This window comes from Berghia stephanieae, chromosome 1 (assembly GCF_034508935.2).
Source record: "Berghia stephanieae isolate SIO BIC M18660-M18661 chromosome 1, UCSD_Bste_1.3, whole genome shotgun sequence".
Taxonomy (NCBI): Eukaryota; Metazoa; Mollusca; class Gastropoda; order Nudibranchia; family Aeolidiidae; genus Berghia; species Berghia stephanieae.
Window position 1 is genome coordinate 129,397,644 of NC_088360.1, and position 144,179 is coordinate 129,541,822.

Here is a 144,179-nt window from a genome sequence, read left to right on the forward strand (position 1 = left end):
CACTCCACTTAATCACACACCTTCTCCACTTAATCACTACTTCTATCTTGATTGGAGAAAAATATCTTAACTTTTAAAAGTAACAATAAAAGACGTGTGCACATGTTTTATCGAGAGCGCGTGGGTGCATGTATGTGGGAGTGAAGTTTTAACTGCCAGCAGATGATAGTACCCTTGACAAACACTGAAAAACTTGACATGGTGGACAAACTACCCTGCTTCATCCAAGAAGATGCTTGACAGATGATCTATGAACATTGGCAAGATTGGAGACAAGGGGTTTATAAACAGCTTGTACAGAATAGAAAGCAATCAACACTTCACGATTACTATTCTTACAAACAATAATGTCACATTTTCTTGTCAATAATACATAAAAAGAAAAGAAAAAAACAAAAAGAAAAAAAAAAGAAGAAAAACAACCCAAAAAAGATAGATAGATAAATAAAAAGACAAACAAAAAAGACAAACCTCTAATGTGGCCATGTCTTGATCAAGATGGTCCCAAGCCCGTAGAAAACTCATAGGGACAGCTCCTATATGAATGCACATAAAAACTGATGCTTAGGTGCTATTTTTAGTTTTTCCACTTAACCACTTGGACTTCGCAGAGAATCAGCAGTGCTTGAAATGGTTGAAAGATACAAACGAAAAGAGGAAAACCATCCAAACAGAATTCTGGCAGAGAAATGGAAACCAAGAACAAGATTAAAACAAAAATCCCTGCTACACATTGCTAACAACTTGAATGAAAGACACAGACTCCCAGAAAACAGAAAAATCTATTTTAATCAGTCAAAAACCTCCATACGCCGAACTAAAACTTCCAAAAATAAAGACTAACCTCGTAGAAGAAACAACAAGAAATAGAAACAAATCAGATATACAAACATTAGCAATGAAGACAATACAAGAATACCCAGACAACTGGATACATGTTTACACAGATGGATCTGCCCACAAAGGAACTAAAAATGCTGGGTATGGGTTTGTAGTAGAATACCCAGATAAAACCTGTGATAAAATCCACAATTCTTGCGGAAGCTCCTGCTCAAACTACGAGGCAGAGGCAGTTGCAATAGAAGCCTCACTGCGACACCTCTCTTCTGTTTTCCAGCTAAACCCTTCAAAACTTCAAAACACTGTCATCTTCACAGACTCCAAATCGGTTCTCCAAGCTCTCGATTTAGATAAACTCTCCTCAACGTTCAATAGTTTAAGATCTCAACTAGATGAATTCCTTACAACACACAGAGTAGACTTATCTCTCCAGTGGATACCGGGACATTCAAATATACCAGGAAATGACAATGCAGACAGACTAGCCAGACTCGGATCAACACTTTTACAACCATCATTTCCAGTATCCTTAGACACAGCGAAACAAATAATCAAAACAAATAAGAGAGAAGAATGGATGAACAGTTGGGCAATGAGCACCACGGGTAGATGTATGTTTTCCCATATGACCACTCCTGTAAAGACTGATTGCCTAAATAAGCTCAGAAGACACCAGCAAAGCATCATCTTTCAACTAAGAACACAACACATACCGCTCAACAACCATTTAAGCAAAATTACAAAAGACACATCCCCCTCCTGCCCCCTATGTCAACACCCCAATGAAACAGTAACACACCACTTGCTTGAATGTCAACCTCTTGAAGATCAGAGATGCACATTTCTCCCACCAAATCCAAGCATCAGTAACACACTTTATAGTCACCTGGAACAACTACAAAAGACGTCTAACTTCTACGTCATGGCACAAGACCGAAGGGCTAGAGCTCAGGTGGTCGCTGGTTCGGATAAGTAAGTAAGTAAGTAAGTTTTTCCACTTAATCTCACACTAAACCAACTCCCGAGGGTGTGCGATTTAGCGGAGTCGACTGTATATATGTGTGTTGACTACAGGGAAAAACAGTATATTATCTGCTATGAAAATTAGCCAGTTTGTAAACATTTTCATCCTCCTGATGCAGGACACCATGCTCTTTGAAGGGGCAGCGTGTCTCAGTGGTACGGTCTTTGCTTCCTATCCGAAGGGTACCGAGTTCAATCACCCGCCGCTGCATTGTGTGGCCTTGAGCAAGTCACCTCGCCCTAGCTCACTTTGCGGCGCTGCTCTGCGGCTGACGCCTGGGTTATTCCAGTCTTCCCTTGGAATAGACCCTAAAGACAAATTTTCCCGTGGGGATGAATAAAGGGAATTTTATTTTTTATTTATTTAAGTCGATTTTACAATGACCTCTACAAATGTTAAATCAACTTATTCGATCTTTAAGATTAATGATACCATTTTAAACAGAAAACAAAAGCACAGCAAATGTTTTCATGCTGTGAAATTTGACACTGATTACAAACATAGATCCAATAATTCTACTCACTCTGTCCACTTTCTTTTCCTACAATACATTGTATAGAAGGAATGTAGTCGACTTCCCTCAGCTCTTTGTTATTGATTTTGGACTTCGAATTGAGTGATAAGGTCTCACTTAAATATTGATGCTATGCATTTAGGTAAACTACTCACAACGTCTGCCAGCCAAATGAAATATACCAACACACAAAACTGTTTATAATCTTTAATATAATTTAGTAATAACTAATCACTGACAAGCTGTCTAAAAATAATAATTAGGTGATGCCAACTTTGTTCTTTCCATAAATTATATTTTGATGTTATGTGTTTAGATAAAATAATCACAACATCTGCAAGTCAACTATAACGTACCAACACACAAAACAATGTGTAACCTTAAACATTTATAGTTTGATTGATAGAATTTAGTGAGAACTATTCATTAAAATGGCTGTCTAAAAAAACAATAACAAAGAGCTAAGTCACGTCAATTTCTTTGTATCTATAACCATTTGTCGTCCAACTTGTGTTTTCCTCTATATGTTAGGATTTTAACCAGTACACAGTCACCAACTGAAAGGTTTGTACCTTTAGTTTGTTTATCATGGTGTGTCTTTTGCACAGTTTATCCGAGTTGGTCTAATCAATTTGTTGTGCGTAGTCATGGCGGTCACGGTTGGAGTTGACATAATCTGGATAATTTTGGGGCAGATCTTTTTGACCAAACATAAGGTAAAAGGGCGAGTAACCAGTCTAGCATGTTTTGTACAATTGTAAGCTGGGGTATAAAATCTATCCATTTCGATTTTTGTTTAGCAGTTGGAGTTCCCAGCATGCCTAACAGAGTACGATTGAATCGTACAATAATGTGTGATCCACCTTTTCAATATGGTATTATGTCAAGGTGATCCGGATGGTGAAAGCGAATTTAAAGACTGTGAAATAAAAATGAAAAAAATTTGTCCATTTGTTTCAGGAGGTGGCCGGAATAAAAAAGCTGCTCGAGATATGCCGCGCCAGGCATATGGATTACCAGGAGGAGGTGCTACAAACACAACAGCTCCAGTGGCTAATGGCAACAGTCGGATGCAATACACTTACCTCAATCAGTTGCCTTATTCATCGAGTCACACTGCTGAATATGTGGAGAATATAGCAAGGTATTGATATTTAGATATTTTGATCTAGAAATAGAAACAAGTGGAACTTCCCATCTAGAATGGGGAGAATCGTAATTTAAAATTTAAAGTGAATACTAAGGTGCTAGAAGCTGTGGTCTGTAAAAAGTAATATACAAAAATAAATATAAAAGATTAAAAAAAAAAAAAAACAACAAAATTCTGAACATGGATTTTCTGAGGCTCAAAAGCCTACTTCAGTCAATACCAATAACAGTTATAACATTTATACATCACCTTAAATCCAGACAGATGACAGAAATGTCATTTTGACTTAATATTTGCCGACTAGACATGCCTAAGACTCTTCAGCCATTTGTCTGAATATAAAGTGATATATTAATGTTCTAACTTTTTATTATTTGTTGAAGTTTATTATTAGCTGAAGAAGGGTTTTGAGCCCGAAACGTTCCGTTGTATTCTTTTTTTTTTAACCTGTTATATTAAGTTTTGTAAATTAATTCAAAATCTAAAATGTTGGATTTAAATTCAATGAACAAGTTTTCTAATTACAATGGACACTATATTTGCATCTTGTTTATCAAAGAGAAGATCAATTGATAGTGCGGGGCGGTCCTTGGCAAGCTTAAGGACCACGGTCCTACGGTACTTGGGAAATGAAGACCGCAAGGACCGGTCCTAGGACCGGTCCTTTTCGACATTGAACATTCCTGAGAGACTGTTGGAAATTCGAACCGGTTTGACCTTTGAGACCATGGGATCGTTCATTCTTGAACCGTTAAAGACCGCTACACGATGAAAACCGTGGTCTACAGGAGTAAAACACACGGAGTAGTCACACTCATTTCAAATTGTAACCTAATTAGAGAAGAGGGGTGATGCCTTCTTTATTTGCTCACCGTACTTCATTGTTACTTCGATAATTTAATAAAATTTGAAATTTATCCCCATTAACGGAGATAATGGCAACGCCCAAGGCGTTGATCGAGTTGTTCGTGGCGTTGATACACACACGCAACTCCTACCCCCCCCCCCACACACACCACACACATTAGAGGGCAGCGAGCATTGAAGAGTAAGAGAGAGACGTGAAGTTATAATAAGAGGGGGTGGATGAGGTAATAAGAGGGGTCGATGGTGACTTTTCGCCAGATCTAACAAACTCAGCTACCCATTCATTGCTGAGTAGACAGGGATTCAGAAAAAAATCGACTGCACCCGGGATCGATCTCTGGCCCTTTGCGTATAAAGAGAGTGCTCTATCAACTGAGCTATCGGGGTCCCCAAATATTCTATTGGACTTTTTTAAAATTCAGACGTTATAACTGGGTTTTTTGGAAGGAAGAAACTAATGAAACTCATATTATTTGATTAGTAAAAACACCAACGAAATTTTAATATTATTGTATTATTTTAAATGAAAACACTGCGATAGAAAGGAGTGGTGACAAGAGATGGACAAAAGAAAACAAAAAATCGGATTTGCTACTTGCTAGGTTCGACACACACACACACACACACACACACACAAACACACACATCTTTAGTAGTCACATACATTTCAAACAATAACCCATTAGAGAAGAGGGGTCATGCCTTCACCATAGATCATTGTCATTGCGATCATTATAGTGTAGTAAATTTTGAAATTTACCCCGTATAATGGAATTGTCCAAGGCGTGCGCCTCCTGTTCCCCCCATCTCACACACGAAAGGGCGGTTTGCGGAGTGGAGGTTGGTTGTCGTCTGCCTGTATGGTCGTCTGTGTCGTTTAGTGTATGGCAAAGGGGGGGGGGGGGGTGGGTGCGATTAATTAAGTGGGATGGGTGGTGATTGGTGGAAGATAGGCAACCGAAGCAACGAATCGCTGGGGCAGGGTTGCCAGTTTGGCATTTTAAATGCCAGATTCCAAAAATCTGGCATTTTTGAAAACCGTTTGGCATTAGAAAAATCATTTGGCATTTGGCATTTTCATTTGGCATTTTCTTTTCTTGTATATTATACTTCAAATGACACCTTTTCTTAATTATTTCTAAACGCGTAAAAACAAACATCTTCACATTTCTTTTTCATTCTTAAAATCCAACCGTGGTGTAGTGGTTTAGCACTCCACTTAGTAGTCAGTAGGTAAATAATTACCCCAACAGGAAATTTAGTATAATTCAAAAAAAAAAAAAAAAAAAAAAAAAAAAAAATTAAAGAAAAAGAAAAGAAAACACGCAAGCCACCAGGATATGATAGTAAATTGTCTATCAAAAGTGAGTAGTTTTCTTAGTGGGGGTGGGAGTCAACAGACTTTGGCATCTTTTTGAGTGTTTTGGCATTTTTTGAGTCTTCCCCTGGCATTTTGTTGAAAAATAATCTGGCAACCCTGCGCTGGGGAAGTAGTAGGCTATGGCGCGAGACCGTAGGACCGTGGTCCTTGCAAGGACCGCCCCGCACTAGTTGAAAGGTGATAAGAAGTGAGGACCGCCGCCGATCTTCCCCTATGGGACCGGTCTTCGGTTCACAGCTAAAAGACCGTCGGACCGCGGTCTAGACCGGTCTTCAGCGCGGCACTATCAATTGATACATTGCGTTTAGTTTTTTTTTTTAAACAACTCACATCCACCAGCGGGATATATCGTACCAACACACAAAGTTGTGTGTTACCTTAAATGTTTATAGTGTGATTAATACAATTAGTGAGAGCTACTCATAAAATGACTGTCTAAAAACAATAACAAAGAGCTGAGTGATGTCAGTTTCATTCCTCCTATACAAAATCTGAAATGTAAGTGTATGAAACAGTCAGACAAAGCAGAAAGAAAAATACAAGAGAAAACCATCCAAAAAATCAGCTTTTCTCAAATTGAAATCGAACTGCAGACCTCCTGGTTTCCGAATTACAGTCTAGTACTGTTTCATACACACCATTTTTTGTTGTTTTTTGTTTTGTTTTTTTAGTATTAAAACTTCTTTTTATTCAATACCCAACCCACTTTGTTTATATATATATATATATTTTTTTTTTTTTGGTGTATTAAGTGTCTTATTTATTGTCTTTTTATTATAATAAAACTTCATCTTGCTTTATGCAAAATTTGATGTTAGATGGTTATAATTCTACATAAAATATAGTTGCAATTTTTATTTTTCTGTTCTTTTTATTCATTTTTTAATGTCTCCAGATTGAATCAACAGAGAGCCAACAAACGATGACATTCCTCTACTTTAACGTCATCACACTCTCGGAAATGTTTGATAAATCAATGAATATGGTTAAGTTGATTTAGTTTTAAAATTTAAAGATATTATTTTATTTTTTTTTCGAGTCTGGCAGTTGTGTTTGAATCAATGCTTGATATGAACTGAAATGTTTTTCTGTTGGGGATCATTTTTAGTTGCAGCATAACCTTAATATAGTATATTATTTCACATTAAACACCTTAATAGTATCAGCTATTGGCAACTTTTATTTTTGAAATGGTATTTTCGTCACAAGATATTATGTTTACAAATCTTTTCAAATATTTGTTTTATAACTCTTCACCAATATAAGCTTTTTGTGATAAATAAATTGATAACAATTGATTCAAAATTGTTTTATTTGTGAAAGCGCTTTGAGCACATTTAATACATATTGCTCTATATAAAAGCTCATATTGTTTCAATTTTATTTTATTTTATTTAGTTCATCATTCACTAAGTTCGAGTGAGTTATGTCTTAATCAGTTCAAACTTTGATGTGAACTCAATATAGATTTGAAAACGGAGACTGAGATGAAAGTTTATCACTCAAAATTGTCACAGTTCAGCTTTTGAAATCAAGCCAGATTGTGCACAGTTACATTTTTTTTAATTGGTGAAAATGAGTGCTTCATTTTTCTCATTCATAATGCAAGTTGGTATATCTTTAAAGACTAGTTGCTTATCATAGTAAGTTGCCAAGCGAACAAAGTTGTTTAAAAGTATGTGACGTCCACATCAAAGTATCTACACACTGTACTGTCCAGGTAATGACATCAAGTGCCTTAAGAGGTGTTGGGGAATTTTTCTTTTATATAAAATTCAAGAAAGTTGACAAAATTGTTGAATGGTAAATATTATTATCTGCTTAAATGCATTGGCGGGTAATACAAATATGTTTTATTTAGATAATCCAACGACGGCTTTTTGAAGGAGAAAGAGAGAGAGAGAGAGAGAGAGAGAGAGAGAGAGAGAGAGAGAGAGAGAGAGAGAGAGAGAGAGAGAGAGAAGTACGCTATGTGACATTTGCATTGTTATACATATAATGTGTGTATTGAATATATGACTGTGAAAATTGAAAGTTGTTCGAAGTTTCTAAGATTTATATTGATGATGCAGAATGTTGATTTATAAGATTTTCTAAAATCTGTGATATTTTCAACATGTTTGTCAGATGATCTCACTCGACTTGAATTCAAACGAAGCATGAACTTGCTCATCAAACTATTGGATAAGTGTCATGTGATTTTAAAATGGTTTTCAAATACTCCTATTAAATGAAAAGAATTTAGTACTCATAAGTTGAAGGTATTCATATTTTGTCATTAAAAAATGTATTCCAAATCTTTTCGATCACAGTGGCATCGTTTAAAAAACATAACCAGGCTTCTGATTTATCCCCAAATAAAATTTATTCTCTCACTTTTAGTTTAGACTGGCCCATAACCAGATCCAGAAACAGCATAGGATGCAGCAATCGGCAGCGGTCATTCTGTGACCCATGAGTTAAATTTCTTGTAATTCTGACTTACTTTTTCAATCTGGTACACGATAAGTGACTTTACTGTCAAAGAATCAGAAATGTGAACTTTTAGTCTATCACCCTGTAAAATAAAATTAATCCAATTATTCTTGCATTCAAACCGCCACAACTAAGAATAAAACTGTCTGTAACACAAGTCGTATGTCTTCTATCAAATGATCTGCATTCTTTACGCAGTGTCAATAGTGTTAACATGTTGTTCTCCACTTTTATAATTATTTATTATCATCACCCTCATCCTCCTCATCATCATCATCATCATCATCATCATGGCCTTTGTTGTTGTCATCTTCATAATCATTGTCATGGTCATCATCATAATCATCATCATCATCATCATCATCGCCACCATTATCATTGTCACCCTCATCATCACCATCATAGTCACGGGGTATATGGGGCAGCAGTATAGTTTGTTCTTCATATTCTGAAGATATGGTGTTCAACTTTCGGTTAGTCTAAGTGGCCTTAGTGAACCATCTAGCCCTAGCTCACTTTGTGGCACTGCACTGCGACGGATACCTATGTTATTCCAATCTTTCTATAGCATAGACCTTAAAGACAAAATTGCCCTTGGTAATCAATTTTATTTAATCATTAATTTATTATTATTATCATCACCATGATCATCATCATCATCATCATCGTCATCGTCATTATCAACATCATTGTCGTTATCGGCCTCCTCCTCATCATCCTCATAACCATTGCCATCATCATTAGCATCGTCATATATATATATATATATATATATATATATATATATATATATATATATATATATATATATATATATATATATATATATATATATTCTTTTACTTCTAATGAAGTACATAGTGATGTGACAGGTTACATAAGTAAGTCATTTCTAATGTTGGCAACTGCATATTGGATTATAAATCTCATGTATCCAATTGCAATCGAGGGCGTCCGACTCTAATTGTGCATGTGCAAGAGAGGTGATTTGGAGAAAGAAAAAAAGAAAAGAAAAGAAAAAGACAGTACGGCTTCTGCAATAACACTTAGCATGTGTGCTTAGATCACGTGACCAGACATGTCCACTATTGCGAAAGATTCATAGAATTAAGAATTTTGGCTCCAATTTCAGAACGTCATGAGAATTTCTAAGTCATTTAAACTCATTGAGAATGAAAGTTGATGCCAGACTAGTACATAATTTATAATTTTAAGGATTCTGAAGTGTTATTTAATTCTTGTGAGAGTAAATTGCAGATTAAAAAAATATATATATTAATAGCGATTACAATAGTAGTTTCCTACAAATTACGGATTTTTTAAATTTTGAAGTAGGCAGGTCTGCATGACCATTCTTGCCAAATCACGGGATTGTGGTTAATCGTTTGGCCACAAGGGTAGGAGAGGGGTTGGATGTAACTTTTTTTTAATAATTTTTTTTTTGGCGTACATATCTCTTGCATGGCCAAAGTCAAACACCCTCAGAATGTTTGTTAAATAACATCCATGATATGATATGATATGATAATGTTGACGTTTTTTTGTTTTTTTTCATTGTGTTCACGACACCAACTTGCTCTTGTCCAATAAAAGTAATGAATTTTAAAGAGACCTATCTTTGCGTTATTACACTTCTAAAAAAAAAAATAGTCCTTCACAGTCAGTAGGCCCATGAAATCTGAGTTTATCCCGGTTTCTATAGCCTGAAACGGACAAAATAGACCCGGCTACCCAATCACTGCTTAGTGGACAGGAAAATATCAGAAAAAATCTCGACTTCACTGAGAATCAATCTCGGTCCCTTTGCGTGTAAAGCGAGTGCTCTACCAAATGAGCTATCGGGAGTCCTCAGAACGTATGTAAAAGAATCGATTAGCTTTTTCTGCTTATGATGATTTCTCCTACCCCCCCCCCCCCACACACACACACAGACACCTTACACACACTTACATTCACATATTTCCAAGTTGAGAGGTTTGGGGTTTTTTTATTTATTTTTTTTTTTTTTGGGGGGGGGGGGGTACGAAAAATTTTATTATTCTTATTTTTCTACGTTTTCATTAATTTTTATTTATTTATTTATTTTATTTTATTTTTTGTTGGGGGGGGGGGGGCAGATATTGTACTAAGATTGCAATGTCGATCATGGTAACTAACAAGTGTGATTTTAAAAGTGACATCTTTGTTTTGATCACACCACGGGAGCCCTGAGTTCGAACCCCTATTTTGTTACTTGACAGTCTCTCTTGGACAAATCTGTTTTCACATCATCCGATAGATTGGGGTCAACGTGTATGCAGGTCTGACATCCGAACGGAATTATGCCCTAGTCATTGTTGTAATGGACAACATTTTGCGTCATTTTTTTTTTTATAGATTTCCATTCCATTAAAACAATGAGCCGATAATGAAAGGGGTTATCAGATCTGTAAATAAGTGCACGTCGTTTGAGGACGATTTCGAGGAAGGGGGGGGGGGGGGGGTTGTTTGTTTGCTTCCATTGGGATTTTTTTTAAATTATTATTTGGTGATTTTCCCCATTCTCCTTTCTTTTTTTCAGTTTTATTATTTTTTATTTGGTGTGTGTGTGTGTAGGGGGGGGGGGGTATATGTTTTTGTTTGTTTGTTTGTTTTGTCCAGATATTATGCAAGCAACTAAGAAGCTGAGGCTGCACGAGCTCTCAATATTATTAAATAAAATAAAAGTTGGATTGCATGAGGTAATAAATTATGCGGTAATTACTTTTGAAGAAGTGGTATTGGTAGTGAGGAGAGAATGTGATGATGATGATGATGATGGTGGTGGTGGGGGGGGGGTGATGGTCGCCTATTTCGTTGTGTTGAAAATCTCCTAAGTAATCTTATCGACATCGACAATCTAACAAGAAAAAAATTGAGTGATTATGAATTATGAATAATAAAAATTGATGCGGCGCTCTTATCGACAATCTAGAATCTCGGTTGTCTCATGATTGAAGTGTCTAGTGTGTTAGTTCGAGTGCACGGCCGTGTTTTTATTAGGTCTTGCCTACTTCCTACTTCCTAGTTACTAGTTATCCAAGACACGTCCGAGTCTCTGTTTTAGCTTAAAGGTAAGGCAATGGACATACTACTTTTAATCCTATGCTACGATGAGTAATTATGTCATTTGCTCTGGCAAGTACAGGGTAAATGTTTCTAGTTTCGTGAACAGTGTCTTTCTTTTGTCTCAGTCTCAGTCCCAAAGTAGATAGATAGATATCGCTAGACTTACCTATAGTTATAGTTATAGTTCTAGAGCTCTAGTCTAGTTCTGGAGACGTAGAAGTAGAAGATAGATATAGGACTGTCTATTGCCTATTCAGATTGGGAACAGGAGCGGTGTATAGTCTGCTAGAATAAAATGCCTATCTATGCTTCTCTAATTTGTGCTTTATCAGTCCCAGTGCGTGTCTGATTTAAATGACTTTGTGACATTTTGAAAGAAGAATGAGTTCCCTTACTTACTAATAGACTTATACATATCATATTAGACTTAGACGTCTATTAAAGTTTTACATTATTTACGCACAAGGAAAAGAAAAAAAAATCCAGGGTTCAAGTCCTGCTATGAGCAGTGCATAGTTGAGTCTGGAAAGGCTCTTTAACTCGCCGTGCTCTAAATGACATAATAAACCCGGGATCAAGTTCATAAAGCTAATACAAAAAATAATAAATATTTCTTTTTTTTTTAATTAAAAATTAACTGGGTCTAGTAGTATATTATCTAGATCTGGGTACGGTATCTAGTAGTAGTATTAGATTCTTATAGAGCGCACAGTATCCTCAACCATGAGGCTCTTGGCGCTTTACATCATTCAACACAAAACAATATAGGAAGTACATGACATCAAAAATGAAATGTTTTCAAGGATTTCTTGAACGCAGACAATGATTTGGATTCCCGGATGCTCTGTGGAATGGTGTTCCATACATACGGACCAAAATGAGAAAAGGACCTTGTTCCCGCTTTTATACGAATGCGTGGTATAGCCAAACGTGTGGTGTCATTTGAGGAACGTAAAGATCAGGTTACCGAATAGTTCTTTCAGAGTTCTGTGAGGTAGGGAGGGGCAGTGTTTTCCAGACAGCGATAAAATAGGACATGCTTTGAATTTGACCTTTTCTCAATAGGCAGCGAGTGTAATCTTCGAAGGAGAGGTGTGGCTGAGTCAAACCTCCACCTTCAAAAGACCAATCTGGCAGCATTATTTTGGACCATCTGCAGCCGCCTGAGCTTATTTTCTTTGGCACTAAACAACAGAGCATTATAGTACAGTTACAGTAATCCAGCTTTGAAAACAAAAGAGAAACGACAAATTTCTTGGTAACATCCTCAGTAATCAACTGTCGAATAGATCCAATTTTTTTCAACTGACATTCCAATGATTGGATCATTGTCTTAATTTGGTGGTCCATTGACGGACTAGGGTTAGAAACGATCTTTTTTGGGATCGTGGATAGTTCATACGGTACAGTCACCTCCTCCCCGGCAAAGCGGACTTGTCTACCCAGTTAGGTTGCGGGTTCGGACCCCCATCGCCGCCGCGAAATTTTTATTCTCTATTGTCGTCTGGCACTTTCATACTCACTTCATCTCTTGTTGTTCTGAATCTAAATGCTCCAAGATTTTTGACCTCGTCAACAATATCCATGGACACCTCTCCTACTTTAAATTTCTTCTCATTTCAAAATCTTCTGTTCCTTACATTACATACATCACCTCCGTTTTGTCATCATTCAACCTTAGCCTGCCCCTACCCATCCAATCCCTTTACACATTTTTCACATGTACTTATGACATTTTGTAAGTTTTTGATACATTCAGATTCAAACAACTGGGTGTCATCAGCATATTGGTGGTAGGACAGGACAAAGCCCCTAATAAAATTTGATAGTGGATGATGTATGTAGAGAACAAAAAGCACAGGTCCAAGAACCAGGCCGAGCCATCTGGCTATGTCTGTGGGAATATGATTCTGTTCAAATGCCTCTATATTGAAGTGGGGACTTCATACTCTCTAACAGTAACTGTTACCTATTCGGTAGGATAAATGAGATTAACACACCAAGTGGGACACCACATTCGAAAGGAATTTGATCAGACTTCAAACTATTTACAACTACAATTTCCTTCAATGTTGGCGGTAATGGACGGAATTATTGATGAAAAAAAACACTCTCTTTCAAATAATCTGACACAGCTGAAGGCTGGGAAAATTGATTCTTTGCTTGTCTTTTTCAGATGCACATCTCTGATAAACTTCCCTTCATTAATTCCCATGGGCCACAAGGTGTGCCTTATGGATGAATTTTAAGGGAAGACTGAAATATCTAAGGAATTAGCAGCTAGTGGGGGTCCCAATAGCTCAGTTGGTAGAGCACTCGCTTCACACGCCAGACGACCAAGATTGATCCCAGGTGCAGTTGAGATTTTTCTCTGACCCCCCTGCCCACCCAACAGTGATTGGGTAGCTGGGTCTCTTAGATCTGGTGGAAAGTACTTTGCGATAGACTGGCATCCTATCCAAAGGGTAGCAAGCAATTGCTATTGTCCGTTTCACACTATAGAAACTGGCTCAGAATAACTACAATATTAGTAGCTAGTGCAGAGGGTGGGAGTGGAGCACAGCACTAAAGGTTACATCAAGGGTAGGAAGCAAAGACAATTCACTCCATTGTGACTGTGCATAGCCTTTGTAAACTTATAGCCTGACTCTTCCCTAAAATATTATGTCACAGGGACAATTGCTATAAGAATAAAAATTCGAATAATGAGTTGTCGTTAGTAATGCTGTTGAATTCAACTCATTGTTGACAATTTGTATTCAATAGCACTACTAATGACAACATACTGTTCCAATTCTTTTAGTGGTTTTCACTGTGACATTTTTAGGCAGTGTCAGGCTATGAATTTAAGACTCGCGCAACCTTTGCAGTCTATTTTAAATTATATATGGTTGACACGAAGGGGAATAATATGGATGAGTAACAGGCTGCCAGCGTGGATCGATCAACACCTCCATCATCTGGGCTGATTGCTGTAAACATCCTGAGCCATCCATTTTAACAGGCAGGGTATTGACCTAGAGACGACTTGGTGTCTTGATCTCATTTATCCCACCTATTAACAGTTACTGTTAGAGGGTATGAATCCCCACTTCAATAAGAGGCATTGGAACTGAATAATATTCCCACAGACATGGCCAGATGGCTCAGCCTGGCAGCTGGGCTCACTGGCAATAGGTCTAAAATTACTGATTAAGATGCCCGTTCTTGAAGGTTGAAAAAGAAAAAAGCAAGATGTCAGAACTGATGAATGAGCCTTATTCAGATCTTGTTGGGTGAAATAAGGACAGACTCATTTCTATGTCCACTCTAGCTGTAGATTATTTACTGCTTAGAGTTAGAGGTCCTTGTATATTGCACACGGGCTTTAAAGTCATGTCATGTGCTTTCTTTGAAATATCCTAAAATAAATTGAAAAGAATGTTAAACTAAAATTTGAGGTGGATAAAGTTTATTTTGAATTTTTTTTTATTTATTAAAAAGAAAGAAAAAAAAAATGGGTGTGTCCATCCAGGAAGTAGAAAAATAATAGTTATTTAATCTTTCTACTTTCTACTTCACAGGTACAAAAATACTTCAATTGCAAGATCTAGTCTAAAAAATGGCAAACTGTGGTTGGTTGTGGAGCATAATTTGGTTCATAATCTTGCTTTTATTTGGATGGCCAATCGGATTCTTATGTGCAGTCTTCTTCGTTCTTCTCAGTCCTTTTGCTGCATGTTGTGGTGGATGCATAGAACTCGTCAATCTTTTAGAGAGGGGAGTAAAACTACCGCTGACCTGTTCACAGAATATGGTTTCTGGAAAATCGATCTGTTAGGAATCATAACAAAACCATTTTAATATTTAGATAAAACTATTTTATGAAGACATAATGAGAAGCCTTTGTCCAAAAAATAAATCTAATTTGTTTAGCTTTAATTCCTAGTCCTGAGTGTATTGATACGCAGTTATTCAACACAAGCCTATTCTATTTATTTCTACCATTTTCTCACCATTGTTTCCTATTATTATTTTTATACAATTTTTATTTCCTTTATAAACTTACTACATAATTTAGAATTTTTGTTCAGTTTTACATTTTGAATTCAAAACTGAGAGTATTCCAAATATGTTGGTAACCCTATTTTAATGTCAGTATTAAATTGGATAATAATAGTAATAATTGCTCTCATTCTATCACCATCTAACTACCGACAGAGATCATTTTATACAAACCAAACATTCCACTCCATTCCATATGAATGTGAACTCGCATAACATTGATACATTTATGTTTCAAAGTGCCTTATTTTTGCCTCTTTCAATACTCCTTTCCCTATCTTTGATTTTTAAAACACATTGAGATTTATTTATGCTTATATTTGATTGAATGCAATTTTACATCACATATCGGTGCTTTCTTTATTGATCAAATCCTTTTCATATTCATCATGGACTTTAAAATTTCAAACTGAAATCTTCAGTGATTATATAGGATAAAATATGCCATAGTCTTCCTCTCTATATCATACTTGTCATTATCATACTACCATCATAATTTAGGTGTTTACGATTCTACAATTATCATGGAACTTTTAAAATCGAAATGGTACTTATTTTACCCAATAGCATTTTAGTCGTATTGTCTTTCATGATGGCTGTTATGTTAGTAAATGTCTTAGTTGGCTATTTAGATGCACAGTCACCTGTGCAGTGCTCTCTCTCCTTATTGGTTTGTGAGGCATCATAACGTAGATATGCTTATTTTTTAGTTGGTTTTATTCAGTCATTGCGGGAATATGTTTTTAAATCTTATGAGTTTTCATCAATTATGCAAGTATTTATTTATGAAAAGCCTATGGACTTTAGTTAAATTAGATTAACAATCTGTTTAGTTGTAGACCTTTCTATTGGATTTTGTATTAATTTTTTTTTCATTTTTCCTGATTACTGATTCCAGTATCTGCTGAGTTTAAGAAATAGGGGATTTGTAGCTGAACAGCTTAATAATTAACATTGGTTCGAAATTACGTCAAATTCATGTTTACTTTTTACCGATGAAAGGTCTCTCCATCCCTTCTTGATCAATGCCCACTGTTTATTTGTGTGTGTGTGTTTGTTCTCCAATGTGTGTTTTGTAAAGCCAAAGCACTTTATTTTACATTTTTAATAATACGATTTATAGTCGTCTTAAAAAATGATATAGTGTCAGTTTGAATTTTTTTTTTGTTGTTGATCGATAAGACTTCACTTTTATGTTTATTCTGGATTCATGTATCATATCCTAATTTTTGTTTCTTGATTCGTGTATGATATCACTGTATTTTGGTAGATGGACTGCAGTGGATTTTATGTAAAGCATGGTTGTGTTGATTTTTTTGTGATGATTTTAATTTTTTAAACTTTTTTTTCTGATATTATATTTGTTGGGAGAGAAAAAAAAAGATTAAATTGAACAGTGGCCATAAACAGTCTGACGTATCATATGATGTTTATTTAGGCTTTGTAAACAACACTTATTTATCCGATATATTACTTAAGTTCTATTTCATCTTATGGTGAATCTGATCTCATGATTCCCGTTATTTATCTCTATTTGTAATATTCAATACTGGTTATTCTAAGTCACACTATTCTGTACTGTATCAGTTTATTAAGATTCAATCATGGACTTGTAACATTTCGTTTTTATTCCTTTTTTAATTTCCATTTTTTTTTCTTTCTCTACTACAATGAAATAAACTACCCATAGCCATAGATTGTAGCTTTACCAATAATATCAATTACCTCCAAAGGTTTTATAAAGCTTTAAAAAGAAATACAAAAGTATCTATGTTTATTTTGGGGTTTTTTTTTATTAAGCACCATAATAATCCACCGCAAAAGATAAAAAGAGAGATTAATTCCAAACTCATTAACATCGACATCACGTTGGTTTTCTTTTGAATGCACAATGTAAGGGCTGGATAGCCAGAATTTAAGGACTCAACAATCAGAATATTGAATACTATAATAGTCTGTAATTACTGAGCTCCCTCCTTCTTATCTTTAACATTATGAAGAAATAGTGCCAAACTTTAGTTATTTAAAGGATCATCTGGTAAAAGGGCTCAGTCCAAGCTCAGTGTCCGAAATTGAGGACCTGTGAATATTTTTTAATTAAAGAGCAATTTAGCGACCTTAACACTAAAGTAAAGCAAATCTTTTAAATTTAGTGCTGGTGTGGAGTTGGTGCTTTTGGCGTGTCAAGAGTATGTAATTACATAACAAAGAAGGAAAATATTTTGAAATGTTTTCAAGTGAACAGCATGTTTGGTTTAATCACTTTTCGCTGAATCACAGTTTTGCCAGGATCTGACATAGCATCATTTATATCATCATAAGGTTTAATTATCTCTGTTAGGCCCAATGAAACTGTTGGGGTTGCCAACCTCCTATAGTGGGCAGGGAGGTACTTGCTGTGATTTCTATCCCCTTATATCTGTTTTCCAATTGTTTACTGTCTTTGTCTTGGAATGAGATTACTTGGTTTTTTCCTGGCCTTCGTCGGAGTCCTGGCTGGGAGGGAAACAGTCAAATGCATAGTTATTGTTTTGGAAGATATTTTTTTCCTTGTAAATAATCTCTCTGTTATGTATTATTATATTTGTTATTTTTAATGTATAATGTAAGGATTTGAGTGTATTCCTCTTTGTTAGATTTTGTACTTGTGTCCGGATGAGACTTATAGGTAATCCCAAACTAAATACATTGGTGGTATGCTCTTGGAATCTACATCTGATCCCTATTTGTTCCCAGTTCCCCTATGTCTTACTTTCTCTTGGGTGCTTTAATTGTAATTCTAAAACTTTTTACTATCCCATTTTCTTCCTTTCTACTGGCGTTGATATAACCTAAATTTGTTGCAAGCGTCGTAAGACCCTTAAAAACAAAACAAAACCTTTTAATTGTACATCTAGAATGTTTTTTTCTATCCAATTTTCATCCTTTTTACTGGCGCTGATATGACCTAAATGTGTTGCAAGCGCCGTAAAATCCTTAAAAACAAACAAACAAGTGAAAGATGGTGGATAATGAATATTAATGTTTCATTAGTGGTTTAGTAGGTAGTGCCAGACGTAATGTCTGATTGGTTATTCAATTGATTGAATTTCTTGAATTTTTTTTTTTAAAGGAAAAAGAGAAATATTTTTAAAAATATTGAATCAAAAGAAAACCCAGCAAATGTGGTACCCCAGATACTTCATTTCCTTACCCATGCGTCAGTTTTATCAGTCATTCCAGCTAAGAAAAGGAGAGAATCATCTTTAAGCCAAGATACACTAAAGCTTCACATACTTCATTGTCATCTGCATAACTTTTACTTTTTACCCCTTTTGTTATTCTTTTAATTAAGCTTACAATTATTTTTTTTCTTTAAAGTAGAAGTCTTTTGGAGTAAAGTCTGAACTCTTTGCTAGATGAATCAGCTATCCATCAAAACTGAGATACTCGTCATCTAAAAAAAAAAAATTCGGTCAGCGTTGTCTTGCTGCAGATGCTGTTTCGTTGTGACGTTGATCTATGTTCTAGTGGCTAGTGTCAACTAAAGCATCCCCATAAACTACAGTTGTCAATTTACATGTCATTTTCATCTTGTAACATTAGCTACAATCGTCCACAACGTGACAGCTAATGCATCTATTTTTACCAAACGGCCATTCAAATGAGTGTGTAGCTGTAAATGAATTGAAACGAAACTACATCTCACGGTAGCAGTACTGACAATTGAATAATAATTTGACTTCAAAAAGTGAAATTCAAATTCAAGGCAGAGAAGCAGTTAAATCCATTGGCATGCACATTACATATATTAATTGATGTACCAACGGATTTTAATTATTTAGAGTATTTTTTATTCATTTTTAAACAAATATATTTATTTAGAGTCTAGTAGTAGAGATTCAATAAGTGCCAATGAAAAAAAAAAATGTTTTTTTAAAGTCTGCGACTTATAATGAGACCCAATGGTTGTATTTTATGATGACATTGCTTTGATTATGTGCAATATGATGATATTAGATCCCAAATACGTTTCTTAAGACCCCTTTTAAAATCACTATTTAATATAGTTAGGATATAAAGAACAACCCCAAGCAGAAACTATAGTTCAGAACTGTACATGAAGATTAATGGTTGTCATTTAAAGAACGCTTGTACGGTTTTGGTCCTCATCCCATTTCCATGTTTTTTCATGGAATTTGAGGGAAAGTTTATAATATAATAAAAATCCGCCATTGGCCCGAAAATTATACTATTTATTTTATGTAATTGAAATATTGTTAAGCATAATAAATTTACCATATCGCTACCTCAATGTTCTTGATTTAATCATCTTATCCATTATCCATGAGATAATGTGTTCCCCCCCCCCCCCCCCCCCCCCCCCACCTTCCTGGTCTTGACTTACGTGGCTTAATCATCTTCACACCCTGGGCGGAGTTCCTGACCTCCCATAATGGGCAGGGAGGTACGTACGGTGTTTTCTTTCTCCCTATGTCTGTTTTCCAACATGCTTTCTGTCTTTGTCTTGGAATGAGATTACTTGGTTTTGTCCTGGCCCTGGCTGGATACCCTAGCTGGGAGGGAAACAGTCAAATGTATAGTTTGAGTTTTGGGAGATGATATTTTTTTCTTTGTAAATCATCTCCCTGTTTGCACTGTATTGTTTTGTTTACATATTATATATGATTTTTAAACATTTGAATGTATCCCTCTTAGTTGGGGCCTGGGCTTGTGTGTGGATGAGACTATGAGGTGATCTCAAACGAAGTACTTTGATAGTGTGCTCTTGGAATCTACATCTGTATCCTATTTGAATTTGAACAAAGTCCCCTTTGTTTTACCTTTTCTTGGGTGCTTTAATTGTAATTCTAGAACTTTTGACTATCCCATTTTCTTCTTTTTTTTTTACTGGCGCTGATATGACCTTAATGTGTTGCAAGCGCCGTAAAACTCTTAAAAACAAAACAAAACAACCTCTTCGCACCTTGTGGAACATAGGGTCTCTATGAGCATCGCCATCTACTTAATCCTTGGCCATCTTCTCGATTGCCTCCCATTTTCACTTCCTCGGACAGTGAGGGCCTCCATGTCTGTTTTGGATGCCCCACCTTGACATTACTCCCTGGTCTTCGTAGTGTATGATCGACCCATTTCCATTTCCTCCTCCTGGTTTGGGTGTTGGTGGGTTCTTGGTTTGACCTTCTCCATAGTTCTATGTTGGAGATGTGGTCTTGCCATCTGATTTTCAAAATCCTGCGGAGGCATTTGTTAATGAAGGTCTGAATTTTGTGGGTAAGGGTGTTTGTGACCCTCCAGGTTTCCGATCCATACAGTAGAACAGGTTTCACATTGGAAATATTCTAAGCTTGGTTGCATTTGAGGTTGCTTCCCATAAGGGCGACAAAGTGGCAAAAATCTGCTAGGTTTTCCTTATTCTGGCTTTAATATCTTCCTCTGTACCTACGTTCCTGGTAGAAGGTACATATTTATTTGTCAGTTCATCCTTGGTGTCACTTCTATCACTATCACCTTATACTTATAAAACCTATTTTTGATATTTTCATGGGGCTTTGTGTCTTCGTAAATGAGATAACTTGTTTAGTTTTGCTTTTTGCTGTTTTTTTTTCCTATTTTGTTTGTTTGGTTTTATTTTTCTTCAACGCTCTGACCGTGATCCATAGGCCCTGTTAGAGGAAAATGAGATTACATTTTCCTCTTGTAACTTGTAATTTATCTCTCTCCTGTGCACTGTTTTGAATGCAAAATACACGACACGTACTTTGTAAGTATTTGAGTGCATCCAAATTATTCGCAAGATCATTTATTTGTTTGTCTCAGGATGGGACATTTACTCTAAGAGGATCTCCAAACACGCATGAGAAATTTTCCTTAAAATCTCCTTATGTCCGCTTAGTGAATCAGTCACCGTTGTCTTACTTTTTTTTTCGTATTTATTTTCCTTTATATTTAATAGCTGATCTACAATTTATGAAATACCATATCATCTTTTTTATTACTGGAGTCTGAATGGTCGCGTATCACAAAGCCCCTAAAAACAGCAGATATTACTGGGAATTTGGTCATGTTTCTGGGTATGCCTGTTGAGCGGACTATACACTGAGATCAATTTCTATTTTCATCCTGCTCGAACCAGTTCTCTTCATCTCTTGTAAGAGTAAGAGCAGCAGATAAACTTTTTTTTTCACGAGATATCTTTTTTTTCTGTTTGCTGTTGTTTTTGTTGTTTAGTTGGGTTTTTTTTTTTTGGGTGGGGGGAGTTTGTTTTGTGTTGTTTTTTTTTTTTTGTTTTTTGCTGATCCCCTTGTCTACCCAGCAGTGATTGGGGTGGGGGGTTCTAGCTCTGTTCTATAAGTAGGACATAATAATAACGAACACACTTACTGATATAACGAATTATTTTAATTTTTTTTTTTTTTTAATTTTATTTTGCCTTGAGTTATTATGCATGAGAGAGAGAGAGAGAGAGAGAGAGAGAGAGAGAGAGAGAGAGAGAGAGAGAGAGAGAGAGAGAGAGAGAGAGAGAGTTTACGCGTGTTACTGTTACTTTTGGACAAAATGAATAAAAAAAAGACAAGATTATTAATCGGTCAATCTCAAATCAAGCCCCTCCAAGTTTATTCTGTTAGTAGTGTTGGTATTTCCACGGAATACGTCATTGGGGTTCGTTCCTTGTTTACACCACATAGCTACTTTGTAAGGCAATTCCATTCCATCTCGGAGATAAACTAGAACTTCCTCCACCCTTGGTTCCAGGGCAGCAAATGGCGATATGATGACGTACACTGAGGCAGCGGTGGAGCCAACTGGCCAGGCAAAAAGCAACAAAGCGACCAACCAAAAACACTGGTTGATAAAGGTAGATGGCATGATATTATCAAGTTGTATGGAACACAGTTCAATTGTGAAACAAGTACCCATTTATGTGGAACAGTCTTTCTTGGAAAACGAAAAAAAAAAAGGTTTTTATCAGGGCGGTGTATTGCTATTGTGTAAAAAGAGGTGGACTGGGAGATGTTTTCGTGTTCCTTTTGCTGTCACCCATTTGTGTGCTTGAACGATTCAATCTTCCACCTAAAAAAAAAAAGTGACGTCATGGTAAAAAAATTTAAAAAAAAAATAGGTTAAAATTTCAAAGATAGAAATATAACTAGCCTCGACGCTGCCTGTACACAAATTATATGTGTCAAAATTCATAAATAGGTCAGCTTTTCATTTAAACAATATCCACTTAAAGTGTTCCAGGCGCTTTACAGTGGATTCCAAACTGATATAATAAATGGAGCTCAAATTCAAAGGCCTAACTGATATTGTAGCACCATCTAATCTCTCTTCTTGATTGGTCCAAAATGAACGACTGATTAATGTTCCCATAAATGCTCTCTTAATCCGAAAATTTTTCTCTGCCTGGGCCCAAGAAGTATAGAACAAATTAGACAAAGAAACCAAAGACGTCCCAAGCTCAGATATTTTCGGATCTTTTTTTGGGGGGAAAATATTCCTATTCAGACAGGCTTTTAAAGAACGTAGTAAATGTATGTGCGTTTTGTCTTACCAACTGTCTTTGTATTTGCAGCACCTTAGAGCAAAAGTGTGGATTCTGCGCTTTGTATAAATTAATTATTATATTACATTACATAAATACAATACAAAATACAAATGAAGAGAACATACCTTATGTCCAGCCCATTACATTTATGACCATTAAAAACGTAGTTAAAATGTGTTGAATCAGAAAATGAATGTTTTACTTTGTGTAATACTATTAAGACTGGACAAAGCATTAATTAGTTTCGGAATCCAACGTCTGATTTTAAAGATTTGAATTTTTTATTGTCCGCACAACAACAAAAATATTTTAAAATAGTAGGGATTTTAAATTGCTTCTCAAACCTATCAGAATGATCACAATAAAACGAAAAAAGAACCAACATAACAAGTGGAAGCAGTACTGTCTGGTCCATAAGTTAATATTATTGTAATGTAAATGTCATCTCGATACGGTGTTATATTACATCACGAAAATATAATACTTTGCGTCTTAACCCCTCAAAAAGGGGAATCCCCGTCCAGGTAGCCAATTTTGAAGCATGCAGCGGCTGTTGTCAGTCACTTGCTGGGTTCCAGCAGTATAACTAAGTGATCCGATTTTATGAAGAAATAAAGAGCAGTGCAAAACTTGCAGCCTGTGAGGCGCTATTACTATTATAATTTGTTTTAGACACAACGCTGTTACCGCCTAATAACGTATACATTACACATGAGTATGGTGAGGAAATGTTTTTCTTTGCACCGCAATCGACAATATTCACCTCTAATCTCAAAAACTTACATCCTCTCTCTCTCTCTCTCTCTCTCTCTCTCTCTCTCTCTCTCTCTCTCTCTTATATATATATATATATATATATATATATATATATATATATATATATATATATATATATCTTCCTCTCATCTTGTTCATTTATATATTTGGTATTATTTACAAACCACCCAATCAATCGCTCTCTCACCCCCATCCATATTTTAAAGACTTTTTTGCAGTTACTTTTACTCTACACACACATACACACACACACACACACACACACATACGCACAGAGACACACATACACAAACACATACATATTCTCTCCATCCCTCTCTCTCTCTCACACTCACACTCACACACACACACACACACATACTCCCTCTTTCTCTCCCCCCCCCCTCCTTTTCTCTCTCTCTCTCTCTCTCTCTCTCTCTCTCTCTCTCTCTCCCTCTCTCTCTCTCTTTTTATTCATTTTTTTCCCCGCCTTCCTTTTCTCGCGCCTCTTCTTCCATCCACACTCGACGCCCTCTCCTTACATTTAAATTGTTTCCACATTTGACGAAATGTGATATTTTTTAAATTTAATATTTGTGTTTGTTCTTTGTCTCCCGACGAAGACCAAGGGCCGAAACGTTGTTTGTTTTGTGTTGTTCCCTTATATATGAGTCACTTTATTTTTCTCTCAATTTTACTGGCTCATTTAGGCACCTCTAGCTTTGGTTTTTGCCTCTAATCTCATTTGACATTTAAACCTGAACCTTATCATAGTCATAGCTAATACAAGAAAACTTTACGGTTTTGCCGCCCTACTCTATTTTTTTTAAAAAAAAGAAAGTTTAGAAGAAAAAAATTGGGCACAAAAAAACAAACAAAAACCAACAACAAGAATAAAAATAAACTAATAATAATATAATTAATAATAATCATAGTAATAATAATAATAATAAATGATATAATAATAATATAATTAATAATAATCATAGTAATAATAATAATAATAATGATAATAATAATAATAATAATAATAATAATAATAATAATAATAATAATAATAATAATAAATTGCGCTTATACAGCGCATATTATTCCCGGGTGAAGGGCTCTATGCGCTTAACAATAAAATCTCGAGAATAAAAAAGAAACATGAAAACACGTTCTACAAAAATATTAATATATTAAAATGACCCTCATCTTGTTTTAGATTTTTTAAAAATATATATATTCTAAAACTCGAGACTTCCTTGGAGCCCCAGCGTTGAGAGTTTTTGACATGGTGAGGGTCATTTAAATAAATAGATATTGGGACGCCTAGCTTTCTGATCAAAAATGTTTTAATGCCCCACCCCCTCCCCCTCCCCGATCATAGCTGAATAACCAAGAGCTTACTTATTGAGTGGCTTTGATTTGTGAGCAGGATTAAAACCTGTATTCGTATCAGTGTGGTCAATAAATCAATAATAATAATATTATACAAAAGTTTAAATAATTGCAATAGTAATATAACGCTTACACTAATACTGTCACAGATGTTAAATATAAAATCAATCACTTGAGCGTATAGATTGTGCAGTATATCGATTAACTTGTCTTTTTTTTTTTTAAAGTGGGTATACCATACTTAAAACCAACAAACTTAAAATATAATGATGAAAATACTCATGTCAAAAGTCAGTATATAGGTAACCCATTTTGTTCTCTTGTTATTACATAAATAACTACTGAGATGAAGAGCTTATATTTCTGCCTGTGCTTTTTTCTTTCATAGTAGTCCTTCAGAGTAATTTGGCCCATGGAGTTTATCCCGGCTTCTATAGCGTGAAACGACAATAACAATTGCTTACTATCCTTTGGATAGAACGCTTGTCTATCGCAAAGTACTTTTCGCCAGATCTAACAGAGCCAGCTACCTAGTTACTGCTGGACGGACAGGGTTTCAGAAAAAATCTCGACTGCACCCGGGATCGATCTTGGTGCCTTGCGTGTGAATCGAGTACTCTATTGTAATTACTTCAATTATTGTTCACTTTTTTCGATGTGTAAAAATCACTAAGCCAGTAAGATCAGATTTTCGAAATCGTATAACCACTGTAAAAAAAAACAAACCCCCCCCCCCCCCCCCCCCAAAAAAAAAAAAAAAAACAAAAAACCAACAACAACAAAACAAAAAACAAAAAAACAAAAAAACAACAACAAAAAACGTTTGGCATTGAATAGGGCGCGTAAGGCATAAGTTCTAAAAGAGTGAATGGGTATAAAATCTCGTAAAAATCGATAAAGTTATTTTTAAAAACAAAACAAAACAAACAACGTGAGCTTATATTATAATGTAGTCACTAAATGTGCTCAAAATGCTTGGCGATGGGTCCCACGCTAACTGAAAATTTAACACGTAGGACGAGACATGATGCCTGATGGTCGTTATAATTATTCACCGACGCAAATAATGCTGTCAACAGCCAAGCACTTATATTACAGGTTATCCAGATAGCCCAGTTGATACAGCACTCGCTTGGAAAGCAAGAGGACCGGGATCGATCTCGTAGCTCTTTTTGACAAACCTTCTGTCAACCAAGCAGTTATTGGATAGCTGGGTCTGTTGTTTGGCAATAATTGTCATTGTCCGTTTACGCTATATTTAAAAAAGGAAAAATAAAAAATAGGATATACTCCGGCTCCATGGGCCTTGGTTATATTTTATGACTCCGAGGGACTACATAAATGCAAGTGAAGAGCCATCTACATGGATGCAACTCTCAGCTGTTGTCGTGAGCTTTTTAACAGCGCAAACCGCAATATCCACATCATGTTTTCAAACAGCGTTGCAAAGGGTAGGTACTCAAGTTAAAAATAAGGGAGGCCTTCCGAAAGCTCCTATATCCTCAGTATTCTTTTAATATAATGTTCTAGTAGGGGGTTTGGGAGGGGGAAAACTTTAAATAAAAAAAAAAAAGTCTCCCCCCTCCCAAACTCACTACTAGAAAATTATTTTAAAAGTTTCGCCCCTCCCAAACCCCCATAGACATTATAAAAAAATAAAATACTGGGGATGTAGGAGCTTTCGGAAGGCCTCCCAAAAAGAACGCTTGACATGTGGGACGAAGTATAATTAGAAACGCTCCAGGACAAGCAATGAACACAACGAGTCAGACATAGGAGTTGCATCTCATAAAAAGATGATTTTACGGCTTTTACCTCAATGTACTCATACTCATACTGCGGTTTCTGGAACTGCAAGTAGAGTGATCCTCCCAAACGCTGACGAATGTTTGATGAAATCTCGGCCATCAAAGATGTTTGCAATGCAATATTCCGGCAGATGTTGACCCACCGTCAGAATCTCCAACACTTCGCCGATATCGGAGGAAAAGTTGTAAGAATATATAAAAATTGGACGAATCAAAACACCCAGGACGGCGCTCACCAGACCAAATGGAAGAGCAACAAATATCAAAAGGCTAGACCACAGTAATGTGTTGACAGTGGCAAATATAACAGGGTGATCTAACCTGTCTTGGTTGAAAGTTGAGGATGAGAGATGAGGCATTTCATAAATTTCATTGCTGCCAAAATCATCAAAGTAAAGTTCGTGTTCAGTGGTGGCGCGATTTGGTACGGTCGTGAATAAACTGGGTTTTTGAACCTTAATCACAATTTTTTAAAAAAAGGGGAAATATTAAAGAAAAAATCTCCATCGAATTGAATGTTCTCCATAAACGTTTAAAAATGCTGTCATACATCTCGGAAATATTCTCGGGCTAAAGAATCTATCCAGGGAAGAAATACACACAACAGTGAAGGGCTATTTGATCTTGTGGTATAACACTCGCTTTCGGATCTGAGTGTCCTAGGTTCGATCCTCGCACATTTGAGTCCTTGGAAAATGCTCTTTATACACATTCTCGTACCTGGCCGTCAACAGCGTTGTCTATGTCGGAAAAGAAAAAAATCGTAATATCTCCCAACAGGCGTCATGTCTCGTTTTATATGTTTCATGTTGCTGTTGGTCAGGGACCCTTTGTAAAGCGCTTTGAGCACGTTTAGTGGATTATAAAAGCTCAAGTTTGTGTTGAAACACAATTAAAGATGGAACGAAAATGACGTCACTCAGTTCTTTGTTAGCCATTTTTATGAGTAGTTCTCATTAAATTCTATCAAACTATCAATCGGACTAAACGTTACCAGCTGGCGAATGTTGTGAGCTTTTTTGGTTAAACGCAGAGCATGCATAACATAACGATTCAATCCCATTGATGTTATTCGTTTAGCTAAAAAAAAAACCAAACACATAATATCCGCCAGCCTAATATAACGTGCCAGTAACCTTGAACTTTTAGTCTGATAGAAAGAATTTAGTGAGAACTACTCTTAAATTGACTGGCTAAAAACAATAACAATGAGCGGAGTGACGTCAGTTTCATTCTATCTATAAATAACCAGACTATTCAATAAACCCATCTGGCCTCCCAAGTCTTGAGATAATGGGAGCGATCTATATTCATGTTTTCGTCCAAGTCATCAATCACATGATTTGTTGCTGTCCAATGATTGGATATTTCTTCAGAAATGTAAACACGTTGCTTTGTTTATAAAAGTTGTAAACATACACATGTGTCAAGCTGAACAAAATGACAAATCGTGATGATAGATATTTCAAAAACTGTGAACACTTTTCACTATGTGGGTCATTTTGAGTCGGCCATGCTTCGAGCACATGTTGTTTGTTTTGTTTTTAAGGGTTTTACGGCGCTTGCAACACATTAAGGTCATATCAGCGCCAGTAAAAAGAAAGAAAATGGGATAGTAAAAAGTTATAGAATTACAATAAAGCATCCGAGAAAAGGGAAGACAAAGGGGAATTGGTTAAAAAAAAGAAACAGGTGTAGATTCCAAAAGCACACTATCAAAGTACATAGTTTGAGATCACTAAGTCTCATCCAGACACAAGCACAGGTCCCCGCTAAAAGGAACACACTCAAATGTTTTAACAAATCATATATAATATAAAGAAGGCATAATACAGTGCATAACAGAGAGATGATTTACAATGAAAAAAATATCATCTCCCAAAACTAACTATACATTCGACTGCTTCCCTCTCAACCAGGGCATCTGGCCAGGTCCAGGACAAAACCAAGTAATCTCATTTCAAGACAAAGACAGAAAGCATGTTGGAAAACAGATATAAGGGGATAGAAGACACAGTATGTACCCCCCCGGCCCACTATGGGAGGTCAGGAACCCCACCCAGTTCGAGCACATGGAAAGGTAATATAGATCATGCCCATTTCACGATTGTCCGTCATTTTTTACATTCACAACCATCCGTGTTGTTTTGTTAGTATATTATTGTTCAAGCCATTATCTCCACTCGGACTCGCATTATAATTATATCTGAATTCTTGATATTTACCAACACAATCTTACTCTTTACAACACAATCCATGCCGTCTTCCTTGTGGAACCAAATAAGATTGTCAGTCACTTACGCACTACTGTTGTCTTTCGGAATGTCTAACTAGCTCATCAGCACATTGACCGTGTACCACATTAGGTTGTAGAAGACACATCATGTACCTCCCTGCTCACTATGGGAGGTCAGGAACCCCACCCAGTGGGTTGATGATACTGTGTTTGACTTACTCGATTTAAAGCCGTTTGTTGGCACAGTCGACCGCCTTTTGCAGCCTCAGCGGGTTCGTGATATCTCTGCAGTGGAATCTCTGTATGTTTGACGCCGTATTGTTCAGGTGTTTGCATATTAACATACTAGCAAACCCTCTACATCTTCGATGTCAACGCGCACCTAATGGTCTAAAAAAAAACAAAAACACACAAACAAAACAAAGAGCGGAGTAACATCAACTTCGTATATTTTCTTGTTTGTAAACAACCAGCTATAGTTGTCCGAGCGAACTTGTGTGTGTGTGTGTGTGTGTGTGTGAGAGAGAGAGAGAGAGAGAGAGAGAGAGAGAGAGAGAGAGAGAGAGAGAGAGAGAGAAGAGAGAGAGAGAGAGAAGTGAGAGAGAGAGGAGAGAGGAGAGAGAGAGAGAGAGAGAGAGAGAGAGAGAGAGAGAGAGAGAGAGAGAGAGAGAGAGAGAGAGAGAGAGAAGAGAATGCTGGTATACATGAGATCAGTTCCGTGTGTGTGTGTGAGAGCAAGGTCATCAATGAAGGATCTGATTTTGGGAGCATATTGATGTTCTGCTTTTGCCAAAATACTCACAACCTCCGCCAGCCGGATAAAACGTACCAACACACAAAGCTATGTGTAACCTTAAATGTTCATAATCTGATTAATACAATTTAGTGAGAACTACTCATACAAATGGCTGGATAAAAACAGAGAGATGAGTGACGTCAATTTAGTTAAGTATTATTCAGCTCGGTTTACAAATCATAATATATTCAAACCATCAAATATAACGGTACATAACAGAGAGATGATTTAGAAGAAAAAAATATCATCACCCAAAACTAACACCATACATTTGACTATTTCCCCCTCAGCCAGGATAAAATCAAGTAATCCCATTCAAAGACAAAGACAAAGCAACTCAGAGAACAGATATAGGGGAATAGAAGACACAGCAAGTGACCTCCCCATCCACTCAGGGAGGTTGAAAGACCCAACCCCAATCCTGACTAAAGTGATAGAGAGGTTGAAAGACCCAACCCCAATCCTGACTAGAGAGAGGTTGAAAGACCCAACCCCAATACTGACTATAGTGAGAGAGGTTGAAAGAACCAACCCCAATACTGACTATAGTGAGAGAGGTTGAAAAAAGCAAATGACACAGTAACTTTGACTAATGAATCACAAAAGTCTCATTCAATCTTAATCTCAGTTTAAAAAAAAGGGAATCCAACACAAAGATATTTCTTATCAAAATGTGCCCTTTTTTAATGGGGAGAAGTACACGAAAACCATTCAACAGATGAGCTGATAATTATGGTTTAACACAATTATTAAAATTAAAGGTTCAAATTACAAACAGTGTAAGTAAACCCACAACATCTATTTGGTAAAATAATCCTTATTGCATGAGTTAAACTTATGGCAAGGTGTGAGATTTCATCACAAACTATTTAATCAAGCGTGTCCAAAATTCATTTCTAAAATCTTCAATCACTATGAAAACAAACAAAGAAAAGATATTTAAATTTGATTTTTGATGAGAAAAAAAAAAAAGGCATAAGATGCTTTAGAAATGGTAGTTCCCATTCTTTAGTCACTCATGTCCATATCAACAGGTTGATTGTCTGTGTCCTTCTCTAGTAAAGGAGGTTGGCTCGGGGATTCCCCTCGAGACAAGATCCCGTCACTATTGCCGTCACTTCTGTCGCTTGCAAAACCCTTTTCTTCCTCATCATAGTCTCTCTTGATCTAGTTAAAATGTAAAAAAAAAAAAAAAAAAAGATTAGAAAATTACAAGAAAAAAAATTCATAGTCACATCATTTTCTAAAATTAAAAATATATCATAATCATGAAAAAGAAAAAAGAAAAAAGAAAACAGGAAAGATACGACTGCATCAAGTTGTTTTAAAAAATCAATTACAAACTTGTGGCAGGTGACTAGATAGAATACACAGGATTTTGTAAGAAAAGTTTTGTTTTTGTTTTTAAGGGTTTTAGGGCGTTTGAAACACATTAAGGTCATATCAGCGCCAGTAAAACTAAGATGTTTTTTTTTTGTTTTTAAGGGTTTTAGGGCGTTTGAAACACATTAAGGTCATATCAGCGCCAGTAAAAAGAGGAAAGTTGAATAGTGAAAAGATTTTAGATGTACAATTAAAAGGACTTGAGGAAAGAGCAAGACAAAGGGGAATTGGTTCAAATAGGGAACAGATGTAGATTCCAAGAGCACACTATCAGTGTACTTAGTTTGAGATCACCTAAATGTTTCACCCAGACACCAGCACATGTCTCTACAAAGAGGAATACACTCAAATGCTTACATTATACATTCAAAATAACAAATATAATACATAACAGAGAGATGATTTACAAGGAAAAAAACTTCATCTCTTAAAATAATAACTATGCATTTGACTGTTTCATCCAAACAAATCTACGGCCAGGCCCAGGGCAAAACCAAGTAATCTCATTCCAAGACAAATTGGATTGGAAAACAGATATAAGGGGAAAGAAGACACAGTTTGTACCCGCCCACTAAGGGAGAAAACGGAAGAAAATGGGATAGTAAAAATTTAAACAATTACAATTAAAGCACCCAAGAAAAGGTAAGACAAAGGGGAATTTGTTAAAATAGGAAACAGATGTAGATTCCAAGAGCACACTATCAAAGTACAGTAGAATTACTTTAAACCGAAATTTTGGGGACCTTCTAAACCATTTCGGTTTAAAGACATTTTGGTTTAAAGCAAGTTCCCGTTTTGCAATGTTTTTCAATGGTCGTAACTTTTTAAGGAATTTGCTCATTTAATGGTATCATGGGTTTCCCGTTAAATGGAGTTGTTGAATAAATGCCGTCTTCGTAACCATAAATTAAAAATTTTTTTTTGTGTGTGTTTTAAAAATATTTTGGGGGTTTTCGTTTTCAATTCAAAATTGTTGAAAGAGTTGAGTTCGGGATGCCGTGTTTTTTACATATCTCTGTCTTGATCAACTTTTTTTTCATCGACTTCACATAGTATTTTAATTTTAAACTCCAACATGTAAGCACAGTGCTTTCTTTTAAACATCTTTTAGTAAAATGCAAAGCTAAAATAAGATCGAAAGTTCTTGTGCGATAATTGATAATGAATGACGCGCAGCTACTCAGAGGTGAAGTGAAATGGAAATGAAAAGGCGTGTCAATGCTAAGCTGTCTACTACTACTAGGCATCTCTCTTTTGTTGAAAAGCCATTAGGTTCAAAGGCCTAATTTCATAGAACCCCCCCCCCCCCCCCTCACACACACACACACACTTAAACAAAGTGGAAATGAAATGGCATGTCAATGGTAAGTTGTCTACCCCCACCCCCCCTTTCCTTATTCTCGTGTTTAAAATCCAGTCAGTTCCAAAGCATCAACACATGAGCGAGAACATCTCGCTTGCATGATTCTACACCCCAACTCCTCCTCTTTCCTCATTTTTCGGCTGCCAGTCACCCGCTGTCTTCCTTTTCCAGTCTGTGCGATTGTGGTGTTGGCCGAGCCCATGTGCAGTGTTTGCCTACACCCCACCCATCACCCTCATCTTATACTTACGCTCTTTGTAATATCGCCGGGCATTATTACGTGTGGCCACCTTCCCCAATTTTTGAAGAAAAATTGAGAGAGAATAAAGGAAGGTGGTCTCAAATTGTTTCGGTTTAAAGAAAGTCCTTCTAAGAAGTATTTCGGTTCATCGTAAGAATTAGTACAAAGATAATGAAGAAACTAGTACAATTTATTAAATTCTTTGCGGTTTAGCTTCTTTCGGTTTAAAGTAATTTTACTGTACTTAGTTTGAGATCACCTAAAAGTCTCATCCAGACACAAGCACAGGTTCCAACTAAGAGGGATACACTCAAATGTTTACAAATCACATATAATACAGTGCATAACAGAGAGATGATTTACAAGACAAAAAATATCATCTCCCAAAACTCTAACTATACGTTTGACGGTTTCCCTTCCAGCTAGGGTATCTGGCCAGGACCTGGACAAAAGTAATCTCATTCCATGACAAAGACAGAAAGCATGCTGGAAACAGATATAGGGGGAGAGAAGACACAGTAAGTGCCTCTCTACCCACTGTGGTAGGTAAGGAATCCTACCCAGTTGTAAGAACAGAAAAATATTTAAAATGTTTACTTCAACATGTTTAAAGTAACAAGCAGCCTGCATTTTGTTGACTCAATCAGGATGGGTTCATATTAAACAACAAAGAAATTGAGGGCTGATCAGACATTAGCATTTTTCAATTCTTTAAAAATTTTCGTTTGACAGCCAATTCTTTGGGTTTTTGTTTTTGTTTTTAAGGGTTTTACAGCGCTTGCAACACATTTAGGTTATATCAGCGCCAGTAAAAAGGAAGAAAATGGGATAGTAAAAAGATCTAGAGTTAAAAATTGTTTGTTTGTTTGTTGTTTTTAAGGGTTTTACGGCGCTTGCAACACATTTAGGTTATATCAGCGCCAGTAAAAAGGAAGAAAATGGGATAGTCAAAAGTTCTAGAATTACAACTAAAGCACCCAAGAAAAAGTAAGACAAAGGGGAACTGAGAACAAATAGGGATCAGATGTAGATTCCAAGAGCATACCACCAATGTACTTAGTTTGAAATCACCTAGAAGTCTCATCCAGACACAAGCACAAAATCCAACAAAGAGGAATACACTCAAATGCTTACATTATACATTCAAAATAAAAATAATAATACATAACAGAGAGATGATTTACAAGGAAAAAAATATAATCTCCAAAACAATAACTATGCATTTGACTGTTTCCCTCCCAGCTAGGACTCCGGCCAGAGCCAGGACAAAACCAAGTAATCTCATTCCAAGACAAAGACAGAAAGCATGTTGGAAAACAGATATAAGGGGATAGAAGACACAGTATGTACCTCCCTGCCCGCTATGGGAGGTCAGGATCCCCACCCAGAGAGTTAAAAATAAAGCACCCAAGAAAAAGGTAAGACATAGGGGAACTGGGAACAAATAGGGATCAGATGTAAATTCCAATAGCACACTATCACAGTACTTAGTTTGAGACCACCTATAAGTCTCATCCGGACACAAGCACAAAATCCAACAAAGAGGAATACACTCAAATTCAAAATAACAAATATAATAATACATAACAGAGAGATGATTTACAATGAAAAAACTATAATCTCCCAGCTAGGACTCCGGCCAGGACCAGGACAAAACCAAGTAATCTCAATCCAAGACAAAGACAGAAAGCATGTTGGAAAACAGATATAAGGGGATAGAAGACACAGTATGTACCCCCCTGCCCACTATGGGAGGTCAGGAACCCCATCGAGCAGCCAATTCTTTCATTTTCCAGATTGGGTAAACCATGTAGCACTAATTCTAGAAAAATATTTTATGATAAAATAAATCAAACGTTCATGAATGGCAATATAATGCAGATACAGTTTTACTGTACTTTATTCCAAACATACCTTGGAGCTACCCTCTTTCTTTCTGTCATCTTTATCTCTGCTAATCTTTTTCTTACTGTCATGTTTACGGTCTCGACTTCGGCTGCGTTTTCTATCCCGTCTTGATCTACATGAGAAAAGCAAAAAACAAAAAAATAAGTTTTTTACACTTATTTTAAAGATATCAAGATGGCAAGTAGAGGTATTTAGTAAGAACTGAGTCTGTACAAGATAAAAAATATGTCTGAAACACATATATTTTGTCCATCCATAGGTTATTTTGACCTATAGTGACTCTATATCTCTGTGAAGGGAACTTCAGATACTGCCACTTCTGGTTTTAACTTGATGCATTCACTTTTTAAACTTTTCTTTTTTATTCAAAGTGGCTGAAGAAGGGTTTTTAGCTTCAAACTTTCTGTGTTTAGTGTTGTCCTTCTTTCTTTCCTACTTCCTTTGAAAAAATGTTTTCATAATTTGTTTTGGTAATTTGGGAGGAAAAACAATTTTCGAAGAAAAAATAAAAGTATAATCCAGAAGAGTCCCCATTTCATGAGAAAAACTGAACAGCGTTCACAGTGTCATGACACTGTATGAATCTTGTCGAATACAAGAAAAATGGTGGCCTCAAAATAATAATTCAATTTTAAACGAATTTTGGCATTTTTCAACTGGCATCATTTTTACATAAACATTTTTTGTAATTGTTGGCACCTTTGTCAATTGCCTAAATCAATGGCGAGAAAACAACATGAATCAAAGGTCAAACAGCAGGCAAAGGATCAAAGCAAATGTTTCAAAAACCAAATCTGATCTATGATTCATATGAAATCTGATAAATTTTGCTTACAATTTAAAAACCCACTCACCTATATCTGGAACCACTGCGAGACCTGGACCTCTTTCTTGATGGAGACCTGGAATGATGCCTCTTTTTGCGACGACTGGAATGGAATATATTACAATAATAGGTTTGGACAAATTTCCCCTTGGGGGAGGAAGGGAAGGGGATAAAGGGAATTAAAAAACAAAAACAAACCCAGATGACCTTTTAAATGATTTTGATATTTAACAAAGCAGTTTAATTTTTTTTAAAACATGAAAACTTGTATCTGAAATAATGTATAAAAATGTTTTTCACACAAGGCAACTTTAACCTCTGGGTCAAGCCTGTATAAAATCTCAGTTATGGAAAACTTCAATTTGGAATGGCTTTGTTTATTTTTTTAATGTCATAAAAGTATCATTGTAAAAGTAATCAGGGGATTAAGAATTGGTTCACTTCTCATTTCAGAGACTGTTCTATTGAGACAAACCTCTATACCTAATCCTGAAATCAGACCTGCTAACCCTTCACATTCCAAAAGTGGAATCAGAACGTCAGAAAATAGAAATTTGAGACGAGAAATAGAAATTTGTCACGAATAGATAACTCCCTATCAAAATTACCGCCAACTTAGTCACCAAAAACATAAGACAGTATTCTGGAATGACTGGCCAAACTATCACACGTGTTAGGTAACGGAATGGGGAAGGGGTAAAAGGAGTGGAATTAATTTTCCGACTTACTTCCCTTTTGGAAACCATTAAAAATATTTTTATTTCACCCCCCCCCCTCCCTCCCCTCTACTTTCTTATCATTATTATCAATGAAATCCTTGAAAACATTTATTTGTTGATGTCATGTACTTTCTATATTGTTTTGTGTTGATGTAATGCGCCAAGGGCCTCATAGTTTCTTATTTTCATCATTATTATTATTATTATTATCATTATTTAGATTGTTAATGTTGTTGTTGATAATGACATATTTTGTTCAAAGAAAATTATGATTATTGGCCATGAAAGGCCTAAATAAAATTTTTGAAACTTTAAAAATCGGAATTTTAGAGACAATGGTGGAAAGGAAGGGTGAAAATTGGAATGATTCTGCCAAAAAAGGAAGGGTTGGAAGGTATTGTGAAATAAGCAAATGCATTTTAAATAATAATAATAATAATAAAAAAGCAAACTTGAGCTTTCATATAGAGCAATGTCCACTAACTAAATGTGCTCAAAGCGCTTTACAAATTTACTTTGGAGATCTGGATCTGCTCCTCCTTTTTGGTGTCAGGCTCCTCTTTTTGGCTCGAGGTGGACTCGGTGTTCTGTTTTAAATCAAATAGAACAGAGATAAAGTTGACATCAAATCACTGCTATCCATTGCTCCATGAGAATGTATTTATCTACTCCTCTGGTTCTGTTCTGTCCACTCTCCCATGAGATTTTTGGAACTCGTCAAAATTGAAAAAATATACTCAAGTACTCAACCTCCAAGAAATTGGCATTTACAATTAGCATGTAAAAATAAAAAAAAATAGCAGCTTTTTAATACACCAATAAGGTAACTCAGGAATATGTAAATAATGATGTGTAAAAGCAACCACAGACAAATACCAAGATAGTGGGTTTTAGGGTTGCTGAAGTTCAATGCTTTAGCAAACTCAAGTTATTTAAAATTGTGGCTGTAATTCCTGCAAATATCATTTTATTCACAGAGGGGGGCGAGGGGGGGGGGGGTTGAGTGAAAGAGAAAAAACAACCCCCCCTCCCCAAAACAAAAATCAAAACAACAATAAAGCTTTCACTCATGTTCCCACGGAATAAAATAACATAACATCCTTACAAATCTCAATGTTGGGCAAGTATAACAATAGAGATGTCTAGAGACATGAACACAGAAGGGTCAAGAATGCAGGGCACAATGTTATGGTCTTTGCTTTAAACTCAGAAGGTATTGAGTTCAGACTCCATGACCATGAGCAAGTCGCCTCACCCTAGGTCAATTTGCAATGCTGCACTCCAGTTAATGTGTGGGTCATTCCAGTCTTCCCACTGAATAGACATATTTTCCTTCAAGGATTAATAAAGGAAATTTATTTTTTTAATCAAAAACTTTACCTGACATTGCCCTTTAATGGAGACTTTTCCCTGTCCTCTTCATGAGAAGCAGAACCTTCCCTCACAAGGGTGGGAGGAGACATTGACCTGCTCTTCTTTCTCTCCCTTTTATCCCGACGATCTCGAGAACGACTTCTACGACCACGAGAATGAGAGCGTCTTCGACTGAAAACACAAATAAAGATGAGATGTTTAGTTTACTGACATTGTTAATCCAATCTATTCATGTTCCCATGAGGCAGTGTTCAGGATGAAATGGACAAAAGAACATAAGGTGCAAGAGCAGACAAATGCAAAATCACCAAAAGATAAGAATAATTCTACAAGGCCCTTAAAAATGTGAAAAACAATAAGGTGAAACATCAACTTCATTATATTAACAGAGGAATGTGGCCATTTTGTGTTTACTCTTTACGAAAAAGACAGGACGATCAATAAGACACAAAACACAAAACAGTGAAGGGTATCAAGCCATATTGAATGAATGTACAGCTTAAGTTCACAGAATCCCAAAATGTCTATAACATTCATCTATGTTAATAAGCTGAAGATGGAATTTTATCTCATCCTTGTTGCTCACTTTTCAAAATAAAATAAAAAAAAAAAAAATTGAAATGGCTACACTGTATTTAACATTTACCATTGATCAAAAAAATAAATAAAAGGCTAATCAGCGAATTAGAAGATGTGTGTGGAAAAAGGGAGTGGGTGACTTTTAAAACGCACTAAGTCTCATTTTCATCATTCAAGGAAAACCACATTTTTTTGTCATTTATTTATTGACATAAAGAGGAAAAATACTTGTCTTGTCCTCATAAAACAATACCCTGAGACTCCAAATGTTCTCTGGTGATTCAATGGAGTCCAAAAGACAGCTTGAGATTGTTAACTCATTTTCTATCAGGATGTGACTTAGGCCATTTTGAAAGTCATCTACTCAAGTGTGCAAATCAAAACTGTTACCACCATTCAGCTATGGTGTAAGATAATTTTGGAAATATCACATTTTTGCCTAGAAATGGCATGACAAAAGCCAAATCTGAAGCATTTCAGATTTTTTAAATGCTAAACGTAAAGAAATATAGTACCAAACAAACTACTTATACTATCTAACAACTAATATCAACATGTAAGTGTTGAAAATCTTGTAGAACGTACAACAATCTTGCTAAATGAACAAATTTAAGAATAAAATGTACAATTGGAAGCTCTGAAATCATGACCATCAGGGAATTGTCAACACAGAAAACAAAGGGTGCATGAGTCTACTAGTAATGTAAACAATTGAAAAGGCATAAAAGACACATATATTGAAGTAATACAAAACAAAAAGAAAAAAAGGTAGATTGTTAGAAAAATATGGAGGCTGGAAGCACAAGTTGCCTATTCAATATGCGTGAGTCAATTTTACTCTTTTTAACTTTCACAACATATAAACCAATGACCAAGGGAGAGGATTTATGCTTACCTGCTATAAGATTTGGGAGGAGTGCGAGAACGCCTGAAAAACAGAAACAAAACATAGTTATTTAGTGACTTTTGTATGAGAAAACAAATCAAATAAAGCCACATTGCTGGCCCTTTCATCTTGATAAATACAAGAATATTGTATTGTTGAAATATCTGAAACAGCAATCTCTTCTACAAGCTTAAAATGAATTAAATATCAAGTGCTTGCCTATTAGATACTTTCCCCACTTTTTCAACGAAAAGTAAAATATTAATATAGAGCAATATCCACTTAATATGATCAAAAATGTTTTACAAGGGGCCCAACAGCAACACTCAACATGTAGGTCAAGACATGATTCCTGAAAGGCGATATTGTAATTTTTTATTTCGATATAACTCTGTTACAGAAAATGCATTCATATGTGAGTACAGATAAAGAATGTGAGTAAATGGCCTATTCCAAGGACTAAAATGGCTCAAAGCGTGACTCGAACCCAGGGCCTACTGGTCTAAAGAGAGTTTACAATAAGACCACAAAGGCACATAACAAAATGAGAACTACTGATATATAGAACCTTTTTATTTGCCAAGGGTTAATTCTTTATGTCTGAGCTCTAATGTAAACAATCCTATGTTCAAGAGACAACTAATGCAAAAAATATTGACATGAATTGATCAAGCTTTTCCATAACATCGTGTTATTGCATGCAATGAAACCTACCTAGCAGACAGTTTGAAATTTTATACAAATACTGACATAATCAATCCTAAAAAACCCAAGATTAAAAATAGTTTTTAACAGTAAAAGAGTCATGATAAAAAAAAATATTCACAAGACGTTAAAGTGATGCCTCATGGAAGTGAAGAACTGAAAATATACCCAATTTTTCAAATTCACGATGCCTTGTATATAAGGAACACAAATCCTTAGTAGTTTGTTTTTAGGGGTTTTACGGTGAAAGCGGCACTTTTAGGTCATTTCAGCACCAGTAAAAGGTACATGTTCTGAAGTAGCAAAGAAAAGGCCTGGTTCAAATAGAAAACAGAGGATCCATGAGCAATCCACCAATGTGCCTATTTTGTTTTTTCTTAAAGGTCCTATCCAGGCACACGCAAAGGATCTAGCTATGAAGGATACATTCAAACACTCACAATAAATTCAAAACAAAAACTATAAAAGTAAATAACGGATAGATGATTCACGAGGAGAAAAATATCCTCTCTCAAGAAAAGGAACTACACATTTGACTGATTCCCTCTCAGCTAAGGATACCTACCAGAACCAAGAAAAGAGTGAGCAATCTCAATCCAGAATAAAGACAGAGAGCAACATGGAAAGGGAAAACAGATATAGGGGAATAGAAGACAGAGCATGAGTAACCCCTCCACACACTATGGGAATCAGAAGACCATGTTCAGACAAACCCCTTAAGTACCATTATTAAGGGGGATTGGGGGAGCGACACTAAAGGGTTATTTTTTTATATTTGATGAAATATCCATAACTTCTATGCACAGTCATAATGTACCTGTTTGGGAAGGATGATTGCATATAATTTTTTTCTCGAAAAAAGTTGCCCATTGCTATGGAAACGACGCCATATTGGAAAATAAACAACACATCTTAAAAAGTCAAAGGCTTTTTTGTTTATCAACCGATTGTCATAATATTTTGGTCACAGGTAGAAAAAAGGAAAATAAAGAGGCTCCAGAAGCCCGATTTTTTATTTTTTAATTAGAAACTTTAAAAATTAAGTTCAAAGTTATTACTTGATTATTCTCCTTGGAAAAAGTTATACAATGTCAAATTACACATTAAAATTTTTTTTTTTTCAAAAATCCGGCTCCTAGAGGACCTGCATATTTGTATGACACTCATTTGTACAAAGTTTGAAGAAGTTTGGTTGAAAACTGAGGGAGGTTTTTAGTGACGAAAATTGCAGTTTTGAGAAAAATGCATTTAAAAGTAAATGAGTTAAGGTAAAAACTCTCCTCTCGCTCTCTGATTGGATTGGGACCACATGACATTATTAAGAACAAAGTGATTGGTTGTTGAAGATAGAGGAGACTTTTTACTTTTCATCGATATGTTTTTGCCTTTACTTAGTTATAAAGACTTTGATATTCTTTCATGAAATCAGTCCACTGAAACTAAAAATGGGCAGGATTTAACCATACTCTGGGTCACAAAATACGTTATTTTGAGTCGAAAAAAACTGAAGATAAAGTTCTCATGCAATTTTTTATGCAGACAAATGGTCACATGACATCATCCCACCAAAATCTAATTTTAGCAAACTGGGTCAAAATTCATCCTTTTTAATGTCACCCCCCCCCCCACCCTGATCATTAAAAAATTAAAAGATTGAGAAAGTTTCCTGCTATTACTATATTTGTTTGGATGTCAAACAAGAATCTCAGACATTTCTTCATTTACTTTTATATTCTATTTATTTTGATCCATCATCAACACAATTTTTTTAGGCTTGGACCACTAATCCAACATGCGTTTAACTGTGTCAAGTCAAGACAGTTAAAAGAAATTATAAATTGGAAGTATATGCTGACAAACAATACGAAATTACAATTTACCTTGACTTGGATCTGGAACGTGAACGTCTTCGTCTTACGGGTGAACGAGTTCTAGAACGTCTTCTGTCCCTTGTTCTTTAAAAGGATTAAAAAAAAAAAAAAGGAAATTCTATCATAAAAGTCACTAAATGCCAATAATAAATTTACATTAAAGAAAATGATACACTTATTTCCAAAGCTGACTATATAAAATATAATAAAATGATTATTATGAGATACTAAATATATTTATAAAAATACAAGAAATTGTGGGCCTCAAACTGGTAAGAAATTGAAAACTATATGAACTAATACTACATCCTGATACAAAAAAAAAAAAAAAAACCAAACACCCACCCCCTTCCTAAAAAAAAAACAACAAAAAACATTTTTAAAAATAATAAAAACCAACAAAGTTGGCTAGTCTAAATTCTGAAAAGGCATAACTACAAAATCACCTACTGTCAAATCATCAATAAAGATATTGAAAAAAATAAATTTGTTAGGCTGTAGTAAATAAATTGGACAAATATGGATATATACAAAAAAGCACATTGAATTAAAAATATATGACTTATCAAATAAATTCTTAACATGTCAAAAGCCGAAAAAAAAAAAAAAGAAAAAGAAAAAAGCAAAGCTTGATTTGTTAGCCAGTCATACAAGTAACATCAATAGATATTTAAAAACCCGATTTCATACCGCTTTGTACACTTTTAAAAAGTAATTCTCATCGGGATTAAAACAATAGAAGAGGAGGCATCTATACTGTAGTGATGAGTAAGTGATCATCGTTAAGTTTTTCACAATGACAAATATATCTCTATTACAAGAATGAGTGGCAAACATATATATAAACACAAAATGGTAAAAATTTTTACACGCCAGCCATTCATACTAGAAAAACTTCCATCAAAGTTACATTTACTTGATGGTAAAAGCTCTTGGTGAACAGAATGATTAATGGAAATAGACCATGTCTATTTTCAGTGAGGTGAAAAAGTGCTGCATGAGATGAAAGGATACGCAAGATCTTAAAATACAAAAGAGTTTTTTTTTTAAACAAAAAGAAACAAAACAGACTGATATATACTCACACAGGAGGGGCAGGTTGGGGTACTCCTCCCCTGTATTGAAGTACAAGTGGCAGAACAACAACATGCAATCATATGTTTACGTACTTTCATCATCATTATCATCATATTGAATAAATCAACCCAACATTTGTCTAATATCACACATAAACTCATATTTTAATTTATATACATAAATTAAAATAAAAACAGCCCCAAATTTAATTTTTTAAATGACTGCATAAAACCAAAATAATCATCTACAACATCTAGGGAATGGTTTTGGAGGTTTTCATTGAAAGACGTCAATCATATCTTTGGAATCCAGGGTCTACTATTTAATACTAGCAAATATTCTTACTGTCTATGATAGATTGCTAATAAACTATGACTTTTTCCAATGGAAGTAAATGTTATGCTGCTTAATTGCATTTGCTGTATTTGTGTCAGTCAAGTAGAAAGAGGGATGTGAGCCTGAAACATTCACATCTGCACTTAAACAGATATTTGAAAATATGATATGCTTTGAACATGACCAAGTCAAAGCAGATGAATAAAATTGACATCAAAATTGCAAAATCTTAAATTTAAAAGATTTTGATGTGCCTTTAAATTATGGACGCCTGGAACAGCAAGCCAATTACTAGATATTTAGGACCTGCATTTTTAAAAAGAGAGAGAGAGAGATAGAGATAGAGAGAGAGAGAGAGAGAGAGAGAGAGAGAGAGAGAGAGAGAGAGAGAGAGAGAGAGAGAGAGAGAGAGAGAAGCTAATCAAAGCAAACCAAAAGTAAAAATAGTAACAAAACCAAAAAAGAAAAAAAAAAGAAAAAAAATATTCAGAACATACAATTTTAAAGTACAGAAAAAAACCCCAATACGACAAACACAAATTTGAGCTGAAAATCCATATTTCTTTTCTGACTCAAAATTTGATTTGTGGTCTGATCCCTGTAATGTAAAAACCTGTCAGTAACCCATCCAAAAAGCTAGAATTTAGAAGCCAGGTAAATCTTTTATGCGCCATATTCAACCAAAAATTATATTGTGAGAGGAGAATCCAAGAATAGAAAGCATTGTGAAACTAATGATGAAAAAAAAACCCATCGATAACCATTAACCCATAGAGGCCCGCTTCCCCTGGAGTCGCCCGCGACTGTTGAGGCCCGCATCGCCCGTGGCCCCCGAGAAAAAACGGATCATGTTTACTTTGTTATTGCAACGAATCACTTCGTTTTATTCTAAACCGGAAACATCGTAAACATAATGCGATCGTTCTATTTCCGTTTCCTTTTTACAGCACGTTTATATCGTTGATAGCAAGTGAGTAATCGAATTCAGAAAAATGGCATTCCCGTACCTCACGAGTTTGTTGCGTGGCGCTAGAAATGATGTTTTGGAGAGTGGTGTAGACGATGAAGAGGATTTTGGAAATGAAAGCGATATCGAACTAGAAAAAGAAGATGTAAACGATGGTGGGGATGGACAAGACGTGGCGTTAGCACCCGATCAAGGTGATTCGGACACTGAATCGGAGTCCGAGATTGACGAAAATGACGGGAATGGGGGTGCGGGGAACGAGTTTTTTTTTAAAATATTTTTTTCCCCAATTTATTGAAATCAAAACATGTCATGTTATATATCATTCGAAAGCAAATTTATCTGGCTATAAAAAGGAATTAATATTATAATTTTATGTCATTTGGTTCTCGATTAATAATTTTTTAACTTTGTGTTGGTATTTTTTTGTTAAGAGTTATGCCCCTTACACTGGGCCTCAGGGGAATTTTTTTTAGTAAACACCGGGCCTCTATGGGTTAAAAACACACGTTTTTATAACATATTGAAGTAATATGTTAATTGTCTCTGGTTTTCTAATTTTAAATTAGATATTCAATTAAATTTGTCAACAACAATATCCAAAAAAAAAACAAAAAAAAAAAACAAAAACAAAAAAAAAAATAAAAATAAAAATAAAAAACCCAAACAAATCATAGCTACAGAATCGACTTGGGCAGTTATTATCACACTTTCAATATAATCATTTCTGGAAGGTCCGGTCCTTCATGATTTTATTTTTTTTCTTCATTTTTTTTAAACAGAGGCTACAGAATGGGGGCCTATGTTGATGTCCCCTTAAAAAAAAAATGATAAACAGCAACTGATGATGTGAAGCCATCCAATAATTTGTACTGAGATCAAATACCTGGTGCCATCACCAAAAGTGAGGCTTCTTCAAATAAAAATTAACCTAATGTCAATAACAGTGCAAAATAACTAGATTCAGTGATCACATTTTACACAGTCTTATGGCTGAGATCAGATTGTATCACTTCCCTAATCTGTCCCATATCTAATCGGCTAGTATTACAATTACAACATTAATATTAGACAATGACATCTGCACAGGTGGGCTAGTCTGTATATCCAATCTTAAAAAGAAAATAGAAAAAAACAACAACTCCAAAACACATTTGTTTCCTACACTCTACAGAGTGATGCAAAGAAACCATTTAAAAGGATGACTATATTTCTATTTTCAAATCATATACTAGACAATCCTGAGTCTGGACCTTGGACCTTACAATTACTAAACAAAAATGATCCTAGCAATAACGAATATGTATTACATTCCACCTGGAAGCTGCTATATTCATAGTTCTCATTTGTAATGTAAAAGTGGTATAATTCATGTAGAAAAAAGGTCCAAATATAAATGTATTTTGTTAACATTGCTACACGCTGCCATGATCAAACGTGAACAAAGGTCATGAATAAAACCAACATTAAAAAGTGCAATTTTCAAAGGACAAAGGGAACAATGTGATAAGTACTCTCTTACCGTGAACGAGATCTCCGTCTTCGTACTGGGGTTCTTGATCTTTTAGGGGATCTGCGACGAGATCGTGATCGCCGACGGGATCTTGAACCACTCCTACGACGACGACGAGGAGACCGAGACCTGGACCTCCTTCTTGACCTTGAACGAGACCGACTGCGACCTTTCGATCTGGACCGCTTACGGGCGGGGGATCTTGAACTTTCACCTGAAATCCAAGAAAAGAATGAAAAGAAACTTATTCTGACTTCTTCATAACATTCAATATCAGTCACACAAAAAAACAAACAAAAGAGAATCCTCCTTCCCCCCCCCCCCTCCCTCCCCCAACAGCAAAAAATTTTCATCCTTTACAAAGCTAACATTAACTGAGATTTCTTTTATAATATATATTGATCACTCCTCATAGACTGGTCTCATTCATACTACAATAATTGTGGAACAAACAAAGTCAAAAAACAAAACAAAACAAAAAAATCTCACGATATATATCTTTTATATTCCTGAATTTTTAAAAAGTCTAACTATTGTAAATTATCTTCCCAACTGTATTATTTAACTTTTTTTCAAAACTAAAGACACTGGCTTACGATCACTGTTCGCAGCTGCTGAGATGAGTTTTGAAGCTTCCTTCACTTTTTTCATAGCGTCATCAATTTCCCTTTGTGAAGCCTCTGATCTTGGTGTTGGTTTCACTATGCTTGTAGTCGCATGTTTCACACTGATAGATAAAAAAAGAATCCAACAATTGGGGACATAATGGAACCAAATGAATTATGTGCATTCAAATTTATAGGCATGACATGTCGGGGCCCGATAACAGGAGAAACTTATTTATGCCACAGCCAACAAACCTCAAACATTTGAAAAGACATATTTTTTCAGAATATTTCTGCTACTTTCCCCATATCTTCATTCAAAAAATCATATGTTCAAAACGTGCAGTAATTCAAAATTTCAAATTCAGCATTCGCTGAATTTATAGAGACCTATCAAGCTAGTGGAGGGTAGGAAAATCCTGAAATTTCTATGACAGTCATCTGTCTGACCACTCAGATTCTCTTCTCGCTGGATACAAATATTAATGACGTTCAACTATTCCATTTCATCATTTTCCCCCTTTTTATTACAAAGTCTGACCTTTTGCATTTAGCTTATGTTTTGGACTTCAAGCCTGATATCATACCCACCCTAGACAAAAATAGACTGCCAGTAAAATAGCGTTGGACTGTTAAAAACAACAACGAAAAAAAAAAAAAATCTATAAAACTTTATTTCCCACATACAAATTAATAGCATCAGCTTTGATGCATTATAACAATGAGAGAGGAGTAAAGAATCAGCAGACCTGTTAGAGATTGGTATGGTCATAATACCACAGCACTATAATGGTAGAGGGCAAATTTTAAAGTATAAATACAGTTTTAATGTTGTTCGTTTGTTTTTAAGGGTGTTACGGCGCTTGCAACACATTTAGGTTATACCAGCGCCAGTAAAAAGGAAGAAAATGGGATAGTAAAAAGTTCTAGATATACAATTAAAGCACCCAAGAAAAAGTAAGACACAGGGGAATTGGGAACAAATGGGGATCAGATGTAGATTCCAAGAGCATACCTCCAATGTACTTAGTTTGAGATCACCTATAAGTCTCATCCAGACACAAGCACAAAATCCAACAAAGAGGAATACACTCAAATGCTTACATTATACATTCAAAATAACAAATATAATAATACATAAGAGAGAGATGATTTACAAGGAAAAAAATATAATCTCCAAAACAATAACTATGCATTTGACTGTTTCCCTCCCAGCCAGGACAAAACCAAGTAATCTCATTCCAAGACAAAGACAGAAAGCATGTTGGAAAACAGATATAAGGGGATAGAAGACACAGTATGTACCCCCCTGCCCACTATGGGAGGTCAGAAACCCCACCCAGAAACACAGTTTTAACCTCACTGGGCCAGACACAAAATACAATTACATACTTACCCTCTATGTGCTTTAGCTGCACATAAAGCCAAAAATACAAATAGAAATGCTCAATTCTACATACCTTACTGTCCTACCATGAAACACAACATTGTTATAACTCAAGGCTTGTGCTATACAGCGTTGGTCAGTAAATTCGATGTAAGCACTACGAGTCGGTGCATTCTCATCCCCTGCCATTCTTATGTATTTAATCTCTCCAGTTTGGGAGAAAAAGGAGAGAAGCATCTCTGGTGTCACCTGATGATAAAAATACAAACCATGAATATGAATTTGTTAACTGAGAAGGTCATAGGCAAATATATTTCTCATCTTTATTCTCAAGGTAACTCATGACTAAAAATCTGTACAACATTGGGAGGAAAGTCTGAATTAATCCAAAATGCACAAATTCCACCTCTATTTAAATAATCATTGCTTGAAATGTTTTTGTACCAATAATATTTGACCAAACTTGGCTCCAAAAGAATCTGCATGTTTGATGACAAGTCGTCATATGCTAAAGGCACTTTGCAACAAAATTAACTTATGAAATCAATGTAGCAAATGGACAAAATAATAATAAAAATAAATGAAAATATCAAACAACATGATGACATAAATTACTTTGGCATCCAAATCTGAGATGAACACAGTACGTCTGATTTCTTCAATTTTGCTGGGATCGGTGGTTGCAGGGAGTGGGGGGTATTGTGGTAAACCTAAGGATGTTAATCGAGGGTCGTTGGTCATGATGATTTGATTTGCGCCCAGACCAGTCACCTGAAAAACAATGAATCGATAGACTGGACCTGTAAATGAGCTGTTCAAAATTTTTCTGGAAATTTTCGACGAACCACAGACATCATTTAAAAAATAAATGAGTAAAATATAAGAAAGGAAAGAGATAAGAGACAATGTATTACTATTACTTAAGTGCTCTGTAGAAGTAGAAGAAACGCCAAACAAGCAAGTCATTTATATGATGACTCTAAAAAATAAAAGAACAAACAATGCTTAAAACTGTTTCTATTGATTATGCTGAGGTAATTACAGCTGTATAGGTTAAGGCTTAGGCTTTCCAAAACAATTACGTACAAGCACTCCAAAAATCATAACATAACTTAATGTCATATTTTCAACCTAACTTAACTCTTTAAGATTCAACCCGACAACGGCCAAATATTCATGGGTGGGATAGTCAAGACTGGCCTCAGTAAGTAAAATCCAATCGTTGTGAAGGAAATGAAAAATAGTCGCTAAATAAATTTGTTACACCTCTTTGATAGACCGCCAGGGTCCATTCGTGTAGAATTGTGAATCAAGCGTCTCAAAGTCTTCGACCAATCACAGGCTATCTTTCCAGCTGGCCGAAACAAAGACGCTTCTCCCCATCGATGTATTACGCTATTGTTATGCAAGGAATATAACACCTTATTGAGTAGGCCTAAAAGCTAAAATCTAAAAGTAAAAAATATAATTCTGAGGAATTTGAAAGTCACATTGCTGAAATCAACTCGAAAAAAAGAAGTACATTGGTCTTTGTTTCATAAAAATCGGTTGAAAACCAACTGTTTTACGAATAAATTTGATTTTAAAAATTGCTTTTGTTTATTTTAGCTTTTTTTTAGCAACTTTTTTATGTATCGGCCGATTTTCTTGATTTTTATATCATTCTTTATATCTCAAAGAGACGAGATCAGTGATATACTTTGTTTGTTTCAAATGTAACTAGAACATAATTTGGCTTTTTTACCTATCAACCATGCCTGGGTAATTGATTAATCAACGTGGCGATTGTGACGCAAATATTCCATGACCGTCTTCCACTGCATCAACGATGATTCAATTCATTGTTGACGGCAGGTGACACGTGAGCTGCCAGAACGACCAATCGTTGAAGGGTCAAGATGCTCAGTAGCCAATCGTTCCTCGGTCAAAAAACTTAAGAACTCACGAGAACAAAAGTTTGAAATTTGGTGATGGACGGACCTATGAAATCGTTTCTGGGCAGGGTTTAGCCATGAGTGACCGTAGAAAACGAAAAGGCGACTACAGATATCAAAGAGTAGGCTTATATCATCAAAGGATATCTACATGATTGACATGGCCATATAGGGAACTCATTATCTACTCACCCAAAAATAATCTGAACACGAGAGGGTTAACAGCACTTATTTTTCCAGCAACAACCAATCTAATTCATCCCTCACATCTTTATCAATGCTCAACAGCCTTGAGCCACAGACTATGCACCTTATCGCACAATGTGAGAGCATATTTAAACTTTTAATTAAAGAATGTATCAAAGTTAAAGGTCAATAACTATGCGATGAACTAAAAATGAAATAAGACTTATTAATTTTTTTTTTTTTACATTAAGGAGATGTAAATTTATTAAATGACTCGGCAGTCCCATGTGTAAATTCCAAAGGAAGGAATCGAAATCAACAGTGACAGATAGTGAACTGCATGAATGCTAGAGTGAAACATTGGCAGAAAAATAACTTGCGCGGGAATTAATTATTTACTACTATTACTATTGTTTCTTATAATTAGGCACCCAATCAGTGAAGAAACGGTCAAACAGTTTGTTTACAACATGAGGCAATCGAGATGTTATAATTCTAGTTCTAATAGCAATCGTATAACTTTCGATTTGAAAGTGTCTATATAACGCACTTCTGGCGTTCGCGGTTTACTTATTCATTATTTTCCTTTCCACCATGTAAATGAGGTCAATTTTGGCTAAGACGAAACAGTGAAATTTATTACTCAGTGACTCAAAGTTGGCTACTTTTGGGATCATGACAGGTTGAAAGACGAAAAAATAATTTCACAAAGGCGGTGTGAAAATACACTGGGTTGTGTTCAGATATGACAATTCTAAAAAACAGCAATCAACCTTAGCAATATATCTACCGTATAAAAAACCCATGAACTATGCATAGCGCTCTAGAAATTCCAAATTATGTTCTGGTCATTCGATTACGTGTCACAATTTCTTTCTTTCTTCATTATTATTTTATTTTTTTTTTATCATTTCTATTTTTAATATTTGAATTATACGAATTGACCTTTTTCAGTTAATTGACTGAGAATGTGTCTAATAGACACACGATTAAATCCATATTTAGAAGAGAAAAAAAAGTCAATGAGTAAATGAATTTCTTCCATATTTTCAAAATGATTATTTGAATTTAATATCTTGTACGTCATGATAAATTTGACTCCTCACATGCGGGTGGGGGGAACGAATGAAGTCTAAAAAAGTAAATTGAACACAAGCAATATTTTGATAATGACCTATAAAAATAGGAATTTCCACCTTATTGTATAATACATTAAAAATCTGAAATCAGGTGGTAGAAAGTTTGGGTGAGCAAATCTTAAAATGATATCAAACTGCCCAGGGCCAGGACAAAACAATGAGATTTCATTCTAAGACAAAGACAGAAAGCAACATGGGGGATAGAAGACAACAGTTGACATCATGGGCGGTCAAAAGACCCCATCCACTGCATTCTTGGAAAGTGAGGTAATTAATGAAACCAATCAAACCTGTGATACAACATTTGCAGGCCATGTCGGTTGTCCTGGTAACATTCCAGCCACTGCAGATGGTGTCAGTTGTAGAGCAGAACTTTCATCTGGGATTTTACCTTAGAGAGAAATGTTGAAAATTGTATATAAGAATGACCGAAAAGCATGTCTTTTGTTGGAGAAGAAACAGGGAGAGGAGGGAATAAAATAATGACACAATAACAACCACAATGAAATCACCATAAACATTTGGTAATCTTAAAATCAATTTATCAGCATTAAGAAAATATAAAATAAAAAACAGGCACATTTAAACCTCATGGCAAAGCTCACATTTTAAAGATAATTACAATGTGCTAATGAGGGCATAATATTTGGTAAAGGCAGGGGCAGATCAGTCTTAGTAATTCCAATAATTGGACTTTATGTGATGACAAACTAGAATGTTTGTTTTTGTTTTTAAGGGTTTTACGGCGCTTGCAACACATTTAGGTTATATCAGCGCCAGTAAAAAGGAAGAAAATGGGATCGTAAAAAGTTCTAGAATTAAAGCACCCAAGAAAAAGTAAGACAAAGGGGAACTGAGAACCAATAGGGATCAGATGTAGATTCCAAGAGCATACCACCAATGTACTTAGTTTGAAATCACCTACAAGTACAAGTCTCATCCAGACACAAGCACGAAATCCACTCAAATGCTTACATTATACATTAAAAATAACAAATATAATAATACATAACAGATAGATGATTTACAAGGAAAAAAATATCTCCCAAAACAATAACTATGCATTTGACTGTTTCCCTCCCAGCTAGGATTCCGGCCAGTGCCAGGACAAAACCAGGTAATCTCATTCCGAGACAAAGACAGAAAGCATGTTGGAAAACAGATATAAGGGAATAGAAGACACAGTATGTACCGCTATGGGGGGTCAGGATCCCCACCCAGACAAACTAGAATGAAATGTACTCGATCATCAAAAACAACTTCGTAGATAAAAAGAATAAACGGAGTGTCTACGTACACGGTAACTTTAGGCAGTTTAGTGAGCAGCAGCAGTGGGAGTCAAATTGTGACCCAACTCGCCCATAACAGTTATGACTGGAAATTACGTTCTCTTTTACTAAAAGTTTTAGAGGGGTTCAATTAAAGATCCATAACTTTGTTATAAAGAGGAATATCGCAGATATTTTGGTATCATAATCATTATTTTCGTTACCGGGCACCTAGCCTCAGGATCTACGTACACGGTAACATTTATACAAGGTAACCTTGAATCTCGCCTTAAATGGGTTAAATTGTATTGTTTAATTTTTAAAAATAACACACACAAAGACACATACAGAGCGAGGTCTATCCATAGCTTGTATTGTAGCGGCAAACCAGTTACCGGAGCTACCGTGTACGTAGATCATGAGGCTAGGTGCCCGGTTACCGTGTACGTAGACACTGCCAAGAATAAATGCAAATTTCTTACCATCCATAACTGGTACAATCATGATAGCCCTGTCAATAAAAACTGTGCTGCTAAGATGAAGGGAGACCCCAGTTGTTGTGGAATCTTCAAATTCAATGTATGCCACACGAGCTGTAACAACACCGTCAGCACCACTGAAATCAATAAGTAATTTTTAAAAATAATGATGTGTGAGAGTAAATAAAACGTAAAAACAAAATAACAAAACCATTACTTTTAGATGTTACCAAATAGACAATGGAGAAATGACAGTCACGCTGCTACGAATGTGACAACCAAAAATTGTTATCATTCAATGTCATTACTGACTACATCAAAAGTAAAGTCCCTCAGTCATTGAAATGTTATAATTATAGTTATATTAATCATTGCAATGATGTACTGTCTCAGTCACGCTACACTCAGAGTGAGATCGACAGAACTAGATCAATTGCAGCGTGTTTATATTTGTTCTTGTTATAGCTATACTAATTGCAATAATTAATATAACATTTCGATGACTGGCCCCATGATAAACTGTTAGTGTTAGTAACAGCTCCTGTTTCTATTTCTAGGGACAAATCTCTACCGCTACCTAAAAAAGGCAATTAAGAAAATGCAATAACTACAGAACAATAAGCTCATACTACTCATACGCCACCCCAGCAAAATAATGCTAGACATATTACTTAACAAGATGAGAAACAAAACAGAAGGAATATTGGAAGAAAAACAGGCTGGCACTTAGACTTAGACCAAATTCAGAAGTACAATTCAACACTCTACTCTAAATTTTATTAGAGAATATGAATATCATATATGTGAATATGATCAGTTTAGGACTCATCATCATAAATATGCTCATTTTCAATCATAACTTTTAATTTTGAGCCGCTTTTTTGTGACAACCCCCTATAACGTTTTTTTTTCTCCAGTTCCTAACGATGTCGTTATAGAGAGGTTGCACTGTACATTAAAAACAAACTTACTCTGGAGGATACATTTCAAGCTCCTTGACTCTTCCGAGATATCCAAACAAAGTTCGGAGTTGGTCTTTCGTACAACTCGGAGCAATGTTGGTTACCTGAATAACTCGGGTGCTTAATTTATCCGACATTTCAGAAATTGGTACCAGTACTTTGAATATAAGTTAAAATATGCAATTATTTATAAATGGGTCAATTTTGATAGTTTCATCGTCTCATTTTTGATGAAAATTTAGGCTTTCTTTTTTCAACATAAAGTTGGAGTGAACGCCGAACGACGGCGAACGTACCGGAAGAGGATAATTTGGAGCCTGCAAACGGTAACAGAGTAAAAAGTATGCCGCTCAATCTAATTTACAATCTTTATCAACGTAAAAGTACTTATGAATCAAACTGTGTCACGTATTTATAAAATGTTCGGCAATTATATTTTATAATCTAGAATTGAGTTTACTATCAGCATCTTTTAACACTTTTCTTGAGGGTTTTGTTCTTTGAATAAGTGAAATAGCTTTCAATAATTTGTTGGGACTAAATTTTTTCATTGGACCGTAAGTTTACAGGGAAGTTACTCTTTTGAACAAGTTTTTCTCGACACCCAAGACCAAAACATTGAACGAAACATGAAGCATGCATTAGCCTACTTTGTTTTCAGACACAAATTGTCATAACTCAAAGGTCTTTTTCTTGTTTTATTTATATATTAAGAGACAGAGGATGGAAGTATCAAATGTCAACAATGTCAAAATATATAAACTCAGTGGTGGAAAGTCACAGCCGGAGGTAAGTTTTTTTCTAGATATTAGATAAGATAAGAAGATAATGAAATGGTGGTCAGTGAGTCAGTGGTCCGAGTCCGGGGGCTCCCTTCTTCTGCGTCCCGGTCCTAAGCCTAAAGTAAAAGTTGGATGGCTTAGTAAAATACTGCCAGTATGGGTTCCTGGTGCTGTCGAGATTTTTAAAAGGCTTCTTTTACTTTCCATACGAAGTGATTTTTCGACCGTACGGACCGTATCGTTCAGAGAAAGTGAAAGAGAGAGGATAGGCGTAGAACGTAGGGAGCGGGGGTACACTACATATACAAAATATGACAATGTGGAAGGACATGCTATGAGAAGGGGCATTTGTGGGAACGTACTTATTTTATTTTCAGTTTGTTCCTGTTTCTTGGTGTTTGGCTATTGACCTAGAGAGGTGGGCCGGTGTTACCAATACTTAGCTTCTATACCAGGATAAATCATTCGTTTGGACCGAAAAATAAATAAAAAACTTACCGCTTACCGTCAAAAGCAGTTTAGATTTGAAGATGCATTTGTTTTCTATCAAAAAACATTCGGTAATGGACAATCCTTGATGAATTTCAAAAGTTGTGTTGAAATTATATCCTAATTGTTTTCATGATTAATTCCTCGCGAAATCGTGTGGGTATCGTTTCTGTTATCAAGGTACCGCCTAGCCAGGCAGGGTTGCCAGATCATTTTTGAATAAGAGACCAAACTAGCTATAGCAAGAGGCCAGATTCCTCGGCAGGAGCCCAAATACCACCAAACCCACCTTAGCCTCGCGAAAACTCTTTAGATTTGTTAAACAATTTAGATAGGATAAGGAAAATTCGTATATATAGAAGCATTAGCAAATGCAATCTGTGGCGTTAGCACGTGTTGCATTTAGATATTTAGATTGCCAAATAAAATAAGTTTTACCGGTACCAGAGTAAAACGATATAACGGGGAAAGTCAGAGGAAGCCAAAAAGTTGGTTACAGGAGGCCAAGTGGCCAAACCAAATTTTGGGAGGCCAAATGGCTTGGGAAAAGGCCAAATTTCTCAAATTTGGCCACCAGGAGGCCAAACTAGCAACCCTGGCCCCAGGTTTTAAAAAAGTTTATTGGGAAAATGATACGGAACAAAGTGTCCATAGATAGGTATGCAATTTGGTGCATTAGTGCAGTAAAAAGGCCTTTTTTCTTTTATTCAATAAACTTGACTGCTGGTGGACCCTAGGCCTCTCTACAAGTCCAAGAAATAATACTCACTTTTTCTCTGCTCCAACGAAAATATCTACCCCTACCGGTCTAATTATTTGTAGCAGACGACAAATTTCTCAAAACGGTCACGTGACACTGTAAAAACAACACAGGATGTCCATGAAAGCTTATTTACGGCATTTCCTTTGAACCGTGTAAACAACAAAATTTCGTTTTCATTCGACTCAACGGGTCAGATTGGCCGGTATTTTTTAACGAACTAAAGTTCTGAAAATCAAAATGTTTCTTAGAAAGGTGAAAGATGCTAGTTTTTGAAACAGAGGTAGGTTTTTAAAAAAAATCTTTATATTTTACGTGAATGCATGCTCAAGGCGAGTTGGACATGCAGCGGAGGTTGGTAGGCCAAAGGCCCACCTCTCTAGTTGTTGTGAATTGTTTTCATGTTGGGTAACCTGTTGACTGCTGGGTGTCCCTGTGACTGACTGTGACTGTGAGTTCCATTCACTACTGTTGTTTAGGCACTTTAATAACATTTTCAAATTCAAAATATCTTAATTTGACCCAGTCAGAGGGATGGGACTTGAAAAAACATAAAATTTGATACCTTATTGGTTTCTCTACTACTTACGGTTCCAGAGTTATTTATATTCTTCTGTTGAAATTTTTTGTAAATTTTGTAGAGAGAATCTGTGATCTCATTGCTGCCTCAAAACTAGCATCTCGCGGCTATCGGGAAATTTTGAGTTTTGCAGTCAACCTGGCCCACTTATTGTTTTCAGTAATTTTGTTTCAATGAAAAAATAAATGGCAAGTGTTAGGTATCATTTTAAAGGTCAGAAAATAAGCTTTATTTTCATATAAATCATTTTCATGTATGAAAAGTATGGAAAAAATTTAGGATAAATGAAAATGGAAAAAAATATGAGGTTTTTGTCCAAAAAAGTGGGGTTGATGGCAGGTAAAATAAAATAATGAGCGAGTGTATCAATTTTTATGAAATTTGGCAGAGATGTTCTTCAATTAATTGTCTATCGATGTATGAAGTACAGTCCACTCCGGATAATCGCAACTTGGTAAATTGCAATTTTCGGTTAATCGCAACATTTCCCAAGAAACGGAATTAATTCTATATAAAAGTCACTGGTTAATTGCAACAAACTTCGGTTAATCGCAACAAATTTTCGACCTCTAAAGGAGACAAATTCAAGGAATCAATCAAACAAAATCTCATCATTAGATTTCATAATGATTAGATCATGACGCGTTGAAGAATCGAGAGTTGGTGGGGTTTAATGCTACAGTTGTATGTCACCACTATATTACAGACAAAAGAGGGCAGGGCTTTGCAGTTCATGTTTGTGCGGTCATCCGTGACCATTAGATATGAGACGGGTGGGCTGGGCTTGGTTTAGACAACAGGTAGATGATAACAGTTGTGAGGAGGGACTGAGCGATGATATTCTTTGTTTTGTGATTGACAACTGTGTATTGTGATCAATGGATTTGGTTTGAGCTTAATGTCTCTCATCACGGCTAATCTCTTGGATTTTTACAGATGTCGAGAGAAAAAAGTGAAAGTGAATCCAATCTTAAAATTTCTTGCCTCAAAGCTGTTTTTGCTTGTCAAAATCTATACAGGGCTGCCATATTTTTTTTATTCCAATCAAATTGCTCATTTTGTGGTGGACTAAGAACAATGTTTACAACAACTGGTCTGAGTTTACCATATTTGTGTAAAATGTTGCAATTGTGGACAGAAAACTCAACTTCGGTTAATTGCAACATTTTCGCTGATCCCAATTAAAATGTATCCATAATTTAAAAAGTTCTTATAATTCAAAAATTGATAAATTTATATTTCATTAGCTTATTGAGAAATACTTTCAGGAATTAAGAATGAAAAACACCATTAGAAAGCTTGTTTTGTGCCCTTTAAAATGATACCAAAATTAGTCACATAGGTTCACAAATAACGCCATGGTGTCCAAAACAGTCAAGGGCCAAAAATAAAGTTCCAAAAAACGAGTTTCACCTTACAGTGAGCCTATTGGCGGCCACTGGACTGGAGTTATCAAAGTGCCTACTGTTGTTTGTTATTTCTGCCTGTGAGTTTGTGACGTCACTATGAGTATAAAAACGGATCTCCCATTCTCTTTCGAAGCTCTTCTTACTATGATATTCATAATTGAAAGTAAAAATAAAATTCGTAACGTCAAAAAACAGAACCAACAAAAAAAGGAATTAAAAGAGTTTTATTTCGTGCCTTTTCGGTCGACTTTTAGATTGAACCAAAGAATCCATTGGAAGGAAAAGAGAGAGCCGGAGAAATGTGTGTGTGTGTCGGTGGCAAAATAAAGAGAAACAGTCCGACACACACTGTGCATGCTAGTTGACTAAATACTCTTGCGTTCGACGACCGCAGCCCTCTCTCTCTCTTCTGTGGCACAGTAAGCAGGCAGTGAATACAGCCACATCTAGCAGAGCGTGTAGGTTTGTCTTTGACACTACAAATAAAGTCTTTTTTGTTTTAAAAAAAATTAAGTCGGTGTTCAAAAAGGAATAAAATCAATCACCACCACATCATCATCCCTACCACGATATCATCATTCCTATCACCACTACTACTACAACCATCACCACTACACCATATTATCCTTTTTACCACACTACTACAACCACCACCACATCATTATCCCTACCACCACTACTATTACAACCACCACCACCACATCATCATCCCTACCACTACAACAGACACCATATGTTGTAATTGCATTTTAAGCTTTTGAAATTCCTCCTGGTGGTGTCAGAAATTGCTGTGAGACACATTTTTGATTGCATCTCAGTAAATTTTTATAAAATTCAAATTTATAGGTTATAGTCACATGGATGGGTCATGGCCTACATGCAGAAAAATTTCCTCCATTTTTGTGACCAGTCATTCTCACCCCTGATTACTGTTCCAGGTTTTCCATTCAAATGTAATACACCAGGCTGTACGATGGCAATAAAATAAAATGAAAAAAAAACAAAAACAACAAAAAACCTCTGGTTAAATCAATTCTGGGCTATAGTTGTTCTGTTTGGGATTCAATCCATAACAATAAATGAAAAAGGTCGGAGGAATGGAAAAAGATGTCATTTTACGCAATCATTAGTGGTGTGCACTTGTGAAACAATTTGGATGTTTATTTTTTTCAAGGACTACGAACAAGCTAGACTGAAAAAGCAACTTTATAAAAAGAATTAAGGACCTTACATAATATAGATGAACATTTTTAAAAAAATCATATAAATTGTAAACTATGCAGTGGCAGAAATTAAGACCCATTGCAACTTTGTCATGCAAAACCTAGAAGGTGCTGGCCTGTTTGAATTCATTGCCTGTAAACCAAATTTACTAGACTACTCCTGATTTGCAGAAGCAGACCACCTTAACTGAACTTCAGATCAAAGGACAAAAAAGCCAGCAATGTCATCATCTTCATCAGTATCAATCCTTTTCGGGGCATTCAGTAAATCTAATTTTTTATTAAAGCTTTGGATTGCCTTTTCCTGTCGGTTTGGGTCAATTTCCAAGACAGCCGTGGGGGTATTCTCTTCTCTGTTGAATTATGATTTAATTAATACCACCAAATTTATGATTCAGGCACTGGTGTTCTCTTTATCATTTTTCTTCGACCTTCCTCTTCTTCGTTCCTCCTTATATTGTCTTCATGTTTGAATGTCTAGTTAGTGAAGGGATGCTATTGCCTTCCTAAGCTCAGTCAGCGGTCCATATAGTTTATTGTAGAGGAGTGGTAATAGGCTAAAAATCCTCTCTTGGTGTTGCAGACATTGGGTAGGTCTGGAGTATATTGTAGGCATCTTCTTCTCCTTAACTACAATCACACACGCCTGTTTCTCCTATTTTGAAAATCTTGTGCATGTGGTGTTTTAGGCGATTGTGTCCTGATCATAGTTTAATAATTGTGACCTGGTCTTTTCGATTTAAAAGTTTTATTGAGTCACTTATATTGAAGCTTGGGCGTGTCTTGTACCAGTTGACTTTTGCATCTGCATTGATGATTGACTTGATCCGTTTTATTTCATTTTCATTTTCAGGCACTGTCAGATGGAATTAAAGGAAAAGCAAAAAACAAAGATGATGGTAAGAGACTTATTTCTTTGACATTGGTTTAGAAATATAAATTTAAATTTAATAAAGTAAAATATTCACATCTATTAAAGAATCAAAATGTAATTTAAATTTAATTCATGCAATTTGTATAATAAGTATTTATCAGATATGAGAAAAATTATATAATATGTCATATATTTTATCTCAATAATGGGAAAACAAATGAAGTGATTGTATATTATTTTATGGAGTAGGTTTCTTAATGTAATTTTATAGACTCTTTCAGACTCATGAATATTTATTCAAGGAATGTGCATTTTTTGAATTTCCAATATATAATTTGTCACTGTACCAGGCAGTTTGATGAAGAGGTGTTGGGTTATTATTATGCAGCGTGTGATGTTTATTGTTCACAAGTGTTGTATTATTTGTGGAAATGATGAGGTTGTCTAACTGTATTTTTCATTCACAGCCTACCGTCGAAGAATTGAGTTAATACAAGATTTTGAAATGCCAGGTGTTAGTTATTGTGTTAAAATGTCTCCTGACGGGCAATATATTTGTGCTGCTGGTAAGTAATACTTGTTAGTTTGTTAGTAAAATCACTGCAACTGTAAGTAATATTTTAAAACATCATTTTTCGTTTTTGTATCATTTAAAGTTATTATTGTCCTCATCACAATCATAATCACCATTGTTGTTTAAGCCATCCTACATAATCACATTTGAATTTGATAAATGTCAACAAACTCCACATCTTTGGGTGGTCCTTATGATTTAAAAAGACCTTTTTAAAAAAATGAAACGTTTATTCAAAATGATTGCTTGATTTTTAAAAAAATAATAATTTTTTTTTAATTTCCAATTTGTAGGTACATACAAGCCAAAGTTCCGTTGCTATGATGTACATCAGCTTTGTATGAAATTTGACCGTGGCTTGGATTCAGATATTGTCAACTTCGAACTCATGGCAGAAGATTACAGCAAGGTAAGTCATGAAAGAAATGATTACGGTATATTTCAGAGTATTTGATAAAGGAAGTCACCGCTATTTCATGATAGTGCATTTTGAGTCATGTTTTTAAAATTCATTACAGCTTTAAAATGTTTTTAGCACTAATGGTTTAGGTTTTTATGGCATATCAAGTTATGAAAATTTTAATTGGGGCAATGAATTATGTAATGGTGTAAACATAAGTGAGCATCTTATTAAATATGAAAGGGATAATGCAGACTTGCCAATTTGAAATTGGAAAAATTCATAGTTTTCAGAGGTAATATCATAGTAGACATTATAACTACCCCTAAAAATTACAAATTTGACGTTAAGATAATGCTTTAACTGAAAACTGGCTCTGGCATCATAGGTTTGTTTTCAAAACGTTTTATTGAATTTAAGATCTTTATATAGTTCTTAGGTTGGAGTCCAAAATTTGTAGTTCAACAAAATTTTTGTTGAAGTAGGCAGGTCAAGCATTTATTTCTTTGTATTATCTTTACTATGGGTTTCCAATAGTTCGGTTGGCTGATTTTTTGCCTCGCAAGCAAAGGAATCGGTATCATTCCATGGTATAGTCTAGATTTTTTCTGATCTCCTCGTGCATCCAGCAGGGATTGGATAATTTGGTCTTTTAAAAAATGGCAGAAATCACTTTGCAGAAAAACTAAGAAGGGGGAAGCATCCTGTCTCCAGGGAAGCAAACACTAATTGTTACTGTTCATTAAGCATCAATGAAACTGGGATAAAATCCAGTTTCATGGGCCTTACGGGCCTGAATGAATATGTTTTTTTAACTGCTTTTTATTTTTTATTGATTAATTGATTAATTTTTTTTTTTTTGTACAGAGAGAAACTAAGACAAAAATTATTTTTTTGTTTCAATACAGGTTTGCTTTTTGCACTGTGATCGCTATGTTGAATTTCACAACCAGTCTGGTCGATTGATGCGGTTAAGGATACCTAAATTTGGCAGAGACTTGGCTTATTATCCTCCATCTTGTGAAGTGTATTTTGCTGCTCACAGGTATTGTTGGTTCATTATTATTTATCCTTTAACATCACAATTGACAATGTAGATTTCTAAATGACAAAATACTAGAGACAAAAAATGTTTATTCTAGTATTTTGCAAAATTTAGCTTAGGTTAAATGTAAGGGCTGTGTCTCTTTTGTTGTACTTTGTAATATTTGCTCATGTGTCACATTAAATTGTACTTATCTGATATGTTGTAAAGAGCCTTACTTAAAACACAGCTTCATGGAAGTATATTATTATTATTCTTATTTTTATTCTTATTATTATCATTATTTAATTGCTTTTCTTTTTATTCCTTTTCAGTTCAGAGATTTATCGGCTCAATTTAGAGAAGGGCAGATTTATGAAGCCACTACAGACATCTGGAACGTAAGGCATACATATTTCCTTTTTACTTGGACTTTTTTTTTTTTTTCATTTTCAATGAACCAACCAAATTTAATGAAGGCTACAAAACTAAAATACAGGAATTTATTAATTTGGTAATGTTAGATTTATTTAGTGTATTTCGTGTTCATTACATGTGGTCATCATTCATGTGTTCTGTCTTTACACCAGGGACTTCAACTGTTGTGAGTTTAACCCTGTCAATTATTTGTTTGGTGCCGGTTCCGTCTTGGGCCACTTGGAGTGTTGGGATCCCAGAGACAAGACACGATGTGGAATCCTAGATGTCGCTGCTAGTAATTTCATTCAGGATTTAGAGTAAGCAGATTTGTAGTATAATGTCCTTTCTCTGTCGTATTGTGATATTTGTTTGACTCATACTGTTGAAGATTTAAATCAAATTGATGCTTCTGTTGACATATTTGGAATTTACAGTTAACCGACATTTATATAATGTCTCATCCTTGTTGAACTGCTGTGTTCATTAGACTCCTACTGTTAGAAATTTTAATCAAATTCAAACAACTGTTGATATATTTGGAAATTTATTAGCTACAGGATCTCCCTTTTTAATAAAAGCAAGTTCTGAGCATTAAACACATTTTATGCAAAATATATTTTCATTTTATTCAGCATGTTTATTTAAAGTTATTTTATCAATATGTATATTTGTTTTCTGGCAGATTATTGAAAATAATTTTAAATTGTCAAACAGAGTTGCAAATTAAGAATAGAAAAATATTATTGATATATGACTTCTATCTTGTCAATCTACCAGTTTTCATGAATGAACTGTATTTATTGTAGTTGTAAGCACCTTCATTATCATTATCACCATCATCATCATCGTCGTCGTAATCACCACCATCATACTTACTTCAATGTCATTTCAGCACAAATACTATTCCTGAGATAACTGCAATGAAGTTTAGAAATGATGGATTGACTGTTGGGTTGGGGACAAGCACAGGTCATGTAAGTTGTCATTTATTACGATTGTTTTAAAATAATTGCTATGTTTTCTTTTTTAATACGTGTAATAAAGTCTGTCCTATCTCTTGATCAGTGTACTGGGAGTCAGATAAAAACTTTACCTCTTCTCCTCCTTGTCAACTTTATACTTTTTCTACTCCTACTGCTTCTTCTTTTTACAAAAAACCCCCAAAAAAACTGACATTATTTATTTATTAAAATTTATTCTTCTCTATTTTGATTTGCAGGTATTGTTATACGATTTGAGAGCCAGAAAACCTTTTTATATGAAGGATCACAACTATGAACTTCCTATCAAATCCATCGAATTTCAAGATTCACAAGACCTTGTCATGTCAATGGACAGCAAAATTCTAAAGATGTGGAACAGAAATACGGTAAGGTTCAATCACATGAGAGTCCTAATTGCTCAGTTGGTGGAGCACTCGATTCACATGCAAAGGGACTGAAATCAATCCCAGTTGAGATCTGTATTTTCTAAACCCCATTCCTGTCGACCCAGCAGTGGTTGGGTAGTTGGGTCTGTTTTCGATTTGGTGGAAAATATTTTGATATAGACAAAGGGTAACATGCAATTGCTATTGTCTGTTTAACGCAATTGAAACTGGAGTAAACTCAATGGCTGTGAAGGACTAGTTTTTTGTTTTTCAATCACATGTTCAAAATATTTATATGTCATTTGTTAGTGGCTCTACTGTTTATTTGATTTTTTTTATTAATACTGACAAATGATCAAATGAAGTAATCATACAAAACTGAAAAGATAAGTAAATTGTTTAATTTTGATCTCTTTAACGTTCTTAAGCAAAGTATCATAACTTATGATTATAACATTGGTGAAATTAAACCAAATTGAAAGATAATGGAGCGGGTGGTTGGATGGGAGCATCACCCTTGAATCATATACCTATGATGTTCGCATGGGTGTACGATCCGATAGTGATGTCGTTTCTTCTTCTCTTTACTAGCCTATCCTGCTTCTTTGGTTTGTGATTGTATTTTTGACAGGGGATATTTTTTTTCCTGTAAATCTTCTGCCTGTTTGTTCTTGGTTATTTATAATTTAGCTTATGATATCTTTAGGTTATGATTTTGATTGACATTTGTACTATTTTTGTTAGATTGCTTGTTTTTTTGTTTCAGCGGTCTCTCATATAACCTCAATTGTGTTGGAAGAGACCTAAAGCAACAAACAAACAAAAAAAAAAAAAGATAATGGACAATTAACTACCGTCATCTATAAGAAAATTGCAACATGCTGTACAGGTCCAGTTTCTGACTCAAGCTCAAATGATAATGTAAAAGTTATAAACCGTATTATCCATATTAAGTGCAATGTGGGCCTAGAACATTGAGTCAAAAAGGTGGACCTATTTGTTACAGGCGAGTTATAGAAATTATGAGCTATGAACTGAAACTAGCCTCTGACCTTGGCCCTACCAATGCCCTCATTGTAAATAGAACAAAGTAATTCAACCGAGTCCAAGTAGCAAACAACAAATTGGTGTCAACTCTGAAGTTGATATCAGCACATGATTGTATGAAACTGTAGAAGATGTGTCTTATTTAAGTTTTTAATATGTGGAAAGATATGATTGAGTTTGGGGGGAGGGAGGGGGGGGGGGGGGCACGGTGGGATAAACATGGATAATTTGTTACATAGCGGTGGCATCCATCCTTGATGCTTGGAGCTACAGATCATTTTTATCTTTATTCATTTATATTCAAATCTATCCACAAGGGCAAACATTTGACATCTATAGAACCAGGAGTGTCATTGAATCAGTTGTGTGTTGTACCAGACTCGGGATTGATGTTCATGGCCAATGAGGCACCCAAAATTCTCACCTACTTTGTGCCTGTAAGTTATTTTACATGAAACATGATTTATTATTATTCTGTATATTTATTTTATTTTTTCTTTTAAATTTTGTGTGTGTGTGTGTTTGTTAAAAATAAAAAGCTCTTGATTGAAAGCACTTGTCACATGGCCGAGGCCACCTTTCATTCTTACAGTGTTTTGTTGTTTCTGATAATAGGTTGAATTGTTATACTTAACATACTTGCTTAATCCTGTTTCAGCCTCTTGGTTTTGTTAGGGGGTAGACAAAATATGCAGATAATCTCGCGAGAGAAACAAAATTACATATTTTTCAGTTTAAATTTCATCTCCTGCTCATAACCCCCACCTTCTCTCTCTCTCTCTCTCTCTCTCTCTCTCTCTCTCTCTCTCTCTCTCTCTCTCTCTCTCTCTCTCTCTCTCTCTCTCTCTCTCTCTCTCTCTCTTTTTTTTTTTTTAGCTTATAAAAACAAGAATCCATTTTATCATCATTTCTATTTGTAATGTAATCTTTAATGTTTACTTCACCAGACCCTTGGTCCAGCCCCCAGGTGGTGTATTACCCTTGACAGCATCACAGAAGAGCTTGAAGAGAAGACAGAATCATCAGGTATGGGCAATTCTTTGCTTGTATCACTCTGTTGTGGCTATTTTTGAGTAAATCCCTCATAATTCATACATTTAAAAATAACAAATTGGGAAAGAATATGAAAAGAGTTTAGGTATTATGATTTGCTACTCAATCACTTCATGAAATTAGGTTTTTAATGAAAAAAAAGGGGGGAAAATGCAATTCTCTTTGAAGATTAAACCTTCTATGTACATTTTGTTTCAGTTTATGATGACTACAAATTTGTAACAAGATCTGAGCTAGACGAACTGGGCCTAACTCATTTGATAGGCTCCAACCTGCTGAAGGCTGTAATGCATGGGTACTTCGTGGACATGAGGCTTTATCACAAGGTATTTTGGGGTGGAAGAGGGAGAAAGAGGATAATAAGTGAGTTACTCATATGTTATTCATATATAAAAGGGGACAATACTTTGTTTTGTCTATTTATATGAGTCACATTCACTCGTTTTATCTTTCTCTCCAGTCAAATGGCTCATTTAGGCACCTCTAACTTAAAATGTTTTAGCTTTTTATATATCAATCAATTGCCAGGTGTAATTAAAACATCGGCCATCATGTCTCTCCAATCCTCTCTGTTATGTATCACAGGATCAAAAAAGATACAATAGTTATAGCATTTTGAACTCGAGAAATGAAGTACATTTCGTAATGTATAATATCTTATTTCTGATATCTTTCTGTAGGAAAAGTAAACAACTCAAATCCTCTCTGCCATCAGCTGTTCTTCACGCACATGACATCAACATATTGAGACTTTTTACATTTGTCATTCTTTGTCTCCTACGACTTCTCTCTTTCATTTTTCCTGCTAGGGCTCTATTATGCATACAGTTCTTTCTGTTAAAGTGATCAAGAAATCTAATTTGTGTTGTTTTGATCACTTTGATATCAATTGGTTCTGTGCCAATCTGAGAGAATACTTCTTCACTGCTGTTAACGGTTAGTTAAGAGCCTTTTCCAAGGACTCAACTATGCACCATTCAGAGTGGGACTCAAACCCTGGACCTTCTGCTCCAAAGGCAATTGTCATACCACAATACCACATAGTCATACAAAGAGATTTAGTATTCCATTGAGGAACAATGATTTTTTTTTTTTTTAGAAATTACTATAGCAAAACATGAAATGTTACTGAAGTATTATCATATGTCTATTTTCAGGCCAAGTCTGTTGCAGATCCATTTGCATTTGAGAAATACAGGAAAGAAAAGATAAGGGAGAAGATTGAGGCAGAAAGACAGAATCGTGTGAAATTAAAGGTATAATATAGTTTAGTGTTGTTTAGTATAACATAGTGTAATATTCTTATCACAACAGTTTTAATATTAGCCTCACACTGGGTATTACCAATTGGGTTTCATTTTATCACAAATGCTACCAATTGTCCTGAAGCGGTATTATGATTGGATGAAACTAAGTGCTTGCAATTCAGTTTACAGCTGCACAATGGGAACTTAATTGGTTAATACCATTTTTCACCAGCAAAAAAAAAAAAAATCAGAATTTCTTATCTTGATTCATAATACACTTAATTGGGCCTGATCCATCCTAGCATAAAACTATTTTGAGACAGTGGGTCACAAATTTGTAACAAAAATGACAACACTGTCCCCACTAGAAATACCTTTATTTTAATGGAAATATGGCATACTTTTATGAATTTTCAAGTGATACACCCTTCTCAGCGAAGTTGGAGCGTGTCTATTATTAGTATTAGTGTGGGTTAATTACTTGATTGGATGTGTATGCTCTGATAATGAGATAAACACTGAAATCATATATTTGCCCTGAATACATATGAAGTCTATTCTGACGTTTTTTGACATATCCAAGCTTCTTGGTAAACAATTTTTCTAAATTAAATATTTTAAAAAAAGGAAAAAAATAAATATATATATATATCCTTGATATAAAGGATTGCATTGTTATTAATGCCTGCTATAATTGCACCGAATAGTTTTACCTTGAAATATGTTTTTAAAAATGGTGATGATTAAAGGAGAAAAATTTTTTTTAACATATTCAACTTTTTTCTCTTAGAAACTGCCACCCGTCAACAGAGATTTGGCTGCAAAGCTGATGGAGGAGGACGACGCTAACAAAGTGGACTCGAATGCTTCAGAGGTAGAAAAATGAACAAATGTCGCTTGCAACACTTAAAAAAAAAGCACTGAGATTCTATCTAGGTCCTATTATTTGTTAAGTTTCAAAATCGATTTTAGAAATACTATGTACTTTTCTAGGATATGTAAATTATTTTTTATGTCTGCACATTAAATTATTATTTTAATTTTTCACAGAATTCAGTATTTGAGTAACATTCAGATTCAGATATAAGTATTAGCAAGGTGTAAAGTTGTTGAAAGCTTACGTTATGAGGGCAGGATTTTTATTAGGCTTATTTGCCATTTCATTATTTTGATAATAAGCATTGATTAAATGATTAAAAAGAAACATCTTTTGAATTTCAATTATGTAACCACCAGTATCGAGGATTTTGACGGTTGTACATGGCAGGGCACAGGGTGAAGTTGAGACTTTTTTCTGACCCCATCCACCCAATAGGGATTGGGTAGCTGGTTCTGATAGATCTGATGGAACATACTTTGTGATAGAGTAGCGTCCCATCCAGATGGTAGCAAGCAATTGCTATTGTCCAGTTCATGCTATAGAAACCAGGATTAACTCCAGCCTCGTGGGCCTCAATGTTTCTAAAGAACTGTTTCTCTTCATTGCCATCATTCTCCATCATGTTTCTTTTACTCTCCTCTCCCAGAGTCGAGCTGTCCAGACAATCCTGAAAGACGATAGATTTGCCGCCATGTTCCAGAATCCTGATTTCCAGGTGGATACAGAGTCATCGGACTACAAACTCCTCAATCCTCTTGTAGCCAAACTCGACAAGGATAGAAAGAAGAGGCAGGAGAAAAGTATTCTCTCTGCAAGATTTAAGGAAGTTGAAGTAAGTTGTTTTACTTTATTAATTGTGAAAAGGAGACAAATCTACACATTATAGTTATTTGTATACTTGCCAAGACAAGAAAATGTAAAAGTTTTATCTTTATAAACCTCATGATCATTTGAGCATGCAATTTCCAATTTAATTTTAAAGGTTAAGTGACTGACAGTCTCACGGATTACTCTACTACCATTTCATTTATTTAAACAGCGGGTAGTAGTGGGGGGAGTGAAGATTGTGAAATGGATTTGGCATCATTTTCGTTTTTCTATGGCAAGGTTTTTATAATTCCCTATTTTCCTCTTTGTAATAATGCCCTGTGATTGACAGCTAGGTCATATCAATATTGGAATTGGCCCTGAAGATAAACTCCCTCCAGAAATGAATAGAAAGAATTTCATTGATGATTTAATTATTTGTTTATTTGTTTATTTGTTTATGTTGTTGTTTCTAATACAGAGGACTTTTAGCTTGTGCTGTTCAAGCCAAATTTCGTTCCTGTGTGGTGTCTGCTGATCTCCCTTTGGAAAGGAGGGTGGAGAGGTCATTTTCTCTGTGACTTCTATCCTTCTTATGCTTTCCTTTTCCATGTTGCTATCCGTCTTTGTTCTGGATTGAGATTGTCCGGGTTTTTTTTCCAGGTCCTAGCAGGGATCATTAGCTGGGAGGGAGACAATCAGATGGAGAGATGATTTTTCCCTCCTAGAAATCATCTAGTTATTAGTTTTGAATATATTGAACTTTGTAAACATTTGAGTGTATCCATAATAGCAGGATCCTTTGGATGGGACTTCTAGGTAATGACAAAATAGGCACATTGATGATTTGTTTGTGAAATAGTCTGTGCCTAATTTTTTTTTTTTATGGTGCTTTTATTTTAACTTCATATCTACAACTTTTGTTCCATATCATCCTCCTTTTTACTGGTGCTGAAATGACCTTATAATGTCACAAGTGCTGTAAAACCCTGAGGGACAAAAAAAAATTTGAGTGGTGCTCTTCGGTCTAATACCATGTAATAGTCTATGTCGAGGTCTTTTTAAATTGTTTTGTTGTGCAATAGAGAACATTTTTTGTACTGGGGTATGGAGGGTGAGGATGCTGTCTGAGGTGTTGAAGCTTGCTGAATTTTAAAGGTAAGTTATTTTATTTGGGTGATCACATAATGGGCATACAGGAGGTTGCTGAGAGTTGAATCCATTCATCATAAAATGTGTGTTTCTAAATTTTGGTTACCTTTTTCTTATTTTGTATTTTAAAGGGTGAAGATGAGGTTGAGGGTCGACCCAGTGATGAAAGTAGTTCTGATGATGAGCAGACTTGGTCAAGAGAATTGAAACAGCAACACCAGCAAGCCGTGAGACAAAAGATAAGGGAAGAACGAGCTGCTGAGATGGAAGAGAAAAGGAGAGCTCGATTGTTTGAGATCAAGGATGGGGAACAGATTGGTGTGAGATCAGATCAAAGCAAGAGGAAGGATGAAAAGTAGGTTCAGCTTGTGTCTTATAAAACGAAATTTAACTTGTCCTGTTAGCATTTGTGTTTCATGAGTAGACTTTATAATCCTCTCGCTTTTTAATATGTTTCTTAATTTTTTATTGGGTGGGGAGGACACATATTTACAGCGAATGACATAATCATTCGGATGGTGGAAGGTTTGAACTGAGATTGAACTAATTTTGCCAAGTTTAGTTAGAAGGTCAGTTTTTGTCAAAAATGAATTCCTGTCATAAATGATTAAATCAACCCTTTTTGTACGTCTTCGGGAAATATCAAAGCTTAATTTCACTTCTAAATATTTTTTACAGCTAGTCAAGTTGAAAAATTATGAAATTTGAGAAAAGTTCAGGATACCTTTCCCATACATCTGACCATAACTTTATGAAAAATCACCAGATTTACTTCAAATAAAGGTTAAAATGCTCTGGTGAGCATATTCTTTCAGAAAATGCAAATCCAAAATTTTCACCTTCCGACTGATTATGTCATGCACTGACACAGATCTTTAAATGTGGTACCTGGTCTTATTTTGTAATTAGTAACAAAATTTAAAAAAATAAAATAAAAAGAAACATGTCACAAATATTGTGAACAATTTGAAATGGTTTGAAATAGTTTGATTTAGCTTATTGAGTGTACATTCCTAATTCCTAAGATTAATTTTCTTTTTGTGACAGGTTATCGTTGGCTGAAAGGCTGGAAGTTTCTAAAATTCGAGATCAATCCACATTTATCGGCTCTGTGGGAAACAGAGAGATGACATTCACATCAAAGAAGGTATTTCTAATTTATTAATTAAAGGACGTATTTTTAAATAGGAAGGGATGTTCTTTTCAAAAGAAGTGTTTGGTTGAGGTCTAATGGTATGATTCTCAGTTTGTGACCTTTAGGTTCGAGTTCAAGTCCACTTGTGGTTGGTGTAAAGTTGAGTCAATGGGAAAAACAGTCACATTTCTCACAATAACTGGTTGAAAAATTAGTAAAGTGCACCTGAGAATTAAAGAAAACTTTTAAAATCCACGTTTCTCCCCCTCCTCCCTCTATTTGACATTACTACTAAATCTATTAAATGAAGTTCATAACTGTACACCTCGGCTATAACGAAGTAACTGAAGCATGTCGAGTGGGGAGAAACTGACATTTAAAAAATCTTGCGTCGTTTTTTTAACTCAGTGAGCTTTATTTCTGCTGGACTGTTTTTACATTATAATACACTAACAGTTAGGAGTAGGGGCATTGCATGTGTGTGTGGGGAATGATTTAGAGCCAGCGGCAGTGACACTTCAGTCAATCGCAATGTGATGTTTTTATGCCTTTCTTTGTGCATGTCAGGTTGGATAGTACATATTTTGAAGAATTGGACTTGTGGTACTCAGGAGTTGATATTTATGAAACGATGGCCTTGAGGGAAGTGGTGATTTAAAAGATGTCGTGAAGTGGGGAGATAACCCGATTTTCTTAACCTTAGCACTTAGACACTAGGATCTAGGGAGCTATGATCTTAACCCATTGACTTAAAAATTAACATGAGCATTCAAGAAGGGGTTTAAAGTCAATCCCACAAATTTTGTGGCTTGCATGACAATTTGGCACAGGGAGGGGAGGTATTCCATTTATTTTTATCAACTTTAAGGGGAGGGGCGACACCTGAAATATCGATTTTTGGGTCAAAATATAAAATTTCAGTTTTTTATTTATTATCAAAGAACAATCATTTTTTCACATATTTTCAGCACTTAGATGGTGATTTGGATAATATAAAGTTTGTAAATCGTCTTTCATAACCATGGAAGTCGACATGAAAATACCAAACTTTTCAATTTTTTGTGAGAATTCAACAGAAAATAATAGGACTGAAAAGCATTATAATACATATCGATGTTGTAAATTTTGATATCGATAGTTTAGTCTACTCTTTGCCCGTCTATTTGACACGGTTTCAGTCTCATAAATATCAGAATATGGGCAGGGGAGGAGTTTAGAAACTGTTAGTCGCGAACAAAGATTGTGTGTCAAACAGCTGATAAGAGGTCAAGTTGTCAGGTAAATACAACGTGATCACGAATGGTGCGATCTGATTGGATGACCTTGTTCTCGACCTCCGACTCCGCGCCAGGGATTGGATGTTGAGTCAGGGTGAAAGTTCGCCTCTCTTACTATTATATTTTACTACGATTTGTTTACCTTTCGATTGATCAGTTGTTTTATCAAATTTTGACACGTATTCACGTTAATTATCTCTAAATATTTCCAATTTTTACTGGATTATTATAAATATACCTAAAGTGACAAAAAAATCCAAACGTTGGCAACAGTTATTTGCTACAAAAGCCAAGAAAGCAAGAAAGTTATGATGGCTCGTGGTTGACCCGTGACTACAAATCTTTGATTGGAATTTGGTGTGTGATAGTAGTATTATGATAAAGCGATTCCAAGCAATGCCACAGCGGAAAGAAATGAAATGGGCTATCCTTGCTGGTCTTTACCACGGTTATTACACCAATGACTTCCCTCAACATAGGTATTGTCCTCCTGAACCGGACTCCAGATGCTTTTATAAAAAAAATATATTGCTGCCCATGTGTATCCTGTTGACACAAGCAGCGTGTAAATACACCTTTGAATTTTGATTTAATTCATGAGCACTTGAAGCCTGTATATGCTTTGTTGAAGTGTTGTGAGATGAAGACAACACAAAATCCAAACGAAAGGTTTCATAATTCTGTTTGGTCAAGATGCCATAAAACATACTTCCATTCCCTAAAAAAAGTTGAGTTTGGTGCAGAGTATAATTTTGGTCCAATAGAAATAACATCCCTGAAAGTGTCTTTGGGCATCGGTGGACTGGGAGAACACTCCCAGATGTTGAGTCAGCAAGCAGAGTCAAAAAGACTTGACCAGAGCATAAGGGTTGCTCAACACAAAGAGAAAAAAAAGACGCAAAATGAAAGCTCAGACCCGTGAAAAAGCCCAGAGGGAGGCAGAAAAAGAACACGGGGGACCCTCATACGGTGCTGATATGTTTTGAGCTGGTTGTACCGTTTTGTCTTATTATTTTCATTCATTGTTATCTTTGATCTCGTTTTTCTCAAAATGACATTTTTTAACACTATTTTTTATCTTATTTTGTCATTTATCAACCAATTTGTTTAAAACTTTGCATGTCTAGAGCTATAGTGATTATCTAAAATCATACAGAAGGAATTTTAAATATCTTTATTATTTTTTGAAAAATTGACATTTTTATGTCAAAAAACATGATTTTTATCATACCGAAAAAATATAATTTTTAAAAATTTGTAAATAAAAATCTATTTAAAATATTTCAAAAATGCTCTGTATTTTTTTAAATAATATACAAATATACAACCATGCCAAATTTCAAGAAAATTCCATGGAAACTTATTGAGAAAGTAACTTTTTAAAATAGCACCCAGAGAAGAGTAAAATCCAAGATGGCGGCCGTCACCATGGCAACCGGACACGCCCACCGAAATAAATCACATGGTTCGAATCCATTGGTCATAGGCAATGTCCCAATATAAAAAGATATTGGATATAATCATTATTCTTGAAAATAGTTTCAGGTGTCGCCCCTCCCCTTAAGTACTTACAATGTCGAAAATGATAGCTTATATTTTACAAAACCTCGGTTGTATTGACTGTTGCCCTCCAGCCCTGTTGACTTCGTCGTAATGGAGGTGCAATGTACATGGTCATATTGTCTCCAAAAAAAAGATTAAATAGCACCTTACTTTCACATCTCAATTTCCATCATTATATATGGCTATTTCTTTCCTTTTCTTTTTTAAAAATCTGAAAAGATCTGTACACACCTTTTCAGATTTATATAATACACCAGTACCTGCTCCCTAATTTGTCACTTTTTTTGTTTTCAATTCCTTTTTACAGAAGAAAGACAAGCGATCAGTGGAACTGGAAAGAAGAAAAGAACACATGGAGGAAAGAAAAAAGATTCGAAGATCAGGGAATCGATTACTCAAACCAGCACGAGGGAAGATGGGGAAAATGGGGCAAATGTTTTAATAAAAAATCTACAAACACATTTCACTGTTTTGTATCAATTGATATGGGGTAAATTACACATACCCTCCAGCATGATTTCCTTGAACACACTTATTCGAATGTCCCAATTTTTTTTTCTTATTCTGTTATCATTTCTTTCCTTCCTCGAATTAAATTTTTCCTCAAACTAATTCACCCAGCCAACGTAAAAATAAAATGGGGGTCCTGATAGCTCAGTTGGTAGAGCACTCGCTTCACACGCAAAGGGACTGAGATTGATCCCGGGTGCAGTCGAGATTTTTTTCTGAACCCCCTGTCTACCCAGTAGTGAATGGGTAGCTGTGTCTGTTAGATCTACCGAAAAGTCCTTTGTGATAGACTAGTGCCCTATCCAAAGGATAGCAAGCAATTGCTATTGTCCGTTTCACGCTATAGAAAAAGGGATAAACGTTAAAAAAAAGATTAATTGGAAGTTTTTAAAAAAATGGGACCGTTGATTTATTGAGACATTTACAGTGACATACATATGTGTGGGAAGAGAATTTACATCCCTGTGAGGAACACTTTCTTTGATTTTGAGTAGTGTACAGACCTCACTACCGAGTAGAAAAAAAGGTCAGAGCAAATCTTGAATATGTCAGGAATGGAAACCAATCTTGTTTATGGAAACCAATCTTGTTTGTAAATCTGAACGCTCTATTAAGCCATGTGACCTCAAATCTAATCAAAGCAAATGACTGTTTCTTTTTACCTCGTCCCATCATACAAATATGTGTGGTTGGTAAAAAACTCACTAAATGTTTTATCAAAATATTATCAGTAACAGCCATGGGTGAAAGTTTGCCGGCATATGCCGGAAATTCCGTTTTTTTAGTATGTGTAATACAGTGGAACCTCCCGATTACGACACCTCCGAATAGCGACAACCTCCTGATAACGACATTGACCCGTGGTCCCGATTTTTTTCTATTTAAGATCAGTTAAAAAAACCTCCAAATAACGACGCACTTTTTGATAAAACCTCCGAATAACATCATTTTGGCGATTTTCGGCAGTTTTCGTAGATATCTGATACTAACAATACCGAGTATTAGTACTCAGTTTATAAAAACGATTCCTGCTTGAACCAGTGAGAACGCAGCTTTTGAAACCAATGAGAACGCAGCTTTTTTTGACGAATCTTGGCTGGTATGCATTAATAAAAACCAAGGTATAAATGTAAGTGTAAGCAAGTAAACACAAAATCTTGGAAAATGTGATATTATGTGGTGATAGAAGTAGTAGTAGTAGTGTTTTTGTGGGAGGAGGAGGAGGAATTTTATCTAACTCGCAGCGTCCGAATTACCTGTTTTTGTTTGTTTTGAAGGGTTTTACAGCGCTTGTGACACATCTATGTCATATCAGCGCCAGTAAAAAGGAAGAAAATTGGATAGTAAAAAACATTCTAGATTTACAATTGAAATGACATAAGAAAAAGTTAGACAAAGGGGAATGGTTTAAATAGGGAACAGATGTAGATTCCAGGAGCACACTATCAGTGTGCTCAGTTCAGATCACCTAAAAGTCTCATCCAGACACACGCACAAGAACCCTCTAAGAGGAATACACTACAATGTTTTGCTTGTTTTGTCAATGTTAATAAAAACTGGTCCAGCGGGCCTTACCACGCCCACTTTGTCCGCCATCTTGGAAACCTCTAAATAACGACACCTCCGGATAACGATATTAAAACTCGGTCCCGTGGCATGTCGTTATCAGGAGGTTCCACTGTAATTGCTTTCCGGCATTTTGACTCTTCTGCTGGCTTTATCATTGTTGCACCACAGGAACCGAGGAAAGTTGACTTTGAATACGAGGAAATGTGTAGACTATTTAATAATCTTTCAAAGGTGACAATTGAACACATGTGTACACTTTTCTTTCATCATATATTTGATCTGTTTACACATCAGCTGATGAGCCACACTTTGTACTATATTTATCTTTTCAGTTGGTTATTAAACGCTGGTTTTCACTATAACCTTTCACGCCACTTTTGAAAATTTGCATTGAATTATGCATATAAGCTTATTTTATACTTCATGTGGTCTCAGATCCCATTTAAGCTTCTACTTCTTGTTAAATAGAACTTGTCAAGTTAAAATAAAATAGAACCAACATCTTTGACAATGAAGCCTTCAATCAAGGACTGTATAGCCATTAAACATAAACGTAAATGGTATTTTCCCTTTATAATACAACTGAAAATACTTTATTTTGATTGTTTACATTTATAATATTTTTTTCTTTAATATTTTGTATGAGTCTAATTTTTAAAATAGAGCATCATCACTACAACAACCTATACCAACACTGACATCAAAACAAGTACCATGGTTGAGGTCTCTTGATCACTTGTTTGGGGTGTTTCGAATTGTAATAGCCCTTGGTATTGCAATTTCTGAGCCTTTTACTACACAAATTTAAAATGTGGCTTGTCTTGGTGTCTCCATAAACCAGTTAATAATACTGTAATCATTAGAGATTGCTTCGAATGAGTGTTTAAATGACGAAGATCATTTTGCTTTGGGTTTGGTGTTAGCTTTTATGTAAATTTTGTTTTCAATCATGCAGACAAAATACTTTATTTTTTTTTTTTTTTGCTTAAATAAAAACACATTTAGGGTCATAGAATTAAATGTACTTTTCACTCTAGGAAGGTTGGCACTCAACCGGCGAGTCGTAGATCGCAAAAAATTAAATTAGCACATTTTCAGGCAAACCGGCTTCACCGGTCTGTCTTTCAGGCAATTTGATCCCCGCTAACTTTCACCCATGGTAACAGCCTTTCTTTTCACTCTTTGTCAAGCAGGTGTTGAAAAAATGGACATACATATGAAACGATATCAAGAGACCAGGCGTTTTGAGTGATTAATCTAATGAGAAAAACTCTGTTCCATTAGAAAAGTGGGCACTTGGGCGAAATGAGCATTCATTGAGTGGAATTTTAAAAATAAAAACCGCTAATATAATAAAATAAAAACAAATGAATCCAATATTTTGAAGGACATTTTATTTTAAAAATCAATAGCTTCATGAAATAAATTACTAAATGAGAATCCAATCACTTATCCAGTCTACATATTGGATTGTCATACACCATTTTCAGGTTGACCTTTGGACCTACAAGATCTCGGATGTTGTCAATTCCATACTTGATCATCGTCGGCCTGAAATATTGTGAGAAGAAAATGATTGAAATAATTCCATCCACGTCTCAGTGACAGAATTATGTTCAGATTTAACACATTCCTTACAAAAGAAGAAAACCTTCAAATTTAGGATTATATGATGAAACCTTAATATGAGTCAGGAACCAGGGCATGGTTGTTTAACCAGTTGGTGATACGAATATGATTCTTAAATCGATAACATTATTAAATTTGGTCACTAGCTTGATTGTTAAATCCATAAATCGCTGAACTAAAATGTCCAAAATTAAATACCAGACAATATAACTTTCTATCCGTCTATGTAGATCTAATCAGAGAGTCAGACAGACAGGTAGGTAGATGGAATGATAATACGTGCAAAGATAATTTTCATCAACTTCTACAGTACTGTGTTCATGCATTTGCAATCTTCGGGGGAGCAAGAAATAGTACTCTAGAAGTTGACGAAATTACACTTCCGTGAGAAAGTACCATACATGAAAATAACAAGAAAAAATCAGCTTACCTTGACCAGGGAGGCAGGCTGATCTTTTCTTATGTTTATCTCTCAACTTTGTCTGGCACTGTTTCATTACACATCTTTTCAGATTTTTATCTTACGTCAGTCAGTGTCTGCTCCCTAATTTATGACTTTCATAAACCATGATACGTCCAACCTACCTTTCAAGGGAAAGGCCCCAGGCAATCACAGTGACATCGTTTGGCAATCCCATAGGAAGTAACATCTCGGGTCTGAACACACCAGAGTTGCCAATTTCCACCCACTTCTTTAAACCTGGATAGTGGAATATATTTTTAAATTAGCAACGATGATAGGTGGTGATATGTTTTGTTTGTTTTTGTTCTTTGGAATTTTTTTGCTGCTTGCATTCTTGTCAGTTTTTTTAAAAAGTTAAAAGACTTAGATGAAATATTCACGTGTCCACTGCTCAAGACTGACCAATAGCTACTCTGTAGGAGCAGGGCTATAGGCCTATTTTCAATATTGGCTTGCCATAAAGATAAATCGATATTCAGGATATTTTGCTGTAATATAACTATCAAAAATTGTAAGTAACTAAATTTAATAACCAAATGCTGCCAATTGGGCATTAGAACAAGCGCTAAGGTACATAGTCAGTACTGTCTAAAAGCCCATTGGTCACTACTGATCAATAGCCTTTTTACCACAACATAATACTGTTTTGAGATTATTATTTTTCCACATTACCAGAAATAATGCCAGTGGTACGCTTATTTGATTTTAGGGATACAATGGTGCCTTTGACATTTTCCAGTCATATCAGCACCTAAAATTTAAAGTAAGTTGGAATAGGAAGTTAAAAAATTATAGGTCTGCACTTACAGGCTCACAAGAAAAAGTAAGACAATAGTTATTACATTTAAAAAGTAACAAGGAACAGAGGTAGGTTCCAACAGTCATCTGTCTGTGTGTCTAGCTTGAGACCAACTGAAGTTTGATCCAGACATGAGCACGAGAGAGAGCGCAAGTGATGAAAAGAAGGTGTGTGGGTGAGAGAGAGAGAGTGAAGACGCAAGAGAAAGAGAGAGGGGAGGGGGAAGCACAGAGGGAGAGGATGGATACTTTGGTGAAAGCCAACTCGCTGTGGGCATTATATATTAAATCTATACTCAGATTTCTCATCATACTCGGGAGTAAATTATCTTTGTCAAAAAGAAAAGTGAAATTACGGGAACAGGACTAAAGCGTCATGTTTCGTCATACTTGTTAAATGTTGCTTTTGGGACCCCATGTCGAGAGCAGTGAGCATAGTTGGTGGATAACGATCTATATGAAAGCTAAGAATATTTTAAAAAAGAAATAAAATACCTTCGTGATAACTGAAGATTTCCATGCTTGGTTCAGTGTATGGGTTGTAAGCAGGCTTGAATCTCAACTTCGTTATTCCTAAATTAAAACATGAAAGTCAAATAATCAGCAAAGTGAATGATGAAAGAGGAATATGAATGTCTTCGTCATAGGAATTGTAGGAAAAATACATAGCCAAGTCTCTGGCCCAATTTCGGGCAGGCGGCAATTGATGAGAATAAATATGAAAATTGCATTCTTTATAATTGGTATCAAACGGATGCTAGCAGATTACAATTTATCTTTTAATGACAATAACAATAAACATGCATTTTTATAACAGTAGATAAAACAAAAGGAGCGAAAGGAAAAGGAAATTAAGAAATCATTTATTTTTGTATTTTTCTTATTTACTTAAGCAGTCTCACTATCTGACAACAGTTGCCCCATAAGTAAAAACAGCACCTTCTACATTATTATAAAGATTAGGAATTCCTACCCAATTTCTTGAAGAACGCATTGATGGTTCCCATCAAGTCGCCCAGAGTAAGACCTCTGTCAGCGACAACTCCCTCAATTTGCTGAAATTCTGCCAGATGAGTGGCATCAAGATTTTCATTACGGAACACTCGGTCAATGGAGAAATATTTTACTGGTCGGAACTCTTCCTGCAAGTAAGAGGGGAACAAAAAAACTTGAGCATTTACACAGCACATTATCCACTAAAAATGCTCGAAGCGCTTTACAAGCCAATGACATCAATTAACGAGTAGGACGAAACATGATGCCTGTTAGGCGATATTACAATCAATTTTTTACAGAGACAACGCTGTTAATAGTCTTGATTCTAGACGATGAGAGAATGTGAGTAAAGAGCCTTTTGTAAGGACTTAAATATGTGCTGCTTAGAGGACTCGAATCCTGGACCTTCCGGTCCAAAGACGAGTGACCCACTACTAGACCTAATAGCCGCACAATAAATTTGTATGATATGACCTGTTCTAATTTCCAACATCCTATCCTATCCACTTGATGCCAGGTGGCACATTTGGTCTACTATTGTAAAGCAATTACTATCAAAAAGGAAAAGATGAGTGTTAAAGACATGCAAATATTGGTACATATTAAAATGATCTGTGTACATAAATGAATATTACAGCTTGGAAACACAAAAGATTAAACACGAAATGTTTGGGGAACAAAAGTCGCCTTAGACCAATAACAAAACCAATAAAAATGGTTTAAACTACATTCACCGTTATTATAGTGATATATATAATAAAGATAAAGCTTGATTAGGTAATCACACACAGTACTAAGATGGTCCCCACTGGGAAAGAGAAAGAGACAAACCATTGGGCACCTGGAGGACAGTTGAAGAGGAGATGAAAACGGCTGGAAAGGTTTGAGGTGAACTGATTGGCCCAGGACAGAGAAGCCTGGAAGAGTTTTGTTGGTGCTTTATGTTCCACCAAGGAACCAAGAGGATAAGTAAGGTAATCACTAAAGCTCCAGTGTCCCTCACCTCTTGGGCAAGCTTGTACAACATTCTGGTACTGACAGCTGTGGTGTGTGTCCTCAGGATGTTCTTTTCTGCTTCCTCCAGTTTCCAGTCATACTTATAACTGTAATAAAATTAATATAAAACCTTAAAGACTATGATTTATTTGAAAAGAATTTTTTTAATGAAAATTTTTTTTTTTAATCCACTGGTCCAGTGACCTGGTACATCTGGATGTTTATCCGCATACTTGTAGGCTTGTTTGTGTGACTGTGTAGGTGTGTTACATTGATGAATTCAATCTTAACTATTTGAAAAATATACATTCTATTAGTATTAGATTCATACCAGACAACCTTTATAAAATATCTTGAAGAAAATAAGATTGAGTGAAAGAATGATCTGTTTTAAAACTTGGTTTCTCCAGATACTTGCATTTACATCTATCAACATCAATTATGATCATGAAATGGGTAGCATGTGATAATTATCTATAGTCGTTATGAGGAAACTTGACACAGCAGTATGATTTTGCATAGTGCTCAAAAGATGCCTAGTTCGAATCCCTATTGTGCTGTGTGGCCTTAAAAAAGCTGCATCACCCTAGCTCACTTTTGGGCGCTACAATGCGGCTGACCTTTGGGCTATTGCAGTCCTTCTTTAGAAAAGACGCTAAAGGAAAATTGCCCTTCTGGATAAAGAAAGGGAACGTAACTTATTTTTAAAAACCAACAACTTATAAAATGATTTACCCTTGTGAACCATAGCCTCCATGAGTGTGAACTTCCTTGACCCGTTCCAAGTAGTCCATGGGGAAAGCACTGGCTGTTTTAGGTTCTGTGGAAAAAAGAATATAATGGAAGCAATTCAGGATAATTTTTTTTCTCCCCAATTGGAACAATGATGATGATGTTAATGTTTTACCAGTGGTAGTACTGCTCACAGTAAAGCTCTGGAGCAGGCCTTGGTGTTGATACTGAGGGTGGTGATAAACAATATTACAATGGTGGTAATGGTAATGGTAGTAGAATTATATAGCGCCCTCAGGCCTGATTCTCAAGGGGACAGCATGGCTAAGTGGTACAGTCTTTGCTTCGTACCCAAAAGGTACAGAGTTCAATTACCCGCCTCGTTCTGTGGCCTTGAGCAAGTCACCTCGCCCTCGCTCACTACGGCTGACGCCTGGGTTATTCCAGTCTTCCCTTGGAATAGACCGTAAAGACAAATTTCCCCTTGGGGATGAATAAAGGGAATTTTATTTTATTTATTTATTAAGGTAATAATATGTTGTCCTGGTTGTCGGAATGAACATGTGGTGATGATTGTTGTAGTAATGATGGTAAGGCCTTACTAGTAGTGGTGGCGCTAAAGATAAAGATAATGTGGTGAGTTGATGGACATACTGATAATGTTGTGGCTGTTATGGTGGTTGTGTTGAATTTGAGATGTCAGAGGTCGAAGCTATACAGCCATACTTTGAAAATAAAATACAAGTTTTTAAAAATTCGATCAGAAAACTCGTCCTTCAAATATCAACGGACTAAAATTACCCTCACCTTGTCAAAAACTCTCAAACAGGGGACTTCCTTGAAGACTTCAGTGAAGCCCCAGGTTTAAGTTTTTTTTGACAAGATGAGGGTCATTGTAATTGATCAGTATTTGAAGGACAAATTTTCTGGCCAAATTTTAAAAAACATGCTTTTTTAGAGTATGGCATTATAGTATTAGTATTACTCTTGTGTTTGTTTGTTTGTTTTTAAGGGTTTTACGGCACTTGCAACACATTTAGGTTATATCAGCGCCAGTAAAAAGGAAGAAAATGTGATAGTAAAAAGTTCTAGAATTACAAATAAAGCACCCAAGAAAAAGTAAGACATAGGGGAACTGGGAACAAATAGGGATCAGATGTAGATTCCAAGAACACACTATCAAAGTACTTAGTTTGAGACCACCTATAAGTCTCATCCGGACACAAACACAAAATCCAACAAAGAGGAATACACTCAAATGCTTACATTATACATTCAAAATAACAAATATAACAATACATAACAGAGAGATGATTTACAGGGAAAAAAATATCATCTCCCAAGACAATAACTATGCATTTGACTGTTTCCCTCCCAGCTAGGACTCCGGCCAGTGCAGGGACAAAACCAAGTAATCTCATTCCAAGACATATTCAGAAAGCATGTTGGAAAACAGATATAAGGGGATAGAAGACACAATATGGGAGGCCAGGAACCCCACCCAGACTCTTGTGTTGGGAGATGTTGGAGGTAATAGTGATGATGTGATGGTGGTGGTGGTTGAAGTGATAATACTATTCTGGTATTGAAGGTAGTGGTGATGATGACAATAATGTGATGGCATTAGTGATAGTGGTGTTGGATTCAGTCCATTTGTAAATCTATCATTTACATTGATCATTAATTATATCATCAATACGAGAGCTCCCAGCATAAAATTCACTCCAATTTTTTTCCCTTCAAAATATTGAATTACAGCTGGATAAAAACTGTTTGTAATGAAGTATATTAGAAGAGAGATTGAAATATTTACCGGAAATGAAGAAAGTGTCATGTGCGTCTCTAGCGGGATGTTGCTGAGGCTGGAAAAGGGCATCAAAATTCCAGAAACTTGATTCTATATAATTGTTTGTTGGCATCTCCGTAAATCTGGAAATGATACACAATATTTTTGATCCCTTAAACTTCAACACTTTGAACAAAGTTTTTGATTCTCAACTAACAGGAATTAATCATTTTGTCAAAAATATAACAATCTGGTCCTCCAGAAAAATGTGGATCATGCAGCGTAATGGCTCTGTGAAGGACAACTAGCAGATTCAGCTATCCAATGCTGGATGGAAAGGGAAGTCAGAAAAAAAAATCTCGACTTCACCAGGGAAAGATATGAACTGAATATTGGAACTTCGATATAGATAAGACACAGATAAATACAATTAAAAGGATAAAATGCAACAACAATTGAATCAAAACCTACCCCATTTCCAAGAAAATTTGCCTGTATTGTTCACGAACTTTAAGCAGAGGGTGTAAATGGCCAGTGGCTGCAGGCGTGCCCATTGCGTTGAAGTTGTAAGGTTTGAATGTGGCCGTCTTCCAACTACCACTTGAAATCATCTCTGGGGTTAAATCCACCACAGCTTTGCTTATGGTAGTCGTAAAAGTCTCTCCTTTTGTCAAGTTGAAGCTAATCTCTTTGCTAGAAACGACAAATATACAAGGATAAAACATTAACACAAATGAATGATTTCAAAATTATCAAGTAATTGTCTCACTCATATCAACATTTAAAGTTAATAATTTATAAAAAGGAACAAAAACAAAATAAAATTAAATTAAAAAAACAAATCCTTTAAACTAATATAATAATGTATTTGTAGTTGGCTCTAATCAAGAGGCCTATAAGCCTGTACTCGTAGGCCAATATATAAATCAGAATAAAATGAAGTGAGAAGTTACTATTTAAATTGACAGAGCTTGTGTTAGAGCCCAGACACATGGCAGTTATAGAGGGAAGCTCTTCATAACTTTTGAGGTCAGAACGTGACAATAATGATTAAAAAGCATAGATCATTAAAAAATATTGGAGTTTACATAAGATAATCTATAAATTTCACTGTTTAAATTTTTTTTTTTAATGTTCGTCCTTGTCATACAAAATAAAGTGACTCAGCCAAATGTGCTCCTTCTTGACAAAAGTAAGAAATGAATACAGAAAAACAAAGAAGACTAAATATAAATTTCATATGTATGAAATTTGTTAAGAAAACATGAGGATCTAAATAACCACTAAATTAGTAAGCTGTAGGAAATATACAGAAGTAATCTAGCAACAAAATAAATTCATTGAGAATATCATTCAAAAAACAACTCTTACACTTCAGCAATGAGTTTTCTTTTCTTGAACTCAGTCTTTTGAGCTTCTGTCACTTCATCAAATTTCATTTGTGACAGTTTCTCGATGCAGTGATGAACAGTGTCATCAACAGATTCAACCTGAAACAAACAAATTATTTTGTAAATGTATCCAAATATTCATCATCAAACACACTCTTATGAAACAATACAACAACAGAAAAGCATTTCTAATGTCAATTGCTATATGAATCTTAATAGAAATGATAAAAGAACAACAACCCCCCCCCCCACCAAAAAAAAACAACCCAAAACAAACAAACAAAAAACAAAACAACAAACAAACGAAAAAACAAAACAAAACAAGCAAACTAAATCTTCACCAAATAAACCAACTGACTCAGTCAGACCGAGTAATACCATCACTGTACAAATAAAAAAAAAAGGACAAGAACGGTACAATTTTTCAATCAAGAACAAACAAAAAATGATGCTTTATTCGAATGATCTGATTGTGATGGCATTTTTTGTGTATATAATTTTACTGACTAATTAAAATGTTTGCCAGTTAATTGGAACAATTTGAGAAGTTCATTAACCGTCAAGAATTTTTCTCTCAGAGAAACCTAAAAACATGAATATACCCATTGAAAGGAATAAGAACAGAGTTGTCTCGTGTCTTCAAATGAACATAAAACTGTATTCAATCGCATTGACTCTGTCACTACCCATCCCCTTTAACATGATATTATATAAAATTTTAGCCATTTGGTTCGCAACAAATGATTCATGAGAGTGCAGACAATCATGCATTGGTTGATTTACTTTTGATAAGGCATGCCGCATTGATTAAAATTGTGTAATGTATTGCAGATTATTGTTGAACAGGATTCATGAGCCATTGCTTTATTTGGCCTCTTTTTGAGGTATTGGTGTAGTGACAACTCCATATGAATGTGAAGTTATAAGATAGGGGGTTCACAATCTCTTTCATCTACCATGATGACTACACACAAGTAATGTTAAATATAGCGATGAATGAAAAATAAAATTTTAGACAAATAGAAGGATGTTCTGTATTTTACTAAAGTATGAATATAGAGCCACTGAAAATCTGTAGCCTTGATAGGCTGTTCCAATGAAAGACACATACGGAATTGGTTAATTGATTAATTCTGATTAAGAGGCTTGCACAAAATAATATACATATCACTCAAAATACTATTATGCATTTGTGAGAACAATTTACCTTTTTGAAAACTCTAGGTCCACCCTGAGCAGCTTTATCTACTCTTATCCATCCAGAAGACATGGCTTTGCTGAATCCAACCTTAGCATTTGGAACCTTCGACTGTGGGAAGTAAAAGATCGATCAATTATGAAATCAATAACAAGAGATGATAAATAACGAGAAAAATAGGTAAAAGATAAAAAAACAAAAAAAAACCTAACTATTTTTATTCTAGCAAAGCTCAACACAACAGCTGAGTTTAACCATGGCCTTCGTAAAGTTATGGCCTGATACTGACCAAAAAATGATGTCAAAATGCCAGTCTTTTGCCACAAAATAAAACCAATCGTGAGTTGTATTCAATAGTTCAGCCAATGAAATAACTTGTTTCCATGAGCTCTACTAATGATAACTCACTAGATGGTGCAAAAACCAAATAATGATGTCAAACTGCCAGTCCTTTTGGATTTCAGTATCAGGCTATAACATAACGATGGCTACGGTTTAACCCACTTGCATTCTCATGCATGGCCCATTAAACAAATTAATTTAATTATCAATTATGCTCAATTCTAAGTAGAATTACAATGTACTACTTTTAACAACTCTGTGATGCTTATTGTCATAAGGTGGAAAACACAACTAGGACTGAAAAAGCAATTTTCGCATGTCCAACCCAATAAATCAAAATCTGTTATAGATTTGGTGACAATGGTTGCTGTTTTTGATAGATCAACTCTTCCAGGTGCAGAAAATGGCCTCTTTATAAACATCCCAAAAGATGAACTTGCACCGAAATCTAACCCTATAAACTTGACCACATTCAAATCTTATAATCATTCATTCAGATTCATTGCCTTACCATGAGCTCAGACTGCAATAGGCCATCTTCTGGAATGGCATTGTATACAACAGCTTCATGACTTCCATTTTTTAGAACTGTTAATCCTTCATCGGTCAATTCCAATCGCTTGGCTTGCTGCTGTTCAACTGTGACAATCTGTGCGATAAAAAAGATTAAATATATAAGTAGACTGATGATCTTTTCAAAACGAGGTCAATCAAATAGTGTGAATGCAAATTGGATCAAGGAACTGGATACCTTGTTAAATTGACCAACCAGTAGAGCAGTTATTTAACTAATTATTCAACATATTATATAGCTTATTATCCAGATAGGTAGTTTTTCCTCAGATGATTAACAAAACTATTCTAATTGGAATGTGGAATTAGACAACTGGAATGTAGTTTATTGGATTGTAGTTGACTGAATTTAGGGTTGTGGAATGTGGGCTTTCAAATCTGATAACTAACTAGTTAATCACTTTTTTCGCAAAGCAAAGTATGATGTACTGTAATCCGTTTACTTGAGAAGCACAGATTTGCCCAGCACTGCAGATTAATAATAAATAAGATAAAATAAAATTCCCTTTATTCATCCCCATGGGGAAATTTGTCTTTAGGGTCTATTTCAAGGGAAGACTGGAATAACCCAGGCATCAGCTGCGGCGCAGCCCCGCAAAGTGAGCCAGGGCGAGGAGACTTGCTAAAGGCCACATATTAGAAGGGCAGGTAGTCATAATCAGTAAAAAGCATTGTGCATGAAGTGTGTTCTGAAGAGGCACACCAATGAAAATAAAAAATAACGTTTTGTTGTTTTGGCATTTAGTTTGGATCAGAAGTGAGAAAGAATAATATGTTGAAGATAAAAAAGTTATATAAGAAATTCAAATGTAACTTTTGAAATTCATCCTGGATTATCAAGGTAGGGATGTTTTTTTTTTGGAGAAAGCAGAAGCAGTTTTAAATTCAAACAGCTTTTAAAGGTAGAATTATATTTTTTAATGGTCTAAATAGTGCATAAAGTTGGCACAAAGTGGCACTTCACTCACTCCCAGTCTCTGTCTACTTAGAGGTTGAGTCTCTAAGTCTAAAACCACCATAACTTTGGAACCGTTTATCCTACATCCAAAAGTAAGGTATCATATTAAATATTTTTAAGGCCTATCTATCCCAATCAAATTGAATTATTAATATTTACTTTTGAAAAAAATATCAGACTATCAAGCGTTATTGATATGTCGCAATAGACGCTGTGCATTCAAATCCCGACTCCGCTACTTAAAAAAAAAAAAGGCGTCTGTCTACAGAGTGCTGCAAATGATAAATGCCCCCCCCCCCTCCAACCACCGAGATTTTCTTTTCCATCCTCTTTCAGTGCTTTCTATAAAATATTGCAAATTGTAATATTGATCCCCACTCCGATCTCGTTTTGATAGTTATTTTCTTACCTGCTCACCTGGAGTTAAAGTGACATTTATTCGATGGCAAAAAGAAATGTATCTTAGACCAACCCCCCCCCAAAAAAAAAACCCCAAAAAACAAACAAAAACCGGCTTGTTTCTAATAATTTTATCGATTTAGATTTGCAATTGAAATACAGCCGTGCAGACATCTTTGAAAGTTTTGCCATAGCTTTAGATTTTCCAGATTTTATCTGTATCATGCAAAAGCAGCCAAATTAACAATCAAAAGTAGCTGAAATAGCATTCGTATTAAACTCTCTTTATGGACTAGAAAGCAGCACAGAACAATTTCAGGGATTTTTGGTTAGTTTTCCTCCAGGTATTCTGCCAAATGACAAAAATCTCAGATCAAGGGAAGTAATCCATATTTAGACTCTTATTTTTGTTTTAACCTTTACATTTTAAAATTAATTCTTTTAACATTAATTCTATCTTATATTTCTTAGATATAATTTGAAACATTTAATATAATTTAATTGGTCTTTTAAAGCATCTGTTGCGGACATTACCTATAGTAATTGATATTCTATACATCCTCATGGAAATGTCTTAACTGTCAAAATATTGCACAACAGTGGCACAGGCACATTGAAATAGTGGTGGAGTATATATTATAAGCGATCATTTCAATTTTATAGTTATGTATCATATATCCATGTATATTTGATATTATAATTGTTTTAGTATTATTATATAATATAACCAATGATAACGATGGCCAGAACATTTGATTTTGATTTATGATAGTAAGGGAATAGACAGGGTAGAGGCAGGATTCCTTAAACCAAACAAGAACATTCAGACACGAGGAAACAGCAAGAAACTGAAAAAAGAACGTTTTAAAACAAATGAAAGAAGGAACTTTTTTTCATCTAGAATTGTAAATAACTGGAATAAACTACAAGAAACCACAGTATCAGCAAAAAATTTGAATAAATTCAAAGCAGAGTTGGAGATAAGCTACACCCTTGGAAACAAGTTCAATTATAAAAATTGGTCCAATCATTAATAGATGAGGAGGAGCGAAGGAGACTACACCAAGTCTAAAAGCTCTAGCTCTATACAGAGGTATCCAGGTATCCAGGTATGATCACCATGCCATGGGTCTTCCCTAAGTGGTGCCTAGTATAAGTATGTGACTATATGGACGCTCTTCCAGCGCATGCCTGGCCTTTCCTTTTTGACAGACACTGGCATTAATAGTCTATTGCTATTGACAGACATTGACATGTCTAATGTCTGTCAATAGCGGCAAAGCCAGCCGTGTTGGATTGACTTGGATTGCATCAGTCATCAGTGGCATCTCAGTAATCAGGCACTTGCAAGAAGTAGCTCTCGCGAGTTGAAAACAGGCGAGGATTTCTGTTTCCGTTTTTGAGGGAAAAAAATTTATGAGTGATTTTAAATTGCTCATTCTTCTTTCTCAGTGGAATGAAATGGCATGTATTATATATCATTGGAAAGGGCATAAAATTCTACATACAATGATGCTAATATTATTATCTTTTTATATCATGATTTTGAGGAGAAATCTTTGTGTAAAGAGAGTATATGTGTTTAAACGCTTATAACTTTTAAACCAGAGATGGTCCTTCTTAATAAAAACAAGTCCTTCTGAGATACATATTAAAGTAGCTTCTCTAAAAATTTCAGAGCAAAATATGTTTGCACTCAAAAGTTAGAGCTCCCCAAAAAACAGTAATTGGCCTCGATTGTTTACAGAAGCTGCCATTTTCTTATACTGATTCACTTCCTGTCGTCTGCTGCGTTTGAGAGATAACTTCGTCAATCCACATCAAAACTTTACATCTTTATATCTTACAATATATTCCATTTATGGAAGTTATTTTTGTTTGAAATTATTTAATTAATTGGCGTTTTCATGTCCATGCATTCATTTTATAATTTACAATTCTCTTCCTTTTTTTTTCCGATTGATTTTTCACTGTTGATTTTGACGTTTTTCATCCTTTGACGGACGTCTGTCCAATTGAGGGGAACGGGGGAGCGGACGTTTTTAAAATCACCTATTTTCGATCATTTTAAACATTAATACACCACCTCAAACATTTATCAGTCCATATCTCTGCTTTTATGAGGTCTATTTTCATTTTGAATAGTTCAAAGTGAATAACTAAATGACGCCGATTCAGTGGTGTATTTGGTCTATCTACATGTGAATAAATATTTAATTGTCGACTTTTCCATAATTCCAATAGGTCATTCATTTGCATGTCGTGATCTATTTTTCCTTGATTTCAGCTGTTTCAGCTCTAAACTATACCTTTCTCTCTAAATAGATAATTATTTTTCTGTTTGCAATGTATTACAGAGATGTTGAATTACCACATGTAAAAATTTCAAAGTTGTATCTGAAGCCGTTTCTGAATTATACTTGATTATCCATTGTGTTGCTGTGTTTTGGTCACATATTTTCCTATAAGCTTCTATAGAGATTTTTCACCACATAAAAGGTCATAACTTTTTAACTAGTTGAGATAGAGCGATAATTTTTTCACTTTAATAAATGTTTCACTCCCCTTTATTTTTCTACGCTAAATTAATACCGATATCACTATTTTGAAAAATTCTTGCAAGTGCCTACAGTAATCAGTAGAAGTAGAAGTGATCTGACGTTGGTTTGTGAGTAAACTGTGAAGTGTAAACACTTACATTTCCCAGGGACTGGAGGCTCTTTACAGCACCAACAACTGATTGATGATTTTCTTTCCATTTTTGAGATAACTCCAGAGAATTAACCGAACCGGCATCTGCTATTGCCAGCAGTACTTTCTCTGCTAGATCGGCCATTCTGTTCTCGAGTCAATGATAATTTTCACACACAAAAGAATCCCTTTTCCAGTCTGATGTGACTCAAATGTTCTTTAAAGTTCATAAGACAAGATTTTAAACCACAACCTTATGATGAAATAAAGATTGTGTGTCCAGCCCACAGACTTCTGTGGTCCAGCCTCAAAGACTTAAGTTCAAAATAACTTATTTGAATCTAATTTCATGGAAATGAGATGCAAACTGATTAAATGGCAGATTAATATGTACATAAAAAACCCCAATAATATTTAAAATGATACCACACTGCTAGAAGCTCTGGAATGTAAAAAGCAATTTACAAAAGAATATAACAGATTTAAAACAGAACAAAATACCATAAACGAATCGTTTCGGGCTCAAAACCCTTCTTCAGTCAACAACAAAAAAACAAGAAAAATCTTGGAGTTGGAGGACCGACCAAATTTCTCTGTCGTAGATCTGAATTTTGTCATGTATTTATGTTTTTATTGGGTTTCTTTTGTTGGCCGAAGAAGGGTTTGAGCCCGAAACGTTCCGTGTTTGGTATTTTGTTCCTTTTTGAAGCTGTTTTATTCATTTTTGTTTGCACCACTAATATTTGCTACTCTATTGGTATCAAGATACACTTTATTACCGAAATAAGGGGAAGCGACTGCTATCACCAAAAAATTGTTTTGGTCATTTTGGTTATTTTTGGGTCTGACCCCGGTTTCAGTGAAAATCTCGACCGAGGTAAGTTTATTTACTTGATTATAGACTGTCCTGGGTAAATGTTGCAAGATTTTATTTAATATAGGAATGGTGTTTGAGAACTTCTTTACTTTTATGGTTGCCAACTCAATTCTCAGCAACTGTTACTTTATTATTAATATTACTACTGGCACTGATACTGATACTGTACTGTTAGCTAGACTCTAGACCTAGACGTCACGTAGTCACGTAGATAGATGATTCTCAGTTACAGTTATCTAATGATTTAGTAAGGTAAAGTTGTTTGATGTTTTACTTGTACAACGACAACACCCACAGCCTTCCACAAGCACCATTGTCATTAACAAGGCAAAGTAAAGTGGCCTGCACTGTATCAGTTAAGGTCCGAGTCCGAGGCTAATTTTGCCAATTTCAAAACAATAAACAGTGTGACGGAATGTCTAAGTACACGGTAACCGGGCACCTAGCATCAGGATCTACGTAAACACAATTCAATTCAATTAAAATGTTTATTTCTAGGCAATTGCCAATATGAAACATATAGAGAGGTGAGCCGGTGTTACCAATACGCTATACCAGGACAAATCATTCGTTTGGACAGGAAAATAAACAAAAAACTTACCGCTTACCATCAAAAGCAGTTTAGATTTGAAGATGCATTTGTTTTCTACCAAAAAACATTCGGTACTGGACAATCCTTGATGAATTTCAAAAGTTATGTTTGAAATTATATCCTAATTTTTTTCATGATTCATTCCTCGCGAAATCGTGTGGGTATCGTGTCTGTTTTCAAGGTGCCGCCCACGGTTTTTTAAAAAGTTTATTGAGAAAAAGATACAGAAAAAAGTGTCCCTAGATCGGTATGCAATTTGGTGCATATAAGTGCAGTAAAAATTGGTGCGCAAAATTAGTTCGTAGAGGATGCGAGACTGTGTGTGTGTGTGCGTGTGTGTGTGTGTGTGTGTGTGTGTGTGTCTCTTTCTTTCTTTTTTTTTTTTTTTTGGGAGTGCCTACGTACACGGTAACGGGGCATCTAGCCTCAGGATCTATGTACACGTAAACCGGTTTACCGTTGCAACATTCTGTCAGTGATGGTCCTCGCTGTCGTGACCGCGCACGCTCGTGTGTGTGTGTGTGTGTGTGTGTGTGAGTTTGTTTTTTTTAAATCAAAACAATGTTAACCATTAATGGCGAGATTCCATCTTACACTCCCCAAACTCCAGATCTTAGTCTTAATGTTATCATTAAAAGACAAGATTTGCGATTTATAGTTTAATTGAAGCCGGAGTCGAAATATACTCTTACTACTGTTCTCTTGGTGGAAACGATTTATTCTGCATAAGCAATCTGGAGAAAAAAAATCAGTGTCACTGTAAAAGGTTAAAATTTCACAAAGTAGGCACCGTGAACACCGCTGTAACAATTCTTTGATCTACGTCATCAGGCAACCCATTGTTTCTTTCATCTTTTCCCATTCCCGCTTACTATTCCCCCATCCCCCCGCCCACCTCTCTCTCTCTCTCTCTCTCTCTCTCTCTCTCTCTCTCTCTCTCTCTCTCTCTCTCTCTCTCTCTCTCTCTTGTCATAGTGTTATCCCTTCCCCTTCTATTCCCATCTCAATGTAAAATGAAAACGTTCTGCTGTTTGCAGATACATGTATGATTGTTTTGTTTTCTCTCTCTCACTAGGCTAGGATTAAAAACCAAGACATCAGGTAATGGGTGTCTAATGCCAAAGTATAGATTCTCTCTTTGGCCTATTTAGTCACGCATGTGGCAGCCCAGCTATTTATTATGTTCTGCCTATAACACACAATAAGTGGGATTTTGGGGGTGGGTACGAAATAACTCAAGGTCATAAGTAACCGTGCACAAGAGCTGTATAGGGAATTGGTTTCAGGGGGTCTTGCAAATACCAAATATTTTATGGAAAGCTCTTTCGAACTCCAAGACGTCTGGTTTGTTTTGCTATCTTGGAACAAACCAGAGATGTCTTGATGTGTGGCCTAATTGTCTGATTTTGTGACCTGGATGTAAGGTTTTGTGACCTAGATGTATCCTTTTGTGTGTGCAAGCCATGCGGGTAAGTACAGCGATAGCTTGCCAGTTGAGGAAAAAAAAAAGAAAGGAAGAAGCAGCGTATCCGCATTTGAAAAACAAAACAAAAAAAACCTGAAAAAACAAAACAACTTAACCTTTTAAAGGCGAATATCAATCTTACTTGGACCAAAAATAAAATCTTACCGTTTTCATCAAAAGACAAAAAACAAATTACAATTTAAAAATTTGAGCTTTTATAGAGGGCAATATCCACCCAATGTGCTCAAAGCGCTTTTTATCAATATTCTTACTGCTCTTATGGTGGAAACGTTTTTTTTTTTTCTGCGTTAAAAAATAATATAAATGAAGACTATTATTTGAAAACAAAAAAAATCAGTGTCACTGGCAAAGGGTTAATTGCAGTACTCCTGCATCCGGTGAGACTCCTACGGCACTTGCTAATCATAAAAAAGGAAATAGCAATCAACAATACTAAGGTGAAAAAAAAGAAGAAAAAAAAAGGTGGTTGGTGGGGGGGGGGGGGGGAAGAGCAAATCCAGTAGCAATGCAACCTTTTAGCGGCGAAATTCGATCTTTGACCTAACACCAAATCTTCTATCATCAAAAGACAAGTAACGGCAAAACGATTATAGACAATTGAAGTCCGAGTTGCGATAGTATGACTGCTCTCTTGGTGGAAACGCTGTATTCCCCGTTAACAATAATAAAGATAAAAGCAAACTATTATCTAAAAGCAAAAAATTAGCTTCGCTGTCAAGGGGTTAAGAACACCTGCAACTGCAACTGCCAGCATCCTTGAGATGCTCTACGTCACCAAGGTCACCAAGCGACACGTCTCCCTCTTGTCGGCATGCACCCCCCCCCCCTCCACTCTTTCAAGGTGGTGGTGGCGGCGGATAAAAAAGGCCTTTTTTCTTTCATTCAATCAACTTGACTGCTGGTGGACCCTAGGCCTCTCTACAAGTACAAGAAATAATACTCACTTTTTCTCTGCTTCAACGAAAATATCTACCCCCTACCGGTCTAGTTATTTGTAGCAGACGACAAATTTCTCAAAACGGTCACGTGACACTGTAAAAACAACACAGGAAGTCCATGAAAGCTTATTTACAGCATTTCCTTTGAACCGTGTAAACAACAAAATTTCGTTTTCATTCGACTCAACGGGTCAGATTGGCCGGTATTTTTTAACGAACTTAAGTTCTGAAAAATCAAAATGTTTCTTAGAAAGTTGAAAGATGCTAGTTTTTGAAACAGAGGTAGGTTTTAAAAAAAAATCTTTATATTTTACGTGAATGCATGCTCAAGGCGAGTTGGACGTTCAGCGGAGATTGGTAGGCCAAAGGCCCACCTCTCTATTAGCTTAATATTAATATTTCCAATTAACAAATAAAACACACATACACACAGAGAACAATTTAATGAATGCCCAGCAGACAGGGTGAAATGGCCTGAATTGTATGCAAAATGCCTTGGGCCGAGATGTTGAGCAGTGATTCCAGAAATTTTGTTTTCGTGTAGTTGATGCTTTTAATTAAACCAATGATTCTGGCTATTCCAGATGGTGGCGTTTTTATGCACCTCCATTGGAGGTGTACAAAAACGCACCGTTTTTATGCTTCTCCGTTGGCGGTGATGGTAAATTAATGAAAATGTTGCTGCATACGTCCATTTGGTTTAAATAGTTTTAGATTGTAGTTTAGCACGCTGCTTAGTGATTACCGATGTACATTTATACAATGACAATAAATTAAAAAATAATAACAATAATTTAACAAATCAAAAGTAAAAAGAAACATGGCACACAAATACTGATCTCAAACAAATTCATAAGTCATTTTAGAAAATAAAAATCGAAGTTTTTTAAAAACATGATAAAAAGTTTTTGAAAAAAATATTTAAAAAAAAAAAAGAAAAAAAAGTAAACAAAAATAAAGTAAATTAAAAAAAAAAAATTAAAAATGTCTACAATGGGAATCGAACCCGGTACTTTCAAGGTTAGTGTCTGACAGCTTGTCCACTACGCTACGGAGCCACCTGACCGTTCAACACATTTAATAAGGTCTTTCTAAAAATATATTTTACCTTCAATGTAACTTCTATTTTCTGGTTTTATATTTCGATTTTTTAAATTATTATTATTATTATTATATAAATTTATTAACAAAAACATCCTAAAGATGTCACAATATAACTTTCGCCGTGTCCAAATACAGAAATCCAATATCGCTGATGAAATTGGGTGGGATGCGCATGCGTGACGGAGGTGTATAAAAACATCCGTTAAGATACACCGTCAGCGGAGGTGCATAAAAACACTACGATTCCAGATGATATTGTTGATGGGTAAAAGAGTGAAAATCATTCGTCATAGTCATAGTCATGAATATTTGTATACAAAAGTGCAAAAACAAAACAAAACACCAAAGTAGTCACTGTCACCATATTCAAAATTGTTATGACTTTGTTGAAATTCCAAATTATGCTAGGCTACTATTGTCATCTACAACAACGGAAACAGGATCATCGCCAGAAATTAAAATCTCTTACATTTTTGACCCACTGCTGCAAAGCGGGTTTATGTCAAATGCCAAAAGTTTATTTTATAGTCCAAAATAGGAAACTTGGGTTTAATTCTAAATGTTTTGTTTATAATATAGACAGTTTTTGAAAAAGATAAAAACGAATATCTCACTTTTTGGTCATTTCTTCTATAAAATCATTTTTTGGGTATCTGGCTCATCCCAACATGTTACAGTTTTGAGATGATTGGTCACATTGAGTGAAAATGGTGACTTGACTGACTTCATGTTTCTGCGCCTTTGCTTACAAATATTCATGATCACAAGCCATTTTATTCAATGAGCTGTTAATGCTCTCTAAGTGAAAATGGTCGATAAAATTCTTGCTTTTTGTAGTTTGTGATCAATATGCGAAATGTTACTATGATATATTTTTTTTTTCAAATCTTCAGGTTATGGCTGTCAACCAAGTTAGAGACATTTTTCTGTTTATTAGCCTTTGCTTTTACTTCTGTTTGGCTAACCAAATAACTTTTGAGGAGCGCATCATACAATCATTGGAAGACAACATTGATGCAGAAAATTTCACGTACTATCGGCTACTTCGTGATGGTGATCTTAGAATAGAAGTAATAAGTCTTAAAGGGGATGTGGACATCTATGGTAGCTCTAAGGTGAGACACAAGGTTTCTTTTTAAAATTTATCTCTTGATTACAATTTATTTCTCCATCTATATTTTATTTATATATTTATATTTTATACAAGCAGCATATCATTGATTTAGAAACATGCTTTTGTGTCAGCTTTTTTAAAAAGAGGGAAACATGATTAAATCTTATAGTATATTATTAGGATCCGTCTCAAATGAAAAATGTAGAGATGCATTAGTTTTACATAGATGTATAACATTTGTTTCAACATATAACAGCTTTCTGATCTGGTCTCCATCATACATGACATCGCAACTAGACTTGATAGATGTTAACAACCTGATGCAGAGTTACCCACCAACTGTTTACTTCAATGATCATTCTTTTCGAACATCAAATGATGTTATAATACCAGTAAATTGTATGATTTGAAGTCAGAAATCTTTTCCATACTAAAAAATGGCGCAGAATTATGGTATCTATGTAAGTTCTGCTCTTTTTTTTTTGTTTGTTTTTTTTTTTGGTTGTGATAGCTACTGATAGCTCAGTTGGTAGACCATTCCTATCTCACTCAAAGGGACTGAGTTCAATCTAAGTAGAGTCGATATATTTTTTTCAGGCCTCCCTGCCTAGCCAGCTAGACCCAGAGTGGAAAATACTAAGCAATAGCTTAGCATTCTATCAAAAAGGGAAACAGTTTAATACTATAGAAACAGGTGTAAACTCCAGATCCACGGGCACAGTGGCTCTTGAAGGATTATGTGGCTTGTCTGGTCGATTGCAGATTCAATTTAGAATTAAAGAAATTATTGAGGAGGTCAGAATCAAAAGATTCTAAGTCACGTCCAAATAGAAAATAAGTTTACACTCAAGCAATCTATTGGACACCTTAGAATCACTATAGAAAATCTGAAGTTTCAAAACACTCAAGGTATTGGCCAATAAGACAGGTATTTTCCTCTTTTAGTTGCGAAATAAATGACGTAAAAGTGCAGTTTTTTCTGAGTGATGAAGTACCTTTTGATCCTCATCTCCTCTATTATTCTCTTCCATTTGTTCAGACTCCACATCCAAGTTATTTCGAATACGAAATGAAGTCAGACTCATGTGGTCTTGATACAGTATCGGTATCAGAGGAAATGGCCAGACCTGTCTACATTGCTATGTATGGACACCCCAGCTATCTGCATTCTCAATTCAGGCTTAACATTTACTCTGTCAAGAAGCCTAGAGAAGAAACCTACGAGGATTTAGTGGCGAAATATGAGAAGTGAGTGATGTCATTGTATCAGTGGGAAAAAGTATCATATTCGAGTAATCTAAATGCCAAAATAGGAATTTAAAGTTAAAATGATCAGACTTGTAACATTATATTTTTTGTCCCTCTGAAAAATTATTTTCTTTTTCCTCAATCAAATTTTAACAATTAAACAAAGTCCCATATCTATGGCGATAAAAAAAAAAAAATTCAATTTTCATTATCTAAACCACCCAACATAATACCATTTCGAGACAATGAGTTACAAACTAGCTTTAATGTTGGAAGGCAATGGGACACACCCTGTGGTCTTTGTTCGGTATGGGCCCTGCTGAGCTGTGTGGTCTTGAGCAATTTTTGACTGATGTCTGGGTTATTTTAATATCTCCTTGGAATAGACCCTTAAAACAAATTTCCACTTGGAGATGAATAAAGTGAATCTTATTCATTTGTTTAATTAGTAAATATTTAAAGTACCCAGTTTTGAGTCCTGCTTGAAGGTGGCGCAAATTTGATTTCCTTTCTTTAAAAGGCTCTTTGCTCACATTTTCACATTATGAGAAGGCATAAAATTAATATTGTGCGGTGTGGATTATTGTCTTCAAACTCCAAAATGAAATGGACACTGCCTGTTATTATAAAGTAAAACACTAAATGAATACTATCTATCTATCATCATTTATTATTATTATTATTATTATTATTATTATTATTATTTATTATTATTATTATTATATTATTTATTATTATTATTTTATTTCTTCTTCTTCTTCTTCTTCTTCTTCTTCTTCTTCTTCTTCTTCTTCTTCTTCTTCTCTTCTTCTTCTTCTTCTTCTTCTTCTTCTTCTTTCTTCTTCTTCTTCTTCTTCTTCTTTCTTCTTCTTCTTCTTCTTCTTCTTCTTCTTCTTCTCTTCTTCTTCTTCTTCTTCTTCTTCTTCTCTTCTTCTTTCTTCTTCTTCTTCTTCTCTTCTTCTTCTTCTTCTTCTTCTTCTTCTTCTTCTTCTTCTTCTTCTTCTTCTTCTTCTTCTTCTTCTTCTTCTTCTTCTTCTTCTTCTTATTCGTTGTCTTCTTATTATTATTATCATCATCATCAGCATTGTCATGCCATCATCCTTGTTATTCTTTGATTATTTTTCAGACACTACTTTGATGAAAAGGGCAAGTCAAGTGAGAAGGAAAATCAACAAAGCAAGTCAGAATTCAAGAAGTCCAATGCCCATGTAGAGCAAGACCAGCCTTTGTGGGTGAAAATTCTTCTTGGGATTTTGGAATTTGGAATTGATGTGAGTTGCTCCCTTTTATTTTCATTGTAAAGAGCTTTAGCTCATTAGGTGGATATGGTTACAAATAAGAATAGTACACGGCATCCATCAAACATATGTTGTCTACAGGAATCACCCTTTTCATCCTTAATCATGGGCAAGTAAAAAATCATAATGTACCCAATCCTATAAATTAGGGATTAGCGTGATATAAAGTTTGTTTGAGGAGGACTTTATCACAAAGCTATGATCTATTGCGAATCAAATATTTTACCATGACCTTAGCCCAAAATGAAATTGTATAAAATGTGTATATCATAGGTATCAATTTTTTGTTATATAGCGGAAATCTGCTATCCCTGTTTTCTCCGCTATTTATGTTCTGCTATTGCCATTTCCTCTGCTTTGCCTCCACTTTTGTGATGTCTGGTGACTCACTGACACTATAGCGGAAAACTTTGGTCAGCGGAATTTCGTTTGCAGGAAAAGTAGGCTGTGAAATTTTGAGAGAAACATTGATCGGAACGCACAAATTGGTTTCCTTCTGTATGCACTTCTTTTCTTTGTGGATCAATCATTGCATTGATTGCATTGTATTCTCTCACCAGTCCAGTGTGTTTTCTTTCTGAACTTTATCAACATTGGTCAGTTATGATAAGGCGAGGCAGTAATGCAAGAGAAAAATCCATATGTTATAACAACTGCTGAGTCAGCTCTGTGCGTAACAATCCTCCTTTTTCAAAATTTTGAGTTGACCTATTGTATATTTTTATATAATACATTTGAATATAGATGATAAGATTGCTTCTGATTTAACATTCACTTATTGCATTTTTTATATTGATTTAATTAATTTTTTTTTGTCTCCACAGGTAATCATTTGAGGATGGGCACATCATGGCAATTGTTAAAAAAACAATACAGTCTTGATTTTATAGTCTATGATTTGTAAATAAATGATGTCGATAATATTGATAAGGATTATTCAATGTTTTGTTGTAGCTATTTTGTGTTCAATGTAGAAGGAGTTGATTTGTAACCAATTGTCTCAAAACTGTATAATGTCGGGGTGAACCTAATGTTTGAAATTGAATTTGAAGCTTAAGGTTTGAGTTGAAATGAATGTTTCTATTGTGGACAGTAATATGCAATAATGAATGTAACAGCTTGAAATAAATAACAAAATACTAAACACGGAATTGGAAGTAAGAAAACTTTTTTCTTGTCTTTCTGGATTTCATGTGATGTATTAACATTTCAACTATTTTTGTTATTGGCTGAAGAAAGATTTTGAGCATGAAAATGTCTGTGATTTGTATTTTGTTCTTTTTTAAAAAAGCTGTTACATTGGATAAATCTGCTTTAAGTCAACCCTATTAAAGTCAACACTTCTTGTTGGTTCCAAATTTTCTAAGTGTGTTCTGTTGATAGTGGGTAAAATCAACCTTGCTTCAGTGTTGACTTTATCAGGATTCCACACTTGTTCAGTACCTTTTACAGTCCACAGCTTTTAGCATAATATTATTATTCACTTTGACTATATTTGTAAAGAGGATAGTCAGATTTGTCTTGTTTATAAACACAAAAAACTTTAAAAAAATTTCTTAGTTCTGGCCACTTTGACACAATTTTCCTCCCATGGTTCACCTCGACACAATACTGGCTTGACACTGTGGAAGATATTTATTTTTGTTTGTGATAATTTCAAGTATTATATTATATCACAGGATAGTGTCTGTCATGACGGATTTCATGGGAGTAATTATAAAAAAATTTTCTCCTGTTTTTTTTGTAAAAATATCCCCATCATTTAAAAAAAAAGTTCCATCATTATGTGTTACATCTGAACCGATACTTTTTTTGCCTCCTATGTGACCCATCCCCTGAAATGTGTATTATGTCAGGGTAAACCAGATACGGAAAAGGGGGTTTTAATGGTGAGATGACTAAAATGTGAAATTGTAGTTTTTGTCAGTTTCAGAAATTAAATTCATTGTCCTCAGTATAACACAAAAAGTCAACCAAAGTCTTCTATTTTGTCTTACTATTGATTGATGCAAATCATCCCAACCGACGTGTACTGATTTGCAAGTCTTATATTCCAAATTGTTGTGGTCTCATTGTCGAAACATAAAAAATTACTCTCAATAAAGCAATGTAAAGTTTTTTCATTTCAACAATGTTAAATAAAGTCCATAATTGCATTCGGTTATCAGACCTGCTAATATGTGTACCGAGATCTGGACATAATACTGTTTTGATGTGATGAGTCACATTTCCATCAATTAAAATGACAACAGCTTGTTAAAATTCATAAACCTGAGACTTCAAATAACACTTTTTTTATTTGCCATGTTCTGCCTTTTATATTTACTCATACTCACTGCATCTGTTGTAGAGAATACAGTATTTTTAAAATTCCTTTTAGATAGTGCAATATAGCCCAGAAATCTCAAATACACGAGACTGAAAAAAGTTATGCAAAATTATGAGACAATTTACCTTTAAAAAAGAAATTGTTTTTGTTTCAATATCTCAGTTTTCCATTGGGACAGAAAAATACTGTAGTACACATCCCTGTTAATTCATTTTACTGTTTCTTCATCGTGGTTGATTTTTGTTCAAGTTGACATTATTTTTAATAGCATTATTACAGATTTTGAAAAGTATTATTGTTGTGATTATTGTCGGCTTTAGAAACATAAGGAACAAATGAATCAAAATTATTTCATACAGCAATTAAAAGAAATAATATGTATATATTAGATCAAAATATTTGATCCGTTTGTTGGTCAACGATCATTTGTATTATTATTTTTAAAAGAAATAATTTTCCCATCATACATTGATTTCATTCTTCATGGTTTTCATCTCATTGCTTCACCAACTTTACAGATGCAATTTCACATTTGATTACAGTTGTATCTTCTTCTTCTTCTTCTTCTTCTTCTCCCTCTTCTTCTTCTTCTTCTTCTTCTTCTTCTTCTTCTTCTTCTTCTTCTTCTTCTTCTTCTTCTTCTTCTTCTTCTTCTTCTTCTTCTTCTTCTTCTTCTTCTTCTTTTCTTCTTCTTCTTCCTCCCATAGTGGGCAGGGAGGTACATTCTGTGTCTTCTATCCCCCCATACCCTTTTTCCAATTGTTTCCTTCATTGTCTTGGAATGAGATTACTTAGTTTTGTCCTGATTCTTGCCGGAGTTCCTTGGCTGGGAGGGAAACAGTCGAATGTATAGTTATAGTTTTGGGAGATGATATTTTTTTCCTTGTAAATCATCTCTCTGTTATGCATTGTATTATGTTTAGTTTACATATTATATTATATTATATGATTGGTAAACATTTGAGTGTATTCCTCTTAGTTGGGACCTGTGCTTGTGTATGGATGAGACTTTTAGGTGATCTCAAACTAAGTACTTTGACGGTGTGCTCTTGGAATCTACATCTGTTCCCTATTTGAACCAATTCCCCTTTGTCTTACCTTTTCTTTTGTGCTTTAATTGTAATTCTAGAACTTTTTACTGTCCCGTTTTCTTCCTTTTTACTGGCGCTGATATGACCTAAATGTGTTGCAAGCGCCGTAAAACCCTTAAAAACAAACAAACAAACAATCTTCTTTTTCTTCTTCTTCTTCTTCTTCTTCCTCCTCCTTCGCCTCCTCCTCCTCCTCCCTCTTCTTCTTCTTCTTCTTCTTCTTCTTCTTCTTCTTCTTCTTCTTCTTCTTCTTCTTCTTCTTCTTCTTCTTCTTCTTCTTCTTCTTCTTCTTCTTCTTCTTCTTCTTCTTCTTCTTCCTCCTCCTTCACCTCCTCCTCCTCCTCCCTCTTCTTCTTCTTCTTCTTCTTCTTCTTCTTCTTCTTCTTCTTCTTCTTCTTCTTCTTCTTCTTCTTCTTCTTCTTCTTCTTCTTCCTCCCATAGTGGGCAGGGAGGTACATGCTGTGTCTTCTATCCCCCCATACTCGTTTTCCAATTGTTTCCTGTCATTGTCTTGGAATGAGATTACTTAGTTTTGTCCTGATTCTTGCCGGAGTTCCTTGGCTGGGAGGGAAACAGTCGAATGTATAGTTATAGTTTTGGGAGATGATATTTTTTTCCTTGTAAATCATCTCTCTGTTATGCATTGTATTATGTTTAGTTTACATATTATATTATATTATATGATTGGTAAACATTTGAGTGTATTCCTCTTAGTTGGGACCTGTGCTTGTGTATGGATGAGACTTTTAGGTGATCTCAAACTAAGTACTTTGACGGTGTGCTCTTGGAATCTACATCTGTTCCCTATTTGAACCAATTCCCCTTTGTCTTACCTTTTCTTTTGTGCTTTAATTGTAATTCTAGAACTTTTTACTGTCCCGTTTTCTTCCTTTTTACTGGCGCTGATATGACCTAAATGTGTTGCAAGCGCCGTAAAACCTTAAAAACAAACAAACAAACAATCTTCTTTTTTTCTTCTTCTTCTTCTTCTTCCCTCCTCCTCCTCTCCCTCCTCCTCCTCTCTCTTCTTCTTCTTCTTTCTTCTTCTTCTTCTTCTTCTTCTTCTTCTTCTTCTTCTTTCTTCTTCTTCTTCTTCTTCTTCTTCTTCTTCTTCTTCTTCTTCTTCTTCTTCTTCTTCTCTCTCTCTTCCTCCTTCCTCCTCCTCCCTCTTCTTCTTCTTCTTCTTCTTCTTCTTCTTCTTCTTCTTCTTCTTTCTTCTTCTTCTTCTTCTTCTTCTTCTTCTTCTTCTTCTTCTTCTTTCTTCTTCTTCTTCTTCTTCTTCTTCTTCTTCTTCTTCTTTCCTAATTCTTTTTCCTTTGAATTGCAAGCCACCTTTAATAGTATACGCAGATTTAACAATAGGGATTTCACAAAAGTAGATCAATTTGTGTCCAAATGATTGGTCCAATTTTGTTATATTAGCTCTTTAAAACGATGGACGTCATGCTCTTATTCCAGAAGTGAATTGCAGTTGGAAGAAATGATTGTGTGTGACAATTGACACATTGAATACATAATATGCATTAAATGTATTCATTGTCAAGTGATGAGTATTTTAGAAAGTTCTATATTCATACTAAATTTTGTTTTTGTACAGCAGTCTCCATTTTGATTTCTAAGGGAACAATTTATATGTGGCAATTTTTTTTCTTCTGAATCTGAATGTTACTCAAAGTCGATTCAATTCTGAGTATTTGTATTCGAGGACGGAGAGAATCGTTGAATGTGACAGCCATTGTTGGTGTTCAGGCTGAATAATTTTCTTTTTTAAGAAGAAGCTTTTGCTTGACCACTCAAAGACCGATCGCTAAGATGGAGCCTATAAAAGTATGTTGTGTGTTATGTAATCTATAATGTGTTATTCATGTGCTATCTGCTATAAAATCCATAGCATTTTTCATGTTGCATCTATTAATGTGTTATTCATGTGTTATGTGTTAAAAATTCCATGTACTATTCATGTTATCTGTAGGTTGTGTAATCCATAATATGTTGTTCATGCATTATTTATGAAATATGGCATATAGAGCTATTCGCTCTTGATGTTATTGATAGCTTTATTTTGAGATACTTTTTGTTACGTAATGCCTCTGTTAATTTTTCAACATGTTTCTAGTAATAGCATATATTTGTTTCTTTTTGATTTTTATAATGATTAGGTTTCATAGATAGCTTTTAGAATGTATCTCATTGTTTTTTATGCACATTTAATTTATCTGTTATCACTACATCATTCCAAATAGTTTATGAGTTTATATTATAATATTGTAGTTAACGTTTGATTTACTGAATTCAAAATATTAAGCAAAGAAACATTTCTTCCCTTATCCGCTCAGATCTCTTTGACTTAAATTCAAGATTTGTCTATATCTTTTTTCATGTTCTTTTTCTTCCTCCCTTTTACAGCAACATCAAGTGTTTTGATGAATGCTCCTGTCATTGTTTTATTTTGTTCTACTGTACCGATACTATTTCATATAGCAATACGTTCATTCCCTTATAGTTTTTTGAAACAGGCCTTTTTATTTGTGTGTTCCATTTGAGTAGCTGGGTGGGGATCCTGACCTCCCATAGCGGGCAGTGGGGTCCATACTGTGTCTTCTATCCCCTTATATCTGTTTTCCAACATGCTTTCTGTCTTTGTCTTGGAATGAGATAACTTGGTTTTGTCCTGGGCCTGGCCGGAGTCCTGGCTGGGAGGGAAACAGTCAAATGCATAGTTATTGTTTTGGGAGATGATATTTTTCCTTGTAAATCATCTCTCTGTTATGTATTATTATATTTATTTTGAATGTATAATGTAGGCATTTGAGTGTATTCCTCTTTGTTGGATTTTGTGCTTGTGTCCGGATGGGACTTTTAGGTGATCTCAAACTAAGTACATTGGTGGTGTGCTCTTGGAATCTACATCTGATCCCTATTTGTTCTCAAATCTCCTTTGTCTTACTTTTTCTTGGGTGCTTTAATTACTATCCCATTTTCTTCCTTTTTACTGGCGCTGATATAACCTAAATCTGTTGCAAGCGCCGTAAAACTCTTAAAAAACCCCAAAAAAACAAAACATTTGAGTAGACCAGGTTGACAGTTTGCTTAAATTGTACTGATGTCATTGGCAATATTTAGTCTAGCATTGCATGGCTTTTAACAAGAAAAAACATTGCGGTTAATTTTGTTTTTACTTTTTTTAATTTGGCAAATTTTCAGTTACATTTTAACTCTAGACTTAATTCACTAGGTAATATACTCGTAGTTTGAGCTAATCATCGTAAAAAGGAATTTGGTTTTCCCATTTCATACATCATATTCTCATTTTATATTGTCAAGGAAAGAAAAGTGATCTATTAAATACCTATTGGTTCTAAAAACTGGAATTAATATTTTAAATAAATAAATAAATGAATAAAATAATAATAATAACAACAATAATAATGATAATGATGATGATGATGATATAATAATAATAATAATAATAATAATAATAATAATAATAATAATAATAATAATAATAATAATAAATAATAATATAATAATAATAATAACAATGATAATAATGATAAACTGATAATGATAATAATAATGATGATGATAATATAATAATAATAATATAGTAATAATAATTATAATAATAATATAATAATAATAATAATAATAATAATAATAATAATAATAATAATAATAATAATAACAGTAATAGTGATAACATTATATAATAATGATGATGGTGATGAGATGAAGTAGGACATATTAATAGTGCTTTATGACAGGGCCTCAAAGCGCCTTATATAGATCAATTGCACAAAGCTTATAAAGTATAGTGAAATATTCTGTACTCTCTTAAAGACACCTGCTTACACATATTGCATTCTTATTTACTCACACACACACTCTCACTTGCACATTTACACACACACACACACACACACAAACACACACATGTACATCAAATGATATTTTAAAATAAGCAAGAGATGTTACATCTGTCTGGATGAGTCTTTTGGGTGATATCAAAATATGCACAATGATAGTATGCTCTTGGAATCTACACCTATTCCCTATTTGTACCATTCCCCTTTGTCTTACTTTTTCGAGGGTGATTTAATTGTAATTCTAGAAGTTTTATACTATCCCATTTTCTTCCTTTTTACTGATGCTGATATGACCTAAGTGTGTCGCAAGCGCCGTAAAACCCTTAAAAACAAACAGATATAATCAGGGATAACCACAAACTGCATGGAATTACCTTCAATATGACTTTCATTGAATTCAACATTCGTTATAAATGTCCTCGATTGGAAATTATTTTATGATAAGCATTTCGTCAAACACTATTTCAAAATGTCATCATTTTTCTAAAAAGTTTTTTTTTTTTTGGTCTAAATTGTTTCCTAATAACTCAATCATTTTGTTTTCTTTCATCTGTTTGATGGCCCCATACAACTACTACTAAATGGTATTATGCAATTTATTTTGTTTAGATTGACTTGTACTTTATTGCCCGTTATTTATGAACAAATCCCGTAAACGATATGAGTGACAAGCAGTCTCAAAATGGTATTATGATGCACAAACAAGAGTCAGAAAATTGAATTGAATTTTAAGTCCAAATCAGGAACTTGAGTGATAATAATTTGTTTTATTTCTTTTAAAAATTAGTGTCATTTTGTGACCTGTAAACAGCTAAATTGTTGTGATAATGATATATCTGCAATATGGAAATTTCAATGATTTGTGTTGCTCGAACAAATATAATTAGCATCTAAATATGTGAATAGTATTATAATATAGTCATTACAATAAAAGATACTAAATCAAAATACACACATATATCCTACATAGGTTAAAGTCAGCGTGCATTTATTTTGATGGTCTAATAACCCAAACTGCTATGGTCTCTTTGTTGTAATGGAAACACTCTCCAACCAACGCAAAATATTGTCCATAACAACAATGTTAAAACGAGCCCATAATTGCGTCCGGCTATCAGGCCTGCAAATATGTTCACGTCAATTACAGCGACAATAATACATTTATGCATTGAAATGAACACTGCTTACAAATTATTATTTACATATAGCCACAAGAACTTAACTCACTCTGTCCAATCTCTCCTCCCATCAATACATTGTTTTCAGACCTGTTCTCTCTCATCACATTCACGTGGTTGTAATTTTAAATTTGAAGTCAATTGACTGTTCTAGAGTTTACTCTGACATCTGGGTGAGGTCCTTTGGCCTCCCATGGTGGACAGTAGGTCACTTACTGTGTCTTCTATTCCTCTATATCTGTTTTCTGAGTTTGCTGTCTGAAATTTGTCTTGTTATGGGATGACTTGGTTTTGTCTTGGCCCTTGCCGGACTCCTTGACTGAGAGTGAAACGGTCAAATGTAATGTGATATTTTTTTCCCTTGTAAATTATCTCTCTGTTATGTATTGTTATATTTGTTGTTTTGAATGTATAATGTAAGCATTTGAGTGTATTCAAATCCTCTTAGTGGGATCACGTGCTTGTGAATGAACTTGTCTTTTAGGTGGTCTCAAACTATGAAAATGATAGAATGCTCTTGGAATCTATTCTATTTAAACCATTCCCCGTTGTCTTTCTTTTTTCTCGTGTGCTTATAAATGTAAATCTAGATTATTTTTTTAAATTCCCAGTTTCTTTTTACTGGCGCTGATATGACCTAAATGTGTTGCAAGCGCCTTAAAACTAAAACCATTGAAAACAAAAACAAAACATACGCCGACATAATACTGTTTTGAGATTGTTGGTCACATACTCAGACCTGTCTACTTGAAAAATGTAAAAAATCGTAGTTTTAGGATCTAAGAATAGAAGTCACTTTAGTTTACATAAAAGATCTACAATTTTTTTGGGAAAAAAAAACACTCCAAAGCCTTAAAATTGTGCACTCTGGCATCGATCTTTATTATCAATGGGCTTTAATGAATAAGTTTCAACAGTCGTGACGTCACTTCCCTCGTATTGACGCATAGAAACTTAGTAACTGGTTCTAAACTATCGGAACAATGGCAGACGCCATTTTGAAATACTTCTCCGACGAGCATAAAAGTGTATTCAGAGGAGAAAAACATTATAAATCTGATCATGTTTTGAATTTTATACATTCTGATCTCATGACATGTGAAAAAGTTCTAGCTAGCATGAAGAATGAAAAGTACCGATTTTCTTTGTTTAGAACCAAAATGCTGGTTGCTGGGCGGACGTGACATCAGACTATTGTATGCTATTATTAATTAGAGATGCTCATGAAGGTCTGAAATTCGAGGAAAAATTTCGTAATTCTACGAATTTTTTGTAATAGTAGGCAGGTCTGCATACTAATGTATTCTCATTCTTATGTCATGTTGTATTGTCCATTGTAAAACACAAATAAAGTGCCTTGCAAAGTTTTCGGTTTGAAATAATCTGTTTATCGCACTGCAGTAAATTCCATTTTTCATGCAATAAATTAGATAATAAATGATGGAAGGGGCTACTGGATGGCCCTTTCTGTCATCTATATGGAATCTTTCCTATGCTTTCTCTCTGGAGTCCATTTTGTTGTGATGTATGGCAGCCGCTTGTGTATTGTTCATTGTGAGATTATATCTCATTTTCTTATAAATTATCTCACTTAATCTGATATGGCTGAGTTGGGCCTTTTGTCCTCCCATAGTGGGCAGGGAGGTCACTTGCTGTGTTTTCTATCTCCTATATCTGTTTTCTGAGTTGCTTTCTGTCTTTGTGTTGGAATGGGATTACTTGGTTCTGTCCGGGCCCTTTCCGGGGTCCTTGGCTGAGAGGGAAACAATCAAGTGTATAGTATTTGTTTTGGGAGGTGATGCATACTCAATGTCTCAATCGTTTCTATGTTATATGTTTGTGATGAGAATATTGGCTATTAAGCTTAACTGCTGGTCAAAATTACTTCGCGATGGTGGTGAACGAATCGGCGATCTCAAGAAGTGGGTGAGAGAGGGATCTAGAAATGACTTTGGGTTTGAAACGAATATTTTTGTGTTCGTGGATAGCTCACACGGTAGAGCCACGCTCTCACCTGCCAGGCGGAGTTGTCGTACCAATAAGGTCGCAGGTTCAAACCCCACCACCGCCGCGAAAAAATTTTTTATTCTCTATTGTCTTCTGGCACTTTTCTACTCACTTCATATCTTGCTGTTTCCTATTTGAACTATTCGCCTTTGTCTAACTGGGTGGGGTTCCTGACTTCCCATAGTGGGGTACTTTTATGTCTTCTATTCTCCAACTTTTTTCCAACTTGCTTTCTGTCTTTGTCTTGGAATGGGATTACTTAGCTTTGTCCCAGCCCTGGCGGGAGTCCTTGACTGGGAAGGAAAACAGTCAAATATATAGTTATAGTTTTGGGAGGTGATATTTTTTCCCCTTGTTAATCACCCCTCTCTCTTGTGTATTGTTAGTTATGTGTTCTGTAAAATTTTGAGTGTGTTCCTCTTAGAGGGATCCTGTGCTTGTGTCTGGATGAGAATTTAAGGTGATCTCAAACTTAGTACATTGATGGTATGCTTTTAGAATCTACATCTGTTCCATATTTGAACCAATTCCCCCTTGTCTTACTTTTCTTGGGTGCTCTGATTGAAAATCTAGAATATTTGGACTTTTCCATTTTCTTCTTTTAACTGGCGCTGATATGACCTAAATGTGTCGCAGGCGCCGTGAAACCATTAAAAGCAAAACAACAAACAACTTAAATATGATTATTATTGACTGCCTTTCCTTGACATTTAATCAGTAATTGAAGCTACACGAATAATTGTTATGGAGTAAATCATTCAATAAATACTTGACACGTTTCAGCAAGTGTGTTATTTTTACATTATTTTTGTTGTTGGTGGTGGTGTTGTCTTTATCTGTCTTCTTTACTCCTATATTTGTTTTCTAACTAGCTTTTTGTCTTTGTCTTGGAATGATATAACTATAACTTGGTTTTGTCCTTTCCCTTGTTGAAGCCTTTGACCGGAGGGAAAGTCCAATGTATAGTTATCGTTTTGGGAGATGATATTTTTTCCTTGTAAATCATCTCTTTGTTACGTACTGTTACATTTTTTATGGTTATAACTTTATATATATATATATATATATATATATATATATATATATATATATATATATATATATATATATATATATTGGTTTGTAAACAGTTGAGTGTATTCCGCTTTGTGGGGATCTGTGTTTGCGTCTGTATGGATCAGACTGAACGGTAGCCTTCTTAAACTATACTCATAGTCTAACACTGACCACAAAAAAATAGTCAAAAGACTGGATGAGACTTTTAGGTGATCTCAAACTTTGTAATCTACATCTATTTCCTATTTGAACTATTCCCCTTTGTCTAACTGGGTGGGGTCCCTGACTTCCCATATATAGGGCAGGGGGGACGGGTGAGGGGGGGGGGGGGGTGGGTACTTATGTCTTCTATTCTCCCATCTCCTAAAGTTTGAGATCACCTAAAAGTCTCATCCAGTCTTTTGACTTTTTTTTTTTGTGGTCAGTGTAAGACTATGAGTATAGTTTAAGAAGGCTACCGTTCAGTCTATGGCACCAAAAGAAAACAAATCGTGAGTTGTATTCAAATAGTTCAACCTATGGGATCATTTAGTTTCCTTGAGCGCCACTAACGACAACTCACTAAACGATGCACTAATCGATAAATGACGTCAAAAGACAAAACCTTGTGTCAGGCTGAAAGTTCACGCGGGCTTCGATCAGACACTTGGAAAATCACGAAAAATAACGTTAAATGATTTTCACTCCTGAGGCATAGATGAAACATATAAATTTGGGGTGGTGACTTTTGACCTTCCATGGTGGGTGGAGAGGTCACTCTTGATTGGCATAATATCTTCTACCATCTTCTATCCCTCTTATAGTCAATGAGGTGATTTTCAAAACCTGCCCAGCCGTATTTTCATCATTCAGAGGAAATTGAAATTTGTTGTCATTTATTTAGTGACTGGAAGTGGAAATAAAATAGTGTCTTTTTTGCATCATAGAACACTACCTTGACTGTGTTGAAACGTTTAATTTTCTCTGGTAATTCTAAGATGTTCAATAGATTGCTTGAGAATCTTAACTTATTTTCTGTCTCGGTGTGATCAACGATAGTATATTTTATCATTTTTGATGCGACCTAGCAGCTTTTAAAAGCATCTCTTCAACTGTTTTCCTTTTCTTGGTTGCTTCTGTCTTTGTCTTGGAATGGCGTTATTTTAAATTTTTTTTTTTAAATCTGAGTCCATTTTTATGTAAGCGGACTAAATGTAATTCTTGTAAGTGACGTCCTAATCTTAAGCCTAAGCGAAGCAAGTGGCTAAAATAAAAATCGAATTTTATGAACGTTTTCTTGTCGCTGACTAGCAAGATTCGGGGTGGGCGTTTATGGACGTCGACTAATTTGGTTATTTTGTGCTGATAACACCAAGCTCTTTAGTACAACAAGACAATGGGCATGATTATGTTCTTTCTACCACGGTGAGCTGAAAATAGTGCCAAACGCCACCCCCCCCCCGCTCTATAAAAATTACTTTCTTTATTAATGCTCTGTTCATCCAATTCTAATTCTATATCACCGATATCTTACCTTATACCAAAAGAACGAATCAGGCGTTACATTATAAAGAAGAATTTTGCGTCAAAGAGAATATCGCCTCTCGGAATAAGAAGAGATTTAATGGCTTTGTCGCAAATTTCGTCAATTTATTGCTATACATTAAGGTATTTAGATCTCACTAGATTATCTCAATCCCGACTGTTTTCTGGAGGGTAAGCAATCACTGCCATTGTTTGATGAATGATAATTGCTTGTACTTACTTGGGGTAGGTGGGGAGGTAGAGAGAGAGAGAGAGAGAGAGAGAGAGAGAGAGAGAGAGAGAGAGAGAGAGAGAGAGAGAGAGAGAGAGAGAGAGAGAGAGAGAGAGAGAGAAGGGGGGGGGGGTTACAAGACAAGGGGCGTGGTTAAGTTCTCTGCCACGAGTTTATTCCAATGATGAGCTGAAAGTAGTGCCATTACCCCCCCCCCCCCCACACACACTCTATAAAAACTGCTTTCTTTATTAATGTCCCGTTTCCGTTAATCTAACTATCACCGATACAATAGACTTTCGGCGAACAAAGCATTCTCAGAAACATTTGTCAAAAAATAAAAACGTGGGAGATAAACAAAGTAAATAATATTTTTAATGATTAACAATATACATTGGGTCGTCATATCACACAATGAGTTTTTAATTGCAATATTGAATTAAATATTATGACGTGCTATTTGGACGAGGTATGTATGCCCACAAAGGGGGTAATATAATAATATATAAAGCAAGTCAATAGGTAAAGAACTTATAATATAATGAAAATAAAAAATATTGTATATATATATATAATTACATAGAAAGTATTGTGTAAAAACAGGCACTTTATGATTGGGAAAAAAAAAATATAATGAAATATACAAAATTTGCCAACCAGGATAGGTCAATAAGCGATTAATAAAGATGTTTTTCAGCGGCGTGACTGGTGGTGTTTTCAACTTGGCGAAGCCATTATTGTATCGATCAATATTCTCGGTATGGCACTTGGTAAAGACCGTGGTCTACAGTATGTGCAGCTAATTCACGATCCAAAATTTTTCGTTTCAAATTCAAAGTCAATTTCAATGCCCCCTCAACCATCTTCTGATCTGAGATCCGCCAATTCGTATTCTCTTACACATGTTTATCGCGAATGAAGTTGACCAGATGATGGTAAGCTACAATGGTACAATCAATCTCACACAAATATAAATTAGAACATTGAGACATTGAGTATGCTCCGGTGTATGGGGTGAATTTTTAATTCAGAAAAGTGAGTGGAGCAGGCACTTATGTTGGTAACAACAAGATATGAAGTGAATAGAAAAGTGCCAGAAGACAATAGAGAATATAAAATTTTTCGCGGCGGTGGTGCGGTTTGAACCTGCGACCTTATTGGTACGACAACTCCGCCTGGCAGGTGAGAGCGTGGCTCTACCGTGTGAGCTATCCACGAACACAAAAATATTCGTTTCAAACCCAAAGTCATTACTAGATCCCTCTCTCACCCACTTCTTGAGACCGCCGATTCGTTCGTACACCACCATCGCGAATAATTTTGACCAGCAGTTAAGCTTAATAGCCAATATTCTCAACACAAACATATAACATAGAAACGATTGAGACATTGAGTATGCTCCGGTGTATGGGGTGAATTTTTAATTCAGAAAAGTGAGTGGAGCAGGCACTTATGTTGGTAACAACAAGATATGAAGTGAATAGAAAAGTGCCAGAAGACAATAGAGAATATAAAATTTTTCGCGGCGGTGGTGGGGTTTGAACCTGCGACCTTATTGGTACGACAACTCCGCCTGGCAGGTGAGAGCGTGGCTCTACCGTGTGAGCTATCCACGAACACAAAAATATTCGTTTCAAAACCCAAAGTCATTACTAGATCCCTCTCTCACCCACTTCTTGAGACCGCCGATTCGTTCGTACACCACCATCGCGAATAATTTTGACCAGCAGTTAAGCTTAATAGCCAATATTCTCAACACAAACATATAACATAGAAACGATTGAGACATTGAGTATGCTCCGGTGTATGGGGTGAATTTTTAATTCAGAAAAGTGAGTGGAGCAGGCACTTATGTTGGTAACAACAAGATATGAAGTGAATAGAAAAGTGCCAGAAGACAAAAGAGAATATAAAATTTTTCGCGGCGGTGGTGGGGTTTGAACCTGCGACCTTATTGGTACGACAACTCCGCCTGGCAGGTGAGAGCGTGGCTCTACCGTGTGAGCTATCCACGAACACAAAAATATTCGTTTCAAACCCAAAGTCATTACTAGATCCCTCTCTCACCCACTTCTTGAGACCGCCGATTCGTTCGTACACCACCATCGCGAATAATTTTGACAGCAGTTAAGCTTAATAGCCAATATTCTCAACACAAACATATAACATAGAAACGATTGAGACATTGAGTATGCTCCGGTGTATATGGTGAATTTTTAATTCAGAAAAGTGAGTGGAGCAGGCACTTATGTTGGTAACAACAAGATATGAAGTGAATAGAAAAGTGCCAGAAGACAATAGAGAATATAAATTTTTCGCGGCGGTGGTGGGGTTTGAACCTGCGACCTTATTGGTACGGCAACTCCGCCTGGCAGGTGAGAGCGTGGCTCTACCGTGTGAGCTATCCACGAACACAAAAATATTCGTTTCAAACCCAAAGTCATTACTAGATCCCTCTCTCACCCACTTCTTGAGACCGCCGATTCGTTCGTACACCACATCGCGAATAATTTTGACCAGCAGTTAAGCTTAATAGCCAATATTTCAACACAAACATATAACATAGAAACGATTGAGACATTGAGTATGCTCGGTGTATGGGGTGAATTTTTAATTCAGAAAAGTGAGTGGAGCAGGCACTCTATTATATTCTCTATTGTCTTCTGGCACTTTTCTATTCACTTCATATCTTGTTGTTACCAGGGGGGTTGGTTTGAGGCGGACCGGTAGAGAGGGGGAATCAGAGAGAGAGAGAGGGGGGGGGAGGGAGAAAGAGGAGGGGGGGACAAAGAAAGAAAGAAAGAAAGAAAGAGAGAGAGAGAGAGAGAGAGAGAGAGAGAGAGAGAGAGAGAGAGATGAGAGAGAGAGAGAGAGAGAGAAAGGGTGGAGGGGAGGTGAGAGAGGGCGAGTAAACAGCCGAGTGATAGCTGGGTCTATATGTATATACTACTACTACTACTACTACTACTACTACTACTACTACTACTACTACTACTACTACCAATATGTCTTTTATCTTCCATTATAGTCTGGAAAGTTCTGTTCCCTGACGCTGACCTCTGCTTATCAATTAGATCACCCCCTGGGGCACACTATCCTCTACCCACGCCACGCTAACATTTCATTCATACTGCAACCACCATTGAGTACAGACGACACAAGTTATTTTCCATTATATTTTATTTGTTTTCCACGTTTATTTGTGTATTGTTGTGCTGACGAAGGGTTTGTACCCGAAACGTCCATTGTCTGTTTTGTTCCCATACGAAGCCTTTCCATTTTCACTCTTTCGTTAGTATTTTACGATCACCGGCTTCAGGCAGCCCTTACCGTTTTCTAATGTCCCGTTTCCGTCTAATTCTAATTCTAGTTCACCGATATCTTATATTATTACTATTACAAAAGAGCGAATCAAGCATTACATCATAAAGAAGCATTTTGTGTCAGAAAATATAAATCACCTCCTGGAGTCGAGTCGTGGGATAAGAAGAGATTCAATGGCATGTCACAAGTGTCGAAAATGCAATTATTGTTATTATTGTAATTCCTCCTTTTCTAATCAGATAATATCATGGCGCAGCAAGTCATATCACACCAAGATACGTTAGTTCTTGTAAATTAATGTCAAAATATCTGTAGGATCTTATAATATTCATGATCTGCTATTTGGCACGAGGTAATGCTATGCCCATGCTTATCTTTTTAAAATGGGTAATAATAATAATAATAATAATAATAATAATAATAATAATAATAATAATAATAATAATAATAATAATAATAATAATAATAATAATAATAATAATAATAATAATAATATACATTTATGCAAAGCTCATTCTCGTGTAAAACACAGGCTATGGGCACTTTACAATGCAAATTATCAATTTGAAAAAAAAAAAATAAAATTAAATGGAACATACAATACAATCAATTTATAGCCAAACCAAGGGTCATAGCGTCAATAAACGCGATTACAGTAAAGATGTGTCTTGAGATTCTTTTTAAAGGCAGGCAAAGACTTGCACTCCCTCATGCCACGTGGTAGTTCATTCCAAATCTTGGGGCCGAAGCAAACAAATAATCTATCTATGCAATATGTGCTCTGGTATGAGCACTTCTGGTAAAGACCGAGAGATTATTCTAGGTTGATGGTGCAGCAGAGTTAATTGCACGTTCCTAGATTTTTGTGTTTGACATTTTTCAGTGAATGTCAAATTTCAATGCACACCCCAAGATCCTATCTTCATGATCTGAGTTTCGACTCAAATTATGTATTCCTCTTTACAAATGTTTATCGTGAAATGAAGGTTGCTCAGATGATGGTAAGCAACGCAACTTTTGGTACAATCAATCTAGACAAAATAAATTAGAGCATTCATTTAGAGCAATACATATTCACTAATCGAGCCCAAATCGCATCTCAGTGGGTCCCTAGCTAACAGCAACACTTAACACGTAAGACGAGACCTGTCTGTAAGGCAATATGATGCTTTTTGGAAAACTCGGGATTTTATTTTTTAAGTCACTTTAAGAAACTGCATTAAACATATTCAATACCCCCCCCTCTCTCTCTCTCTCTCTCTCCTCTCTCTTCTCTCTCTCTCTCTCTCTCTCTGCTGTTACATTCCACACACTTGTCCGTACAACGAACTCTAGTCAATATTTTCACATACCATACTATTTATAAATCGGTTTCTTTTCTTTTCTGTTTAAATTGATTGATCTAGAAGCAAACACATTTCATGGCATGGACAGCTCCATGTCAAGGAGTGTGTTGATTTTGTTATCACAATATTATCATTTGTCCCCGGCCCATTTGGATACATGGGAACTATCGGTCTTCTAATTGTATTGATTCGGCACAATCAAAACCAATTTAAAAGAAAATGAATGAACTCAGCATAGAACATAGACCAATCCATTCGAGAATTGTTTTTAAACCACACGAGCCTAAAATATATTTTTTTCCACGAAATGTAAATTTATTATTCTTAACGATGTAGTTTTTGAATTATCGAGGATTCCATTTCCGACAGATAACTGAGAAAAGTAGATGTAGCCACTAGGAGAATGAAGCCCGAGTTTATTTTGGTTTAAACAATATTGAACTATTAGCTACCCTTTGGATAGGGCCATTGTATTTTCCCAATGTACATTCTATCACAGATATCAAACCCAATTACTCAATCACTGTTTAATGACTTAGTGAATAAAAGAAGAGGAAGGATGGTGTCAGAAATGATATCGACCGCATCTGCGATCGATACCTGTTACTCTGATTGTAGCCTTTGTAAACTCATGGCCTGATGGTAACCAAAAAAAAAAAAAAAATCGCCATAAAACAAGACGAAAAGCACACAACACGAGCGCGAGCGCAAAACAAAAACAAAAAAAATAAAAAAAAAGAAAAAAAAGAAAAATAAATCTTTGATTTTCCTGTTTAATGACTTTCATGTCACTTATTACACCAAAAACAATCTCTCTTAAAAATAACACAACTGAAAGACGGAGGCAGATAATTATTTTAAGTTATAGAAATATGAAATATGGCGAAAGAGCCATTGCAAACTCATTAGTTATTCGGCTTCGGTATAAATTAGTATCTGGCTTTGGACAGTGAGATATATTGTAAATTGTTAGCACTAACCGGATGCTTAACAGTTGACTTGTACTCTATGGAATGGGAATTTAGTTCCATACACCCGCTGAGGGTCCATATGGTTTCTTTTTTTCAATAAAGAAGAATGTAATGAAGCATTGTGAGGCGTAATAAGCACGATAAATCCATGGAAATGGGATACATAATATATATGTATATATATATATTATTCACACATATTTTATATTTATTTTTTAGCAAATTACTGTGCATGCGAACATTTGAACACGGCGAACATATTTTGCAAAATTTCGACCAGAGAAAAAAAAGTTAGAACTGTGAATGAAAGAAATTATGCCCAAAATAAATCCTAAAATGCCATCTACCCTTTCTTTTAAAAGAGACAAGAAAAATTTCACATCATAGGATATGACAAATTATACACGGTGTGACTGGAGAACCGCACTTTTACTACAGGTATCAATCAAAAGTTGACCAAAAAAAAAAAAAAAAAAAAAACAAATTACCCCAAAAAACCTCAAACCTGACACGCATAATTGTAAGATTCTTGAACGTTTGGATTTTGGAATAAGTTCACACCATCTTATTTCCATGAAGGTTTCATAATCAACGTGTTTCTGCCTTTAAGCTAAATCAAAATTCGTGTTGCTGTGACAACGATATAATATTACAATGTCTTGCCCCAACCAACATGTACATATATGGGAGGTCTGATTTCCCAAATTGATATGGGCTCGTTGTAATGGAAATCAACGCAAATTATTATCCCTTACAACAATGTTAAATCGGCCCATGATTGCATTTAGTTATCAGACGTGCAGATATTTATACGCAGACCCCAACCCATGTCCAAATTCACATGATATATGCCGCCATGACAGAAATGAATTCTTCGTAGTTAATGACCCCGTCGCCATCCTTATCACTTAAAGTCATAATTTCATCAACTTCCTCTTCCGTCATGCGCTCTCCAAGAAGACAGAGATATCTTTTGAGTTCATCCTTGGAAATGGTGCCACTCCCATCACGGTCTATTGCTCTGAGGAGTAAAAAGGGAGCAACGATTTATCGCCATACTCGAAAAAAAAAGATACTACACGTACATTAAAACAATTTCAAATATTGGTCGATTAACATTACACTATTAGATCAGTTTAACTTTATTTTGACTTTTCTAACACCCGTTTCATCGGACATAATACCGTTTTGAAACAATGAGTCTAATATTTTATGATAAAATAATGATAAAAACGAATAGCACTTCTTGTACTCCGTCTAAACATTAAAATTAAAACAACAAGTATACAAGCAAATAAATTACTAATTTGGGACAAGTGTGTTTTAGTTGTGTGTTTACACGTTTGAAGGGATGAGGATAACCTAAGAAATACTGGTAGGGAATTCCAACATTGAGGGGTAGATATAGTAAATTGAAATGATTGAGTGCCATCCTTACGAAGTATCATTGATCTTACTAATTTGAGATTGTCATCACTCCATCTCAAGGTTCTTGTTGGAGTCTATTACATATAAAAGGTGATCAATATAAAGAGCAATTCGCGGGCGTCCAACTCTAACCGTGCAAGCGGCTTGTGCGGTAAATTATTTTAGTGTCTTTTAGATTATTTTAAAGCTCACGCCCTCCCCAACCCTTGTGACCAACAAAGACTAACCACAATCATGTTATATGACGGAAATAGTCATGATATCTTAAAACAAATGACGATAGGGAACAAAAGTGTGACGTCAAAATACTGGTTCCAATATCCTTGGAAGTGTGGAACCTGTTCTCTTGTCGACAATAAAGATCATCCGTCCTCGCTCTTTTACGCCCCATAATCACAAGAATCAGCCTATACATCCTGCTACGAAAATAGCTATGCCACTTTATGAGTCAGTAACATATTCATTGTTAGTCTTCCGAATGACTAGTTACACACTTAAAATGAGTTTTGAACCGGAGGGACAGGAAGGTGTGACATCACGAATTCTGCTTGCCAATTGTTTGAGCAGAGGCCGCGCTGTAGATTTTCCCCCACTTAAATTCACGTCTCTCGCATATTCACGATTGGAGTAGAACCGTAGCCATCTTTAACATATTATTATAGCCTGACACTAGAACCGTAGTCATCGTTAACTTATAGCCTGACACTGACCAAAAAATGACGTCAAAATGCCAGTCTTTGGCCACAAAAGAAAACAAATCGTGAGTTGTATTCAATAGTTCAACCAATGGGACCACTTGTTTTCATGAGCACTAATAACGGCAACTCATTAGGCGGTGCAAAAACCAAATAATGACGTCAAAAGGCCAGTCTTTTTGGGTTACAGTGTCAGGCTATAACTTAACGATGGCTACGCTAGAACCCTCTAGGACTTACAGTTTGACGTCATTTTAAAGGTTTGTGCAGCGTCTTGTGAATTGTCGTTAGTAGAGCTCAAGGAAACATGTGATTGATTGGTTGAGCTGTTGAATACAATTCATGATTTGTTTTGTTTTGCGGCCAAAGACTTGTCTTTTGAAGTCCTTTTTTTTGGTCAGTGTCGGGCTATAAGTTAACGAACGCCCTCGAATTGTAAACATTTTGAACTAAAATGAAAAAAGAGAAGTGTGTCAGAGATGACCCTACCTGAAAGCAAGCCTCAATTCTTCCTCTTCTTCCTCTTGACTCTTCAATCCGATTTCCTCAATGAGGGAAATAGTAGAATCCCAATCCAAGGGTTTGTCACCTGTAAGATAATTCTCTGCATTTATTTAACATACATGGCTTTACTCCAATGTTTCACCCATAATAAACAAATGTGGCTCAAAAACACAATATATTGGGATTATATATAAATTAATGTTAAAAAAGTGAATGTAAGACCGTGCATCTATATGTTTTTCTTTTTAAAGTAGTTCTCCAGAGCCATTAGCTCCATGGAGTTAGAGTTTATCCCGGTCTCTATAGATGGAACGAAGATGACGTCATTCAGGTCTTTGTTATTGTTTTTTGCCATCCGCGTTTATGAGTAGTTCTCACTATACTGTATTAACAAGACTCTAAACGTTCAAGGGTACACATAGTTTTGTGTGTTGGTCCGGTGTACTTCCGGATGGCAATGTTGTGAGCTCCTTAGCCAAGCGCATACTATCTATAGCGTGAAACGGACAACAGCAATTGCTTGCTACCATTTTGATTGGACGTTAGTCTATTGCAAAGTACTTACCGCCAGATCTAACAGACCAAGCTACTCAATCACTGTTGGGTGGATAGGGGGGGGGGGGGGGGGGGGGGGGGGGTTAGAAAAAAAATCTCCTTCTCTCGGGATCGGTCGATCTCGGCCCCTTTGCGTGAGAATCGAGTGCTATACAAACTGAGCTATTGGGAACCTCAGTATGTTATTGTCTTTAAACAAAAACTTAAATATCTCACATTTCTACTTCTATAAATCAGTTATATATATATCTATATATTATATTAAATATTATATATATATATATATATATATATATATATATATATATATATATATATATATATATATATATATAATATTTGCCAACAGATTCAACCCGACACAATACTTATTCAAGACGACAGGTCACATTTTATCCTACAATGACAGAATACGTTCCTTTCTTTTCTTCTTGAAAACTCAAAATGCAACATTAAAATTACCTATAATTTATAAAATAAATGTTAAACTTGAGATCAGATTTTTTGTTTTGATCTGAACAAAATCGATCGATTCACCCTCCCCCCTCTCGCCTTAACCGACTTATCAAAATAATTCAACAAAGCCTCTTCTTTGATTAGGATCTCCAAATGAAAAAAGTCTCATATTGAGAAATAAGAGAGCAGAAACTGATGTAAGATAAAGATCTGAAAAAGCAAGAAAGAAAAATATAAGAAACAAACCAATTAAAAATCAGTCTCGACTGGAGATCGAGTCAGACCTTCTGATTAGCAATCAGACGTGCTACCATTACAATGTTTTCAGAAAAGTCAGTGGAGCAGACACTTCTTTCTGTTGATAATTACAAGAAATGAAGTGAGTAGGAAAACACCAGAAGACAATAGAGAATATTAATTTCGCAGCGGCGATGGGGGGTGGAACCCGCGACCTTACTGGTACGACAACTCCGCCTGGCCGGGGAGAACGTGGCTCTACTGTCTGAGCAGGAGTGTGAAGATTAAGGAATTAAAATTGTCCCAACTATCGGGAACCTATGTTTTGTAATGGTAGCACATCAGGCCGGTTATCAGAAGGTCTGAAGTTCGATCCACAGCAAAAATAAATAAACAAACAGATAAATAACATTAGAAAAAAAAAATAAAAATGGATGAATGTCACCCACCGCCTGAAAACGGTATAATTTGGGTCTGAACCGGAACCCGTAATAGTGACTTTAAAGTTAAAATGACTAGAGATGTGGTATTTTAGTTTGATCACCTCATGAAAATACAGCCATTCTCCTCAATTCAGCTTTATAAACTTTAACCAAAGTTTCATATTGACAAGTACAATTTCAATTTTTAGCATCTTAGACACCCCGACATATGTGCATATGAAGGTCTGATAACCGAACGCTTTTATGGGTTTGATTTGATATTGTTGTAATGACCAATATTTTCCTTTGGTTTGAGAGTACTTCCATTACAACAATGGGCCCACAGCAATTTGAGTTATCAGACCTGCAAATAAGTACACGTCGGTTTCAACTATTTACGTAAAATCCAAAAATTGGTATCAAAATAAGCTTATCTTCTAATGTCGAGTTTAAATTAAAAAGATTAACAAATTGACGTCAATAGCACGATGAAGGCAACATTGGTTTATAAATTTTAAATATAAGAACATCGTGGATTACTACTTATTAATGCTATACGTTTAGCCAAAAAGCTTATAACATCCGCCAGCCAGACATAACGTAAAATACACAAAACTGTGTGTAACCTGGCACGATTATTTTCTGATTAATATTATAATTTAGCGAAATTCTCCGTTGAGAATCAATAATATGAATATTATTTATTATCTATTATATTATTTTTACGATGTAGAAAGTAGATTAAAATCGAAGTTTACGTCCGTATAATTTGCGGGTCTGATAACCCAATTTTTTATGGGCTCATTGTTGTAATGGGTGCGGCTATGTGGCCTTGTGGTATTACACTCGCTTTCGGTTCGGAACATTCTGGGTTCGATTTCTCGCTTGGCGTATAGCTGAGTCTTTGGAAAAGGCTCTTAACTCACATTCTCTAACCGTACTCAGGTGTACAACGAGTACCTGGCCGTTAACAGCGTTGTCTCTGTCGGAAGAAGATTGTAATATCGCCCAACAGACCATCGTTATGTCTCGTCCTAAATGTTATGTGTTGAGGTCTGGTGACGCCTCGTACAGCGCTTTGAGCACGTTTTGTGGATATTGAGCGATATAAAAGCTCAAGTGTTTTGAAAAATGGAAATGCTCTCAAAGCAACACAAAATAGTCTCCATTGCAACAATGCTAACCCTCTCCTTACCACCTGCATCAAAATCGTCACATTTATTACGGCACAATATACATTTTTCTTATTCAGATTTATTTTGTACATCACAAACTTTGAAAAATGATCTTTGTTTAATTACTTAGAGCATAACGTTGTTTTGTAGAGAGCTTTTTCGAGGTTAAAAAAATCAATTTTTCTGCTAGGAAAGCCTGCCATGTTGGGAAAATACTGAAAATCATCGGTAAGGAAAGAGTTAAACCAAGTTCACAATGGCGTCCGTATATCAAACGTGCGAATGAGCGCATGTTGGTTGAAATACACATGTAAAAACAAAAAAAAAAAAAAAAAAAAAACAAACAAAAAAAAAAAAAAAAAAAAAAAAAAAAAAAAAAAAAACAAACAAAACAAAACAAAACAAAACTAGAGCATTTATATAGAGTAATATCCACTAAACGTGCTCAAAGCGCATTACAAAGGATCCCTGGCCAAGAGCAACACTTAACATGTAGGACGGGACATAACGCCTGTTAGGCGATATTACAATTCTTTCGGACAAAGACAACGCTGTTAACGACCAGTTACTCATTTTACACTTGAGTACGATGAGAGAAAGTGAGTAAAGAGACTATTCCAAAGGCTCAACTATGCGCCGAGCGAGGCTCGAACCCAGGACCTTCCGGTCTGAAAGTGAGTGTCATACAACTCAACCACAACACGCACAATAAGTTATCAATAACTTACACTTGTTCTCAATCTTCTTTAATTCCGTGCTTGTCGGGTTCTGACCCAGGACTCTCAATAATTTGCCCATCTCCTTGGCGTCTATAAAACCATCGTTGTCTTTGTCCAGCTGCTGGAAGAAAGTCTGGATTTCTGTATGAAAAAATAAACAAAACAAAGCAAAACAAAATCCTGAGCATGTAGTATATAGATAGTATGCGCTTGGCTAAGAAGCTCACAACATTGCCATCAGGAAGTATAACGGATCTACACACAAAACTCTGTGTAACCATGAAATTTTATAGTCTGGATAATACAGTTAAGTGAGAATTACTCATAAACGTGGATGGCAAAAAAAAAAAAAAAAAAAAAAAAAAAAAAAAAAACAACAAAAAAAACAAAAACAACAACGACCCGAGTGACATTAACTTCCTTCTATCTATAGAGCAATATCCACTAAACGTGCTCAAAGGGGTCCACGCCTGCTATGCGATTTTATAATTCTTTTTCCGACAGAAACAACGCTGTTAACGGGCAGGTAAAAAATAAATCCGATCTTGGTAATGATTCAGCAAAAGATTAGTTTTGCTTTTTAAAATTAAAAAGAAATATACTGTTAGGCCTGTCAGCGATACACAGCATTTAACTCACAACTTACCGAACAATTTTCATGATTCTTCAAGAAATTTCAGACTCACCCAACACAAAAATTGATTTCTTTACACCCAAACTCAGAGTCAATATGTACTCGTACACACTATTGAGCTTTTCGAGCTTTTATATAGCGCAATATCCACTAAATATGTGCTCAAAGCGCTTTACAAGAGGTCCCTGGCCAACAGCAACAATTAACATTTAGGACGGGACATGGACGCCTGTTAGATGTTACAATTTTTTCGGACAGAGACAACGGTCAGGTACTCATTTTACACCTGAGTACGGTGAGAGAATGTGAGTAAAGAGCCTTCTCAAAGGACTCAACTATGCGCTGAGCGAGGCTCGAACCCAGGACCATCCGATCCGAAAGCGAGTGTCATACCACTAGACCACATAGCCGCATTATCCTATGCTTTTATGCATATGTCTAGTTGTTTTTTAAAAAAAAAATAACAAAGATGTTTCTTCAGATTTTGTGATGTGCAAAACAAATTCTCTTTTAAAAAAATCATGTTAGATATACAGAATGTAACGAATTTCATGTAGTTGGTAAAGTAAAGTGTTGCTCGAAGCTCAAAGAAATAAATAACAATGTGAAATTGAATGCAAGCTTCAATTTAATATACAAAAAATCTGTTTTTGTATATTAAATTGAAGCTTACATTCAATTTCACATTGTTATTAATTGTAGTTGGTAAAGAGAGGGTTAAGTGGTAAAAATAACTTGCCTTCTTTCTGCCTGTCTGTTAGTTTTGTTGCCTGAAAATAAAAACAAGGACCATGAACACTGGACAATTATTTCAATCTTAGCTATATTTATTTTACCACAATATATTTTCTTGATGTATCAATAGTCCTCAAGAGCCATAAGACCTATACAGACGGAGTTTATCCCGGTTTATATAGCGTTAAACGGACAGTGACAATTGCATGCTACCCTTGAACATGATACTAGTTTGTTTATTGCAAAGTACTTTCAAACAGATCTATCATACTTAGCCACCCAATCACTTCTGGAGGACGAGATCAGAAAAAAAAAAAAAAATCAGTTGCATCCGGGATCAATATAGAAGGAACAAAAATGACGTCACTCAGCTCTTTGTTGTTGTTTTTAGCCAGTTATTTTTATGAATAGTTCTCGTTGAATTATATTAATCAAATTATTTAAGTTCAAGGTTACACCGGAGACAGCAAAACTTCTGAAGTGCATTAGGGTTTTAATAGTAGACGATGCGTATTTATGTCAAGTCGTGTCAAGTCGGTAAACATCCTCTGGCTCATAAATGTTTATATGTAATACAATTGAAATTTAGCACGTTTTTTTCAGCTTTAGATGTGATTTCTTCTCACTAAATTCTCTCAGACTGTAAACTTTCTATGTATTTGTACGATTGAATTAGCGGGAAGAAATGGTGTGTTTTTTATTTAAACACAAACCATCAATACTCGGAAGGAAGCCCTAAATTTCACTTCTCCATATTTTCATTATAGTTAGACATAGTTTTGTGTGCTCGTACTTTCTGGCGGATGTTGTGAGCTTTTAAAATAAAACCATAGCGTCCTTTCTTTCGAGGTGAGGATATATTTCCCAAATTCCTATTGGAATTTCCATTCCTTTATGGATGCTGCGCGCTTGGTTAAGAAAGTCACAACATTGCCATCCGGAAATAGAACGGAACAACACACAAAACTATGTTTATCCGTGAACGTTTATAGTCTGGATAATACAGTTTTGTGAGAGTTTCATAAAACACGGATGGCAAAAAATAATAACGAAGACCCGAGTGACATCATTTTCGTTCTATCTATAAGCTTTAGAATTGATTGCTGACAAAATGACATGATCCATTTAACAATTTATAGGTGACAATTTCAGACGAATTTTGGACGGGTGGAATGTGTTTGGAAAGAGGGAGGGGAAAGGGTAACGGCAGTGCTTGTAAAGTGTTTTACCCAATGCATAAAGCTTTGACCAAAAATATATTCATGAATACAGCTGCAGCGAGACAACAAGAAGTAGAAAACGGTGTAATTGGAAAATACATGCATTTAATGAATTTTGTCATCATCATCATCGTCATCATCATCATCATCATCATCATCATCATCATCATCATCATCATCATCATCATCATCATATATAATAATAATAATAAAAAAATGATAATAATAATAATAATAATAATAATAATAATAATAATAATAATAATAATAATAATAATAATAATGATAATAATGATAATAATATTGATGATGATGATGATGATGATGATGATGATGATGATGATGATGATGATGATGATGATGATGATGATGATGATGATGATGATAATAATATTTATTATTTTATTAATTTTTTTTTCACCATATAACATTGGATTAAAAATACGGGAAATAGGAAGTAATAAACTATAGAGTGAAAATATGCAATGGGGACTCAATGGGTCGAGAAAATTATTTCCTAAAATATTATTATTTCTACATATTTCTGGCCTAAACCTTTAATGTAATGCGTTCATCATTTATTATCTATTGTCTATTGTAGTGTAAAACACTTTACAAGCACTACCCTATCTACGCAATGTTCTACACGGTTGGTTAACACATTTCTTTTAACTCTCTCCTTACCAGCAATTTTTAGAATTTCCCCCGAAAATTCACTCCAAACCAACACAAGTATAGACTTTTTTTTTACTCAAACAAAAAAGTAACAAGTGAGCTCTACAGCACAGTTTTTAGTATTTATAGCTGTAATCAAAGCATTTCTTTAAATTTTGTGATGTACAAGAGAAATCGGAATGAGAAAAAAAAATTGCCTGTTGCATCATAACGAATGGGTGGTAAGGAGAGGGTTACGATTTACTTTGGGTTTCACAGTAAACAATTTTCAATAATGATAATTTTAAAAATGATTTATTAACAATATCAACTAATGAATACAAATTTAATAAATTTCTGTTCTTACCATGTCAGGTGAGTATTTGTACTAATATTTATTTAAACTTCACATTTCACACTATTACAGCCTGTCCCGCTTGTATTTTATCAACAGAGAATAAATTAATCACGTCTATGAAATCAATAAGCACCTGTTGTACCTACAGTCTTAGAGATCGAAGATCGTTCTATACAAACCATTCATTTAAGCCAGCACGAAACCGTGATCGAAACGCGGCAGATTTTTTTTACAAATATAATGCCATATTCTGACAAAACGATTTTTTTTCATTTTGGCCAGAATTTTTTAAAAACCCTCTAATATCGATGACTTGAACTTTGAACCTTTACTTATCAAAAATTCTTAAACCTGAGATTTCTTAGAATTGGTATTAATGATGCTATTCGTTTAGGTATAATAATCACAAGCACTGCCTGCCAGACGAATCGTACAAATAGAAAATATTATGTGTAACTTTTAACGTTTATAGTTCTGTTAGAGGGACTTTGGTGGGAACTAATCGCCCAACTGGCCGTCTTACAACAGCATTGACCCGAGTGACGTCAACTTTATTCATTCTATCGACTTCTCAGGGTTAAGAGTTTTTGATAAGTTGACGGTCACTTTATCAGTTCATTGATATTAGAAGTAAAAACGTATGCCTTATAACCTCAAAACGGTAAAATGTCTGTGAAATGCATGTGCGGCTTTGAGGTCTTGTGGTTTGACACTCGCTTTCGGATTGAAAGGTCCTGGTTTCAAGCCTCGCTCGGCGCATAGTTGAGTCCCAGGAAAAGGCTCTTTTTTTCATATTTTCTCATCGTACTCAGGTGCAAAATGAGTAAATGGCCATTAACAGCGTTGTCTGTGTCCGAGAAAAAGATTTTAATATCGCCTAACAGGCGTCATGTCTTGTTCTGCGTGTTACATGATCCTGTTGGTCAGGGACCATGTGTAAAGCGCTTTCAGCACGTTTAGTGGATATTGCTCTATTTAGAATATCGAAAAGGCATGTTAAAGATAAATTTAAAAAGAAATTTTAGTTTACATCAGTTTAAGAAAATATTATTTTCATCCTCTTTATAACATAACATGAAATGTTAACCAAGTCTCAAATTATCTTTTTAAACTATAAATTCAATTTTTAGCATCGAAGCTACCCCCCGACCGATGTAGATTTTTCTTATTTGCAGGTCTGATAATCCGAATTATTATGGGCCAACCTGCACTTATTTGCAGGTCTGATAACCCAATACATTGTAGGCTCATTGTTGTAAAGGAAATCTTTAAAAAATGACGCAAAATAATATTGCCCATTACAATGTTAAACTAAGCCCATGATTGCGTTCGGATGCCAGACCTGCATACATGTATATATATACAGGTCGTTATGGGCCGATTCTTGTCATGGAAAATCTCTCAAATCAACTCAAACTATTGTCCATTACAAGAAAGTTAACCAAGCCCATTATTGCGTTCGTTTATCAGACCTGCTAATAAGTGCATGTCGACCCAGACATAAATCCGTTTTGAGGTTTTACCTGAAAGCATAAGGTTTTGAACAAAAAAAAAATACAGGAGAAAATGATTTTAAAAAAAGAGTTTTGTTTTGAAATCACAGAAATCGCCTTTTGTTACCATTCCGATACGGTGTTGTTGAGGACGGAGGGAAGTAGCGGGTGGGGGCGGGGGGGGGGGGGGGGGGGGGAATTGTTGTTCTTAATCCAACGCTGTCGTATTTGAAAACCCCACTCAATCACAGTTTGATGAAAGCGGGTTTTCATAAGCCCGATCAACGAACGCTGCTGACGAACTCTGAAACAACACCTTTTAAAATTTTCGATCAGAAAACTCGTCCTCCAAATGGCAGTCGATTAAAATTACCCCGACCCTCGTCTTTTGAAAAAAAAACAACTCTCAAACTTGTTTGGGACTTCCAGGAAGTAACTTCAAATTAAGTCCCGGGTGTGACTGCAAGCATAAAGCGCGTATCCCTTGAAGAATAAAGGAATTAGAATTGTCTTAAAAATCAGGAACGTCTGTTGGGTAATGGTAGCACTTCTGACCGGTAATCAGGAGACCTACGGTTCGATCCCCAGTCAAGGTAGACTGGTTTTTATTGGAGGTTTTTTGTATTTTTGTTGTTGTTGTATTTTTCTTTCTTGGTTTGTCTGGCACCTTTCATACACTCTTGTTCAGATCTTTATGTTACAATGTCACAGCATTCTTCGTCAATCACGCATAATAATTACTACGCTAAAAGGACGTGTGCGAATTTAATAATGATACTGTAATATATCGCAAGGCTGGGTTATGTATACAAGATGTTCAGCGAGTGTACTTTTATGTGCGCAATTAAATCTAATGAAGTCAAGACAGATGTGGTGTCAAAGCTGTGTCGATGTAATAAATTGCCTCTTTCCTTTGCTATAGATAACTGTGCTCTTACATGCATGAATTATTATTATTATTATTATTATTATTATTATTATTATTATTATTATTATTATTATTATTATTATTATTATTATTATTATTATTATTATTATTATTATTATTATTATTATTTATTTTTTATTTAAAATTTTTAAAATTATTATTACACCAAATTTAAAGGCAGCGCTCAATGAATAGAGAATATAATGCTAGGTGTGCATCTTGTTTTTTAAAAAATCTTACGTCTGTGTTTATAACGGCAACATTTAAACTATAATTAGTTTTAATGTTATCGTTTTGTAATAAAGAGGACAACGAATAGTTCGTGTTCAAGTCCTTCTTCCGCCAAGTAAAAGTTATAGAACGGTAATAATTATGACGCGATCTAATGTGGCAGCAGCTTCTAATGGTGATCACACTATTAGGTTATGGCGATCGACCCAATCAGCAAAGTCCTTACCGCACTCGTGCACCGTCGCGAACTCACCCGGTAGCCTCGTCACAACACACCGTTCAACTGTTGTTTTGGGTTCTAACCATTAACATCTCTAATAGATGATAATGGTTCTAACCCACATCGGGTACATGTTGGACAGCTGGAAAGTCCCCACTGATGAAGTGATTTTGCCGTGAGGCAGGTCCTCGACCGAAGCCGATTCGCTACCACCCAGTATCTCCTCTTACTGGAAGAGAACCAAGTTTAGAGGAATGTATGTCCCCGCCGTCCAAACCGACTTCCATCTCGTATATGTCGCGAATCTGTTGTGTCTTCCTCATTAATTGGGACACAGAAACGGTGACAACTATTCTCCAAAATAACCATTCTCCTGAGAATAACTCAGTCTTAGTCTGTCTCATATTTTTATTTACTTTATCTCAATAGAGAAAGTAATTCTCATTGTGAATTTAGTCCCTATATATATATATATATATATATATATATATATATATATATATAAATATATATGATTGACGGGAGTTAGCTTGCACCACGTAGAGTGGTCGACATTTTCTTGGACGAATTATTAATAGTTAATGATAATTAGTAATTAATAATTTATATATATATATATATATATATATATATATATACATATATATATGTATATATATTATATATATTTATATAAACATGTATATATACATAAATATGTATGTATATATATACATATATATATATAAATCATATCTTTATATATATATATATATATATATATATATATATATATATATATATATATATAATCTTTATATAAAGAGAAATGTACCACGTACTTTGATTATGAGGATCCCAAGATATAACTTGGTAGAGCAATCGCTTCTCACCCGAAGTGATCGGGATCAAATCCGGCTGAAGTATAAATATTTTATCTAACTACCCTGTCCACCCGCCACTTATTGGGTAGCTAGGTCTGTTAGATCGGGTGAAAAGTACTTTTCCGTAGATTAACGTTCTATCAAAAGGGTATCAAGCAATTGCTGTTGTTCATTTAACGCAACGGAAACCGGGAACTCAAGCTTCATTGGGCCTAATGGCTCCGAATGACAACTTTCTTTGATTATATCAGAGCAGTGTCTAAAATAAAAAAGGACCATTTATAGAGTGCAAAATCCACTAAACGTGCTCAAAGCGCTTTACAAGGGATCCCTGGCCAACAGCAACACTTAACCTGTAGGACGGGACATGACGCCATGTTAGGCGATATTATATTTTGTTTCGGACAGAGACAACGCTGTTAACTTCCAGGTACTCATTTTACACCTGAGTACGGTGAGAAAATGTGAGTAAAGAGCCTTTTCCAAGCGAGGCTCGAACCAAGGCCCTTCCGATCCGAAAGCGAGTGTCATATCCTAAGAGCACATAGACACTAAGACCGTGTATGTTATTATAATTACACACTTTAATCACAGCACCCTTGGAATAACTATCGACTGCTCAGTGAACTGTGCAAAATAATCGACTACCTCTGTCTGCTTCTGACAGCCGTTGGCGTTATGATTTATAACATTAACCGTTAAAGACCTGTTATCGACTTGATCTTTTGCTACTTGATATTATTATAAATATGGTATAATGCGTCATGGGGTATCGTTCTTTGAAAACAAGAATTCTTATTTATTTGTGCTTTTTTCCCACCGTAGAAGAATACGACAGTGGAGTAAACTTATAACGAACACGGTTAAAAGGTATTATAGTTATCGATTCGGTTAGTCGACCACAGCGAAAGCGTCAAAATCAAAATTTTGGTCACCCACGCGCACTCATTGAAGTGACGTGTGCAGAATTTGGGATTCCCGTCGTTTGTCACGATCGATGCAGAACGGAAATGGAGCCTTCTACATCTTATCCCATTACGCGAGTTATAGTTAAATTTATTTCAAATCATTGTAATGTATTTTGCCCATTTTTGCTTGATAATAGATATTAATGGTGAATGAATATGAAAAAAAATGATATATTTATCTGAACTTTCACGAATGAGTGAATGAGTGTTAGGTAGATAAGATTTACACTCTTCATTGACTATCACACAATATCTCAAGCTCGGTGCTATGGTCGGCGGTGCGGATCCTGCAAATCATTCCAGAGCCTACACGTTAGCACTCGCGAACCTTGTGTCGTGTGAAATCGTCTGAAGACAGATCTGCCTTTTCTTCTCCGTCCTTGGTCGATCGTTGTCGGCGGGGGAAAGTAATCGTTAACTTGCTATTGATAGAAGTGCCACATTTACCCTTATAATTTCTATAACATTTAGATAACTTCTGATTTAAAAAAAAACTACCTATACAAACTATTTTCTCTCGAGCTATTTATGATCTTTATATCCGTGTTCGACTGCATTTGTGATTCCGCCATCTGAGAGGGAACGGGGATACCCCTCTCAAGCGCATAATGGACGGTGCCCCCGTTTCGAGCCAAAATAAGTTCCGGAAGCCCTATACACAGATTCCCTGACTACGGACAGAGATGCATATACGAGATGGATGTCGGTTTGGACGAATTCAATCCCTCGAGGTGATATAAACTCTCGAAACTAGGTGAGAAGTTGCCAGGCTTCTCCACCAGTAAGAGGAAGCACTGTGTAGTAGCGAATCGGCTTCGGTCGAGAACCTGCCTAACGGCAGAATCGCTTCATCAGTGGGGACTTTCCACCTGTCCAACATGTACCCGATGTGGGAAGAACTCGAAATCGCAGAGCGTCTAGTTGAACGGTGTGTTGTGACGAAGCTTCTTGGCGGGTTTACGACGGAGCACGCACGAGTGCGGTAAAGAATTTGTTGATTGGGTCGATCGTCATAACATAGTATGTGAGCACCATTAGATATGTAAATATTCAAATTTGAAATTCTAGTTCCAAGTTAACTTCGTGTGAAAGAGAATGAATGTATTTCTTACATTAAAATGACCGTAAAGATCATATTATTTTTATTATTTTGATTCTAAATTCATTTTTCAGGGTCATATACACCCCGATATTATAATACCGTTTTGACGCGCAGGGTCGTATTTGTTGATTATCAGACTTATTCTATATTTACATAGTGGCATTGTATTATTGACAGATGTTAGTTATCTCAAGCAGTTACCAGCTAACAATCGTTTATGTGTTGCTTACAGATACTAATAATTGTTTATGTTTTGTTATCAAGAAAGGCTGAGCATTCGACTGAATCACACACCGTCAACTAGGGTGAAAATAAGTAATGTACAAAAATGAGTATAACAGCTTCATAAAAGAACAAAATACAGAACACGGAACGTTTCCAGCTCATGACCGATAATCAGGAGGTCTGAGGTTCGATTCCTAGTCCAGACAGGCAGATTTTTTGGGGATATTTAAAAAAAAGTATTTTTCTATATGCTCTGTCACTTTTACATAGATACACATCTTTTAAGATTGTATAGTCCACCAGTGTCTGCTCCTTAGTTTGTCATTTCTCATGACCATATTTGACATTTGAGTAAATGCGTTTCAGTCCCTTTATTGGTGAAGGAGTAATACTTTCAAAGACACAATCTACACTGGACAAGAACCTCCGTGTTGTCGCTTGTTATCTTTATGAATGGTGTGTGCTTTTTGTCCACTCGTAGAAACCAGGTAACCCCTAAAACGTGTTTAAACGTGGAAGGTCCTCATAAAAGTGTTCTATGAGTTGGACTCAACGAAGGGGCAGAATCTGTGATCAACGCATCCACCTAATATCCCCAACAATACAATAGATAGTATGCGCTTGGCTAAGAAGCTCACAAAATTGCCGTTCGGAAGTATAACGGACCAACAAATAAACTGTGTGTAACCACGAACGTTTATAGTCTGGTTAATACAGTTTAGTGAGAACAACTCATAAACGCGGATGGCAAAAACAATAACAAAGACCTGAGTGACGTCAGCTTCCAACTGTCTATAGATAGTATGCGCTTGGCTAAGAAGCTCATAACATTGCCATCCGGAAGTATAACGGACCAACACACAAAACTGTGTGTAACCATGAACTTTTATAGTCTGGTTAATACACTATAGTGAGAATCACTCACAGACGCGGATGGCAAAAACAATAACAAAGGCTTGAGTGACGTCAACTGCATACTATCTATAGGAAGAAAAGTGTGATGTCAAAAAACAAACAAACTGGTTCCTCTATAAACTCACTCCTCTGGAGGACTGGATACATACCTTGGGTCATTCATCTTCTGGTGTCAGAGTGGTGGTATTTTTGTTATTTTCTTGTACTAATATACGTAGGTCGTAAATAAAGGCCATCCATCCTCGCTCTTTAAAGTAATGCTAAGAATTTGCCTATACATCCTGCTACTGAAATTGTCATGCCAGCTTAATGTAACCTATTTATTATTAGTACTCCGAAGGATTGATTACATATACATTCCCAAGGAAAAGAGTAGAGGGTTTGATGCCATATCTTTTTTTCCCTAGCGCGACTATTAACAGAAACTGTTAGAAACAAACATACAAACATAAATAATATCGACAAGATTCATGTATTGAGTGAATGTATTTGTTACCTGTGTTTCGGGCTTAAAACTCTTCTTCAGCCAACAACAAAAACAACGAAAACATAAATACATGACTTAAAAGTCAGATTGACGGCGGAGAAATAATATTTCTCTGCTGTCGATCTGTTCTTTTAGTAATGTAGGTATTTATATTTTCATTGTTTTTTTGTTGTAGGCTGAAGAAGAGTTTTGAGCCTGAAACGTCCTGTGTTGGATATTTTGTTCTTTATTGAAGCTGTTATATTCATTTTTGTTTTTTACTTTTTACAGTCAACAGTTTCAAGCAGATTCTTATCGCTTTATACGAATATTCTCATTAATATTATATGTATTTTCTTTTCATTCTTCTTTCTAATGTCAATCCTGGTGTGATATGATATCATATGAATACAGACAATGGACACATTCGAAATGTTGGTTGATTGTGTTCGTTACGACATATGCGTCTTTATTATTAATTTTGCCTTGAGATAGGTTGATTAAAAACACATATTCATATCAATTATATGATATTATATTGATCAAAGCAGCGAGGGACATTGGTGAATAGAGAAATCATGTTGGAAGTTCGAACGCCAGAAAAAACATACATTTACAATGAGATCTCGGGTAGAAAGAATAGCATAACTGTCATACTCTGAGAAAGAAAACAGTTTTAAAAATTAGTCAGAAAACGCGTCCTTTAAATATAATTCGATTTAAATGACCCTTATCTTGGCAAAAACTATCAAACCTGGTTCTTCGATTGAAGTCCCAGGTTTGAAAGTTTTTGATATGATGTGGGTTAATTTAATCGGTCGATAATTGAAGGACTAATTTCCTGGCCAAAATTTTTTTCAATAATATTTTTTTCAAATTACCTTTCTGCAAAACCGTCAATACGATTTTCATGAAAGAAAGAAATAATGAATGAAAGAACGAACGAGTGATATAATGAATATGCATTTTTATTGAAATAATGAATAGAATTTCTCATGGTATTGTTGAAATAAACAGACACGAGAGACAGAGAGTTAGATAGATCAATAGATAGATAGATAGATAGATAGATAGATAGATAGATAGATAGATAGATAGATAGATAGATAGATAGATAGATAGATAGATAGATAGACAGATAGATAGATAGATAGATAGATAGATAGATAGATAGATAGATAGATAGATAGATAGATAGAAGAAGAAGAAGAAGAAGAAGAAAAAAAAGAAGAAGAAGAAGAAGAATAAGAAGAAGAAGAAGAAGAAGAAGAAGAAGAAGAAGAAGAAGAAGAAGAAGAAGAAGAAGAAGAAAGAGAGTTCTGTATAAAATTGAAGCGTGCATTCTATTACATTTTATGATGCATTAAGATACCCCCTCCCCTCCCAATTCCTATCAATCCTATATGATACATTACCCCCAGTCAGAGGCCTTGTGGTGAAATACTCCTTCTTTTCCTCCTCTATTTCTCCTTTTCCACATCCCCCCTCCCCCGCTTTCTCCTCCTACTTCTCTATTCCTCATCTATTCCCCCTCCTCCTCCTCCTCCTCCTCCCTCCTCCCTCCTCTTCATCCTCTTCTCCAGCCTCCTCTTCCTCCTCTTCCTTAGTCTTGTCAATAATGTGGAATGTCTTTCTCAGCTTGTTATGATTTTGACAAACTCTGAAAAAGATGGGGGAAAAAACCCAGTGTTTCACTGTAGAAAACAAGAAGTACGTTTAAAATTAAAGTGAATAAGTATGAACAGAGCAATAGATCTCAATGCGCTTCACAATGTTTCATTTATTCTTTCATTTATTATTATTAAATGCCATTTATTATTATTATTCCCTCAGCAGGCCAATGGAAGCATATTTCCATCTCACACAGTGTCACGTGCATGGCAGGCCTAAAATATCCATCACTCCCTATAGCCAGTTACTCATCAATACACGTGTCGAGTGGGGTAATGTGTGTAAAGAGCCTTATCCAAGGACACAACATTTGGACCAGAATTTTCCATGACCACTCCATCTTACCCATCCTGGTATCCAAATGTTGTGGTTTAATATCATCTTCGTGTTTTGTGATTTGTGAGTTTTGTTCACTCTTAGAAATTATCAAGCCCCTTAAAAATATTGTTTCCACGAAAAGTGGTCTTCTACTCGTATTTTTCTTCATTGTATCAGTAAGCCTAGCGCGCATGATGCACGCGGAGCACACCCACCTCGCTGTCTCGCCTGGCACGCGACAATAGCATTGCGGTTAAGAGAAGTGAGAGCTCTTGGTAACTACGTTACCCTACACACTCTTTCGTTGGACATACATACGGACCATAATCTATGTCAAACGCATTCCCTAATAGAGACTGTAAGCATCGTGCAACCCGATCACCTCAAGCTCATCATTGACTGATTAACCGTAGCCATCATAAACTTATAGAGAGAATGAAGTTGACGTCACTAAGGTCTTTGTTATTCTTTATTTGCCATCCATGTTTATGAGTAATTCTCACTAAGCTTTATAAATATTATGCACTTGGCTAAGAAGTTCACAACATTGCAATCCGGAAGTAAAACTGGCTAACACACAAAACGGTGTGTAACCTTGAAGGTTTATAGTCTGGTTACTACAGTTTAGTGAGAATTACTCATAAACGCGGATGGCAAAATACAATAACAAAGACCTGAGTGACGCCATCTTCGAACTATCTATAGATAATATGTGCTTGGCTAAGAAACTTACAACATTGCCACCCGGAAATATAACGGACCAACACACAAAACTATGTGTAACTGTGAACGTTTATAGATAGTTCGAAGATGACGTCACTCATGCCTTTGTTATTGTTTTTGCCATCCGCGTTTGTGAGTTGTTCTCACTAAACTGTATTAAACAGACTATAAAAGTTCATGGTTACACAGAATTTGTGTGTTGGTCCGTTATACATCCGGATGGCAATGTTGTGAACTCCTTGGCCAAGCGCATTCTATCTATAGATAGAACGAAGATGACGTCACTCACGCCTTTGTTATTGTATTTTGCCATCCGCGTTTGTGAGTGATTCTCACTAATCTGTATTAACCAGCCTATAAAAGTTCATGGTTACACAAAGTTTTGTGTGTTGGTCCGTTATACTTCCGGATGGCAATGTTGTGAACTCCTTGGCCAAGCGCATTCTATCTATAGTCTGGTGAATACCGTTTAGTGAGAATTACTCATAAAAGCGGATTGCAAAAAAACAATAACAAAGACCCGAGTGACGTCAACTTCATACTATCTATTAACCAGACTATAAAAGTTCATGGTTACACATAGTTTTGTGTGTTGGCCCTTTATACTTCCGGATGGCAATGCTGTGAGTTTCTTAGCCAAGCGTACCCTATATATAGATAGTATGCGCTTGGCCAAGGAGTTCACAACATTGCCATCCGGAAGTATAACGGACCAACACACAAACTCTGTGTAACCATGAACTTTAATAGTCTTGTTAATAGATAGTTCGAAGATGACGTCACTCAGGCCTTTGTTATGGTTTTTGCCATCCGCGTTTGTGAGTTGTTCTCACTAAACTGTATTAACCAGACTATAAAAGTTCATGGTTACACAAAGTTTGTGTGTTGGTCCGTTATACTTCCGGATGGCAATGTTGTGAACTACTTGGCCAAGTGCATTCTATCTATACAGTTTAGTGAGAACAACTCACAAACGCGGATGGCAAAAACAATAACAAAGGCCTGAGTGACGTCATCTGCATACTATATATAGATAGTATGATTACCATCCGGAAATATAACGAACCAACACACAAAACTATGTGTAACCTTGAACGTTTATATTCTGGTTCATACAATTTTGTAAGAATTACTCATAAACGCGGATGGCAAAAAACAATAACAAAGACCTGCGTGACGCCATCTTCGTTCTATCTTTCGCCCGACACTGACCAAAACATTACGTCAAAAGACAAGTCTTTGGCCACAAAAGAAAGCACATCGTGAGTTGCATTCAATAGTTCAGCCAATGGGATCACTTGTTTCCTTGAGCGCTTCTAACGAAAACTCACTTGGCGCTGCATGCACAAAAAACCCTAAAAAATGACGTCAACATATAAGCCCTTGTCGGTCCTAACGTAGCCATCGTCAACATAGAGCCTGATACTAAAACCGTAGCCATCATTAACTTATAGCCTGACACAGACCAAAAAATGACGTCAAAATGCCAGTCTTTGGCCCCAAAAGAAAACAAATCGCGAGCTGTATTCAATAGTTCAACCAATACGTCAAAATGCCAGTCTTTTTGGGTTTCAGTGTCAGACTATAACTTAACGATGGCTACGCCAAGACCCACTAGGACTTATAGTTTGACGTCATTTTAAAGTTTTGTGTAACGTCTAGTGAGTTATCGTTAGTAGATCTCAAGGAAACAAGTGATTCCATTGGTTGAGCTATTGAATACAACTCATGATTTGTTTTCTTTTGCGACCAAAGATGTGTCTCTTGACGTCATTTGTTGGTCAGTGTCAGGCTATAAGTTAACGATAGCTACGGTCCTTGTGTCAGACTACGGATTAACCGTATCCATCGTTAACATATATAGCCTGACACAAGAACCCTATTGGACTGGAAGTTTGACGTCATTTTTTAGGTTTGTGTAGCGTCTTGTGTCTTCAGACATAAAACTCATCATGGGCGATTTTAATGCCAAGGTGGGCCGAGAAAGAATAGAAGATATTGTGGGCCCACATGGTCTGGGAGACAAAAATGACAGAGGTGATCGTCTTATTCAATGGTGCCGTCAACATGATCTGACAATCACAAATACTTGGTCAACAAACCACAATAGAAGGAAGTGGACATGGAAAAGTCCTGGAGATGGAGTGAGAAACCAAATAGATTACATACTCATCAGCAAACGTTTCCGAAACTCGGTTTTGTATGCCAAATCTATGCCGGGGGCTGACTGTAACAGCGATCATATACCTGTGCTATGCCCCATACGAGTTAAATTGAAAATCTGCAAAAGAGCAAAGGCTAAACCTAAATACCAACTAGACATTCTCCGGGAGGAACAGAAGATACAAGAAAAATTTGAACTATCAGTAAGAAACAAGTTTGAAGTGCTTGGAGAACTAACAGATATAGAAGAGAAATATGAGCAGTTTAAAGACAGTGTTGCTGCATCATTAGAAGAAAATGTTCCAACCACACTTAAGTTGCAGAAGAAGAAATGGATTACTCCAGAGATATTAGAATTAATGAATGAGAGAAGAAAGGCCAAAAATCAGGAAGAAAAATACAAGACTCTGAACAGGCAGATAAAAAGAAAATGCAACGAAGCTAAAGAAGACTGGATAAATGAACAATGTCACTATATAATGTCCTGCAAAGAAAAAAATGGCAAATTCTTCCATCAGAAAATCAAAGAAGTGACAAACAAAACTAAATCAGGTGCTAAAAGTGGATGCATCAAAGACAAGCGTGGAAACACCATCATGGACAAAGACTGCATTCTAAACAGATGGTCAGAATATATTGAAGAACTTTTTTTTGATAATCGAGGAGAAATGCCTATGATAAAAGAACTGGAAGGGCCTTCTATAATGAAAGATGAAGTTAGGAACGTCATGAAAAGCATGAAAAATGGAAAAGCTGCAGGACCTGATGCCATAACAATTGAAGCCTTGACTGGCCTGGGTGAATGGGGATTGAATTCATCACAAACCTTCTAAATCAAGTGTATGACACAGGAAAAATGCCAACTGATATGAAACGATCCATTTTTATAGCACTACCAAAAAAGCCAGGGGCAGTTGATTGTGAACAACACAGAACTATTAGCCTAATGAGCCACCTCACAAAAATTCTTTTGAAGATAATTTTACTAAGAATAAGAAATAAAATACGACCTGAAATTGGGGAGATGCAATTTGGTTTTGTTGAGGACAAGGGTACCAGAAATGGAATATTCACATTATCAATGCTGATGGAAAGATGTATTGAAGTAAATAAAGATCTGTATATGTGTTTCATCGACTATTCAAAAGCCTTTGATAAAGTACAACACGAAAAACTATTCAAAATTCTATCATCCTTGGACATTGATGGTAAAGATTTAAGAATATTACGGAATTTGTACTGGGAACAAGAAGCAGCAATGCGTGTTGACAATGAACTAAGCAGTTTTACACCTATTAGAAGAGGAGTTAGGCAGGGGTGTGTTTTGTCTCCAGATTTATTCAACCTCTATAGTGAAATGATATTAAGAGATATCGAACATAAGAAGGGGGTGTGTATTGGAGGAAAGAATGTAACAAATCTGAGGTATGCAGATGATACGGTTCTACTGGCAGAATCTGAACATGAACTACAAGAATTACTGGATGTTGTAGTCAGGAGTAGTGAAAATATGGGACTGGAACTGAATATATCTAAAACAGAATGTATGACGGTATCTAAAAATAATAACCCACCAGCCTGTGTAATAACAAGCAGAGGACAAACAATACAACAAGTTGAATGTTTCAAATATTTAGGCTTCAATGTAACATCCAATGGAAAATCAGATTGTGAAATAAAGAAAAGAATAGGTATGGCGAAGAATGCATTCAACCAGCTGCATACAATTATGAAAAACAGGAATATTAGCATGAAAACAAAAATCAAAGTCCTGGATTGCTATGTACTGTCTGTGCTGCTATATGGTTGTGAGAGCTGGACCATAAACAAGACCATGGTTAAAAGACTGGAGGCAGTGGAAATGTGGTTTTACAGAAGAATGATGAGGGTGTCATGGATGGAAAGGAAAAGAAATGAAGAAATTTTAGAAATGGCAAACAGAAAAAGATCACTGATAACAAAAATCATCAAACGCCAAATGGAATTTTTAGGACACATTATCCGCCACCCTGGTTTGGAAATACTCGCCTTGACTGGAAAGATGAATGGAAAAAGAATAAGAGGAAGACAAAGAATAACGTATTTGAAAGGGATAAGAACTGGACAGATGAAGCTGAGAAAGGTGGCGCTGCTTTAATAGAATTGGCAAGAGATAGATCAGCTTGGCGGAAGATGACCTCCGACGTCTGCTTCAGATATGGAACTACATGAGATGAGTAGTGTCTAGTGAGTTGCCGTTAATAGAGCTCAAGGAAACAAGTTATTTTATTGGTTGAATACAACTCACGTCATATTTTGGTTAGTGTCAGGCTATGACTTTACGATGGCGGATTAACCCACTGGTTATCTAAATGGGGAGGTCCCGATATCTCAGTTGGTAGAGCATTAGCTAAAAACGTAAAACCCCTGGTTTGATCCTGGGTGAAGTAGAGAAGTCTGTCCACCCAGCAGCAGTGATTGGGTAGCTAGGTCTCTTAGATCTGGCGGAAAGCCCGTTGCGATAGATCAGCGTCCTATGGTAGCAAGCAATAGCTGCTGTCCGTTTGACGCTAATATAGAAACCGGGATAAACGTCGGCTCCATTGGTTTTATGACTCTGAGGGACTCCATTTTTATTTTTTCCCCTCACACAAATTTCACGATTCCATACCTCTATAATTGACTTTTCCCGTGCCGTTGATATCCGCTGCTTTGATCATTTCTTCCACGTCTTCTTCACTCAATTTTTCTCCCAAGTTTGTCATCACGTGACGTAATTCCATGGCGGATATGAACCCGTGTCCATCGCGATCAAAAACCTGAAAAGAACGATCCAGACGTGTACTTATTTCAGGCCTGATAACCCAATTTGTAATGGGATCATTGTTGTAATGGAAATACTGTCAAACCAACACGAAAGTATTGTCCATAACAACAATATTAAATCAAGTCCATAATTGCATTCAATAGTCTGACGTCACGTCCGCCCAGCAACGAGCAGCTTGGTTCTAAACAAAGAAAATCGGTAATTTTTATTCTTCACGCTGGCTAGAACTTTTTCACATGTCATGTAATCAGAATGTATAAAAGTCAAATAATATTTATAATGTTTTTCTCCTCTAGATACACTTTTATGCTCGTCGGAGAAATATATCTTAAGGGCGTCCGCCATTGTTCCGATAGTTTAGAACCAGTTACTGAGTTACTATGCGTCATTACGAGGGAAGTGACGTCACGACTGTTGAAGCCTATTGCCCTTGGTTATCAGACAAGTGATATCAAGTGATTTAATTAAGCTTGAAAACTTAAGCATTTCTCTGATACGACGTGCACTTATTTGCATATATGTGAACGTCGATCTGATGTAAAGAATTATAATTTGATAAAATAAAACGCTTATGACAGAGATGCTGCTGATACCAATTATTCTAGTACAGACACCGAAAAAAAATCCTATTTTAGGAGAAACACATTCTAATTCTAATGTGGATGAATTAAGATGACCGTAAATCTGTTAAAATTCTTAAATCGGAGGAATTTAAGATCTCAGTTTTAAGAATTTTTGGAAAGTTGGGGTATCTTAATTCATCCATATTAAAAGGAAATATAATCTGACAACATTACAAGTTTATCGTTTTTGAAGAAAAAAAAAACAAACAAAACAAAGCAAAACAGAGGAAAACAAAGCAATAAATAAGAATATTAGTGCGCGACAGTGGAATGTACACTCTTTTTTGCAAGTTGACACTTAAATTTTAATATTGTTTCACTGTCAATAGCATCTAAGAGGGAAAGCAGATGCTAAAATGTTATTATTAGTAGTGGAATTATTGACTAAAGTCGAGCGC

The 144,179-nt window shown here is 35.5% G+C and overlaps 7 protein-coding genes and 2 long non-coding RNA genes across 13 annotated transcripts in view; 4 read left to right on the top strand and 5 right to left on the bottom strand.

The window, feature by feature from the left end:
- Positions 1–8,408, top strand: part of LOC144963147 (leucine-rich repeat-containing protein 9-like) — a 43,615-nt gene extending 35,207 nt beyond the window's left edge. Inside the window, exons 32-33 of one of the 2 annotated variants that reach the window (XM_078896848.1) lie at positions 3,339–3,522; positions 6,672–8,408. In XM_078896848.1, coding sequence (XP_078752974.1) covers positions 3,339–3,522; positions 6,672–6,702 — 215 coding nt within the window. In that variant the 3' untranslated portion in view covers positions 6,703–8,408. The remainder of the gene's footprint in view (positions 1–3,338; positions 3,523–6,671) is intronic. The other variant, XM_078896849.1, reaches the window with a different exon arrangement.
- Positions 8,409–11,230: 2,822 nt separating this feature from the next.
- Positions 11,231–19,670, top strand: LOC144963148 (uncharacterized). The gene is made up of 2 exons (XR_013643573.1): positions 11,231–11,343; positions 14,902–19,670. It is a non-coding gene; the product is annotated as an uncharacterized LOC144963148 (long non-coding RNA).
- A 2,166-nt stretch (positions 19,671–21,836) lies between these two features.
- LOC144965485 (uncharacterized) lies at positions 21,837–27,237 on the bottom strand. Its single transcript, XR_013644027.1, has 2 exons — positions 26,886–27,237; positions 21,837–22,456 (listed from the first exon to the last, which is right to left on the bottom strand). It is a non-coding gene; the product is annotated as an uncharacterized LOC144965485 (long non-coding RNA).
- A 3,332-nt stretch (positions 27,238–30,569) lies between these two features.
- Positions 30,570–53,939, bottom strand: LOC144963150 (uncharacterized). 4 transcript variants are annotated; one of them, XM_078896852.1, is made up of 15 exons: positions 53,628–53,939; positions 52,660–52,793; positions 51,200–51,300; positions 48,266–48,421; positions 47,724–47,899; positions 46,255–46,385; positions 45,668–45,872; positions 42,851–42,880; positions 41,775–41,849; positions 39,199–39,231; positions 37,731–37,895; positions 36,866–36,937; positions 35,660–35,734; positions 34,812–34,917; positions 30,570–31,077 (listed from the first exon to the last, which is right to left on the bottom strand). In XM_078896852.1, exons 1-15 carry the CDS (start codon positions 53,753–53,755, stop codon positions 30,919–30,921), a joined length of 1,746 nt encoding a protein of 581 aa, XP_078752978.1. In that variant the 5' UTR covers positions 53,756–53,939; the 3' UTR covers positions 30,570–30,918. The 4 variants fall into 4 exon arrangements, with proteins under 4 accessions (XP_078752978.1, XP_078752980.1, XP_078752979.1 ...); XM_078896854.1 differs by lacking the exon at positions 36,866–36,937 and having other exon boundaries at positions 53,628–53,925; XM_078896853.1 differs by lacking the exon at positions 42,851–42,880 and having other exon boundaries at positions 53,628–53,922.
- A 238-nt stretch (positions 53,940–54,177) lies between these two features.
- On the top strand, positions 54,178–74,144 carry LOC144963149 (nucleolar protein 10-like). The gene is made up of 18 exons (XM_078896850.1): positions 54,178–54,407; positions 59,715–59,760; positions 60,203–60,301; positions 60,603–60,718; positions 61,618–61,754; positions 62,069–62,134; positions 62,324–62,470; positions 63,046–63,127; positions 63,373–63,522; positions 64,887–65,006; positions 65,517–65,595; positions 65,821–65,948; positions 66,780–66,878; positions 67,660–67,743; positions 68,396–68,581; positions 69,840–70,063; positions 70,756–70,855; positions 73,991–74,144. Exons 1-18 carry the CDS (start codon positions 54,342–54,344, stop codon positions 74,123–74,125), a joined length of 2,064 nt encoding a protein of 687 aa, XP_078752976.1. The 5' UTR covers positions 54,178–54,341; the 3' UTR covers positions 74,126–74,144.
- A 2,997-nt stretch (positions 74,145–77,141) lies between these two features.
- LOC144963151 (phenylalanine--tRNA ligase alpha subunit-like) lies at positions 77,142–90,886 on the bottom strand. Its single transcript, XM_078896856.1, has 12 exons — positions 90,722–90,886; positions 86,605–86,742; positions 85,761–85,862; positions 84,534–84,652; positions 83,634–83,855; positions 83,190–83,305; positions 81,380–81,464; positions 80,652–80,751; positions 79,626–79,794; positions 79,148–79,225; positions 77,977–78,091; positions 77,142–77,313 (listed from the first exon to the last, which is right to left on the bottom strand). The coding sequence occupies exons 1-12, from the start codon at positions 90,857–90,859 to the stop codon at positions 77,208–77,210; spliced, it is 1,488 nt and encodes a 495-aa protein (XP_078752982.1). The 5' UTR covers positions 90,860–90,886; the 3' UTR covers positions 77,142–77,207.
- Positions 90,887–91,509: 623 nt separating this feature from the next.
- On the top strand, positions 91,510–106,187 carry LOC144963152 (UPF0669 protein C6orf120 homolog). The gene is made up of 5 exons (XM_078896857.1): positions 91,510–91,591; positions 96,605–96,826; positions 97,865–98,073; positions 99,200–99,344; positions 100,196–106,187. Exons 2-5 carry the CDS (start codon positions 96,608–96,610, stop codon positions 100,205–100,207), a joined length of 585 nt encoding a protein of 194 aa, XP_078752983.1. The 5' UTR covers positions 91,510–91,591; positions 96,605–96,607; the 3' UTR covers positions 100,208–106,187.
- Positions 106,188–118,060: 11,873 nt separating this feature from the next.
- LOC144963153 (uncharacterized) lies at positions 118,061–128,225 on the bottom strand. The gene is made up of 5 exons (XM_078896858.1): positions 128,076–128,225; positions 125,839–125,869; positions 124,475–124,606; positions 120,887–120,986; positions 118,061–119,295 (listed from the first exon to the last, which is right to left on the bottom strand). The coding sequence occupies exons 1-5, from the start codon at positions 128,076–128,078 to the stop codon at positions 119,112–119,114; spliced, it is 450 nt and encodes a 149-aa protein (XP_078752984.1). The 5' UTR covers positions 128,079–128,225; the 3' UTR covers positions 118,061–119,111.
- An 8,212-nt stretch (positions 128,226–136,437) lies between these two features.
- Positions 136,438–144,179, bottom strand: part of LOC144963154 (uncharacterized) — a 26,504-nt gene continuing 18,762 nt past the window's right edge. The window contains exons 5-6 of the mRNA XM_078896859.1: positions 143,003–143,150; positions 136,438–137,137 (exon numbers count right to left, since the gene is read on the bottom strand). Of these exons, the coding sequence (XP_078752985.1) occupies positions 137,112–137,137; positions 143,003–143,150 (174 nt within the window). The 3' untranslated portion in view covers positions 136,438–137,111. The remainder of the gene's footprint in view (positions 137,138–143,002; positions 143,151–144,179) is intronic.

Coding starts and splice junctions, on each gene's coding strand:
- LOC144963151 (XM_078896856.1), bottom strand. CDS start 90,859: ATGGCCGATCTAGCAGAGAAAGTACTGCTGGCAATAGCAGATGCCGGT. Junction 85,863..86,604: donor TATTGCAGTCTGAGCTCATG/GTAAGGCAATGA, acceptor TACTTCCCACAG/TCGAAGGTTCCAAATGCTAA. Junction 83,856..84,533: donor AGAAAACTCATTGCTGAAGT/GTAAGAGTTGTT, acceptor TGTCGTTTCTAG/CAAAGAGATTAGCTTCAACT.
- LOC144963150 (XM_078896852.1), bottom strand. CDS start 53,755: ATGTCGGATAAATTAAGCACCCGAGTTATTCAGGTAACCAACATTGCT. Junction 52,794..53,627: donor CTTGAAATGTATCCTCCAGA/GTAAGTTTGTTT, acceptor TATTGATTTCAG/TGGTGCTGACGGTGTTGTTA. Junction 48,422..51,199: donor CTGCAAATGTTGTATCACAG/GTTTGATTGGTT, acceptor ATTGTTTTTCAG/GTGACTGGTCTGGGCGCAAA.
- LOC144963152 (XM_078896857.1), top strand. CDS start 96,608: ATGGCTGTCAACCAAGTTAGAGACATTTTTCTGTTTATTAGCCTTTGC. Junction 96,827..97,864: donor ACATCTATGGTAGCTCTAAG/GTGAGACACAAG, acceptor CCATTTGTTCAG/ACTCCACATCCAAGTTATTT. Junction 98,074..99,199: donor TTAGTGGCGAAATATGAGAA/GTGAGTGATGTC, acceptor ATTATTTTTCAG/ACACTACTTTGATGAAAAGG.
- LOC144963149 (XM_078896850.1), top strand. CDS start 54,342: ATGGAAGTATCAAATGTCAACAATGTCAAAATATATAAACTCAGTGGT. Junction 62,471..63,045: donor AATTTCATTCAGGATTTAGA/GTAAGCAGATTT, acceptor ATGTCATTTCAG/CACAAATACTATTCCTGAGA. Junction 66,879..67,659: donor AGAATCGTGTGAAATTAAAG/GTATAATATAGT, acceptor TTTTTCTCTTAG/AAACTGCCACCCGTCAACAG.
- LOC144963153 (XM_078896858.1), bottom strand. Junction 124,607..125,838: donor AACAGACAGGCAGAAAGAAG/GCAAGTTATTTT, acceptor TTTTTCATACAG/AAATCCAGACTTTCTTCCAG. Junction 119,296..120,886: donor GAATTGAGGCTTGCTTTCAG/GTAGGGTCATCT, acceptor TTTACTCCTCAG/AGCAATAGACCGTGATGGGA.